We start from the raw sequence: 144,179 nt of genomic DNA on the forward strand, positions 1-144,179 counted from the left end.
CCAAGAATTCTTAAGGAATTCAGATGTGAGATAGGTGATTTATTAATCCATATATGTAACCTATCACTAAATTCAGCTCCTGTACCAGAAGACTAGAGAGTAGCAAATGTTATATCAATTTTTAAAAAGGGATCCAGAGGGCTACCAAGAAATTACAGGCCAGTCAGTCGAACACAGGGGTGGCCAAACTGTGGCTCAGGAGCCGCATGTGGCTCTTTCACAAATATTGTGTAGCTCTTGAAGCCCCCACTGCTCTTTTCCAAGCCAAGCCAGCCAGTGGCTTGGAGAATCCGTCTAAAGTTAAAGTCGCTTTCTTTCGTACCCTCCCTCATTCCTCCCCCATCTATTTGCTTTCCTTCCTTCCTTCCTTCCTTCCTTCCTTCCTTCCTTCCTTCCTTCCTTCCTTCCTTCCTTCCTTCCTTCCTTCCTTCCTTCCTTCCTTCCTTCCTTCCAACATCTGACATTCATGTCTTGTGGCTCTTAAACATCCAATGTTTATTCTTTGTGACTCTTATGCTAAGCAAGTTTGTCCACCCCTGGTCTAACATCTGTCCTAGGCAAATTAGTAGAAACCATAACCAATTGTTACAACTGTACAATTGTTAGGCTCATAGAGGAACAAAGTCTGCTGAGGAAAAAAATCAGCATGGATTCTGCAAAAGGAAGTCCTGCCTCACAAACCTTTTGGAGTTCTTTGAAAAAGTGAACAAGTATGTACACAATGGTGACCTGATAGATATTATATACCTGGACTTTCAAAAGGCTTTTGACAAGGTACTTCACCAAAGACTTCCTGAATAAACTTAGCAGTCATGGGATAAGAGGATGAGTTCTCTTATGGATTAAAAAGTGGTAAAATGACAGGAAGCAAAGAGTAGGAATCAATGGACAGTTCTCACAATGGAGGAAAGTAAGCAGTGGGGATCTACAAGGATCAATATTGGGGCCAGAACTATTTAATTTATGAAGATGGCAAAATCATCCAGGATCCCTTGCCAAATTGGCTTGGAGAAAAACTGCTGACTGACCCCGAAGTGGAAATCAGCATTTCCCTGCGCTTGTAGAAAAGGGCCACAAAAAAAGCACTGATGCAACCCTTCCTGCCCTAGTTATCATGATCTGCCTAATTCACAGAATCAGATGGCCATCCAGCCTCTGTTTATAAACCTCCAAGGAAGTAGAGCCCACCACCACTTCCCAAGGAGCCTGTTCCACTGAGGAACCACTCTAATCATCTTTCCAATGCTCATCAGAAAGCCCTTTTGATTTAATTTCAACTTGTTGGTTCTGGTCTGAATTCCTGGAGCAACAGAAAACAATTCTGCACCATCCTCTGTAGGATGAAGTACTTGAAAATGGTGATCATATCACCTATCAGTCATCTGCTCTCCAGGTTAAACATACCCAGCTCCTTCAACCTTTCCTCATAGGACTTGGTCTCCAGACTCCTCACCATCTTTATTGCTCTCCTCTGGATGTGTCCCAGCTTGCCTATATCTTTCTTAAATTGTGCTGCCCCAAACTGAATACAATACTCCAGGTGAGCTCTAACCAGAGCAGAGTAAAGCAATACAATCATTTCACATGATTTGAACATTATACTTCTGTTGATACAGCCCAAAATCACATTTGCCTTTTTAGCTACTACCCCACACTGTTGACTCTTTTTCATTGTATGGGCCACTAAGATTCTTAGATCCTTTTCACACATACTACTGCCAAGACAAGCCTCCCCCATCCTATAATTATGCATTGGATTTTTCCTACCTAAATACAGAACTTTACATTTATCCCTGTAAAAATTCATTTCATTTGTTTTAACCCAGTTTTCCAGCCTGTCAAGATCATCCTGTATCCTGTCTCTTTCAAGTGTATTTGTGACCCCTCCCAATTTAGTATCATCTGAGTTTTAATAATATTCCTTCATCCAAATCATTTATAAAGATGTTGGACAAAACAGGTTCAGAGACAGATCTTTTGAGGCACTCCACTTTTCACTCCTCTCCAACAGGATGAGGAACCATTAACAATCTTGGGGTCATAGTGGATTTCTCAGTGAAAGTGTTGACCCAGTATACTGTAGCAGAGAAAAAGGCAAATTCTATTTTAGGGATTATTAGGAAATGGATTGAGAATATAATGGCCAATATTTTAATGCCCCTGTATAAATCTATGGTGCAACCTTATTTGGAATACTGTGGACAGTTCTGGTCACTGTATCTCCAAAAGGACACTGCAGAGCTGGGAAAAAGTACAAAAAAGGGCAACCAAGATGATTAGAGGGTTGGAACATCTTCCATATGAGAAAAGGCTGAAGAGTCTGTAACTTTTAAGTTTAGAAAAGAGATGACTAAGGGGACATAATAGAACTTTATACAATTATGCATGGAATAAAGAGAATTTTTTCTCCCTCTCCCAAAATACTAGGACTTGATGGGTCTCCAATGATGCCAATGGGTAGGGGGTTCAGGAAGGGGAAAAGTAAATCCCACTTAACACAATGAGTGATTAAAATATGGAATGTAGTGATGGCCACAGGAATAAACAGCTTTAAAGGGGGATTAGATAGATTCATGGAGGATAAGTCTATCAATTCCTACTAGCCATGGTAATTGAGGGGAACCTTCACATTCACAAGACACTAATCCTCTGAAGCCTCGAGCTAGGTGGCAACATCAGGGGAAGGCCTAGGTCTCTATGTCCTGTAGTTGGCCAGCCAGAGGAACTGGTTGGCCGCTGTGTGAGATAGGATGCTGGACTAGATGAGCTATTGGTCTGATCCAGCAGGGCTCTTCTTTTTTCCCCCCAATTTTAAAATAATTTATTGAAAAACAAACAATAATAACAAACAAAAACCAAAAACATAACAAAAAAGAAAAAAGAATACATAGAAACCGTGACTTCCCACCACCTGTCCACCCACATATATAAGGAGTTTAAGGGCTTTACACTATATCAGTTCTAATATCTCATCACAAATCCAATACTTTTTGCCCATAAATACACTGGTTCCCAAGTTTTAATACACTCTTGCCAGTTACCGTCTCTCAGTCTTATGGTCAAAATATCCATTTCGGCAGAGTTTAATAAATTGAATAAAAAGTCTTCCTTGTCCGGAATTTGGGGGTTTTTCCAATATTTCACATAAAGTATCCTAGCAGCAGTAATCATGTACATTAATAACTTTTTTCCCCCTCGGGATAAATTTTCCTTACATATACTCAATAGGTAGAGTTCAGGAGAGTGCTTAATCCTCTTTTTAAAAACTTTTTGCATCCATATATTATTTATTTATTTATTTATATTTATATTTAGACTTATATCCCGCCCTTCTCACCGAAGTGTCTCAGGGTGGCTTACAACATAATAATTTACACAGATTCAATTTAAAAGCATTTACAGATACAATTTAAACCATAATTAATAAAACAAATAAAAATAAAACCAGCGGTCTGTATGTGCATTTTATTCCATTCAGAAGGTATCCTCATTGTCAGTTAGATGTTATAGGCCTGCCGGAAGAGGGCTGTCTTACAGGCCCTGCGGAACTGTGCTATTAATTTGTATCCAAAATTTTTTAGCAAATTCACACTTCCACCAAACATGGTAAAGTGTCCCTTTGACTTTTTTACATTTCCAACACTTGTTATTGTAGCTTGGATTCATTTTAGCTAATCTTTCAGGGGTAAGGTACCATCTATACATCATTTTATACAGATTTTCTTTAAAGACTGTTGATTTAGTCAATTTAATATTGTATTTCCAGACTTTTCCCCATTCCTCTAATTCAATAGGATAGCCAAAGTCCTGTAACCATCTTATCCAACTTTCTTTGACAGCTTCGCTTTGCATCTCAATCTTTAGTAGCCAATTATAAATTTTAGAAATGAGTTTTTTGGACTCATAAATCATAATATCAAATTCATTTACTTCCGAATCTTTGGGGAAGCCCAAACCTTTATCTGATTGATACATAGACTTAACTTGGCATCTAACCCACCAATCCGAGATTGTATCTCCTTCCAGGTTTAAATTACTATCAGCATCTAACAATGTAGCATAGTTGTAGGAGTTTCCCCAATCATATAAGTTCGGGTGTACGGCCGCTTCCACTGGTGATACCCAAAGTGGAGTATATGTGTAAGTTTTCCTTTTAATTTCAGTCCACACCTTGAAAATTGCCCTTCGTATTTCATGGCTCTGAAAATTACTATTTCTTTGAGGGGTCTGGTACCAGGTATATGCGTGCCAGCCCTTAGCCAGCCCTGCACCTTCCCATACTAACAATCTTTTATTTTCCAATAAAAGCCAGTCTCTAGCCCAGGCTAAACAAGATGCTTTGTAATATAGGCTCCAATCCGGTAGGGCCATGCCCCCTCTTGATTTATTCTCCTGTAGGACTTTTAACTTGATCCTTGGCTTCTTGTTCTGCCAGATAAAGGCCAAAACTATTTTGTTAATTTTTTGAAAAAAGGTCTTAGGTAGCTCAACTGGGATCATCTGAAATAGAAATAAAATTCTAGGGAGAATGTTCATCTTGATCGTAGCTATTCTCCCTAAAAGAGCAGGGCTCTTCTTATGTTCTTAGTATTGCTGTTAGTAATAGATTTTGAGATAGAATTTGGTCCATCCAAATCTCCATCCAAATCATAGCCAGTCATGCAACTAGGCTGCACTATATTTTTAATTAATCTCATAACATTTCTGGGTCCAACATTTTAGCAAATCTGTTTGTTTCAGCCAGTTTTCCTTAGAATTTAAGTGATATAGCAGGATTAGAAATCAATCTTATGCATGCTTACTCAGAATTCAGTTTTACTCATAAGAACATAAGAACATAAGAGAAGCCATGTTGGATCAGGCCAACGGCCCATCAAGTCCAACACTCTGTGTCACACAGTGGCAAAAATTTTTATATACACACATACACTGTGGCTAATAGCCACTGATGGACCTGTGCTCCATATTTTAATCTAAACCCTTCTTGAAGGTGGTTATACTTGTGGCCGCCACCACCTCCTGTGGCAGTGAATTCCACATGTTAATCACCCTTTGGGTGAAGAAGTACTTCCTTTTATCCGTTTTAACCTGTCTGCTCAGCAATTTCATCGAATGCCCACGAGTTCTTGTATTGTGAGAAAGGGAGAAAAGTACTTCTTTCTCTACTTTCTCCATCCCATGCATTATCTTGTAAACCTCTATCATGTCACCCCGCAGTCGACGTTTCTCCAAGCTAAAGAGTCCCAAGCGTTTCAACCTTTCTTCATAGGGAAAGTGCTCCAGCCCTTTAATCATTCTAGTTGCCCTTCTCTGGACTTTCTCCAATGCTATAATATCCTTTTTGAGGTGCGGCGACCAGAACTGCACACAGTACTCCAAATGAGACCGCACCATCGATTTATACAGGGGCATTATGATACTGGCTGATTTGTTTTCAATTCCCTTCCTAATAATGCCCAGCATGGCGTTGGCCTTTTTTATTGCAAACGCACACTGTCTTGACATTTTCAGTGAGTTATCTACCACGACCCCAAGATCTCTCTCTTGGTCAGTCTCGGCCAGTTCACACCCCATCAACTTGTATTTGTAGCTGGGATTCTTGGCCCCAATGTGCATTACTTTGCACTTGGCACATTGAACCGCATCTGCCACGTTGATGCCCACTCACCCAGCCTCAACAGATCCCTTTGGAGTTCCTCACAATCCTCTCTGGTTCTCACCACCCTGAACAATTTAGTGTCATCCGCAAACTTGGCCACTTCATTGCTCACTCCCAACTCTAAATCATTTATGAACAAGTTAAAGAGCATGGGACCCAGTACCGAGCCCTGCGGCACCCCACTGCTTACCGTCCTCCACTGTGAAGACTGCCCATTTATACTCACTCTCTGCTTCCTATTACTCAGCCAGTTTTTGATCCACAAGAGGACCTGTCCTTTAACTCCATGACTCTCAAGCTTTCTAAGGAGCCTTTGATGAGGAACTTTATCAAAAGCTTTCAGGAAGTCAAGCTAAACAACATCTATTGGGTCTCCTTTGTCCACATGTTTGTTCACCCCCTCAAAGAAATGTAACAGGTTAGTGAGGCAAGATCTTCCCTTGCAGAACCCATGCTGAGTCTTCCTCAATAACCCGTGTTCATCAATGTGCCTACTCATTCTGTCCTTGATAATGGTTTCTACCAACTTTCCCGGTATTGAAGTCAGACTGACTGGCCTGTAATTTCCCGGGTCTCCTCTGGAACCTTTTTTAAAGATGGGGGTGACATTTGCTACCTTCCAGTCCTCAGGAACAGAGGCAGATTTCAATGAAAGATTACAGATTTTTGTTAGAAGATCCACAAGTTCAACTTTGAGTTCTTTCAGAACTCTCGGACCCGGTGACTTATTAGTTTTTAATTTGTCTATCAGTTGTAGGACCTCCTCTTTTGTCACCTCAATCTGACTCAGGTCTTTCAATACCCCTTCCAAAATTAGTGGTTCTGGGGTGGGCAAAAAGTTCTCATCTTCCACAGTGAAGACGGAGGCAAAAAATTCATTTAGCTTCTCAGCCATTTCCCTATCCTCCTTCAGTAATCCTTTTACCCCATGGTCATCCAAGGACCCCACTGCCTCCCTGGCTGGTTTCCTACTTCTAATATATTTGAAGAAAGTTTTATTGTTGGTCTTTTTGTTTTTTGCAATATGCTCCTCATAGTCCCTTTTTGCCTGCCTGATCACAGTCTTGCATTTGATTTGCCACAGCCTGTGTTCCCTTTTACTAATCTCACTTGGACTGGTTTTCCACCGCTTAAAGGAGTCCTTCTTACCTTTTACGGCTTCCATTACTTTGTTTGTTAACCACGCAGGCCTTTTCTTATGCCTGTTTGTGCCTTTCCTAACTTGTGGTATGTATTTTATCTGAGCTTCTAGGATTATAGTTTTAAATAGCATCCAAGCTTCCCCAAGGGTTTTGACCGTATGTACCTTTCCTTTCAGTTTCCTCCTCACATGCCTCCTCATCTCAGTGTATTTACCCCTTTTAAAGCTGTAATATGCCTTCCTCCTAAGTGTGCCAGATTTATCCTTGTCTTTTTGCTTTGTTTAGAAAAAAATAAAGTGATACTCTGAATTTAGGTTAGGTACTTGTTTTTATTTTAATGAACATAGTTTTACTCCTGGGAAAGCTGCAGAAGAGCATACAACAAGACAATTCCACAAAGGCTCTTAAAGAAATGTTAAATATTCCTGTACAGCTAAAGGTCTTTCTTTTTCTTTTAATAAAAGCTCTTTCTTTGAGTTGAAAGCCATTTTACTCATTAAGTATCTTTACTCATTAAGTGCTCATCCCTGTGATTCCTCATGACTATCACAGATGAGGGGATGGTGTACAGCTGAAATACATATAGCTGGCGGATTAAGAGTGTAAACTGATATAAAGTTAGGATCAAATGGCAAAATAGTGTAATAAATTGGAAGACCCTTTGGGCTGGATAGCATTTGTGTGGGAAACCAATAAAAGGTAATATAAGTTGCCTGTTAATTGCAATTAATTGTTAATTAAGTCTAGGTAAAACAAAAGAACATGTATTTCCTAATGATGTTCTTGTCCACCTTATTTACTTTTTAACATGTAACATATATTACAAATATCATTCTATACATTATAAACATATTTCTAATCTATGGCATTGTACCCATCTGAAGTCCCAGCCCTGCTCAAACCCCACCTTTTCCAGGCTCCATCCCTCAAGTCTCCAGAAATTTCCTAACCTGGAGCTGGCAACTGCTAAACCACACTGGCTGTCATGGGGGGCTGCTGCTAAACAGGATCAAGCAGCTAGGCCTAGTTAAGTCATGCCAGTCAGGTGGCATCATATCACCCAGAGGGTGCTGCCATGCCTAGGGTAGCCAATCTCCAGGTGGCGCCTGAAGATCTCCTGGTATCACAACTGAACTCCAGACAACAGATCTCTGTCCCCATCTTGAAGAAAATAACTGCTTTGGAGGATGGACTCTATGGCATTCTATTCACCTGAGGTCTCTCCCTTTACTGACAGAAGCAACCTTGGTTGCCTAGCAACAGCCTCTGGCTAGCAGCTTCCCCAGTGGGCCAATCCTCGTATATCCTGGGGCAAGGCTGAGGGGAGGAGGGAGTGACAAGAAAGAGGTGGAAGCCATGGCCTCTGAGGAAATGCTTCTGGTGGGGCCAGGTCTTGCTGCCTAGTTGTATTATGGTGGTGGTGGTGGTGGTGGCGGCGGCTTCCTAGCTATTTTTGTGGCTGTCAGAGGCTGCATGTGCTGGGAGCTTCTAGCCCCAGTGGTGGACCTCCTGATGGCACTTTGGTTTTTTGGCCACTGTGACACAGAGTGTTGGACTGGATGGGCCATTGGCCTGATCCAACATGGCTTTTCTTATGTTCTTATGGAGGCTGTGTGGGCCATTGATGGGGTGGTAGAGGTCTATTGCCGGCAGTGGCCATGAACCTTTCATGAAGTTGCAGTACAGTGGCAGCCCATTTCTGAGGCCAGTTGAAAGAGAGGTCACAGAGAAGAATTGGAGATGTATTTGTCTCTGAGGTAAGATTGTTATGGTGGTTTGTTCAACATTCCCAGGCCTACAGAAGGCAGGCGGACAGGAGTCAGCCAATGGGAGGCCAGAGACACTGACTGAGCCTTGACAGGCCAATGGTTTATGGAGTGCATGGAATGTACCCCTAAGCCATTGGGAGACCTGAATTTGGTCACCCTTCAGGGCTTTTATTATAGAGAGGATTGCTAGGGTTACCAGCTTCCTCTTTAATTCATGTCTATGACACCATCTTCAGGGACCACAATGCTAAAGGTTGGTTCCACAAAGGCACAAGGGAACAACACTACAAAACTAAACATAACAAAACCAATTTCCAAGATACTGAAACATATCAATCCAGCAGTATATCTAAACTAGATTTTAAAATATGATCCTGCTTTAGAAAAATAATATAAACTGTACAAATGAAAATGCAATGATTTAATGAAATCTGTTTCACATAATGATTTTATACATTTTATTTATTGAGCTTGATGGGGACATGGCTCAGTAGTAGAGCACCTGCTTTGTGTACAGAAGGTCCCAGGTTCAATCCATGGCATCTCTAGTTAAAGGGATCAGAAAGTAAGTGATGTAAAAGATCTCTACTGTGACCCCAGAGAGCTACTCCTAATCAAAATAGGCAATAGGCAAAATAGTCAATAGTGACTTTGATAGACAAGTTGTCTGACTCACTATATGGCATAGTCATGTGTGGATAGTGATTAAATATGTATTTATTGTATTCCCTTTTGACATATTTTTATGCTGCCTTTCAACTCAACTCAGGGTCCTCAAGGTGATGAACTTTAAAACATTAATTCAGTGTTAGTACAAATTTCACCACAGCAGTGCCTCCCCACCTTGACTGACCCTAGCTTAACTATTATGCTGTGGTCAAATGGGGATCTGTGCCAGGTGTGACAAGGCCCAACAGCAGAGGTCAAAAGCTGTACCAGGCCTGGTGGCAAAAGTCCAGTGCTCCAGCCCTCCACCACCAGGCCTGGTGTATCTCCTGTCCTCCTCTGCTGACCTGGCAAAGCTTCTGCTGTTCATCCCTAGGTCCTGCCTCCAGAAGCCACTGTACTGGCAGCAGGGCCTTCAGGAGGTGTGCTGGCAGTGGCCATGTCACTAGGAGCCACAACCATAGCAAAGGAGGCTGCCGGGGGGTTGGCATTGTCTGGTGAGGCATACAAATGCACTCAATGTTATTCTTTGCTGGGATTTAAACCACTAATGTATTTTTTAAAGTGTGTAGATTTTTCTGCAAACCCGGGGGAGTTTCACAGGTTCACAGAACCACCTGCTTTCTGTCGGCATGGCCCCAATCTGCAGGTGGGACCACACTTGTTTATTCAAATATAAGATGTATTTGTTTAATGAGATGAACTCTTTATGCACTTGATACAGTGAGCTCTGACTCATGAAACCTTATGCTAGAGTAATTTCTTGCTAATCTTTAGGGTGCTACTGGAGTCTGTCTTTATTTTGCTACTACAGACTAACGTGGCTACTCATCTAGAATCCTATACAGAGTTACTTCATTGAACCCATTGAAATCAGTAGACACTGAATTACACTGTGAGCACTGCAGTTAATATATAGGCTGTCCTGAGCCCTGGTGAGATATAAACATTTTAATAAATAAATAACCCAGTTATGCCCAGACAGAGGGCTTCTTTCTCAACACTTGCTTTTTCTAAGTAAATCTGAAATTGCTGCTTGTTCTCCTTGCAGCTGGCTACAGAGTTCCTTTTGAAATGTTTATGCATTGAAACATCTGTCTTACATTTTATTTGTTATTTACTTTCTTTCTTATTACAGAGACTCAGAGGCAGCCAGGTCCCCAGGTGCTATTCAGCAAATCTCCATTGCAGTCAATAGAGCTGCACTAATTTGCATCAGATGAAGGGGAGGGGGGTAGCTAGCCTTTGGTCTGCTGCTTTGTTTGAAATGTCCTTTGCAATAGACTGCAGTGTCAGTGCTCCAGACCACTCAAAAACAACACAACTGAATTGAGTCAAATATTTATTTTTAAATAGGCACACAATTTCTGCCTCTGCTGTTCCTTTTCTCAGCCTGCAAAGCTGATCCTTTTTAAAGGACTGCATCAAGGGCTAGTGCTTCTTTTTGGTACATTAGCTTCCTATCTTGTTTTGCCACTCAGTTGGATACAATATGTTGATCCTTTGATGCAGAGAATGTGGAAATAAGCTGGAGGACCCTTGATGCACAGCTCTAGAGTTACTTCTCAGCTGTGATAGTGCTGCTCTTCCAGATCATCCTGACAGAATCTTCTTTGCTTCACTCAGGGTCTCTCGAGATGGTTTATTCCCCCTTTACCGCTGCCCCAAGAAGCAGCAATGTAATATCCCTACTTTGAATTTGGCATAAATAATTATTAGAAATTGAGGGACAAGCACTGCAAAAATGGTCATGGGAAAAGGAAGATACTTGATAATTTGTGATCATTTCTGTATTATTTCTATTAAGAAACAAGGGAGGGTCTGGGGTCTTTAAAAACTACATTGGTGCAAGCAGATTAATCCAGCCCACATTATCTTACTATGTTTTGTTTCTTTTATTGGTTTCCTCCCATCCCAGCTTAGTTTCTGTACTGGAACCTGGCTAAAAGAGAAATTAGTCAAACAGCACAGTAAAATGTGGGATTTGGCAGCATGTTATCTTCTCACCTTAACTCTACACCTTTGCTTTCTTTATGCATAAATACCTTCTTTTTCCTCAAACAAGTAGGACGATCTTCTAAGAAGAAAATATGTGGCTGTTTATACTTTTTATTTGAAATTACAGGTGTTTGTCAGCTAATCTCTTTCATAATGGGTGTATTCACACTATACTAAATAATACATATTGCAACTGGATTTTTATTGTGTAAGCAATGTTCCCTCTAAACTGTGGAGTCTTGTGAGCCAAAATTCTACTTTGTGAGCTACTGGCATTAAAGCTGTGAGCTACTGCATAGATTAGTTTGCTCTAGGGCCATTTTTCCTGAGCTGAGACAAAAATGGGTGATCTGGAGGCTAAAAAATTGTGAGCTAGCTCACATTAACTCTGCTTAAAGGGAACACTGTGTGTAAGAATAGCAAAAATACACTTGCAAAATGCATTATTTAATGTAGTCTGAATGTACTCATAAATAAATTTTAATCCTTCCTAATCATTGGTCTCTCATATGGTATGCAAAAGTTTAGCCTCTGCTGTTAGCCAAAATGCCTTTTTCAAGTTAATTTGGGGGATTTTAGTCAATTAGGCAAGATGACATAAATATTACAGAGTCAATAACCTATGTCTACCAAAGTCAGAATTTCCCAGGAGCCCCGGAGTCAGGGACAAGGTTGTAACTAAAGCAAATTATATTTATTGGGGAAACTTAAAGCATACAAGAATCACAGGCCCTGTTCAGACGCACAGTATAATCAGATGTCGCTGCTGTTTCCTTCCGGATTTAAAGTGGCTGATCAGCCAGCAACATCTGCCTCCCGGTATTAACTCGTGGTAGCCCCCGCCCCCCCCCCCAATCCTTCTCAGAACTGGATTATTTTGTTACCTGCTCCTTTGCGGTGCTTTTTGTGTTCCCTGGTTTCACCTTGCAGTTTTCTCCGTCTGGCTAGTTCTGCTGAGATATTAACCAATTTCCGGATGTCTGAAGGCTGTCCCAGAGCAAAAGGAGCCTCAGACATCCAGTTTACGGTCACCATTTTTTTTACTACTTAGCAATATTTGCATAACCACAAAACCACATAATGTTTTAACCTATACACATGCACATGTGCACATATGTGCATATGCACATAGTGCACGCATATGCAAAATAGTGGAGGAAAAAAAGAACTGCATGGTGCCGTCGTGTGGATGGCAGAAGACAGTTTCACTGCAGAGTGATTCGAATTGCAGTATGCCAGTCTGATCGATAATATCTGGAACAAAGATATTCGGAACAGAACTGGGTCAATTTAACATGGACTCAATACGCTGTGTGAACAGGGCACAGAGTCACAGAATCTTTATTGGCATAACAACAACAGTATCAAATCAAGGAAGCAGGGGAAAAGGTGGTTAATTAAACATTCTAAACAGACTTCTCCTCTTATAAGCACAGTAAAGGAAGATAAAAACACACAGTCAACACAAGCAGTTCAGAACTAGGAAAAACAGATATGAAAAAATAGGGATGCAGGAGGTATAGTTGAGAGGTAATACTTTACCTATCCTGAAGAGAAGCCAAAGTTCAGCAGTGAAGATGGGGAAGTGTGAGATGACCTGTGTCACCTGCAATAATGGACCCAAACTGCTCAAGAATGGGGATGGCTGGTAGGGATCCGGAAAGATTCACACCTGAATGGTAGAGGGGTCTGCCTTAAGTAGCCAGTTTTGTGACTTGAGGCAGGGTCTCATGATGAGATTACCTGGCTGTTCACTGGTTCCCAGGAAGTTTGACAATAGCACCCAGAGAGTGATGATCACTTCTCTGAGTGGATCATATGCTAAAACAAAGATATTGGGCAATTTAGAGTCTGATGGGTTTGTAGTGGCACCTTTTGGGGGAATTATGGGGAAAGACAAAGGAAACAGGAAGGGGGAGATGGGTGACAGGGTCTAGTTGATGATGAGCAATTAATCCAATAATGTTCTATTGAGATAAGTGATTTCTTGAATAGGTGGCAAGAAAATTCTTTTGTCCATTGGTAAATGCTGCAGTCATGCTTTTGTCTTAGACTGGGTAGCCGATGTTTGCATAACTAAGGCTTATGCAAGAACTCTGGAATGTGGGACATAGTGTAGAAGCAGTTCCTTTATGGCTGCCGCAGGAAAATATGTTGTCCTTTTGAAAAGCTCCCAGAGCATGGCTTCCCCTTGGTCTGTTGCTAGTCTCATCTCCATTAAGGAACTCATTTGCTTGTTAGGCCACACCCTGAACTGTGTTCCTGCTCAAAAAAAGCCCTGGTTGCAGTTGTTTGTCTGCAGTAGCTAGGCAGCCAGGGAGGTAAAGCACAGCCTGGAGTCTTTGTGACCCTTTAAGTGCAGGAGCAACCTGTAGTGCAGTAGTTTAAGTAAGGGTGTCTTGAGCCTGCCTTGGCCCAGTACGGTAACCATGTATGAGGGCCAACTGCAGATAACTGACATGGCATGAGTGCCATTATGTACACAGTTCATTAGGGTCCATTGTAAATATGGGGGTTCATTGAAAATCATAGTCTTCTGGCAACACTGCCTTAGGAACTTTGTTGAGAGTACAGTGTCTTCTGCTGTGGTTAAATTGAAACTGAATCCTGGAAAGATGGAAGTGATGTTGGTCAGCAAAGCTGAGGTCTTGGAGGGAAATGCAATTCTCACATTTTGTGGGGTTTTGCTAGGCTTCCCACTTGTCTGCTTATGGCAGGAGACCTCTGGGAAACTGAAGCCCTTGCCTGCTGATGCTCACCTGAATGATGGAGACAGAGGCCAAATAGGGAGGGGGCTGAGGGAAAAAAATTAAAAATAAGGCCTCACCTGCTTATGAGACATTCTGACCATAGAGTTCCTGTCAATTCCTAGAACTACTCTGGTCACTTCTAGGTAGCTCTAGGAGCTGCCAGGAACTCTATGGTCATTTACATGCAGGGCCACTTCTTTCAATATGCTCCACTCTTTGCTCATCCAAGTAAAGCCTTCTGAAGATGCCACCCTGCAAAGGAGTAAGATAAACAGCAGCCATTATCCAAGCATTCTGAGTCATAGCTCCCAGCTGGTTGAATGATCCCAAAGACTTACACACATTTATCATTTCTGGCATGATCACCTCTGGCCAGCTTAGTGACTCAGAGTCTCTAGGAGAAGAGCCCAAGGTGCCAAGGAGGACTGGAGGGACCAGAGTGGGCTCAATATAGCAGAGCTGTCTGCTGACAGTAAGCAGAACCATTCCACAGAATGAGTAAAACAGAATTGTTCAGGAGGATACTTTTTAAAATAAAGCTAACGGTGAAAACAATTTCAAAGTCTGTGAAAGTGTTAGGCAACTTTTTAAAAATTGCATTGTTTATTGGATTATTATACTGTTTTTTTCCCCCTGAATTGTTTTTTAACTTTGCAATCTGCCTTGGGTCTCAATAAGAAAGGTGGACCATAAATGAAGTAAATAAAATAAATTGTCTTGAATTCATGTTGAAGAATACAACTAAAATCAATTTTTTGGGGGGGACACCAGACTCTTGTAGCAACAAGAAGCAAGATTGCCTGCTGTTAACAGGATCACATGAACAGCAGAAAGCACAGGAAAAGGTGAGCAGTGAAGTGAGGTGCTCCCTTGAATCCTTAACATCTAACAAGCCCTCCTCTCCTAAAACTGAAACGTTCCAAAAGCAACTTTCTGCTTTGTACTTCTTCAGACTCTTATACTGGAACCAATGAAAGAAGTCAGTAATGAAGTCAGAAAGAAGTCAAAAAGAAGTCATAAGTTCATTAAATAAAAATAATGATTAAAGTTGTACTTTTTTTTTTAAAGGAACTTACAGCTTAGCCCTGTGTGTGTGTATTCATATTAAAAAAATGTATTGGATTGTAATATTAGTCATGGCTAACATTTGCTGGGTTGGGGATGCAATGTCTACAGCTGTGAAGTACTTTCAGGTCCCCTCCTCCAGTTTTTCTATCAGATGGTATTCTAACGGTGCATTCACAGAGGTCAGGTAATTCATTCTTCTTCATCTCTACATCACCCATGATCAAACCACCAGATATGTGGCAGAACACCCCCAGCAAGATTTGATTAAAAGAAAATAAGGCCAGTGCACAGAATCTGTGTAGAGACACAGAGGGCAATTTCCTCAGTAGGCTGGCGCATGAGCTCAAAGGAATCGCTAATGGTTTAATTAACTCAGGTCACAATTTGGGAATTATTGCTCTATTAACTACAAAAATAACAGTTCTGATAAACTATGCAAATGTTTGCAATGTAATTTCAAGCAGATTCACACAAGACTCTAAAAAGGACTTGGAGTCTTTTGTACTTTTTTGCATATCTGAATTTTATTAGAGCTTGATTAAAAACAGAAGAAAGTCATTTTAAATAAAATTGTGCATTCTTTCTAGCTTAGGTTTTTTATTCATATTAAAAGAGATGAGAAATGTCAAAAAAATGGCCTAATTTTTAAACTTTATGTATTTAAAAAGTCCTGTTCTTTAGGCTATAGCATCTGTAAACCCTAAGCAGAGGCTTTAATGAATACAAATCAAGTAATGAGGCAAGGGGTAGAATTTCCTCAGATCACATTAACATAAGGAAAGACCTTATTCAGTGTCATGATATTGGTCTGAGAAATGACAAACATGGAATATTTGCAAAATTTTCCCATCTCAGCAGGCATGGAGGTTCATAAAAGGGGAGGCATTTCTTAAGACAAGACAGCCTAGGAACACTTATCTGAGAGTAGATACCATGATGCAGCCTGTAAAATCAGGTTGCATAGGTCAAATCCAGTTATTTTAAATCATGTCCAGAAGTCAATGGGTAGTAAGTATAGTTGTTCCCTACAATTTTACAGTTTGGAAGCCCACAAGGAATATGTGGGGCAGAGAGAGTAAACAGAGCCCCCCCCCCCAGCTAAAATCCAATATACTATAAATTCTTAGCCATTTCCCCCTCAATACTTCATACTTTCTTGAAAATGCTTAATCCTATTCAAGCTGGGGGGTGGATGGTTTGGGGGGGAGTATAGAGGGGGTATTTTCTTCATTTTTAATCCCCAAAGCTTCTCCCCTGCATTCTGCGGGAAACAAAAAATAGTTTAATAATGTAAGGAGAAAACAGGTTAACTGGAAAGGGTTTTAAACAGGAAAATGGGTAGCAGGAAAAGGATTATGCCTCCCCTTATTACCAGCTTTTACTCCACTCATGAATACAACCCCAGCATCTTCATTTCATTTAATAAATAAATAATTGAGGGAAAGTTATGCAAAACTCAGTATAACAATTAATTTGGCTCTAAGATAAGGTTGCCAACCTCCAGGTGGGCCTGGAGATCTCCAGACTACAAAGATCAGTCCCCCTGGAGCAAATGGTTGTTTTGGATTGTGGAATGTTTGGCATTATAGCCTGCTGAAGTCCTTCCCCTCCCTAAACTCTTTCCTTCCAGGCTCCACCCTCTAATCTTCAGGAATTTCACAACCCAGAACTGGCAAGCTTACCCTAAATCCATCTGCATTCAAAATTGGTGTCCTGTCATTGAACCATGGGCCTTCTATAATTTCTCAGCTAAAACTGTAGCAGTGATTTTTGTGCCTTCATAGAGGTCTGTCAACCCCTTACTAATTGCTGAGTGGGGAGGAAAGGGGGCTGCACCAAGGCAAAATGAAGATGAAGAAGCAAATTGGTGCAGAGGGAAAAGAATCTTTAATAGTTGTATGTATGACCCCTACATGTTTCATCAGTTTAAGCTGAGTGTATGTATGGGAACAGAACTAAAAAGAATCTGAAAGTAGATTCCCCCTGACAAAGCTGCACATGAAACATGTAGGGGTTGTACAATTACAATTATTAAAGATACTTTTCTCTCTGCACCAATTTGTTTCTACATCTTCGTTACTGTTATGTTTAATGGGAATTCCAGCTTGAATAAAAACTATATAATTGGATAAATCTTAAGAGGTAGAAAACTAGGGTTGCCAAGTCTGAGTTGGAAAATACCTGGAGACTTTGGGTTTGGAGAGAGAAGGAGCCTTAGGAGGGTACAATGCTATAGATTCCATTCTTCAAAGCCATTTTCTCCAGGGGCAATACAAGATACCACCAGAAGCAATAAAACTTTCACGCAAAGCGTGTAAATATGCGTTTTTAGTGAAGTAAAACAAAAACAAAACTAAGGAACACTGAAAGTTCTTTAAATTTTTCCCACAAAGTCTCTCAACAGTCACAAAGAATGATAGCCTCTTCAAATAGGACTTAATGAAGACGTGGGTGAAGTCCTTAAATTCTTAGTGTTCCACTCATGATGGCACAGAGAGAATAAGGTAGTTCTTCCTCAGCCTCTTTTTCCTGATGTTATACGGCGCCACAGATCTACTCCTTACAACATGGATCCATGCATGCTCTAATTTGCTGCTACCAGCTCTCTATATTTTCTCCAGGGGAGCTGATCTCTGCCAGCTGGAGATCAGTTGTAAAAACGTGAGATCTCCAGGCCCCAACTGGAAGCTGGCAACCCTAGTGTACCTAAAATTAGCTTATTGTTTCACTGCAGTAAATGTTTATACATGTGTTCTTTGTGTTCTTAGCTTTCTTTCGACATGATATGAACAGCCATCCTTTCTTCAGCTTTGTTTTATGGGCTGCTTCCATATGGTGATTTGTGCACTCATAGCTTGCTGTTCTGCAAGTATCTGATGAAGCAGGTCTATGAAAGCTCAAGCTCTGTGGTTCTTTTTTTAAAAGTCTATCATTAAAAAACAATTCCAAATATAAAACTGATCAAATGACAAATTGTCAAGTGGCCTGTTCCTATAGTATGCAACAATCAACAAAATTCACATTCAGAGTAAGGGCAGTGGCATACCAAAGCCATGGGGTGAGTTCATTCCAGAACTTGAGAAGGCCTTTGAAGGAGGGAACTTGAAGTCAGTATCATGCTGCATTCAGCCAAACATCATTCCTTTTGTTTTAAAAATGCAGTTCTGGCTGCAGCCACTAGAGGTGCAGGGAAATTTGACCATAGCAAAAAGCAGAATCAGCTAAACTCCCTTTCTCCATGACTGAAGCAAACTTGCTTAATAGATCATACAACCAAGGCAGCTTGTGATAGTTGCTATTGTAACTGTCAGCCTGCAGGTCATTTTCTCCAGTAATCTAGCCTTTCTCTTTTCCTTTCCTTGGACCCTCTCAGCCAGATCTTGCAAAGCAGTAGTTAGGGTGTTGCAGCAAGGTAAAACAATCTTTCCCTCTCTTAATTTCTCTTCCACTTTTCCACACATTTCTCATTCATTTCTGTCTCCCTTTACCTAATTTTTCCATGTCCCCCTCCTTTTATTTTCTCTGTTTGGTTTCAAGACCTTTTCATCCCTATCCTGTTGGTGACAGAATGTATCTAAGAGTAGCATAGTATCGAATCTTTGTTAATACTCTGAACAGGAGACACTGGGTTTGCTGGGCACTGTACATTTCGCTGGTTCTGTTTGGCTTGCAGATCCCCCCCCCCCTTTCAATTTCTACTGCAGAGATTCTCTGGTTTGATTTCACTCCTTTGGCAACCATGGAGGATGGGGGCACCTTCTTTGCAGGCTAGTGTGTTTCTTAACATCCAGTCTGGTGAAGCTTGTGATCACTGTTTTGTGATGCTTTGGCTAGTGTTAGTTGGTACAAAGGCAGACTCCTAGCTCTCAAATATGCCTTGTAGATATTTGGGCTGGTCAACTCTTGGGCTTCAAAATGGAGAACAGAAGCCCTCAGAAAATGAGTGGTGTGATGATGATTTTTTTTTTGCTATCAAGTCACAGCTTTGTCGGTGCGGGTGTTTGCAGAGTGAGCGGTGTGATATGTACAACGGTGAGCCCCAGTAAAGAAGTGAGCCAGACACCTGCAGCTAGTGCTGAAACAGTATATTTACATAATATATACAACGTGTCCACTAGTGCAGTTCTATACATCAACCTTAGGATGAAAGTGCTCCACCAGCATGTGACTCCTCAAAGAGAGACCTGTGCACTGGTAGTGCAATCCATATATAATTCCATCAGCCAATCCTGGCAGTCCACAGTCATGCTGACTCAGCAGGTACTTTCCACCTGTCCTTTAACCCAGCTTGTAGATAAGGTCACAGTGACCTAGCCTGCCAGCTAGATCACCTGCTGTCATATTATAGCTGTCAAACTGTGTAAAGGCAGACTTAATACTAACAAGCTTATGGTGACCCTGCAGGGTTTTCAAGGCAAGTGACATTCAGAGGTAGTTCACCATTGCCTGCCTCCACATTAGCCCTGCTTAGCTTCTGCAATCTGATGAGATCAGGCTATCTGGGGCTATCCAGGTCAGGGCTAGGCTGAGAGTAATGTGGCTGGCCCAAGATCACCCAGTAAGCTTCCATGGCATGAGTCAGGATTTGAACCTGAATTTCAGATCCTAGTCTGACACTTTAACCACAACAATACGCTAACTCTCGTAATGGAATAGCATGTTGGGATTTGATTTTTTTACTGGCATGGTTATATATATTAGGGGTGGCCAAACTTGCTTAAAGTAAGAGCCATGTAGAATAAATGTCAGATGTTTGAGAGCTGCAAGACAAGAATGTTGGATATTTTAGGGAAGGAAGGAAGGAAAATAGATTAGGAGGGGAGAGGTGGAAAGAAAGCAACTTTAAAAGCATTCTCCAAGCCACTGGCTAGCTTGGCTTGGAGAAGTGATTTAAAGAGACAAATGCCTTCTTCAAGCTGGCCAGTGGGGTGGCGGGGGCTTCAAGAGCCACACAATATGTGTGAAAGAACCACATGTGGCTCCTGAGCTGCAATTTGGCCACTCTGATCTATATGAAGTTATTTTTTTCTTAGAAAAACAACTATCTGTGTTTCTTTTCTGGCCACTGAAACAAAGTTTGGGTCTTGTAGTACTTATTTTAATGCAATTTTCTCTGTTATATATCTGTAGAGTTGGATGATGAAAATTCAAGTGAGCTATATAATCTAGAAACCTTTTTTTTTTTTTACTCTCCCCTTTGCCCTTTTCTCCCCCCCTTTCCCTCCGGATCCGTTAGAAACTCAATAAAATTTATTTTTAAAAAAGTTTGGGTCCAGTGGCACGTTTAAGACCAAACTGTGTTCTGTTGCTTCAGCCGCTGCCAGTCTGAGAAGACAAGACTGACTTTGATGGACCAAAGGTCTAATTCAGTATAAGGCAGCTTCATATGTTCATATGATGCGGATGGCTACCCACCTCAATCTTTTCTCTGGTCATTATTATTGTTCATTTTATTTTATGTTTATTAATGAAAATAATTTTGTTTTATAGAGGAGGGGGTCTGATCTGGATAACCCCAGCCTAGCCTGTTCTTATCAGATAACAGAAGCTAAGCAGGGCTGACATGGAGGCAGGCAATGGCAAGTCACCTCCAAACATCTCTTGCCTTGTGGGGTCACCATAAGCCAGCTGTGACTTGATGGCAACAAAAAAATAGAGGGAAAGGTGTTAAAAATTATCTGCCCCAGGTGTCAAACAGGCTAGTGCACCACTGCGCAAGAGTTCACATTGAAGAATTTGTGCATACACCTACAAAGCAGTTGGGTCAGTCTAAGCATGTACTGCACTCTTACAAACTCTCAGTTTTACATTCTACATCAGAGAACAACCTATGGGAAAAATAATGTTTGATTTGTAATAAAACCAAACATTATAAGCTGGACAAACTTGTACCCCAAAGCATGAAATTTGGTGATATTACTAGGAACAAACAACCTGTGTAATTTTTCACATGTAGAATCCATCTACACTGCATGTTTTCATGTGTCTTCAGCAGAAGAAATCATTGGTGGGGATCTGTGTTGCTAGAAACAAAACATGGTTGGTATGTAGCTCTTCATTCTCAGGCATCCTAGGGGAAGAAACACATTGCTCATAGATCACAGCAGTAGAATATGCTACTTCGTTACCAGAAATTTATTATCCCCTTCCTTACTGTGACTAGTACAGCCCAATTTATTTAAGCCACTGAAGCAATTTTTGTAAACTTGTTTTAACTTGTTTTGTGTCACTCAAGTCATAGGGAAGGCTTTGAGTGCACTTTTCCCTCCCTGAGCTGAGAGCACTGCTGACAGTTTGCAAAGAGGAAGTTATTTCTTTACTGTCAAGGTTACTGTCATTTCCAACAGCATTGGATGCCACCATGGGAGCTCATATAATGAACTTTTTATGGCAGATTACATTTTATGGTGATGCACTCATTCAGTGTGTCCCCCTTCAGTAAAATGTGCTGTATGAACAAATAATGCCTTGTACATTAACAGCAAATGCGCTTTGTAGCTTTGCTTACATGATTTAATTAAGCAGCTTGCAACCTTCCCATGGGACAGCCAAGAATGTGAACATACTAGTGGTCCCTGGAGCTGTGCAGCCATCTTTCCAAAAGGGAGTTTTATGTTCAATGGCAGAATGGGCTAAACTCTCACAGGGGCCACACCTTAAATAATCTTCCCTTAAATACTTAATTCAGCACTATCAGCAAACTAGTACAGTGGCATGTCCTGTGCGGTGTGAAAATGTTTAGAGATTGTAATGTGTAAAATACTCTAGTGCTCTACCTCATTCTGAAATTCCAGTGCACCTTAAGATCTAAGTGGAAAATTTAGTTCTTATCACTGAGGAACTGCCAAGAACTTTCCCGGGAGCACTATAGTTGTGGATTGGAGAACTGGAGTAGACACATAGTGAAATGTGAAGCTCATTAAGTAATCACCTGTCTTAAGAGATGAGATCAAAAGGCCTTTGTGAAGTGCACAGAACCTCTGTTGGCTATATCCCATCTAAGAACTAATTGCCCTTTCTAATCCTGTGGGTGCTTTGATGCTGTTCTTCTTGACACCATTTTCTTTTCACACTTCTCAGGTTGATTTGCTCTCATTATTGTTAAATCCTATCATAGCTGAAATTATTTTGTTACTGATGTCACAATGCTACTTCTGTCTTGATGATTGCATTAATCCTTAGAATTACATGGATCATTCAAATGGAATGGCACAATAAGCAAAATAAGGTCAATGGTTATGTAAGAAAAAAGAAGAAATAGAGAAATGGCAGGGAGTAACAACCAACAGCAGTGAACATTGCAAGGTTTCCCCTCTCAGTTTTGGATATTTCTGATATTTATCAGGAGAAAAAATATATAAAAATCTGGAAATATCAGGAAAGCCTTTCACAATATCAGATATTGCTTATCTGATGCAGGGAATATTGTATATTGTATCAGCTCAGCAAAATTCTATTGCCCATCCCTTCTGGGGAGACTGAGACCCAGGGACAGACTCCTTATTTGAGGAAGAACAGGATGAGCCAGGAACCATCCCAGGGTAAGCTTAGGAACCTCTGCCATTACCAGCCTTCCCCCAAACTTGGAGCCCCTGCACTGGGACATGGGGCCTGCTTCTGAAGCTTCAGTACCAGAAGATGCTGTCAACTTGCCAGACCCTGGGGCAGCCATCCCTCACCATCATAGGACTATACCCCCTAATCCCCACCACCAGTTCTTGCCACATCCAGCAAGCTCAACAGAGGCAACTGGCCTGTGAGTGTGCAAAAAAAGTGTGGTTTCCACTTTGTGGACTTTGCAAACTTTGTGTCCAGCAAACCAGGTCCCACTACCTGTATGCTTAATTCCCTATAGAACTGAGACTCAACAAAACCTGGTGGTATGAGGCACTGGAATGGGTGGGACTGTTTTCCCCTCAGTGTATTTAACCCCTAGGCAGAGCTATAAGCCTTGCTGCTTCCACCAGTTTCTATGAGCCAGTGTTCGACTGCCAGGCCTGAATGTTTGGACCCAGAAAACCTCAGACTGAGATTCATATGTTGGTACTGCTCTGAAGTGAAGACCTATGCTATTAAAAAACAAAGCAAATATTTGTTGAGAAGTCATTTATCAACTCCACACCCCTGCTGCTTAAAGACATAAGAAGAGAGCACATTACTGCAGCTTTTTGTTTCAGCCAGTGTTAAAATCTGAGCCAGCAACTTTATGGTCAAAAGTAGAGTGAGTGACTACAGAAGAGAGGCCATACTGGGTTTCTAATATCTATTTATGTGAAACTGGCTCTGTCCAAGGAATATATTCACAAGGAAATGCAGAACATGTATGTTGGACCACCCATGGTAACAGTGAACAGTGGCAAGACAATTAGTACTATCTTACGGATCTGTATGATATGCAGTATCTGTATGCTAACTGCAGTCCTTAAGCTGACACCTTCTAGTTGTTTTGTCTCTCAGGATAGTATGAACTGCTGCAGAACAGTCATTGACATTTACTATTATGGCTCCAACAGTGTGAAATGGTTACTTCTCAAGTTTAGAATTCGGCCCCACCCCGGCCGCGCCGCAACGCGGCTGCGTGCCGCGGGGCCGTCTTTTGCAGCCCCGACAGGAGAGAGAGCAGCTTCCTGGGCATCCGGGGACTTTACTGGGGGGCGGGGGCAAAGGCTTAAGTAGCCTCTGCCCCGGGCGTCTCCACGCAGTTCCGTGGAGTCGTTGGGACAGGAGCAGCATTTGCGACTGCTCCTTGGAACTGCGTCATCGGCTCGGCCTGGATTGCGGCGGCAAGGACTCCTGGAGCGACGCGAGGAGGATGCACCTTGCGGGGTCTGCGGCTGGGAGGAGACAGCTGACGGCGACGTGGTCCCTGGAACCGGCTCAGCTGAGCACACCTCGTTGATGCAAAAGGCTTGTGGGGCGCGGCACAGCTGTCGGGAGGGCTTGCGAGCGGGCGGTTTTCGCCCCCCCCCTTTTTTCTCTTTTCTCCTCTGGCTTTTACTGTGCTTCCCGCTGGGCCATAGGTGCGGAAAGAGGGTTGGTGGATGCTGCTTTGCGGCGCCTATTCAGGAGCGCTCTTCTTCAGCTTTGGGGATTGGGGCTGGGTGGCAGGCCCCTTGTCTGTTATTGCGTGGGTCAGAGGCTCATCACTCCTCCCCCCATTTTCTTGTTCTTAAGGGAACACAGCGCCTCCCCCCCACCCCCACCCTCTTCTGTTGCACATTATTGTGGAGCTGTAATTACTATTGCAGAGTGGGGGATTAGAGCTTGGCTGCAGTTTATTGCTTTGCCCATTGGCTTAGCTTTGTTTTTGTGCCACCCTAACATGGCACCCAAGAAAGGCCAGGGCCCTTCTAAGGGAAAACAGCCGGCCAAGACTGCGGCTAAACGAAGGAGCTCTGAACCCCCCTGGCGAAGATCTGGACACCACTGTTATACGCCAGGCTATATTAGATCGGGTCCGGGTGATGGAGGACGAGCAAGGGGCGTCCGGTTCCCAGGCAGTATGGCCGGGGCGCCACAGTGCCACGGGAAGATCAGGGACCATCACTTTTGAGCGTGAGTTGTTGGCCAGGCTTTCTTTCCTGCAGGAGAACATGGTCGCCGGAGCTAGGCCGGAGCAGGCACAAGAAGTGGAGACAGGCCAGGAGGTGGCGCCTGGCGGTGTGGGCGGTGAACAAGAGGGAGCTGATGAACACCAGCAGATTGAGCCACCTTTGGCTGTGGCAGTGATTCCTGCATCTGAGGAAGGTAGGGCGTTGATGCCTACACAACATTCACACTGACCTTGGGGGGTGTGGGGGCCTACATCGCCTCCACAGTCTGGTGGGCGTGGATGGGGCCCCACCCCTCCTGAAGGCGGACAGGGGCCGCTCCCAGCAACACCAGGGCCTTCGTGGGCGGCGGGCGGTTGCCCGCCAGGGCGTGGGCAGTCCTCTCTGGCATACTGGGGTCAGTCACTGCCTGTGCCCGGGGGGATGCCAACTGTTCCTGGCTCGGCGGCGGCCATCAAGGCTACGGGGGTTCTGCCTTGGGGCGGTCAAATGCCCGGAGCCTATCCTTTTGGGTGGCCGGCGGTGGCTTGCAACCCTTGGGGTTACTCCCAGAACCCTTACGGGTCCATCCCCCTTCTGTCTATCCCATTCGGTGACCCTGCAATGCCATTGGGTGACCACCTGACTCCCGCCACTAGGGAAAAAATTTTGAGAGGGGAGTATGTGGACGTCTTTAGTCTCCTGTACAGGGAATTGGAAAAGAAGAGCAAGGAGGAGCTAGATGAGAAGGAGAAGCTCAGGAGGCGGAAGGTGGACAGGACTTGGGCCAACTGGCTTCCAGGCTTCCTCATCTACTCCGGGGTTATTGCTAGAGCCCAGCCGAACAGGGTCACCACTCTTTTCCAATACTGCGACATCATTTACCGGGCCTACTCCGACTTTGCGGGGTCAGCTTGGTTACAATATGATGAGACGTTCCGCATGAGGGCGGCCATCAACCCTCTATTGCCTTGGGACCAAATTAATCAACAGTTGTGGTTACAACTGATGGCCCCGGCTAAGCCGAACCTCGGGGATAGAGCCGATAGCGGGCATTTGGTCCACAAACAGGCGATTAACCCAACAACCCGCTTTACGGCGGGTCAGCCGGTTCAACCCCGGCTGTTGTGTTGGGAGTACACCTCGCAGGGAGTCTGCTCACGGAAAGCCTGTAGGTTTAAGCACGAGTGCCCGTTATGCGGTGGTTCCCATGCCTTCTCGGCGTGCAGTAAGGCCAAGCCAAAGGGCGGGCCCAAGCGCCCCGGAGGCGGTGGCGGTTCCCAGCCGCTGGGTAAAGGGCCCCAGCCCCATTCGGCTGAAGGTCCTTGAACAGTTTATTGAGGACTACCCAAGGGTCACGGATAAGAAGTATTTGTTGAAGGGTTTTATGTTTGGTTTTCGCATCCCTTATTCGGGCCCCCGGGCACCCAGCTTGGCGTCCAATTTGCGTTCTGTTGTGGGTTTGGAGCACGTGGTCAGGGACAAAATTCGGAAGGAATGCGCTGAAGGGTGGGTCCTTGGCCCCTTTTGAAGTGCCCCCTGTTTCCAACCTTAGGGTCTCACCGCTAGGCGTAGTCCCTAAAAAAGCTGTGGGCAAGTTCCGGTTGATCCATCATTTGTCTTATCCCGCAGGGGGATCGGTCAATGATGGCATCCCTGACCACCTATGTTCAGTACGTTACACGTCATTTGATCAGGCTGTTAGAGTTATACGAGGTTGTGGGGCCGGGGCTGAGATGGCTAAGTGCGACATCAAGTCTGCATTTCGCCTGCTGCCGGTCCACCCAGATGACTTTGAGTTATTAGGTTTCCAGTTTGAGGGCAGTTTCTATGTAGATAGGGCGCTTCCCATGGGGTGTTCGGTGTCTTGCGCAGCCTTTGAACGTTTTAGCTCTTTCCTGGAATGGCTGGTTAAACGCGAGTCAGGCTGCAACGAAGTGGTTCATTACCTGGACGACTGCCTGTTCATAGGCGCCCCTGCGTCCGGCCGTTGCGCCAAGCTGCTTGACCTCTTTGTGAGGTTGGCGGAGGTGTTGGGGGTTCCACTTGCCCACGAAAAGTACGAGGGCCCGGCAACGCGTATCACATTCTTAGGTATTGAATTGGACACCGAACAGCAAACTTCTCGGTTGCCGGACGATAAGGTCCGGCAGCTCAGGGTCAGGCTGGAAGCACTGAAAGCGAGACGTAAAGTGTCCCTCCTTGAGCTACAGCAGCTCGTGGGATACTTGAATTTCGCTTGCCGGGTCGTAGCCCCGGGCAGGGCATTTCTCCGGCGCCTATGCGATGCCATGGCAAACCTCCAGCTCCCCCACCACAGGGCCAGGATAACTGAGAGCATGCGCAGGGACTTGGAGGTTTGGGAGATGTTCCTGGAGGGTTACAACGGGGTTTCCTTTTGGCGAGAGGACCTCAAAGTTGAGGCAGATATTCAAATCTCGTCCGACACTTCCGGCTCCAATGGTTTCGGGGTCTTCTTCAGGGGGCAGTGGTGTGCCGAACAGTGTCCTGAGGACTGGCAGCACTCCGGGATTTGCAGGAACCTGACTTTCTTGGAATTTTTTCCTATTCTGGTGGCGGTTTTCCTGTGGGGTGAACATTTTGCCAACCGGGTAGTGCATTTCTGGTGTGACAACCTATCAGTTGTGCACGTAGTTAATGCACTGACGTCAAAATCTAAGCCAGTGATGTCGCTCGCCCGAGTTTTCGTGTTGCAGTGCCTTCGCTTAAATGTTGTATTTTTAGCGAAGCACGTGCCGGGCGTGAATAACGGGGTGGCGGACGCCCTGTCTCGCCGACAGATGGAGCGATTCCACCTTCTTGCCCCGGAGGCTGACGCCCACCCTCTGCAGATGCCACCCCACCTTTGGCAACTTGGCAGGTCGAAGCCGGGAGGGCAATCCTTTTAGCACTGGCCCCAAGCACACGGAGGGCTTATGAGCGCGCGACTTCACAATTTAAGGTATTCCGCCGTAACACAGGGTTGGGTGAGGAATGGCCCATCCCGGTCGCCCATCTGATGCAGTTTTGTGTTCTACAGAAGACCAAGGGGATCAAGGTAAAAACCATTAGAGGCCAGTTGGCTGCACTGGCATTCCTAAGTAAAGCCTTGGGTTTTCCTGCCGCAGGAGAGGACTTCAGAATTAAGAAAATGCTTGAGGGTTGGACCAGGGAGCATGGGGCTGGGGCTGACAACAGACAACCCATATCCCCGGTTATATTAAAAGGCCTGGGTGCTGTCTGGCCTGAAGTCTGTAGTTCTGGCTACGAAGTGGCCTTGTTTCACGCCGCGGCCCTTTTTTGGCGCATTAAGGGTTAGCGAGCTGGTACAGGCTTCGCGCAGGGACACTTCGGACACCGCTCTGCAAAGCGGTGACGTTTCTTTCAAGGGAGGACACGTGTTGCTCCAGGTCTGCTGGTCCAAGACGGATCAACTTAGGAAGGGCACCACGGTCAAGCTCGGCCCATGTTCTGAGCCTGGGCTTTGCCCGGTCCAAGCCCTATTGGAGTATGTTCAGGCCCGTGGTACTGCCCAGGGCCCCTTTTTCCGGCACGAGTGCGGGTCCCCGTTGACTAAGTACCAGTTTTGGGCAGTTACCACTCGGGCACTTGGCAAACTAGGTCTGGGCGGAGTCAGGTTTGGCACCCACTCCTTCCGGATTGGGGCGGCCTCGACTGCTGCGGCCATGGGTTATCCAGGGCCGACCATCCAGAGGGTAGGGCGGTGGAGGTCTTCTGCTTACCGCACCTACGTGAGACCATTGTTGCCCCCTTGGGGGGGGAGTTGTTATGTTGTTCTGACGTTGTTTTTTGTATTACAGGTGCTGTGGCTCGTCATGGGAGGCTGAGGATCCTCACATGCGGGCACAGCATGATCTTTTGGGCGGCCCATTTCGCCAGACGATTGTCGTTCGGTTCGCAACTTGGGCTGAGGGAATGGGCCACGGTTGAATGGTTGGGGAGACGGGGGCTCTGTTGGGCCCAGTTGCTGTCTCTGTTGTTTGACAGTCGACCCCGTTCCCCGCCCCATGTGTTGGTCATCCACCTAGGTGGGAATGACTTGGGCCTGTTGCAAGGCAGGGCCCTCTCATTGCAAGCGATCTCGGACCTGCGGGCCATCAAGAGGCGGTGGCCCGGGGTCAGGATCATCTGGTCTGCGATTCTGCCTCGCAGGTACTGGCAGTCTGCTTGGAACCCGGCTGGGTTCGAGCGGGCCAGGAGAAAGGCGAATCGGGCCCTGAAGTTTGCCCTAGATGGAGGGCTGGGTACTTACCTCCCGCACCCGGGCATTATTATTCATAATGCCAAGATGTACCGGCCAGATGGAGTCCATCTGTCCGACACTGGGAACCGGGCCTTCTTGTCCGAATTGAGGAAGGTCTTTGGGAGGCGTTGGGCCTCCCGGGGGTCGCGAATGCCTAAGCAGAGGCTTGGCATTGCGGTGGCGGAATTTGCATGGCATTCAGACCTTGCCGGTGAACACCCAGGCCTTGGCACCTGTTTTGTGCGTGCGATCCATATGATAGGCAGATGGGCTTGACGGCTCAATGCATTGGAATACGGATCGGGTTCATGCATCCCTTGCCGCCCTCTTCTGGTGATGGGGGCCGGGCCAGGGATGGCATGTTTGGTCGGCCGCCTGGATCACAGCCGCATGAGGATGGCTAGGACCAGGGGTTGGGTGTCTCGCCCTGGCAGGACTTGGCGGGGTCAGGGGTGACCCCAGGGCTCGTCCTCTCTGTTCACCTTGTCTCGTTAATGTTAATGTTAATAAAGTGGCCCGTTTCCCCAACTACAGTTGTCTGCCTCTTTATTCCGTCTGGGGGTGCAAATATGTCTGGCCTTCCTGCTCTCAAGAAGGCATGCCAGACAGTATTTTTCAAAGGGGCCTTTGGCTATTGATCAGTTGGCAGTTTTGTGATGAGTTTATTTTTATAATGATATTAGTGCTTTACTGTACCATTACATGTGGTGCTTTGTTTTTAGAGAGTTGTCATAAGCAGCCTTGGGTCTCCTTTGGAAGAAGGAAAGATGGGTGCAAGTATTTTAATGAATAAATACGAATACATAAAACACTAATTTGTTAGCTGTGTTGCTTAGAGAGTCACTTTGGTATAGTGGTTAAGTATGCGGACTCTTATCTGGGAGAACCCGGTTTGATTCCCCACTCCTCTACTTGCAGATGCTGGAATGGCCTTGGGTCAGCCATAGCTCTCGCAGGAGTTGTCTTTGAAAAGGCAGATGCTGTGAGAGCCCTCTCAGCCCCACCCACCACACAGGGTGTCTGTTTTGGGGAGAGAAGATATAGGCAATTGTAAGCCACTCTGAGTCTCTGATTCAGAGAGAAGGGCAGGGTATAAATCTGTAGTCTTCTTTATAGAACAATGAGTAAAAAAGAGTGTACATGAAAGGATATTTAAGGTACTGAAATGTAGATCTGCCTGTTTTCACATTTAAAATGCCTACTTTTAATCTCTTAACAATGCATGTGCCATTTATTTGTTAAATCATCCTAACACATTGAAATCAAAGATCCAGGGTTGCCAGGTCCAACTCAGAAAATATCTGGGGACTTTCGGGGTGGAACCAGAAAACTTTGGGGGTGGAACTGGTAGACTTTCCCATTCCCAAAATAAATAAATAAAAATACAGCAGTGCTGTTCCCCTAAATACAGTCTTCATTTCCTCCTCCTCTTTTTTGCATTCAAATGGTTTCACAGCAGCTGCACTTACACTAAAATGTAAGTGAACTCACACATACACACACACTCACAAAGCAGCCACAAATAAACAGTCTGCATGCCCAAACTTTTGTCATCTCACTGGCACAATGGTATAGATAGCTTTACTCACTGGAGTTGCTGAATATAACAATATTTCAACCAATTTACGGAGAGAGTTGACAATTAGCATTCATTAGATGCTATTTGCAGTGCAAAAATAAACATAATAAGGTTTGCTTTTAATATGATTTGACTATAGTGATTTTACCATTCTTATTGAAAAATACTTATGGAGGACAGACAAGAAAAGTTAGAAAAAAAATGCAACATGTCACATTACATTACAAATGTTTACCCTGACCTTTAAAGCCCCAGCTAAGCTGATCTCATCAGATCTGAGGCCAAGCAGTGTTGGCCTTGGAGGCAGGCAGTAGCAAACCATTTCTGAATATTTCTTGCCTTGAAAACCCTATGAGGTCACCATAAGTTAGCTGTGTCTTGATGGCACTTTCCACTACAACAAATGTGTATTGCCAAATAGATAATGGGTGCTCATAATCTGTTGGAGAAACTGAATACAGTGACTGCTCCCCACAGTAGGTGATCAATGATAGCACCTCTTCTGTGCCTATCATCTGTATGCCAGAGGAAATTTATAGTGCAGCAGTGAACAATAAAGTCCATTGCTACAAATAGGCTAGCCTATGGCAGGCAAGCTCCTACCCTCTATCACCAGCCCTCAAACAATTGAAAAAAAGATAGGGGAAAATGGAGTGAACATCAACACAGATGCTGTGTAATCACCTGGAAGTCATGTCTTACCTCCCCACCTGTGAAGGTCTAGGAATTTCCCCAATCTCTATGGTCCTCTTAGAATTTCATGTGGGAGGGGCTGTGACATCATTCCTCAGTGATGACTCAGAAGTGGTCACAGTGTCTGCATAGCTCTCTCCCCCCTCCCAAGGTCTCACCCCCCAAACCTCCCAGGATTGTCAACACAGGCCTGGTAACCCTAGACAAGGATTTTTTTTTTTAAGCAAGCCAAAGGCCAGCTAAAAACCACTCCCAAACAAAATCATTTGCATTTTTACATAACATTAGATATAAATGAGGACCAAATAAGAAACAATAGTAACTAAAATTGGATAAACTGATTTCTAAGCCAAATCCAAATTCTGATCTAAATCTGACATTGGACAAAAGTATGGCACCAACTTGCAGAAAATTACAGTGGTATAAATAAAAACCAACTTTCCCTAATCTACCTGCCATTCACTTCCCTGCTGAATGAACTGGATTTTCATGCAGGTGAAAAAATATATAATTTTTAACTATTCACTTTCATGATGTGTTGAATATGAAGAAGGAAGGGAGCAAAAGAAGAAAAGAGAAGGTATAGGGTGCAATCCACAGCCTCCAACTTTTCTGACAGCATATGTACACTTTTGCATATCTAAATAAGAGAAGCCATGTTGGATCAGGCCAATGGCCCATCCAGTCCAACACTCTGTGTCACACAGTGGCAAAAAAATCCCAGGCGCCATTAGGAGGTCCACCAGTGGGGCCAGGAAATCAAACAACTGTATCTTTATCAACTATTTGCAGACATGAGTCTACATGCAAGCTTAGGTTAGAGGGTTTTTATTCCAACAAAGGGACCGTCACTGTCATCATTAGGTAATGCTGAAGATGGGGGGGGGGGAGTCATTATGTTAATTAAACACAGCTTCTACATAATATAATAAGAAAGGTTAGAAACATTTATCTGTGGGCTCTTAGAAACTGCACAGCAGAAAGAAATTAGTCTATGCGGCATACATTTGGCTGCAGGGCAAAGTGTTGTTTTCTCTAGGTATTTAATTATGCTTATCATTGATATAAAACATGTGAATAGGTAGGTAATAAATAGGCTAACTGCCTGCATTCTGAAAACCAAGATGGCCTTTTATGCAAGTCATAGGCTTTGCTTTTTTTAAAAGTAGTTTAGGAATATAACGTAACAAACCTTTATTTTCTTCTTTTTCCTTTTGCCCAGTGAAAGTGCAAGGGTTCTCTATTTTGCATTAATTGCAAGTGCAAATGCACAGGTGTCCAATTACAACAGAGCTTTCATGGGGGAGTTCTCAACACAATTTCCTCCATTAGCAATCTTTTTGCCTGCTGCACTGTAGAGGATTTTTGAAGGCTTTCCTAAAATTGTTAAGTGCTATAGTATTAAATATTATAACACTACAGTATTATCACTATAGCATTATAACAATTACTGTTTTTTTAACCCTCTGGTGTCACAACAAGGAAAAATGGTGACCATGAAGGGCTGAAGGAAGGAAAAGGTGCCCATGTGGGTGCATTTTCCTTTTCTGATCATGTGACAAGATGCTTGGGAAACAGCACACTTAGGATGCGAAGCATTATTACTGGAGCATTTTTAGAGTATGACACAGAGATGCTGCAGGGGAAAAAATCACTCTTGTTTGGATGTTAAAGAGGAGCGAGGCCTATGGGCAGAAGCATCCCAACTAATGAAATTGAACATTTTAGCACATATTGGCAATTCAGCAAATTCATTGTTCTGCTGTAGGGTTCAAAGTGCAGTTGTAAAGTATTAACACTGAGAGCAGGACAGTTGCTGATATGGCACTACTTTGTGACTTGCCTTAGGAGAAAACTTTTATTTGTATGCACAAGTTGTCATATAGTACAGTATGAATAGACAGGTAGACACAGGGCTTTTATCCAGGAATGCACAGGAACATAGTTCCAGCTGGCTTGGCATCAGGGGTGTGGCCCAATACGCGAATGAGTTCCTGCTAGCCTTTTTCTACAAAAAAGTCATGTGGAACAATGTTTATGTCAGAGGGTGTGGCCTAATATGCAAACGAGTTCCTGCTGGGCTTTTTTCTAAAATGCATAGTTCATCACATAGTAACCCAAGAATATGCAATACAGGGTGGTATGAATGTCGAGTATGTAGTTCAAGCAAGAGAACCACAAGGACTTGTGGGTGACATATTATTTCATTCCTCCGCTGATTTCTTTTTCCCTTTCATGAAAGCCCCCATAGAATCTTCTGTTTTCTTGTTTTCTAGCCAAACTACCTTTACAAGGGCCCCTGCTCCTTTCCTTGTTTTTTAGTGGCAGAAACCACCCCGGAAAGCAAGCAACACTGTGTTGTTTCCTAGCAACAGTCACTGAGAACATTTTCTTTGAAAGCTTCAGGCATTACTTATATTTTGGAGGTTAATGCCCCAATGATTTTTTTTTTTTAAGATGTCCATATTTTCTGCAAACCTGGGACTTTTTCAGGGTTGTGGAAAAATCTGGTATGTCTGTCCATGGTTCCAGTCACTGGATTTAAATAGCAACAGATCTGCTCATTTCAAGAATGAAATATTTTGATACAGGACAGATGGAATGAAATATACTATAAGTAATAACTACTATTAATTATAGCTAAAATATTCAGGAACATTAGTCATTATTTCTGACAAACTGTTGGTGGCAGTAATGGTTGTGGTGAGGAAATCCATTCTTCTCTTTTGCTGGGATTATATTTTTCTCAAGGAATTTCAGTTTTCAATGAAATTTAGTATTTTTTTTAATAGAAGAGAACAAAGATGCCAGAAAGGAAATTCAGCTACAAGAGCAAGTAAAAAATGTTTACTCACTGCCCTGAAAATGTAGCAACATGCTACAGGTCTCAAAGAACTAGAAATATGTAGTGACGATAAACTTTCTTTTGATCATACTCTCTGTTTCAGCACTACTGGAATAGAAGCTGAACCATTTTTGATGACTGCATGCAGTCTGTAAACTGCTGTTTCAATAAAACAACTGGATGATGGAGCTGAAAACATAAATTAATCCAGTCAAGTGCTGTCTATTATGATGGGCAGTGACTCCCTTCAACACCTGACATTTCTAAAAGACTTCAAATTCAAGCAGACTTTCTTAAGCAAAGAGTACATACTTAAACCAGATCAGTGACATCCATTTGATCTATTGTGATAATATATACTTTCATTTGATCTAAAAGGAAATTAATTACATTGTGGGTCATAAAGTGAATGCCTCAAGCAGATCTGAATGTAATTCATTTTAAGCAGAAAAGGCTTTAAAATCTTTAGGCAAAGGAGAGTGTTTAAGAAGAAAATGAAATGTTTTCATTAAACATTAGGGAGTCACAAAACCGTGGGCAGCAAATTTCTAGTTAAACTCAGCCACCTTTCACTAATAAATGGAACATCTGAGATACAAAATGGATGACCTACTATCTATGGCAGGGGTGGCCAACGGTAGCTCTCCAGATGTTTTTTTGCCTACAACTCCCATCAGCCCCAGCCAGCATGGCCAATGGCTGGGGCTGATGGGAGTTGTAGGCAAAAAACATCTGGAGAGCTACCGTTGGCCACCCCTGATCTATGGCAATGAACCAATGGCTTTCAAAGGCATTTAACAGAATAATACTGTGGAGTGATATTGATGACTGGTATATGCAGGGTTGCCAATTCCAGGTTGGGAGATTCCTGGAGATTTGGGTGCAGTGCCTGGAGATGGAAGAGTTAGAGGAGGGGAGGTAGCTCTGCAGAGATATAGTGCCTTAAAAGCTGCCAGTTTCTCCAGGGGGAATGGATCTCTTAATCTTGGAGATCATCTATCATTCCAGGACAACTTCAGGTCTACCCTTGAGATTGGTAAAACAAGTGGATTGTTGGAAACCTTTGATCATTGCTGGTGGGGTAAGCTACACCTTTTAAAAGCATTCTTTTATTAGCGGTCAAGTGACTTTCAAGAAGAGCAGAAACAGAAAACTTCAGAGAGAACTGATAAAATGCTGTGCAGAAATGATGTCCTTCTGAACTGCCTTGTTAATATTTATGATCTAGTCTACAAATTCAATAGCATGAAGTGGCAAAGTGCTGATGTGGTAAAATGGCCTGTACTACTTCAGTCTGCAGATGAGAGATTACAGCTTTTGAGGTTTCCCTATGTTAATAGCTCCCTGAAAGAGGAATTCACAACACTAAGCAGTGATTCTGAGCCCAGATACAAATAAGGCTCAGTGGAATAACTGGAGTGAACCAGCCAGTAGAGCTGGTACAAACAGAGAATATATAACCAAGCTTCAACCCCACCCCCCCTCTCTCTGTGTGTGAGAGAGGGGTTTTTAGATGAAGCATTACAAAAGGGACTCTCCCTATTTACAACCCAAAGTGATATAGTCTGTTTGACTGCCTCACAACTAAGTATTACTGTATTCTGCTGCATGTGTAAACTAGACCTGAGACATGGCATTACCATTTCCCTCCATGATTAGGCAGCCCTCATTGTGTTCATTTCTCTCTGCTGTCAGAGTCTGATATATTCCTGATTATCAGTCCCTTGTAATAGAGCTGAGCATGACATAAAATATAAAGGATAGGTGTGACTAGCCTACAAGATTAAATAAGAAGAGAAAAAAGATTGGGAAGGAATAAATGGTCGTTTCTAATACAAACACCTCTTTGTTGATCAAAATGTGTGTTCAAAGTAATTACCAAGTATGAATTTGAAAAACATTGTTCAAAGTCTCCTCAGGAATAAAAAGTTCTGCTGAGGAATATAGTGGAACCCCCAGTGTTCAACAATTCTAATCTACACTTCTCCTCTAACACCTATTATTATAGCACTGAAGAACCATCTGAAGTTGTTACTTTGTCATTAAAAATGATGGTGTATCTCTGCCAACTGGCTTCTTGTACTCCCTCCCTCCCTCCCTCTCCCTCTTTCTCTCTCTCTCTCTCTCTCTCTCTCTTTCTAAACAGAGATAATTTTTAAAAAGTTGTCAAACTTTAAAGTGTCTTTATCATAAAAAATGAGAATAAATTTAAAAACAATCAATTTATTATTAATAAAAGTATAATAATAACAGCAACAACTTGCATCCATTGGAGCTTTATGGAGAATATTCTATACAATGAAATTATTAAATATAAAACTATCTCAAAGGAATAGCCAATAGCAAGTAATTACAGATTGGTTTAAAACTGCTGAGGAAAAATTGGGATGCTATCTCCTTCTCTGCAGTGGAAAAGGCATTGAATCTCTGCACATCAATATATGAGAAGAACTGGACTGGTCTTATGGTCCCTGCCTTATTATTTCCACTGAGAACTGCAGCCTGTATAGCTGAATGGCAGATGAGGCAGGAAGCAGAGGGAAGGCCAGACATGCTATGAAGGACAGGCTAGGTTTTACCTTTGTTTAAGAGCAACCAATGATAGCTAATGGGAGGCTGAGAGAGAAAGACTTGAAAACAGCAGCTGAAAACAGCAATTGGGAGTCAGTAACTGAGAAGTAGAGAGAGGTAGGAGAGGTAGAGGAACTAGAGATCAAATTGCCAACATTCGCTGGATTATGAAGAAAGCACAGGAGTACCAGAAAAACATCTATTTCTGCTTCATTGACTATGCTAAAACATTTGATTGTGTGGATCACAACAAACTGTTGCAAGTCCTTAAAGAGATGGGAGTACCAGACCACCTCACATGTCTCCTGAGAAACCTACATAAGGGTCAAGAAGCAACTGTCAGAATGGGATATGGAACAACTGATTGGGATTCGACAAGGATGTATATTGTCACCCTGCTTATTTAATTTATATGCGGAATACATCATGCAGAATGCTGGCCTGGATGAAGCACAAGCTGGAATTAAGATTGCTGGGAAAAACATCAACAACCTCAGATATGCAGATGACACTATTCTAATGGCAGAAAGTGAAGAGGACCCAAAGGACCTCTTGCTGAGGGTGAAAGAGGAGAGCACAAAAGTAAGCTTGAAAATCAACATCAAAAAAACTAAGATCACTGCATCCGGCCTCATCACTCCTTGGTAAGTAGAAGGGGAAGACATGGAAGCAGTGACAGACTTCACATTGCTGGATCCATGGTCAATGCAGATGGTGACTGTAGCCATGAAATTAAAAGACGTTTGCTCCTTGGGAGGACAGCTATGGTGAACCTAGGCAGTATAATAAAAAGTAGAGACATCACCCTGCCAACAAAAGTCCGTATAGTCAAAGTGATGTTATTCCCAGTAGTAAAGTATGGCTGTGAGAGCTGGACAATAAGGAAGGCTGAGCGCAGAAGAATAGGTGCTTTCGAGCTGTGGTGCTGGAGAGGACTCTTGAGAGTCCCTTGGACCTCAAGAAAATCAAATTAGTCAGTCCTAAGAGAAATCAATCCTGACTGTTCCCTGGAAGGTCAGATGCTGAAGCTCAAATACTTTGGCCACCAAATGAGAAGGGAGCACTCCCTAGAAAATACCCTGATGTGGGGAAAGACAGAAGGCAAAAGAAGGGGATAGCAAAAGATGAGATAGCTGGACAGTGTTACTGATGTAACTAACATGAATTTGAGCAGACTTTGGAGGATGGTGGAAGACAGGAGGGCCTGGTGTGACTTGGTCCTTGGGGTCGTAAAGAGTCGGACCCAACTGTGTGACTAAACAGCAACACAGAAGTTAGGGTGTTCTAGAAAAAAGCACAAAGAAAAAACCACCCGGACATAAATGCTCACAGGAAAAAAGCCCCCATGAAAACATGCTCACATGGAAATAAACCCACATGGAAAAAAGCCCATACTGAAAGAAGCCCACATGAAAAAATATGTAAAGCACCATAGATGTTTATAATTGTGGAATAGGGTTGCCATGGAATAGAGAATAGGGCTGCCAAGTTCAAAAAATCAAAAAAATCTTTTTGCCAAGTTCAAAAAATCAATTTTTTTTTTGCCAAGTTAAAAAAATCTTCTCAAAATCCCTGGGCCAAAAGAAACCAAACTAAAAACTACCAGAGAACAGGCGTTCTCTATGAAGGCCCCCCAATGGTGGAATCAACTGCCGGAAGAGGTGCGGGCCCTGTGGGATTTTAACCAATTCCATAGGGCCTGCAAAACTGTCCTCTTCCAGCTAGCTTTTTAAGACGGAACCCCTGATAACATCAATAACACCGAGCCATCTTATACACAATTTGATTATATTATAATGTTATATTGTTTTATTGGTTTTACTGTTTAAATTATTAATTATATGATATATTGTTTTATTGTATCATGGTCTTGTCAGCCACCAGCGAGCCTGCAGCAAACGTGGACTATTGCACCCTTCTTGGATCTTCGTTCGCGAAGCCAAGCCGAGAGAGAGAGAGAGATCATGGTTTTACCATGTCTTGTTAGCCGCCCTCAGCCTGCCTTGGCAGGGAGGGCGGGATATAAATAAAAGTTTATTATTATTATTATTATTATTATTATTATTATTATTATTATTATTATTTCCAATTCAAGAAATATCTGGGAACTTTGAGGGTGGAGCCAGAAGCAAGGTTGTGACAGGGACAACTGAACTCCAAACGGAATTCAGGCCATCACTTCTAAGGGGACCACGCTCCTTTTAAATACCTTCCCTCCATAGGAAATAGTGAAAGATAGGGGCACCTTCTTTTGGGGCTCATAGAATTGGACCCTCTGGTCCAATCCTTTTGAACCTTGGAGGGAATTTTGGGGAGAAGCACTGGATGCTATGCTGCAAATTTGATGCATCTACCTCAAAAAACAGCCCCCCCAGAGCCTGAGATACCAGTGGGTTAATTCATTATACCATTTTTTTTATTAATTCCAACTATGTTTATTGATTTCTTCCTTCCAGATACTTGCCAGAGTCAGTCCTGCTTAGCTTCTTAGATCTAAGAGGCCTTAACTACTTCTGCTATTTAAGAAAGAGAAGCTATCACAGAGCAGGCAGTAATTTGCCTAAACCAAAACCCATACATTTTGACATTCCTGAAAAGTATAGGCAATTAATACTTCACGATTCTGGTGTGGAAAAATCCAGACAGAATTCTGGTTTTAGGTGATAGAGATCTTATGCTTGAATTAAACAAAGATACCATCTATGGAGATGGCACCTTTGATAAAGTGCCAAATATGTTTTACCCACTGTACACATGGCATGTCAAGGTGGGTAATTCATATCCACCATGTATTTACATTTTACTTCAAAAAAAGAACATGGACACCTATAATAGAATGTTTGAAATAATGAAGCTATTGATTCCAGATAAACTGTTGTGGGGGCACAATGTTCTTAATTCCTTGTTCCATTTCAGTCATCCCAGTGTGTGGTCTCTATTCAACGGACTGCAGAGGGACCTAGCTTGTCACAAACTAACATTGGCTAATGCACATGCAGGTCGCCTAGAGGTAGAAAAGAGGAAATATGAGGCACTACATTACATAGTTGCCACTTCTGTGCAACAATATGAGCAGGTGGAAGATAAACTTACAGCACAATCCAGAGGGGGGAGGGCTGAAAGCACTGTGGAAGCGGACGTACTGCTACATTGGCAGTATGGAGACCTATGCTGGCAGTTCCTCCTGGCTGAGAATGTCAGCATGATCGGCTCCTCCCAACCCCCTTCGGAGCGGGCTTGGTAGAGTCACACAGGGGCCACAAGCAGGGGGCGGTGAGGGCCAATGAGGAAGCCTCTGGATATGCAAATGAGATAAACCTGTGGACTTGAAGGTGCGCCTGCTCAGTCCAGGGAGCACGTGGGGAGGTGTGAGTGGCAGCTATTGTCCCTGTTGGCCGCTGTTTGCTGAGGGACGGCTTTAGCTGGGAGTTGAGTCCATGGCCACTCACACTTCACACAATGCCTGCCGTGGTGCCCTGCCTGACAGTCCCACGACCACAGCATGCGGGAACCCTGCCGAGGAGCGCCTGGCATTGCACAGGGGTTCCCGGGTCCCCTCCCTATGTTTTTCTGCCTTGACTTTCTTTTTTTGTCTCCCCCCAGGACTTCAGCTCTGCCTGCCATTTCATCGTCTTCCCCATGCCTTTTCCAACAAGTGCATGAATTTTTGAAGGGATCCCGAGAGTGGTCCCGAAAATTCTGGTTTAATAATAGAATGAAGTGTCCAGGAGGCATGAGCATACATGGGAGCGCGCGGTGTCCTCCCAGTGGCCCAGGGTGTGTGAGCTGCCGCACTCATGGCATGCTCTCGTTCCTGGGTGCCCTGCTCGCGAGACGATTGGCCCATATGTGAGCTCACACACGCTCCTGATGCAAGTGCCCCCCAAGTCCTTCTGGGCAACGGCCCATGCCCTTGCCTCCTCATTCTCCCCCATCAGTGACCAGGGGTCTGGGAGGGGAAGGTCCTGGGTGGCCGGCAGGCATTGACAGGTGGTGATGCTGTGTAGCATGACTCACACAGCGACCAGCTTAGCCACAGGCAGGGGCTGCATGCTGCGTCGGCCACCTGTGTGGTGCAGGCAGCAGAACCTCATCTTCAGCTGCCTGAAGGCACGCTTGATGACCTTGCAAGTGTCCCTGTGCACCTGGTTGTATGCTGCCTGGTCCTCTGGCGTGTTCTCCTGGTACAGCGTCAGCAGGTAGGGCAGCAAAAGGTACCCTCAGTCACCTGTGGAGGAGAGGAAGGTGAGAACAGGGGATGGGACGGGCACCCCACACCACTGCATGCTGGCCTTATCTAGCAACCACCCCTGCCCATCCGGCCAGGCTGCCAGGAGGTGATTGAGGCCTGAGGATGTGAAGATCTGGGCGTCATGTACACTCCCTAGGAACTTCGCCACCAGATCTGTGAAGAGTCCCTGGTGGTCGAAGGATGCCTGCACGTTGAGGCTGTAAAAGTGGTGCCTGTTCTGGTACACAATGGGATCCTCCCACAGGGCCACCAGGGTGACATGCGTGCAGTGCACATCCCCCATGACATTAGGAAATCCCACGACCACAGCAAAGCCAGCTCTGACAGTCCACACTTCCTCCTCGCCTGTTGGGAATTGCACATGCTGCTGGAGGTGCTGAAGCATGGCATCTAGGAAGGAGTGGAGGCAGTGGCTGGCCAACGACTGGGAGACCTCCAGGACCTCGGCCACCACACCCTGGAAGGAGCTGGTCACCAGGAAGTGCAGGGAGATGAGGACCCGTTGAAGGACGGGGATGGGGCTAGTCACTTGGCTGCAGAGGTTCGCCCCGAGCTGCTCACACAGGTCCTGGATGGTGGCACAGTCCAGGCAAAAGTGGTCCAGACAAGTGGCATCCTCAAGATACAAAGTGCTCAGGCGCTCCTGGTATCTGCATGCCCGACGGTATCTCCGCTGCCACTGTGCAACCCACACATAGAGAGCAAGGAGGATGTGCAACGGCCACACCCAGGGGGGCTCTGGTGGCGGGATGAGGGGGCACCACCCGCCACGGGTACCCCGTTGATGTGCCTGTACTTAGTGATGGTGGTCTTTAGTGATGCAAAGAATGAAGGCTTGCACACAGCAGTGTTAAAACCACTATATACAATTTATTTACACCTCCACTCTCCAAACCGACAGAATGCTCTGCTGAACCTCCACCATACATATCCCACACACAGTAAAGTGTCTTTGTACATTTATACATACTATCCACCCAGGTAACAAATCAGCTTGCTTCTGAGTCATGCTGACATTGCCCAGGCTGATGCAATCTGGCAACCAGCCACCTTCTGTCACTTAGTTGATCTACCTGGCAGTTCTGTTACTTTCACTTTTCCAGCATGTGCATAGAAACTGCTTGGCTTCTGAATATACTGACACCCCTGCTCAGTTTATAAGCACATAGCTGCAACATACCTTAACATTACATATTACATAGTAACATTGATACATAGTTTACATTCACATTTGCTTTCATATTTACAATCATCACCATTCAGCATACTGCCTCTGAGACTCTGTATTGGCACACACGTTTAGTTCTGTTCGTTAATTACTGTTCCAAGTACATTGTTATCAGTTAGATAGCCTCCCCCCGCTCATCCCTTTTTCTCCTCTGGCCACTCTGCCAGAGCACATACCGTATCATCTGCATTACAGAGGCACATTATTTTTACATCTTTGAGTTTACACATTAGTTCGTCATACAGAGTTTATTTCTTTAATTAACACATCTGTAGCAGCTAGCATTGTCTTTGGAGTTATAGTCTTTACATTAACACTACCAGTCTGCTGGTACATAGAGCCCATTATCCAGATACCTTATTGAAGCCTCTACCTTTTCAGGACTCTTAGCTTGTGACTCTTTCTCCTCTGTGGAAGATGTACCATAATCTAGATCCAGTACACTTTGGTAACACCTCGGCTCCCTGTTAGACAGATAACCTCCATTAGATAGATAATTTATGTCACTGTCATATCCATACTGTTTAGGTGGTATTCCCTTATTTTCTCTAGCAGACACTCTGACCTCAGGCGTTTTGCACCTTACAGCTTCAGAGCTTTCCTGTTTCATACTGCCTGAACTGCCAGCACTTTCCTCTCTCTGTTTCAGTGAGGGAGCTTCTCTGTTTACATCAGAGTGGCTGAGTGGCTCAGACTGAGTGGACTGAGACTGAATCCTGCGAAGACAGAGGTCCTTTGTTTGGGCCGTCATGGACCGGGGGGGGGGGGGAAATCCCCCTGCCGGTTTTTGACGGTGCGCCGCTGACGGCGGCGGACAGGGTCAAAAGCCTGGGGGTGCTACTGGAGCCGTCCCTAAAGATGGAGGCTCAGATAGCAACCACTGCCAAGTCCGCGTTTTTTCATCTTAGACAGGCAAGGCAGTTGGCCCCCTTCCTGGACCGCGACGACCTAGCAACAGTGATCCATGCTACGGTCACCTCGAGGTTGGATTACTGCAATGCCCTCTACATGGGGCTGCCCCTGTGCCGGACCCGGAAATTGCAGCTGGTGCAGAATGCCGCGGCCCGGCTGTTATTGGGCCTTCCAAGGTGGGGGCACATTCGGCCGGGTCTTCGGGCTCTGCACTGGCTTCCAATAATATACCGAGTCCGGTACAAGGTGCTGGTCATTACCTTTAAAGCCCTATATGGCCTGGGACCTGCCTACCTGAAGGACCGTCTCTCCCCACACGTTCCCCAGAGAGTACTGAGGTCTGGGATGCAAAACCTCACCATCCCCGGGCCCAAAGAAGTCCGTCTCAAGAGAACCAGAGACAGGGCCTTTTCTACAATGGCCCCCACATGGTGGAACCAGCTGCCGGAAGAGGTGAGGGCCCTGCGGGATCTTACTCAGTTCCGCAGGGCCTGTAAGACAAGCCTCTTCCGGTTAGCCTACGCCTGACTAGATAAATGTAGCTTATCAGACTTCAGTGAAATATACTGTATAGTTTTAACGTTAAGATTTTAAGGTTTTTAGGTTTTTAAACGCTTTGACTTTTTAAAATGTAATAACTTTGCACTCTGTTTATTGTTTTATCGTTTGTTGTGAGCCGCCCTGAGCCATTTTATGGGAAGGGCGGGATATAAGTCATAGAATAAATAAATAAATAAATAAATAAATAAATAAATAAATAAATAAATAAATAAATCACCGTGCCCCTCCTCACTCTGTAGAGATAGATGCAATTCAACTCCTTTAGGCATTTCATTGGCATGGATTCTAGTCCGGTTCTTGTCCTCACAGAATGAAGCTGCTCGACTCACCTTCACCATATTATTTGAATCCACAAACCGATATGACTTCATGCCATTCTGATAGCCCACAAATAATAGCTTTCTGGCTCTGGCTCCCCCTTTTCTCCTCTTGTCCAGAGGAATATTCACCCATGCCTTAGACCCAAAGATCCCAAGGTAGTCTAGGTTTGGCTTTTTGCCATACAGTACTCTATATGGTATATCATCCAGAGCCTGAGTCCACAATCTATTAGAGATAAAACAAGCTGTTTTTAATGCTTCTCCCCAATATTCCAACTTCAGTGCACTATCTGTCCTAGACCCATGTCAGTCTGGCTTCCGGCCGGGCCATGGGACCGAGACGGTGTTGGTCGCCTTAGTGGATGACCTCCAATGGCAACTGGATCGAGGCGGCGTTGCGGTGCTGATGCTGTTAGATCTGTCGGCTGCATTTGATACAGTCGACCATCGGCTACTGACGCGCCGCCTCGCCGACATTGGGGTTGAGGGGTTGGCCTTGCAATGGCTTTCCTCCTTTCTCCTGGGTCGGGGACAGAGGGTGGCTATTGGGGGTGAGCGGTCCCAGAGGCGCACACTGGATTGTGGGGTGCCTCAGGGAGCAGTGCTCTCCCCGATGTTGTTCAACATCTATATGCGCCCCCTTGCCCAGATTGCCCGGCGGTTTGGGCTGGGTTGCCATCAATATGCAGATGACACCCAGCTCTATCTACTAATGGACGGCTGGCCCGACCCCGTACCAGGGAATCTCGACCGGGCCTTACAGGCTGTTGCGACATGGCTCAGGCTGAGTGGGCTGAAGTTGAACCCAGTGAAGACAGAGGTCCTTTGTGTGGGTCGCGGCGCTCTGGGAAGGGAAATAGCTCTCCCGGCCTTTGATGGTGCGCTATTGAAACCAGCGCACCGGGTAAAGAGCCTGGGTGTTTTACTGGAGCCTTCATTGTCGATGGAGGCCCAGATAGCAGCCACTGCCAAGTCAGCATTCTTCCATCTGAAGCAGGCAAGGCAGTTGGCCCCTTTCCTTGAGCGCCGGGACCTCGCAACAGTGATCCACGCAACGGTCACCTCAAGACTAGACTACTGTAATGCCCTCTACTTGGGACTACCTTTGTGCCGGACTCGGAGACTGCAGCTAGTGCAGAACGCGGCGGCCAGGCTGTTGTTGGGACTCCCAAAACGGGAGCATATACGGCCGGGGCTACGTGAACTGCACTGGCTGCCGATTATATACCGGGTCCAGTACAAAGTGTTGGTCATTACCTTTAAAGCCTTATATGGTCGAGGACCTGCCTACCTGAGGGACCGTCTTTCCCCATATGAACCCCAGAGAGCACTGAGGTCAGTCGGGAAAAATCTAATGACCATCCCTGGGCCGAAGGAGATTAAATATCAGAATACTAGAGCACGGGCATTTTCAATCGCGGCCCCTACCCTATGGAACCGACTCCCCGAGAAGGTGCGGGCCCTGCGGAACCTTGATCAGTTCCGCAGGGCCTGCAAGACCGCCCTTTTTAAACTTGCATACTTGGACTGCTAAGAAGATCGGTAATTAAGGATCCGCCAATGCGGGTTGAAGATCTATACCGCTGAATAACTGTACTTATTGGATTGGTTTAATGTTATTAAGTTTAATGTTTTAATGTTTTATATTGTTAAATCTAAAGGCTTTTATCTACTATTGTATGTTTTTATAAAATGTTGTTAGCCGCCCTGAGCCTGCCGAGGTGGGGAGGGTGGGATATAAATAATTTTTATTATTATTATTATTATTATTATTATTATTATTATTATTATTATTATTATTATTATTATTATTATTATTATTATTATTATTATTATCTGCCAGTAAAGCGTGGCACATGGTTTGGAGGAGGCCTCCTCTGCGTTTGGCCACCCCATTTTCGGCTGGAGAGGAGACGTTGGCAACCCTGTGATTAATGCCTTCCTCCTTCAAATAGTTTGCAAAGTTTTACTCAAAAATTCACCTCCCATATCACTTTGGAGAGCTGCTATTTTGCAGTTTAATTGCTTTTGAACTCTTTTTGCCCAGTACTGAAAAGTTGGAAAGACATCACTCTTTTGCTTAATTGCATATACCCATGCAAAGCGGCTGTAGTCATCTACTATGATTAACCCATACCTGTTCTTTGATACACTGGGTGCATACGGCCCCACTACATCTGCATGCACTAATTGGAGTCGTCTTACTGACATCCAGTCACTCTTTTTAGCAACTGGAAACGCTTTGGACTTTGCCTCTTTGCATATATTGCAATCTAGGAACACATCACATTTATCAACCTTATTCCCTTGCAATATAGCCAGTGTTTTATTAATGGTATTGTAGCTTGCGTGTCCCAGACATCTGTGCAATTGATGAATGCACCCACTGTGGGGTTCCTTATTCCACACTGCCTGTGCCTTTCCCACCGTCTGGTCTAACTCATACACATATTCCTTCAACACACCCTTTGCCAACAGTTTACCTTTTTTCAGTATCTTACAGCCCTTAGCATCAAAAGATACCATGAAACCAGCTGTTGCTAACATTGAGACGCTTAGCAGGCTCGTCTCCAAAGCTGGCACACAAAGCACATTATTAAAGGTATAATTTAGTCCCAGAAAATGCACCGTGCCTTGGCAAAGCACGTCAGCCTCCCGGCCGTCAGCTAAGCTTACAGTTTTTTGACTGGCCGGTCTGGTGTCCTGCAACTTCTCCTCTTTGCAGCAAAACATCTGCATTGCTCCAGAGTCTATAATCCACAGCACACTCTGTAGCCCTGAGCCAGTTCTCACCAGAGTTGCTTGCTGTGTCCTTGAAGACGGCTGCTGGCCTCTCCTCTGCTGAGGACACCTCCTACGCAGGTGTCCAGTCTGGTTGCAGATATAACATCTTTTCTTTTTTATTTGTAAAGCTCTCTCCTCCGGCTCTGCCTGCCAGCTGGAAACGACTCCCCCAGGCTTCTGCTTCTCCCTGTGGTCGCGGTCAGCCTGCTCTTTGCATTCCAGCTGCCTCTGGTCTTCAGCCAGGAGCTTTCCCGTTATATATGGCAAAGTCAGTTTATCTGAATCCTGGCCCTCAAATGCTATTATCAGCATGTCAAATCTCTCATGATGAGAGCTGAGAATTAAGTAGACTTTGTCCTCATCAGGCACAGCCTTCCCCCGCTGCTCTAACTCCTGGAAACACACAGACATACCGTCGAGGTGGTCCCTCACCGACTCCCCGGCCAGCATTCATTTCCGGTACAGCTTCTGAGTTAGAGATATCAGTGAGCCTGCTGATTTCTGGACATACACGGCCTTGAGGGCTTCCCAAGCCTCCTTCGCTTTCTGGTGCCCTTGAACATGCACCAGCTGGTCATCAGACACACTCAAGATGATTGTGGCTAGAGCCTTCTGGTCCTGAACGGTCTCTGCCAGCATGGGATCCTCGGGAGGAGCAGACACACAGTCCCATAGCCCCTCTCACTTCAGGAAATGCTCGAGCCATAACGACCAGGTATTATAGTTGGTGGTAGTCAGTTTATCCACCAGCACAGTAGCTGCTGCTGTAGCTATCCTGCTCAGCCTCCGACATTCAGCCATTGCTGGTCTCACCTCCAAGTCAGCTTCTGGAGCACCTCAGCGTCCTTCTTCACCACCTCTCTCAGAGCTTACAGGCGCAGCGGAAGCGTGTTGGGCCCATAACCCTGTTGACATGCCTGTGCTTAGTGAGGGTGGTCTTTAGTGACGCAAAGAATGAAGGCTTGCACACAGCAGTGTTAAAACCACTATATACAATTTATTTACACCTCCAGTCTCCAAACCGACAGAATGCTCCGCTGCACCTCCACCATACATATCCCACACACAGTAAAGTGTCTTTGTACATTTATACATACTATCCACCCAGGTAACCAATCAGCTTGCTGCTGAGTCATACTGACATTGCCCAGGCTGATGCAATCTGGCAACCAGCCACCTTCTGTCACTTAATTGATCTACCTGGCAGTTCTGTTACTTTCACTTTCCCAGCATGTGCATAGAAACTGCTTGGCTTCTGAATATACTGACACCCCCATGGTTTGTGCGCTGTAGCGGTGGCTGTGCTGCCACCTCGAGGCACTCCACCACAGCTTTAAGATGCTGCTGGAGCTGTGAGGGGCCCTGCACAAGTGGCAGCATAGGGCCATCGAGGCCAACAGATGCCCTGCTGGTGTCCCGTGGGAAAGCTGGGTGTGGTAGCTTGAGAGTGACCACTATCAGCCAGCTGCAGTCAGTAGCCCCCACATTCCACTGCCCGTGGGAGGAATGGCAGCAGGCAGATCGGCATCAACCGAGAGTCACTGCCATCTGAACTGGACTGAGGCAGAGAAGATGCTCCTCTTTGGCTTGGTGGCCAAGAATGCCGTGGTGGTGCTCGCTGACACAAGAGCCAGTGAGGCAAACTCCCATTGGTGGGGTTTCTGGCATACAGCAGCAGAGCGAGAGTTCGCTGTGAGCCAGGTCCCCCGCACAGAGCAGTCCACCCTGAAGAGCTGTAATGACTTATTCGGCCCTGCCAAGAAGCAAGTCCGGCATCTCATCGCTGAGGGTTGGACCTATGAGGAGGCGGTGGCCCGGGCCATGACCGGCTGTGAGGCAATCATGCGCCTCATCTGGCAGAATGTGAACGGAAGGAGTACGAGACACAAGAGGGCTTGCCCCCCTTCCAGCCTGTGTCCCATCCCAAGGATGGCAAGTGGGACAGCCAAGTGGAGACACTCGCCTCCGTCCCTGGTGATGTGCAACGCCAGGTCCATAAATAATAAAACCTCAGTCCTGCAAGAATTTTTCATCAGGCAGGACATGGACCTGGCTTGCGTGACGGAGACCTGGGTGCGGGAGGGGGAGACAGTTGCTCTCTCCCAAGTAGCCCCGCCTGGGTTCTCCGTCCTTCACCAGGCCCGGATTAGCAGGCGGGGGGGAGGGGTGGCCTTTTTCATGCGGGAGGATTGCTCCTTCAGGATGCTTCCGCCGCCAGAGATCAAGGGCGTGGAGTGTGTGGGCCTGGAGTGGGACGTTGGGGAGAGTTTGGCAATCTGGCTGGTGTACCGTCCACCTAATGCACCAGCCAGTGCCCTGCCGTCCTTGATGGAGGCTGTAACAGGCTGGGCATTGGAGCATCCTCGACTTATAGTCTTGGGTGACTTCAATGTCCATGCCGAGGGCGCAGCTTCCACTCGTGCGACGGACCTAGTGCTTTCCATGGCAGCACTGGGACTTTCCCAATATGTAACAGTGCCCACACACCAGGCTGGGCACACACTAGACCTGATCTTCGCGGCGGGAGTAACAGTGGGTCAGATATCTGCTGAGGCAGTGCCATGGTCTGACCACCAGGTCCTGAAGGCCCGTGTGGACATACCACCCCTGTCCCGTTTAGGCGGTGAGCAGATTTTGGCTCGCCCACGTAGTCAGATGGACCCATTGCGGCTTCAGATGGCTATGCAGGACCCTTGGCCTACCGGCGACTCGTTGGATGGACTGGTGGAGACCTGGAACAACCGGCTCTCCAAGGCCATCAACGAAATTGCCCCCAGACGTCCTCTTCATCCTCGATCACGATCCGCTCCGTGGTATACCCCGGAGCTGCGATCGATGAAACGACGATTAAGACGACTAGAGAGACAATGGTGTCGCGCTCGTGACGAAGCTACGAGAACATCATATAGGTCATTTATGAGGGCCTATGAGATGGCTACTCGGACTGCAAAGAAGGAACACTTTGCATCCAGAATCGCATCTGCGACCTCGCGCCCAGCACAATTGTTTAGTATAATTCGGTCATTAACAGAATTGCCGCAGGGCAAACAAAATAGTAGAGAATTGGAAATAGGCTGTGAGGCTTTTGCGAGCTATTTCGCAGATAAGGTTTGGTCACTCCGACACGACCTACCCGCCATAATTAATACAGTAGATGAACTTGGGGCACCGAGCACGTCTTCTGGTTCAATTCTGGATTCCTTCAGTCCACTCAGTCTGGAGGAAGTCGACAGGATCCTTGCAGCCATACGCCCTACGACCTGTAGGTTAGATCCGTGCCCGTCTTGGCTTATAAAGGCTAGCCAAACGTGGTTACGTGAACCACTACAGGACATCATCAATAGGTCCCTGATTGAAGGGATCTTTCCCACACCTCTTAAAGAGGCAGTGGTCCGTCCCCTCTTAAAAAAACCATCAGCAGACCCGGCCACATTGGCGAACTATCGGCCAGTGTCAAACCTTCCCTTTCTGGGTAAGGTCATAGAGCGGGCGGTGGCGACTCAGCTGCAGGGATTCCTGGAAGACACTTCCGCACTGGATCCATTCCAGTCCGGCTTCCGGCCAGGTCACGGGACGGAGACAGTTCTGGTCGCCCTCATGGATGATCTTATGCGACATCTGGATCAGGGCGGCTCTGCAGTGCTGCTGTTATTAGATCTGTCAGCCGCTTTTGACACGGTTGACCACCAGCTACTGACTGACCGCCTCACCGATGTGGGGATACAGGGATCTGCCTTGCAGTGGCTGACTTCCTTTCTCCAAGATCGGGGACAAAGGGTGGTGATAGGGGAGGAAGCATCCCAGAGGCATTCCCTTAGTTGCGGGGTGCCGCAGGGAGCGGTCCTATCCCCGATGCTACTTAATATCTATATGCGCCCCCTTGCCCAGATTGTCAGGAGGTATGGACTGGGTTGCCATCAATATGCGGATGACACCCAGCTCTACCTATTGATGGGTGGCCAGTCTGACTGTACCCTGTAAAACCTAGACCTGGCATTACAAGCCGTGGCCTCTTGGCTCAGACTGAGTTGGCTGAAATTGAATCCGACGAAGATGGGGGTTCTCTACCTGGGTCGGGGCGGTCCGGGGAGAGAGATCCAGCTGCCGGCCCTTGACGGGGTGCCACTGATACCGGTCCCCAAGGTCAAGAGCCTAGGCGTGCTCCTTGAGTCCTCCCTTACAATGGAGGCTCAGGTGGCAGCCACCGTTAGATCTGCCTTTTTCCATCTTCGGCAAGCACGGCAGCTGGCCCCTTACCTGGAGCGCAGCGACCTAGCGACGGTAATCCATGCTACGGTCACCTCAAGAATAGATCACTGTAATGCTCTCTACATGGGGCTACCCCTGACACTAACCAGGAGACTACAACTAGTGCAGAACGCTGCGGCACGGCTGTTAATGGGGCTACCACGACGGGAGCACATTCAGCCAGTGCTGAGAGAGCTGCACTGGTTGCCTGTTGTGTTCCGAGTTCGCTTCAAGGTGTTGGTACTAACCTTTAAAGCCCTTTATGGTCAGGGACCTGCCTATCTACGGGACCGCCTTTCCCCATATATCCCCCAGAGAGCACTGCAATCAGGGACAAAAAATCTGCTGTCTGCCCCTGGCCCAAAAGAAGCCAGGCTATGCGCAACAAGATCCAGGGCTTTCTCGGTGGCAGCACCAGAACTTTGGAACACCCTCCCAGAAGCTATAAGGGCCCTGCGGGATTTGTCGGCGTTCCGCAGGGCCTGTAAGTCCGAACTGTTTAGACAGGCTTTTCTGGTTGACTGAAAATGGGCTGCCACCGGACATCCTACAGAAGCTGGCGATCATAGTCAGAACCCAATACCGCCAGACTGGATTGAGACAGCGCAAATAGTTTTAAATTGATAAGTGAATTATGGTTTTATATGTTTTATGGAATTGATTGTTTTTATGATATTGTAAGCCGCCCTGAGTCCGCTTGCGGAGAGGGCAGGATATAAATGTAAAGTAATAAATAAATAAATAAATAAATCTGCCCAGTGGCTGTAACTGGCCATGGCATTGAGGTGATCTGCGGTAGATTGGTACCTTCCAGCCCCCCTGGCCTCGCCACCATGGGACTGCCAGATTCTGATGGTAACACCCTTTGCCCCCCCCCCCCCAATGACTCCCAGGAATCGTCACGGGCTGCCACGAGCTCCACTGTGGACTCAGAGGTGGGAGGCCACTCTAGCGAGACAGCTGAGGACTGGAGCTGGCCGCCCAGTACCTGCGCGATGGGAGGTCAGCAGGTCCAGCGCCCCCTGCCACCCCCAGGACATCCAGACAGCTGTCAGGAGGCGCCGAATCAGGAGGAGGACACATCGAGTGAGGAGGTCATGGATGCCACGGTGGGTGACCTCCGTCTGTCCACAGATGATGAGCGGCCTGAGTCCCCTCAAAGTGCGACATTGAGCGCGGGGCGTGGGGCATCCACAACTGGCTGCTCATTCCAGCATCTGACCCCTGTCCCATTCCACAGATAGCCACACCATGATGCTGACGTGGTGGATAACCTACAGAGGGCATCCCCACACAGACGGTTGGCCCTAGCTGCCTCCCTCATGCTGTGGACCCTGGATCTGCCAACATCCCCTCCCCATGCCCGGGGGGGCAGGCATGTGGGAGGGGGCCAGGCATGGCAGACTTGTGTGTGGGACAGCCCCCATCCCCCACCCAACCCCGGCCCCTAACCAGGGGGAGCCGCTGGGGGATCCGGAAGGTGGCAGTGATGCAGAAGGCTGTGCAGGTGGCAGGGAACTGGGACCCAGGGCTCGGAGACCACAACCAGTTCAAAGAATTCCCACCACCCTGTCCTCCATATGGGCAACCATAGAGCGGGACCAGCTGGAGGGGCACCAGGAATGGTGGGAGGCCACGGCTGCAGGCCAATGCTGGATGGCGGGGATGGAGGGGACTGTGTCAATGGCTGGCAGAGGGGCTGCCCCTGCCACTCCCAAGGCGAGGCGAACCGGGAGATGCTGCACACGGGCGCCCACCCCTGACAGGGGACTGGCCACCCCATGGCTCCATCTCTCGGGTGGCTGCCTCTGCCTACCGTGGCTCAAGGCGGCTTACTGCGAGGGGGCCAGGCAGCAGCCCCTCTGCAGCTGGGTGCTTTAATAAATCTTATCTCTTCACATTACGTTGAGTCCTTATTCAAGGGGGATCTGGGGGTGGGGGGAGGCGAGTCCTGCACACAGCCACTTCAAAACCACCTTGTGCCCCTTATGGGTGTCCGATTCCCTGTAGGCGGGCACGAGTGCAAGCCACCACAGCGACTGTCGCCAGCACCTTTGGTGTATGGGTGCCTGCAGCGGGTGGCCTACTGTGTCCTGGCAGGGGGCCCCCACAGCATTTGGGACACCATCCAGCCATGCAGCCCACGGGTGGGACACTGATGGGCTCAGCTTCGCCCCTTTGGCAAGTAGGCTGCTCCATGGAGCTAGTGGAACATGCTGACAAGATGCTTCCCCAAGGATTACGCAGCCACACCATGGGGCTGGGTGTGTGCATGAGGGGGGTGGGGCATGTGGGCACCCTATTGTCGGGGAGTGCTCTCTCCACCACTGAGTGTCATGTGGGCCAGCTCCCTGGCCGCTGCCAGCCAATCTCTCGCATCCCTGTGGAAGCGCCCCTCCTGTCCCCACCCTCACACCGCTCTGGGAGCCCATGCTCCAGCATATTTTACACATCTACAGGTGGCGGCCTTAGCTTGGGCGCGCCATGCTCCAACCACAAACCCCTTTGGAAGCCAACAAGCGGTGCTGTAAATCCGCCCACGCCCGAGCGGCCGGCCACCACGTATGTGTGGATTGGGCTGCCCGTTGCTTAAAGAGATTGGCTAATTTGCAATGAAGATTTATATCTGAGTTATTATTGTTGTTAAATAATTGTTGCTTTTACTATTAGGGTTAGATAGTCTTTTGTCATGGTCACTGGGTGTACCACAATGTATTAACATTAGAAAGTTTGACAAATTGTAAATTAATAAAGTTAAAGTATTTAATTTTATTTCAATATATATTTCTATGTAGAGTTTAATTTCTGTTATTATTGTTTTTCCTTCTTAAAAAAGTTCATTTATAACAAAATGGTCATTTCTTGTTGCATGTAAATATGACATATTTTAATCCTAAAATAACAATATAAAAATAACAAAATGGTCACTTTTTGTTGCATGTGAATATGACTTATTTTAATCTTAAAACAACAAAATGTTATTAATGGTTATCCACAATTATAAACATCTATGGTGCTTTACATATTTTTCCATGGGGGCTTCTTTCAGTATGGGCTTTTACCGTGTGGGCTTCTTTCCATGTGGGTTTATTTCCATGTGGGCATGTTTCCATGGGACCTTTTTCCTGTGAGCATTTATGTCAGTGAGTTTCTTTCTTTTGGCTTTTTTCCTTTGTGCTTTTTTCCAGTTACCGAATGGAATAGTGTTTGAGCCTCAACCCCAATAACTCTGTGTGAGTGAGGGCTTGTTATTAAACGGAGCTGAGCTACCCTGTCTGTAGATGTCTTTGGGAATGAGAGAGAGGATCTGAGATATGAAATCATGCTGCTGTTGTTGTTGTTTCCCACATTATTTCATCTTGTAGTTGAAATCTTCTTTCTATCCCATGCAACAGCCAACAGAATAACAGCCAGAGCCAAAGAATTATGCACATTGTGAAGAGTTTTATAATTGAGATTAAAAGTGACATTTCAGAGTTTTTATATTAGAACATGCCTCCCTAAGGATAAGTGGCCCTGTGGTGCAGAGTGGTAAAGCAGCAGTACTGTGGTCTGAACTCTCTGCTCATGACCTGAGTTCGATTCTGGTGGAAGCTGGATTCAGGTAGCCGGCCCAAGGTTAACTCAGCCTTCCATCCTTCCCAGGTTGGTAAAATGAGTACCCAGCTTGCTGGGGGGAAAGTGTAAAAGACTGGAAAAGGTAATGGCAAACCACTCCATAAAAAGTCTGACGTGAAAACATTGTGAAAGCGACGTCACTCCAGAGTTGGAAATGACTGGTGCTTGCACAGGGGACTATTCCTTTTCCTTTCCCTAAGGATATGTTCATGATTACATGAAGAATTATTTTTGTTCAATATTTTAATGATGCACACATAAGCATTTCTGAAACAGTGCAGAAAAAGGATCTTGATTTTTTTGATGTCTTCTTAATATTCATGTGTGCCAGTTTGGAGAGCCAGTTTGGTGTAGTGGTTAAGTGTGTGGACTCTTATCTGGGAGAACCTGGTTTGATTCCCCACTCCTCCACTTGCACCTGCTGGAATGGCCTTGGGTCAACCATAGCTCTGGCAGAGGTTGTCCTTGAAAGGGCAGCTGCTGTGAGAGCCCTCTCCAGCCCCACCCACCTCACAGGGTATCTGTTGTGGGGGAGGGAGATAAAGGAGATTGTGAGCCGTTCTGAGACTCTTGAGTTGGGGGCGAATATAAATCCAATGTCTTCTTCTTGTCTTCTTCTGCATGAACTATGTAGAGGAGATGAAAAGAAACAAATAAAGTCAGAGCAAGTTGAAGCTGGAGCCATATATGCACAATGGTATATACAGAATTTGGAAAATAATGGGTGATAACAGATGGGCATTTAAAGGCAACTCAGAGACACCTCAGAAACCGACCCAAAAAATCCTTGCAAATGTGAACATCTGCTGCCTGGCCCCATCCTGTACTCACACCATCCTCCAGCAGCCTCAGAGTGGTTCAAAGCGTCACCACTGTTGAAGTGGTAGCAAATTTTTGAGTTGCAGGCCAGTCACCCCTTTGGTGTCTGGATAGGGAAGTGCTCAAGCGAGGCACCTTGGTGGTTTGAAACCGCCAAGCCACCCGAAGCCATTTCTGGCTTTTTTGTTGTTGTTGTTACTACCCAGAGCACTTGAGTGCTTGAGTGTTTGACTCGTTGGGGGAGAAAAAGAGTAGTCTGGCCTCTGAGGTGTCCCTTATCTGATTATGCCAAGCCACCTCGCAGACAGTATGGGGCTGCCTTGCTGGGGAGCATATGAAGGGTTCAGGTTGGCTCATTTTGAGCTGGCCTGATTTGGGATGACTCTGATCCATTCCTAAATGTCTGTTTGTTATCACCCAACATTTCTAATATACTGATTCCATTTGGGAAATATGACCAAATAATTTAGATTTCTCCAACCCCTGGGACAAAATTTCACATGTACTTTTATAGCTTGCAAATGCTTTTTAGAATGGTTGAGATAACTCATGTGAAATTGTGCATGCACATGAAAGCTCATTCCCTGAATAAAAACTTGTTAGTCTTAAAGGTGGACTCTGAGTTTGTTTCATGTGAAATTGTGCATATGAGAGCATAGCTGACAGCTGCCTCGAGTTGCAGAGGTTTGATGAATCTAGAGCAAGAGTTCCAGTTCCTCTTTATCCTCTCAAAGTCTAATCAAGTTTAACCAAGAAAAAGCGTTATACATTTTAGAACCCTCTGGGAGTTCCCCCCCACCTCCTACTATCATTTTATGCAGAGATTTATTATACAGTGTATTTCTGTTTATCCTTCTTTGCAAAAGGAAAAAAACAAACCAAAAAAAACCTCAAGTATCATGTTAAACAAGAAACAAAGTAACATCTCCCACAGGCTCTACCTATGGCAGCCTGCAGAAGTACAATGCCACTTAATTGATACACACATACTGCACAGTAGGCAATTTCTATGCCTTAGTACCAGGAGTTGTTCTTAATTAATTCATTTTTAATTAAAATTAATTAGACCATATTGTGGCCCAGGCAGCTGCCAAATGTATTTTTAAGATAATCCCTCAAGCATATGCATATCTTAAGCTAGTAAACTTTGCAAAAAGTATTTTGTGTATTTCCTATTTCATTTCAGAAAATATTATCCAAGGAAGGGTAGGAATAAAAGACCAGAAGAGATCAGCAGAGTCACTCAGTAGAATTATGTCATTCTGAGTCCAATTGTAGTCAATGGTTTTAGAAGGGTATAACTGTGCTCAAGATGGCACAATAAAACTGAAGGACATAATTCCAAAAATCCAGATTCGTACCTGGTTTCCAGTTATTCTGTTTCCTATTCTGTAAGAAAAATCCAGTTGGCCCTGGGTAAATATCCAATACCTAAAACTTTGTTTTATTTTAGAAGATGAGTGTGCATGGAACAGTTAACAGTTCTGAGAAAATTACCTTGGAGATCTTATTTTTTTGTTTTTTTGATCATGGGCTGAATAAGCTCTACTGTGACTCTACCTTGGAGATCCTGGCCTTTAGCCTAGTAACCTATTTTTTTTCCTCCAAAATCATATGACTACATTTCCCATTGGCATTAGAGTCAATGTCAATGATGACTTCTTACTCCTCTCCAGCACTAGCTCTCAGCCTTTCTGTCTCAAACCTATGCAACAGTCAAGCAAGTAACTGTCCGGTCAAAACACCCATTGCAGACCCTGCTCTATATAATCAGAGCACTTTTTTTTTTTTAGCAGGAATGCACAGGAATGCAGTTCCAGCTGGCTTGGCCAAGGCTCCAGCTCAAAAAAAGGTTTCCAGCAGAGGGAAGGCACCTGGTAGCCATGCACTCCCAGACCATGCACTCCATCCTCTGTGTCACCTCCAAGCCTCCATCATGGGCTTGTGAAGAGAGCCACAGACACAGAGCTACCCATGAGCACCCCCTCCTGGGAGAAGCTGGGCCTTCTGCTGTCTGCTCTTCTGCATGTGGCTCTCTCTCTGGCCATGTTGGGGTGTATATGTGTGAAACAAGGTCTCTCATTGGGCTGTCTGAGAACACATATCCATGAAATACAGCTGATGGCACTGTACTGTTCTGTGTCAATATGCGGAAGTAACCTACTGAACGGGTGACATCACTTCCAGTGATGTTAGGGGGTGTGGTCTAATATGCAAATGAATCTCTGTCTGGCTTTTTCTACAAAAAAAGCCCTGCCTATAATCCACTATCTTCTGAATCTTCCACTATCAAAATCCCATCTCCCCCCAAATCAGAGGAATATCCTCAATATGAAGTATTGGTTTGTCATCCAAGAAAGAGGTCCTTTTTAGGGATTATTTCCATCCTCTTCAGCTTAATGCCTCCAACCTTGAGACCCACTTTCCATGACAGCAGAGAAGCTATCAGCACAAGAGACGGACAGTTTTAACAGGTCCCTAATGATCCCACCCGCATACTTCTCCATCTCAGCTTCTCCAGGTCAGTAACTCTAGCTTCAAGGGAATGAATCTGTTCCCTGAGAGCCACACATTGAGCACATTGAGCATGCATTGAACACCATAATGTCTGTGTCATGGGCAGATTATCATACCCTTTGCAAAACAATGGATAGCCCTGCTGGCATTCTAACTGAATAGCTCTTTTGGTTGTTTGAAGGTGTGATGGGTTTGAAAGAGTCCTTACCTGAACCTACATAGAATCCTGTATCAATTAAGTTAATGTGTTGTAGTCAGACTTCCTCACACTATACTGATCTAACACAGTAGCTTTACTTCCCCTTCTCGTTTAAACATGATTTGCTTCTATGGTTGTCTCTTGCTCTTGTACACACTCCACTGCTGAATGCCCACTTGTTTGTGTTCATGCTTCGAGTTCATGTGGTCCACAAGCTGCTGTGGTTGTTTCAGGGTGGAATCCCACTGGGAATTTGGCATGGCAGTATCCCAGCTTTGATGCATGCTGTGGCAATCGCATAGCCCCTGCCCTGCTGCTGGGAAAGGCATGGGCAACATACATGCAAGAGGAGTATTCAGACTCCTCCTGTGTGTGCAGGGCATATGCATTGCACTCCCCAACCATTCAGACAGCCAGGAAATGTGCCCTGCATGCACTTTAGAGATCCAGTCCCAGCCCATCCTAAGATGAGGAAAGGATGGGTGGGACACAGGGTGCAAAATGTGCATGTGTGATTGCGCACATTAAATCTGAAGGGGAGTTATGGCTAGGTTGGGCCAAATCTCTGATGTAATCACACCCTCTGTGGTTCTTTCTTCCACTACTCCACTAAGCTCCCAAGTTTAATTCAACCTATTAGTGCCTGTTCACACTCTGTGTCCACACGCTCCACAAGCTGTTGTCTGCCTTCTGGAATCTCACATTTAATTAGTTCTGTTTACAGCTAGGACATGTAGCTGGGACCTGTAACTCCCTCCCCAAGGTCTAGATAATAGCAAGCTCTCAAATGACTGACCTCAATCATCAAGAGCCTTTCCCACAAAAACCATGTGATTGTGGCAAACTGCAGAAACACAGTTAAAACTTTCACAGTCCCAGAACCATACAACCCCAATCAGATACTCATTTACCTATAACCTCCTTTTCTCTTTCACCAGTTCTACATTAACTCTGTTAGCTGCTGTTTGAGTGCTGTGTTCACACACCTCACAAGCTGTTGTCTACTTTCTAGAGTCTCACCTCTGATTCTCGGTTCCTGGAGAAGTTTTCAATTGACACATAATGCAAAATGAGGCTTTGCACATGTGCAGAATGTGCCATTAGTTTAAATCTGTATTTGTCCTTATTACTAATTACAGCTTACACAGAAAAAAGCAAATGTCCCAAAGGTGTAGTGTTCTAGTGAACTGTGGTCAAACCCAAAGGAATTTCCAAAATCTTGGGTGGAACTTTGATGAAATTCTGACTTCTCAACCTAACGATTTTGCAGAGACATTTTATTATCTTCTCTGCCCCCCAGCCCCTCTTTACTGATGCACTTTCACTAGTGTGTGTGGGGGGGAGTCCTTCCAGAAGTCTTAACATGAAATGCATTTGCCTTTTTTAACGTAGCTGTCTCTTTTCAGACATACTTTAAGCAAACTGTCAATTACAACAAGAAATGATATGATGTTTGCATAAAAAGTCTTATAATATATTGAAATTAATGTACCTAACTTTATTAGTAAAAGTAATAAGAATTACTATTAAAGTTTTCACACTGGCTTCAATCTTCTGATTAACTTTATGAGGAAATTGGTTACCAATCTGCTTCTAAGAAAATGTTAGTCTATCATTATTTGTCTTAGAAAATTGCCTCTGACTTGGTCCAGTAGGTTCTGTAGCGAACTGTCAAAGCAAGTTTGCAAAGTCTAATCTTTTACTTGTACCTCAGGATTTTTGGGAGCCTAACAGCACAATTCTAAAGTCAGTCTGTCAACTGTTTAGGACTGCAACTAAGTCCAAGCCAGAGTAGCACTGACATACTCCATTATAACTCCATCATAATACACCAATACAGAGTTGTAACAGGGCAAGGCCTTGGGTACACAAAGCTGAGGGGTTCAAAATATACATATTTAAAATTTGCATCTATTTTTCCAAGCACTGTACCATTAAAAAAGGGGGCACATTTCTATAAATTCAAAGTGAACCAACCAAGCAGGGGCAGCTGGTGCATTAGGGCAAAAGGGACAGCATCCTACCAAGCTCAGCTCCTTGCTGCCACCCCTACAAACAAACATTGCAAATTTCAGATTTTGTGTGGTATTGGTTTGGTGCTGCATGACTCTCCCACTCTCCCTGCTCCTCTTGAGAATGGTGATTGGTTGCAAGGAAAAGTGTGTTGTGATGACACCACAAGAAGAGTAAGGTCAAAGAGAAGCAACGTTGACACAAGTCTGCCATTTTCAGCCACAACAGTCCTGAGTTTCTCACGGTGCCTTAGTTTTGCCTCTAGACTTCAGTAACACCCTACTGTAAACTGCACATTAGCACCCCTCAATCATATATACTTCTCTGTTTTGTATACAACATGGAATTCCAGCCAAATCAGCAACAGCTTTTCAATTGCCAGCATTTCAAAACAAGTTTGAAGGACTCACACAAGCAAACAGAGAACAAAGCAATTGGCTCTTACAAGCAAGAGACTGGACCATACCTACTCTTATGCACCATTTTCAAATTGTAACTATTAGACTCCTGTGCAGATAGATTGAGGTCTAAAAATGATTGGGTCTCTTATTTGCTTTATTCACAGTAGATTTTATTTGTATACATGGGCAATTGTGGGGGATACAGTTTTTTGACAAGTATATGGTTCCCTTTTATTCTTTTTTTAAAAAAATCAATATAACTTCCACACATTTCAGTGGGAAAAACATACACATGAGCTTTAAAGTCTGTTTTGTTTTCAGAGTTTATTGGCTGCACAGGCAAATCATCATCATCATCATCATCATCAACAACAACAATTCTCACAGCCATATATTTGACTGGTAGATGGTGTTCTGCAATTTGAGATCTAGCCAAATTATTGGGAACTTGGGGTGTATCTTTGCAGGATTCTTTCTGTTCCAAGCAATTCTGTCTTCTGGAGCTGAGCTGATGTTATTTACTCAATGCTCAGAAAGTCCAGGTGTTTCTTGAGACTTCTGGGCACTGCTCCAAAGGTTCCAATGACAGGTGGCACGATAGTAACCTTCTTCTCTGGGTGCACTCTAGCTCTGTTTGTGGGCCTTGGTATTTTGTGATTGTTTTCCTGTTGTTTTTTTTCTATTTTGCGGTCTCCTGGGATTGCAGTGTCAATGATCCAATTTTCATTTTTTTCCTATAACTGTGATATCAGGGGTGTTATGCTCCAGGTGTTTGCATCAGACATAGCAAAGAATCTTTGTTTCATCATTCTCCATTATCTTGTCTGGCTGGTGCTCCCATGAATTGTTTCCTGATTGCAAGCCATACTTCCAGTGCAACACATTTGCAACTCTTCTGTGACATTTTGTTATGTACTGAATTTACTGTTTCACAGTAGCTTTTGTGGGCATCCAGGCAACCGTGGGAAAGGCTATAGACTCTGATAGACTTGAACTCAGAACAGTAACCAATGAGCGGTCCTGGCACAAAATTTGACTGCTGTGATTTGGTATGGAAATTGGGGGTGGGGTGTTTCTATTGCATGAATCTAAGTGGGGTCTTGGACCCGCCATATTGTCTTAGTGTTGTGGCATCAGGCCAGAATCAATACCAATACCTAATCAATATGTATGGCTTTAGCAGTGTTAGAAAGATATAAAAATGCCTGCAGAAATAATCTTCTATAGCAGCTTGAAACAAAGGAGTGTTAGCTTGCAAAAGGGAACTATGCCAGGTCATTGACCTTGTTAAAACCACAAGCTGAAAACGGTAGAACAGAGCCTAAGAAGAAGCAAGACAGGTGCAGGAGATGGAGCAAGAAATCGTGGGCGTGTGGGTAGAATGTTTCTAGAGAAAGAGGAACTAGGATTTACAGAAGCCCTAAGAAGGGTCCCAAGAAGAACCCAGAAGGTTGAAAAACAACTTGAATTGTGGTGAAAATATGACGAAGGCTCCTTCCCACAAGAAGGAGAACATGAGTGTTTTAAGGTAGTGCGTGGGTGGAGGCCCCCTATAAGGGATGGCAGGTAACTGTGATCATTGCTCAGACCCTTGGGTCTGGAGCCCGTGTGTAGAGCGCTTATGCACGTTAAATAAAGAAGCTGTTTTCCTGACCTTGCCTCAGACCTCGTTTGTGAGTATGATTTACTATTAATTGGACAACACAGGACTTTTCCTGCTACATAAATTTGGCGACCACGAAGGGACAGGGGCCTTTAGCCCCTGATGATTAGCCCGGCCGAGTGCTGCTGTTGGCGGGGAGGGCCAGATTCACGGTAAGGAGCTCCCAGCCTTTTTTTTTGGCTGACCGTCATCTGCCCGCCCTGTCTTCAGTTGACCTTTGACCGATGGCCTAATCTCGGACCAACGAGGAGGCAACGGGAATCAGCTCTGTTAGAAGACTCCGGAGCGTGAGTATAGAACCCCAACCTAGATATTGGGTACAGGGTGCTGCCAATTATAGCCCCCTGCCCTCAACGTTATAGAACCTTGAACACAAGGGCGTGGCAACTTTTTTCGAACCTTGTGCTCAACGCACCTTTCCTTTACGTAATAGTTTGACTGCAGTAACGAACCTCTCCGAGATGGTCGGGTAGGTGACCCAAAGGGTCACCTGACAGCCCACTTCCACCTCCGGTGAGGGGCGGGTAGGAACACCTCGCTGAGCAGCGCTCGCAGGATCCCGCACAGCGGCCTCCTAACAGTGTCTGCACGACGGAGAAGGGAAGGTATCAGCCCCTTCTGCCGGCGGGCCTTAGTCGGTTCCGCATGCAGCCGGTGCATTAGGCTACGTGCTGCATTCGAAGAGGGGAAGGGACGAAATCGACCCTTCTGCCTCCTATAGGTAGGGTACTGAGTAAAGAAGAAAAATAAAACGGCTGAGTCACCCGCCAGGGTGAGGCCGCCTCTTCTTCCGTTTGGGGAAATTTTGTGTTTAATGTTTAGGGAAATTGTGTGTCCCATGTGTTTAAAAATGTTTTGTCCGTCTGGTTAACCATAAGAGAATTACAGTCTGGGGGACGCCCTTGACTGCATATTTCTTAAGATCAGCCTCAGTGGAGCCCCCATCCGAGGTTCCAAAAGGTGTTTAGAGCAGCTGAATAGTGTAAAGGCTGATTGCGGTGATGTGAAATATTTCTGCAGTATTGCATAACCCTCGCTCAGAAAAACGGGAAGTGCGAATGTGAATAAGTTACCTAGCAACTTGCGAAATGTATGTGTTTTGCCCCAGGAGATTCCTGGAGACCCCAAAGATGCTATCTATTAACCAGGAAAACTGTGTTTTATTTTGTTTTATGATTACAATAATACTGCCGTGTGAGACCATGTGAAAGAGCACCTAAAAGCATTAATCATGTCACATTTGTGTTTTGATATGGTTCCCATTTGACTTAAGTGCATTAATGTGTAGTTTTAAGTAGCATATGGTTGTGAGATATACTGTCCCTGGACAGGCATCTCAGTTTCAGGACAAGGCACTTTTGGTTAGGAAGCCCCTGGGAATTAGATGCCAAGACATAGAGCAGTGTTTCTGCTGCCCCTTATGGGGAGCTGGTCCTTTAAGCCCAACGCAAAGCTCCCAGCTTCTTCCTCTTTTGCCATTTAGACCTCATCCTTGCCCCCTTTATTGATTAAGAGCTGAAGAGTTCCAGATTTATGGGCTCTCCCAGAGAGAAGTTCTCCAGAAGCAAGTCCCCTGCCTCTGGTCAGCTTACCTTCTTAGAAGAAATCCCCGTCAGCCGTGTGATGTCCAGCAGATCCAGGGCTCCCAAGCTCCTGGCCCATGACAGGCTACAGTATTCATTGGGCACAAGAGAGAAGAGACTTTTAAAGTGCTTGCTGAGTGCCCCTGAAATAATCCTCCAAGATTGCGGGAGTGAAGAAACAACTGCCCTCGAGTGAGATGCCAACAGGGAGGCTCCTATCTGCCTAGTAAGCCGCTGCCAACAAGCTCTACCAGCAGGCACAAACCCATTAAGACGTATGAGGCAACAGAGATCCTCCAGAAGCCAGATGCCTGTGTGAAGCCCACCAGATTTATTTTGTCCACCAACCACGAAGTTACAGTCGGCTCCAGATATCAGGCGAAGGCAGCAGGAAGCTGAGTCCAGCCTGAAGGAGGTTAGAAGATTGATGTTCAGCCAGTAAGATGCAAGGCTATGGGCATCAAGCCAAACAACTGGTCCAAGAAGTAAAAGGCCACAGAGGAAGCCGTGGGTTCAATAGCTTTTTCCTGTGCAATTGCTACGAAAGATAAGAGAGAAAACCCTAGCAGAAGGGCCGATCCAGATAAGGAATCCAAGGGTCATCTGAAGGTCCTAATGTCTGCGACGCTTGAGCTCTTGGGTGGCTGCAGAGGGGCCAAGCAGCTGGCAGAGAGAACGCTGCCCAGCAGCGAAGCAGAATCGAGCGGATCCACAAAGGGGAACTGACTGGCATCAAGGAAGTTTCACGCCTGAAGGCTGTAGCCGGATTGCGCCAGAGGGAGATGACCAGGAAATGGTAGAAGCACGGAAGAAGCAGCTGTCCCAGTCCCAGAACGAGGTGTGAGCCTGCAAGAGCCTCTCCAGAAGGGAGAGGGCCCAGAAGAAAGTCCGGAAGAAAGTCCAACTTGCTAAGTTTCTGTATGAAGCTACAAAGAGGGGACTCTTTTGTTCCTTTTTAAGTAATTTTTGGATTATTTTGATCTTTTTTAATGTTTTGAAGCCACTTTCCTTTGATAGCAACAGCTCTATGCATAAGGCTTGTTTGCCCGAGAAGAAAATAAGACGATCCCTAGGGGTAAGTAGTCAAAATGTGCCCAAAGCTAGTTTTAGCTTGACACATTGCTCAGTGCCTTGGCCATATATTGTGATGCTTAAGTAAGAGAGAAGATTCAGTTCTTTGTGATGCATGAAAGGCCCTTTGGGAAAATTGTTAAAATGAGAAAACCCAGCCCCAGAAAGAAATGTTATGTTGAATTATAGGCTTGTTTTGAACTTTGTATTGTTTTGGCTATGCAGTTTGATTGAGGTTTCCCTAGATAGGCTTTCTAGGTGCAGCCTTGCTCCCAGACCTGATTGCTTGAAGCTCGACCTCTGGACCTCACTCACCAGCAGCAGTGAGGTTCCACAGGCAACGCCCTCTGGATCCTGGCTTACCGGAAATGGCAGGATTCCACAGGCATCAGGAGACGACTCCCCTATGATTTTGATGCTTGGTTTTGATAGATTGATTTTAGTATGTGTGATGGTTTGTGGATGTCATGATAAATAATCAAACTTTGTTTGAAAGAGGGGAATGTGGCATCAGGCCAGAATCAATACCAATACCTAATCAATATGTATGGCTTTAGCAGTGTTAGAAATATATAAAAATGCCTGCAGAAATAATCTTCTATAGCAGCTTGAAACAAAGGAGTGTTAGCTTGCAAAAGGGAACTATGCCAGGTCATTGACCTTGTTAAAACCACAAGCTGAAAACGGTAGAACAGAGCCTAAGAAGAAGCAAGACAGGTGCAGGAGATGGAGCAAGAAATCGTGGGCGTGTGGGTAGAATGTTTCTAGAGAAAGAGGAACTAGGATTTACAGAAGCCCTAAGAAGGGTCCCAAGAAGAACCCAGAAGGTTGAAAAACAACTTGAATTGTGGTGAAAATATGACGAAGGCTCCTTCCCACAAGAAGGAGAACATGAGTGTTTTAAGGTAGTGCGTGGGTGGAGGCCCCCTATAAGGGATGGCAGGTAACTGTGATCATTGCTCAGACCCTCGGGTCTGGAGCCCGTGTGTAGAGCGCTTATGCACGTTAAATAAAGAAGCTGTTTTCCTGACCTTGCCTCAGACCTCGTTTGTGAGTATGATTTACTATTAATTGGACAACACAGGACTTTTCCTGCTACAGTGTGTAGTTGCTAATAAAGCATGTTCCTGGTTGAACTCCTACATGTTGAACCCAGTATTTAACACTGACGACGAAGTAGGGGTCCCAACCCTCCCACTCTGGCGGGGGACCCCAGTTTTTCCAGTCTCTTCCCCCGCCCCCCCCCAAAATGGAAGCGGGGGAAGGGTGGGAAATGGCGCCAAGGAGCGGGCGACGCCACTGCGCTGCTGCCGCCTCTTCTCCGTAGCTGCTCCTCCGAGATGGGCTCAGCCTGAGGAGCAGCTATGGAGAAGCGTGGCGAGCCCCGAATCTGGGTCCTTCTAGGACCCTGAGGAGCAAGGGGGACGCGCTTCGCTTCTCCGCCGGAGAAGGAGGCGGCGGCGCTGAACTGAGCCGTGGCAGGAGGAGGAGGAGGCAGAAGGAAGGGGAGGGGCAGTGTTGAGAAAGGCAAAAGGAGGGGGAAGAAAAAGGAGGAGGCTGCTGTCGTCGTGGTGTGCGCGCGCAGCAGTAGTGGAATCGCCGCCGCCTTCGCTAAACCGAGGCTTGAGCCCGCGGGGAGGCCCCGCCCGGAAGAAGAAGGGGAGACGTCGCGCCGCCGCCACCCACCACCCCCAGAGCCAAGCTGCCCAGTCACCAGCCCTCAGAGCCAGGGTAACCCCGAGAGAGCAGCAGCGACCCCTCCTCTCTGCCCTGGTACGCCTCAACTCCTCCCCTCTTCACCTGCCCTCCTCAGGGGGTTGCTTGGCAACGCCCCTTGCGAAGGAGGGAATCGAATGTGTTGGGGGCCGCTGTTTGAGGCGAGGAGATTGGGAAAGATTGGCCTGGCTGCCTCCTCGCCTTCCCTGCTGGCCGGTAGGGTTGCCAATCCCCAGGTGGGGGCAGGGGATCCCCTGGTTTGGAGGCCCTCCCCCCCTTCAGGGTCGTCACAGCCTTGATCTTGGCTCCACCCCTAATGTCTCCTGGCTCCACCCCCAAAGTCTCCTGGCTCCACCCCCAAAGTCCCCAGATATTTCTTGAATTGGACTTGGCAACCCTACGACGAAGGTGGGATCCTGTTGAGTCAGCCAATCGCTCAGTCACACTGCATGCACCATGCACCGAGCTCTAGTGCCCCACGCTCATTTCACCATGCATTGCAGCTGGAATCATGGCTGTTGCTCCAGGACAACACCTGCCGGAGTTTGACCCCACTCACCCAGACCTGTGAGAAAGCTGGGTGGAATGGCTAAAGTACTACATGCTTTTCTACTAGATCAAGGATGAGGCGGACAAGAAATTGCTCCTGCTCAGTGCTTATGGCATTGCTACCCTGCAACTGGTAAAGCATCTCATTGCTCCGACCACTCTCAAAGCTGCCTCATACGAGGGCCTGATCTGGGTGGTCACTAAGCATTTGACACCTCAGCCAACCCATTTGGCATGCCGGAACGAGTTCTACTTCTAGCAACAGAAGTCCGCTGAGCTTGCAGCTGACTACTTTGCTGAGCTACGAGGCCTCACCCTGTACTGCGAGTTCCAGAACCTGGACAAAGCACACCTAGACCGGTTTGTGGTGGCGATCCAGGATGACAAATTGTGCCGCAAGCTCCTCATCCAAAACGACCTCACAAAGGCACTCTGACAGGCTACTGTGTTCAAGCCTGTTGGACGTAGATTCAGATTTGCATTAGAGCATGGACAGAGTGCCAAATAGAATTGCACTAATTTTGGACATTTGCACTAACCTGCCGTAACAAAGTATTATACATGTGTTCAAAGTATTATATTTGCAGTATTATATTTGCTGAGCTCGCCTTAAAAGTATTATAGGGCCTTTTCTATTATTTTGGTTCTAAACAATGGGCTACTGTTAGATACAAGAGGAAGTCTCCCCTTTAGCAGAGACTTGTTATCTTCATTTTTGTTCTGTAAACATCTTTCGGTGGATAGAAATCAGAGGTAAACCAGACTCAGCCCCACAGTTTTACGCACATCTGTGAAGAATTCGCCAAAGTTTTTGGGCTGCTACACGGGTCCCTGCAACTGATTCCAGCTGTGCAGCCCATAAGGCTGAAGTCCAGGCATGTCCCATTCACCCTGAAGCCCAAAATAGAGGCCAAGCTGGACCATCTCATAGCCCAGGGGGTACTGGAATCAGCCCCACACACCCTCTGTCACGGCTGGGGCCGGGTCAGGCAAAGTCCAGAGGCAGTCCGAGGTCTGTAGCCAGTAAGCAGGAGGGTCCGAGGCGCCAAATCCGAATCACTGTAGAAGTATCGCAGGTCTGAGGTCCAGAAGCCGAGGTCAGGGAGTCCAGAAGTCCAAAGCCAAAGTCAGGGAGTCAGGAACCAAAGTCAAGCCGGAGTGGATGCTAGAATGTCAGGGAGATGACTAGTTGCTTCCACAAAGCTTCCTCCCAAAGCCCACAGCTATATAGCCCTCTGCTGGCTGTTGCCCGTTTGGGCTAATTGCTGGCTCAGGGAGGCAGCCAGGATCCTGTTACCACTCAAGCATCCTTGCTCTTAGAAGGGCCAGAATCCTCTCAGAACTCAGGGCTCAGGGAGCGTCTTGCTTGTGAGCGTGCCGCCCTCCTCCGATCCCTGAGGTCCTGCCGGAGGCGGTCACGCACACGAGCCACCCGAGAGGGCGAGGCAGGGGGGCTGGGATCTTCTCCAGCAGGAGGCAGGGGCACTGGTGCAGGTGGCAGGGGCACAGTTTCCTCATCAGACTCAACTTCCTCTGAAGGGTCCCCAGCACCCATGACACTATCCCCCCCCCCAGGGCCCCCCTCCGTCGAGGGACCTGGAAGGTCGGGGTGGTCGTTGTGGAACTGGTGCACCAAGTCCGGGGCATGAAGATTGTCCTCGGGCTCCCAAGACCGGTCTTCTGGGCCGTATCCCTCCCAGTCCACCAGGTACTGGAGGCCTCCACGATGGTACCGGGAGTCCAGGATCTGGCGCACCTCATATTCTTCCTCGTCATCCACCAACACTGGTGGTGGCGGCGGTGGGGAAGGAGTCCGAGCTGGGTCAGGGGGTGCAGCCGGAACAAGGAGGGAGCGATGAAACACGGGGTGAATGCGGAGGTGGGGTGGCAACTGGAGCCTGAAGGCGACGGGGTTTATTTGTTCAACGACGGGGTAGGGTCCAATGAACCGTGCATCCAGCTTGTGAGACCGACCAGGCCGGCGCAGGTAGCGAGTTGAGAGCCACACCTGATCCCCCGGCTGCACTGGAGGGCCTTCTTGCCTCTTTCGGTCCGCAGCCCGTTTATATGCCTCCTTGGCTTGCTGTAGCTGCTCTCGGAGCAAGTCTTGGCTGGCACGGAGTTCTTGCAGGTAGGCATCGACGGCGGGGACATTCGTGGGTGGTAGGATCGCTGGGAAGAACCGAGGGTGGTACCCGTAGGTTGCAGCAAACGGGGTCATTTGGGTGGATGAATGGACCGCGTTGTTGTATGCAAACTCCGCTAGGGGCAATAGAGTGGTCCAGTCATCCTGCTGGTAACAGGTGTAACAGCGGAGATATTGCTCTAGCGTGGCATTGGTGCGCTCTGTCTGGCCATCTGTCTGTGGGTGGTAGGCCGAGGACAGGTGCACTCGAGTACCCAGGCTGGAATGGAGGGCTTGCCAGAACCGAGAGGAGAACTGAGGGCCCCGATCGGAGATCAGATGGGCTGGGAGTCCATGCAGACAAAAGATGTGTTGCAGGTAAAGCTGGGCCGTCTCCTGAGCTGTGGGGAGTTTCGGGCACGGAACAAAGTGGGCCATCTTGGTAAATAGGTCGACGACCACCCAGATACAAGTCTGACCCTTGGAGCGTGGAAGTTCCGTGATGAAGTCCATCGAGATGGTATCCCAGGGTCCTGAAGATGTGGGCAAGGGCTGCAGCAACCCTGAGGGTTTGGCTGGGATGTCTTTGGCCCGTCGGCAGACGTCACAGGAGCTGACATAGCGGGCAACATCAGCGCGAACTCGTGGCCACCAGAATTCCCTTGTCAGCAAGTGGGTGGTCTTATGCTGTCCAAAGTGCCCGGCGGGTAACGAGTCGTGGGTCAGGCGTAGCACTTCTGCCCGCAAGGGCCCGGGCGGCACATAGAGGCGTTCGCGGTGTAGCAAGAGGCCGCCTCGAGTCGTGAACTCCCCTGTTGGGTCATCTTGGAGAGCCTGGAGGTGTTGCTGGACCCAGGGATCATTGGCCTGGCTAGCCCGAATGTCCTCCGCGAGTGCTGGTGAAGTGGAGGTGGCTGCAAATACTGAGGGCGGCAGGATTGGAGCAGCGGGCGCGGCCTCAGTTGAGGCAGGGGCGTATTCCGGTTTCCGGGAGAGCGCGTCTGCTTTCTGGTTCTGGGTATGGGGGATGTAGGAGATCCGGAAGTCGAAGCGAGAGAAGAATAGGGACCACCGGATCTGGCGCTGGTTGAGACGGCGGGTGGTCTGGAGGTGTTCCAAGTTCCGGTGATCGGTGAGCACTTGAACAGGGTGGCGAGCCCCTTCGAGGTAATGTCGCCAAACCTCAAACGCCGCCTTGATCGCGAGCAACTCCCTCTCCCAGATGGTATAGTTCCTCTCTGCAGCAGTGAGCTGCCGCGAGTAATAGGCGCAGGGCTGTAGTGGCTGGGACGGCTCCTCGCGCTGGGACAGCACTGCTCCCAGGGCCACGTTGGAGGCATCAGCTTCCACCGTAAAGGGAAGCTGGGGGTCGGGGTATCTCAGGAGTGGCCCGGTGGCAAAGCGAGTCTTCAGGGTGGAGAAGGCGTTATCGGCCTCTGGGGACCAGTGGAAGGGTTCTTTGGGGCGGAGTAGTTGAGTCAGGGGTGTGGTCAGGGATGCGTAGGCCGGGATGAATTGCCGATAGTAGTTGGCAAAACCGAGGAACCGCTGCAGGTCTTTGCGATTCTGAGGAGCCTGCCAGGTCAGGACCGCTTCTACTTTTTTCGGGTCCATGAGGATCCCCTGCGGTGACACGATGTGCCCAAGGAACTCGACGGAGCGCAGGTCGAAGTCGCACTTCTCCAGCTTGGCGTAGAGACCATGGGCTCGTAGGCGCTGCAGGACCTGGCGGACGTGCTCGGCGTGCTGGGCAGGATTGCGGGAGTAAATTAGGATGTCATCCAGGTATATGATCGCGAAGCGGTCGAGCAGGTCCCGGAATATGTCATTCATGAACCTCTGGAAGACAGCGGGGGCATTGGTCAGTCCGAAGGGCATTACCAGGTGCTCGTACTGCCCGTATCGGGTCCCAAACGCGGTCTTCCATTCGTCTCCGGGCCGTATGCGCACCAAATTGTACGCTCCACGGAGGTCCAGCTTGGTGTAGATTTGGGCCCCCTTTAGGCGATCCAAGAGTTCAGGGATCAGTGGTAGAGGGTACCGGTTGCGGATGGTGATCTTGTTCAGGGCCCGGTAGTCATTGCACAGCCGGAGCTCCCCACTTTTCTTCTTCACGAAGAGCACTGGAGCAGATAGGGGAGAGGTTGAGGGTCGGATGAATCCGCGTTTCAGGTTCTTGTCCAGGAAGTCTCGCAGAGCTGCCAACTCCGGCTCCGACATTGGATACAGACGCCCCACCGGGAGTGGTGCCCCAGGTACCAAATCAATGGCACAGTCGTAGGGCCGGTGAGGGGGAAGCTGATCAGCTCCTGTCTCTTCGAAGACATCAGCAAAGTCCACATACTTCTGAGGGAGCTGAGGACCACCACTCGGGATGCCAGCTGCTAGAGTGGTGGGAGGAGTCAGATGGGGGCATGGGTCTCGGAAGCGTAGTTCCTGCTGGGCCCAGTCCACGATGGGGTTGTGCAGCTTCAGCCAGGAAAGGCCTAGAATCAGCGGGAAGCGAGGCATGCGGGCGACATCAAACCGCAGCTGTTCTTGGTGCTGCTGGACGTGGAAGGTGATGGGACAGGTCTCCTGGGTGACGGGGCCAGAACGGAGGAGGCGCCCGTCAATAGCCTCCACCAGCGACGGAATCCCTTTTGTCTGCACAGGGATCTTGTGCTGCTTCACAAAGGCGGCATCTATAAAACAGTGGGCCGCTCCCGAGTCCAGCATGGCATACACGAACAGCCAGCGTTCGTCAGGCAGACGGAGTTTGACTGGTAGCAGGAATGGCCCTGGGGTATTAGCCCGCTGTTCGGAGGACCCAGCTAGTCGCCCCAGGCTGGGGGGTCCACTTACGCCTGGGGCTGCCCTTTTGGCGGCGGTGGCAGCGAAGGTCCAGGTATCCGATGCTTAGCAGGGCAGCCAGAGGCATAGTGGCCTGCCGTGCCGCAGTAGAGGCACAGATTCTGCGTGCGGCGTCTGGTCTTTTCCTCTGGGGTCAGGCGGGGTCGAGCAGCTCCAAGCTGCATAGGCTCATCCTTGGTGCTGGTACTAGCTGGGGACGGGCGAGGAGCCAGGTAGCACGGCGCAGGGAGCTGGCGCCCTCTGGTCTTGGCTTGGCGGCGACTTTCCAGGCGGCCATCGATGCGGAGGCAGAGGGTGATAAGTTCTTGGAGCGTGGGTGGCTGCTCCACCCTGGCCAGTTCATCCAGGACCTCCTCTGCCAACCCCTCAGTAAACTGGTCCATCTGGGCAGCCTCATTCCACGCCAAGTCCTGGGTCAGGAGCTTGAATTCAGTGGCATATTGAGCCACCGAGGAGTTGCCTTGTTTCAGTGCCCTGATCTTCCGGTTGGCTGTGGCTGCTTGGACTGGGTTTGAGAAAGCAGCAGACAGGTGGGCCTCAAACCCCTGGTAATCAGTCAGTAGGGGAGAGGACGCGACCAGTAAGGGTGTGGCCCATTTGGCCGCCTGCCCCTTTAACAGACTGATGACGAAACACACCTTGGTTTTGTCATTGAGGAAGTCCCGTGCTCTCAGTTCAAAGTACAGCCGACACTGTGCTAGGAAGGCAGGAAATTCTTCCACGGCACCCCCAAATCTGTCAGGTGGGGGAACTGGGCACTTGGCTGGAGCACTGGCCGCAGGTTGTTGCTGCAAGTGCACTACTGCCTGTGTTAGCTGCTGTACCTGGGCTTGGAGCGCAGCCAGTAGTTCTGTGGTTTCACTTGCTTCAGCATCCATCCTGTGGAGTGGGTGTTTGTCGGTGGAAGCAATCTGTCACGGCTGGGGCCGGGTCAGGCAAAGTCCAGAGGCAGTCCGAGGTCTGTAGCCAGTAAGCAGGAGGGTCCGAGGCGCCAAATCCGAATCACTGTAGAAGTATCGCAGGTCTGAGGTCCAGAAGCCGAGGTCAGGGAGTCCAGAAGTCCAAAGCCAAAGTCAGGGAGTCAGGAACCAAAGTCAAGCCGGAGTGGATGCTAGAATGTCAGGGAGATGACTAGTTGCTTCCACAAAGCTTCCTCCCAAAGCCCACAGCTATATAGCCCTCTGCTGGCTGTTGCCCGTTTGGGCTAATTGCTGGCTCAGGGAGGCAGCCAGGATCCTGTTACCACTCAAGCATCCTTGCTCTTAGAAGGGCCAGAATCCTCTCAGAACTCAGGGCTCAGGGAGCGTCTTGCTTGTGAGCGTGCCGCCCTCCTCCGATCCCTGAGGTCCTGCCGGAGGTGGTCACGCACACGAGCCACCCGAGAGGGCGAGGCAGGGGGGCTGGGATCTTCTCCAGCAGGAGGCAGGGGCACTGGTGCAGGTGGCAGGGGCACAGTTTCCTCATCAGACTCAACTTCCTCTGAAGGGTCCCCAGCACCCATGACACCCTCTGGGAGACCCCTATAGTGATGCCTATCAAATCCAACAGGGACATCCGCATCTGGGGGAACTACAAGTGCACAATTAATAACGCACTGTAGGACCATGCATACCCAGTCCCAGTAGTCAGCCATGTTCTGGCTTCCCTGGGTCTAAAATCTTTGGAAAGCTGGACTTAGTACAAGCATACCAGCAACTCCCTGTAGATGATAGAACAGTTGAGGCACAAATAATCATTACCCATCAGGGGACTTTTAGACTGAAGCAACTGCAATTTGGGGTGAGCGTGGCCCTGGGGGTTTTCCAGAATCTTATGGACTCTATTCTTAAAGCAATCCCTTGAGGCCAGCCTTTTTTTGATGACATTTTGATCACCACCCCCACTGCAGAAGAATTCGACTGCCACCTCCGCTCTGTGTTGCAATGTTTCAAGGCAACCAGTCTAAAGGTGAAAAGAGAAAAGTGTTCCCTGTGTGCTCTGTGAGTGGAGTTCCTGGGTTTTGTAGTCAACGTGGCTGGCATCCACCTGACTCCCAAGAAGGTCTGCACCATAGTTCAAGCCCCATCCCCAGCTGCAAGATGGAACTTCAGGCATTTCTAGGGCTTTTGAACGTCTACCATTTGTTCCTGCTCCACAAAGCTGCCCTCGCAGAGCCACTCCACTGCCTGATGGACAAGAAAGCTCCATGGATTTGGGAAAAGAAACAGGCAGCCACGTTCCAGGCCATTAAAGACATTCTGGTTTCAAACAAGGTCCTGCACCATTTTGACAAGACCTTGCCCATAGTCCTTGCCTGCGACACTTCTCCCTATGGCATGGGAGCTATGTTGGACCATCAGTTGCCAGATGGCTGGGAGCTACCCTTGGCCTACTACTCGCACGTTTTGTCACTAGCAGAGTGGAACTACTCCCAAATTGACAAAGAAATGCTCACCATCATGGCAAGGGTGCAGAAGTTCCATGACTACTTATACAGGCGCCCCTTCACCATTGCCATCGACCAGAAGCCACTGCTTGGACTGCTTGCCCTGGACCAGCAGACTCTTCAGATCCTTTTGCCACTGGTCCTCTGCTGGAATATTTTCCTGGGCGCTTACCAGTACAACCTAGTCTACTGCCCCAGGAAGTCTATGGGTCATGTGGATGCTCTCAGCCATTTGCTGCTCAGTTCCATTGACTCAGACCTGGCCCTGGCGCACCAGATCCCGTTGATTAAGACCCTGCTTGATCAGTCCTTGCACATTGTGGATGTTGCCAAACATATGCCTGGGACCACATCCCCTCCCATGTTCTGGACTGGGTGGGGAGGGGATTGCCCACCAACTGGGCAGGTCCAGAGTTTATGGCTTTCACTTCCCGCAAGGATGAACTGTCAGCCCGCAAAGGGTGCTTACTCTGGGGAAGCCACATAGTGGTACCACCACTGTGGAAGCAAGTACACAAGGGTCTACACAAGATACACCCGGTGATTGTGCGCATGAAGGCCTTCGTCAGGAGTTACATCTGATGGCCTGGGCTGGATGAAGAGATTGAGGCATGGGTGAAGAATTGCCAGGCCTGCCAGATTACACGACCAGATCCCCCAAGCACCCCAGGTGGGAGTCCACACACACACCCTGAGCAAGACTGTACTTAGACTTTGCCAGCCCCTTCCACGGCCAGATATTCTTCATATTGGTGGACTACTACACCAAACGGTTGGAGGTGATACCCGTTGCCTCCACTTCAGCATGATCCGCCATCCGGGCCTTGAGATGGGTCTTTAGCACTCATGGTCTGCCCAACATGGTCATCACAGATAATGGAACTGCTTTCATGTCCAGGGAGTTTCAGAAGTTTTTACGATGCTATCTAATTCACCACATTCGGTTCCCTCCTTTCCACCTCACCACTAATGGGCAGGCTGAGAGAATGGTGTCCACAACCAAGGAATCCCTAAGCAGAATCTGGGGACTGGGACCACAGGCTTGCTGCTTTCTTGTTCAGCCACTGAATAACTGAGCTACAGCCCAACAGAACTCCTCATGGGGCAGTACCTCACAACACCTTTGGACTGCCTGCACCCCAACCGGGCTCTGGAACAGCGCCCAAACCCGGTGTGTCAAGTAGTGCCCAAAGGGTTCTTTCCAGATGACCCCATATATGCCTGGAACATCACTAGTGGGCTGGAATGGGTTCTGGCCAGGGTGATCCATATCACTGGCCCCCATTCTTATGAAGTTTCAACCAAGGAGGGGCAACTGCTCCAGTGGCACATTGACCAGCTGCGCCATAGGATGCTTCTGGAGGAGCCCGAGAGCCCAGAAACTACCAAGGGGATGGCAACTGAGAGCAGCCAGCATTGCCACAGATGGGGACAAGCCAGCACCATGAAGTCCAGTGCCAGAGACCCACAGAGAAGCAGACCCTCTGCCCCTGGCCGCCGGAGTTCCTGGCGAGGTTCTGGATTTCCAGTCATGACCGAGCATTCCTGTCTGTGTGCCACAGCTGTGTGAGGCTGCAGCTGCACCGAGTTTGACCCGTACGACACCTCCTCCTCTGGCCGAGCCCCAATGCTCACGAAGGGAATGTCACTGACCAGAGTACCTGGAGGATTATGTGTGTTAAGTACTCTGGAACATGTGGGGGAGGGGTGTTATGTACTAAATTTACTGCTTTTTTGGGCTTTTGCAGGCATCCAGCCAACTGCGGGAAATGCTATAGACTCTGATAGATTTGAGCTTGGAACAGCAACCAATGAGCGGTCTTGGTGTGAAACTTGACTGCTGTGATTTGGTATGGAAATTGGGGGGTGTTTCTATTGCATGAATATAAGTGGAATCTCAGCACCGCCATGTTGTCTTAGTGTGTAGTTGCTAATAAAGCATGTTCCTGGTTGAACTCCTACATGTTGAACCCAGTATTTAACACATTTGTTATAGTCTGTTTGAGCAATTTTACTGCTAGTATTAACATTATTTATGGTCTGCCTTTCTTGCCGAGACTCAAGGTGGATTACATAGTGTAAGTCAAGTACAATCAGCAGGACAGGACGTTCAGTAAACAATGCCATAGCATTTGGACTACAAAAATCTGCAAATGCACAGAAATCTCAAATAGAACTGAAACAAAGCATGAGATTTCAAAAATGATAAGTTAAGTGGTGTAAAAACTGCATAGCCTGGAGCAGGCCTCGGATTTAACGGGAACTCACAGGAGCACAGCTCCTGAACCTTTCTGAGAGTTCCACCTCCTCCTTCCCACCTTTATTATTATTATTATTATTATTATTATTATTATTATTATTATTATTATTATTATTATTATTATTATTATTATTATTATTATTTGTTTATTTATATTCCACCCATTCCCCCATTGGGGGCTCAGAGCGGAGTACAGCAAATAGAAATAAAATCACAATAAAATCATAATAAAACCAATTGCAACATTCATCAAAGTGCAGCAAGATGATTCAGCAAGATGACTTGGCAGCCTTGTCCATTGAATAGTAGGTGCAGCTGCATAACAATCCCTGGATGAGCTCCACCACCTATTTTTTTACAAAATGACCCCTGGTCTGCAGCATACATTGACTAGTTGCAATACAGTAGTATAAACCACAATCCATATTCCTTTGCCAATGCAGCTTTCTGACCATATTAATTTAATTTAATTTAATTTGCAATTTATACCCCACCCTATCCCACAAAGTGGGCTCAGGGCAGCTTACAACATTAACATCAACATTTTACTATACAACAGATCTCTACCTGTTCAAAAAGCCCTCTTAAATAATTCCAATTTTGCATAAGAGATACAAGAAAGGGTCAAAGTTTTATAAGCAAATAAAAGCAATATAATTTCTAGCTGTAATAATTTCCATTCAGTTGGAATGAAATTCTTCATAGTATAATCCTCACCATAAGCATCCACCACGCCATTTGTCAATGTTGTCATTTCTTAAAGCAGTGAGAATCAGGAACAGCAGGAGAAGAGAGTAAGTCAGCAGATATGTGCCTGATAGTACTTTTGTCCAACCACAACAGTTAGCCATTTTCCTATCAAAAGACTTTCCCACATATCAGAAACCCTAGAAAGCAGTTGTGATTGCAAAGGGACATGGAACATAGCAAGCTAAGCTCAAGCTCTGGGTGAATAAAGGGTCATTTTAATATGCAAAGGATTTTTAAAAGGGAGAATATTTAACTATGAACTCTGCTTCAGTGCAAGTAACTAAACAATGCAATCCTAAACCTAGAGATAGAGCCCAGGGTTTGGATTATTCTAAAAAATTACTAGAATCCTACCCCATTTGACTGAGGTATGGACCCTGGAGATATCTGGATTTGACCTGTTTCTCAACATGGACTAACTTATCTGTCTCCCACTTTAGTAGTGTTTCCCCTGCGGCTGATTATTTACAACCAGCACCTTTTCTCTGTTTCTTCTCTTTTTTTAAAAAATCAAATGATAAAGGCCTTGCTGAGACCAGCTATCGAGCTGCCATACACACGGCCCCCTAGAGCCCTAGATTCTACACAGTAGTTTGCAACAAGGAGGGTTCCATGAGAAGTGGAATATTATGTTCTTACTATGATCTTTTTCACACAGCCTAAGTATTCCGGTATGCCAGCTGGTCAGTTACTGAACAGTAACGGGTTTCTGCTGGCATTTCAGACAGACCCGATTCAGTAACTGGCTGCTACTGGAATACTCTCACCTTTTCACACAGTCCCGCGGCTGTCCCGGTAGTGAGGCATGCCTGAGTCGTTACTAACAAAGAGCAGCTTCTTCCACTTTTCAACCCCTTCTTCCGGGTTGAAATCGCTATGGGGTGCTGTGTGAAATGTCCAGTATCTAACCCAGGAGCAGTTTTCGCGCCCTTTTTCGCCCGCCGGCGCACGCGCTCTCCGGCTTTTTTTTTTTGGGAACGTCCGGCTAAGATCGCTATAGCGCTATAGCAACGTATCACAACAGCATCACCATAGGGATGCCTGGGCTCCATTAAGATGCCAGATATTGCCGTCGCTGAAACCTGGTAACTTATCTCAATAGAGCCTAGCCATCTCTATGGTGTTGCTGTTGTGATACGTTGCTATAGTGCTATAGCACTATAGCGATCTTTGCCTGACGTTCCAAAAAAAAATAAAAATAAGCTGGAGATCGCGAGCCGCCAAGCAAAAACGGCTGGCACTGGTGGAAGCGAGGTACGGGCAGAACAGTGTGAAATGGCTCGCTTCAATCACGGAACCCTATTGGAAAAAAAAACATGTGTCTGAAAACTCCCATCCCTGTCTCAGATTACTGCAAGGCGGCACAATACCGACTCCCTTCCGGCTTCCACTGTTAAGTGTGAAAAGGGCCAATATCTTTTAGGAGCCCCATGGCACAGTGGTAAAGCTGCAGTACTGCAGTCCAAGCTCTCTGTTCACGACCTGAGTTTGATTCCGGTGGAAGATGCGTTCAGGTAGCCAGCTCAAGGTTTACTCAGCCTTCCATCCTTCCGAGGTTGGTAAAATGAGTACCCAGTTTGCTGGGGGGAAAGTGTAGATGACTGGGAAAGGCAATGGCAAACCACCCCGTAAGAAGTCTGCTGTGAAAACAATGTGATGCGACGTCACCCCAGAGTCAGAAATGACTGGTGCTTGCACCTTTCCCTTTTACAATATCTTTTAGTCAATCAGAGTCTAAAGATAAGATCCTTAAAGAAGACTGGAAAAACAGTTAAGACACACTGAGGTTTCTTTGTAAGTGAAAATAATAGACGAAAGCCATGACATGTCACCTTGGAAAGACTTACAATAATATCTGAATGGTTATCTCCATCCATGGTTGGGGGGGAAAGCATTTTTTTTTAAAATAATATGTAAAATTTAGATACTTTTGAAACCAATTGAAACTGAAATGGTAACAGTCCAATGTGGTAGTTCTTTATGACCATTTCTATACAAGTACCTACCGTGGGCTAGATCAGGGGTGGCCAAACTTGCTTAATGTAAGAGCCAAATAAAATAAATGTCAGATGTTTGAGAGCCACAAGGCATGAATTTCAAGTGTCTGAGGGCTGCAAGATATGAACTTCAGGTGTTTGGGAAGGAAGGAAATAGATGGGGAGAGGTGGGAAGAAAGCAACTTTAACTTGCATTGCATGCTACTGACTGGGTTTGCTTGGATTTAAAAATGAGACGGTGGAGGCTTTGAGAGTCACATAATATGTGTGAAAGAGCCACATGTTTGACCATCCCAAGCCGCACTTTGGCCACCTCTGGGCTAGATGACCAAATTAACTGAAAGTTTGTTTTTGTTTCCTCACATGATTCTGCAGGGCCAGCTTTTCACATGCATATTCCCTCCTCTTCCCTGCATGTTCGGTATCCTTGATTTTCCTGATTTTTGATTTTTTTTGCATTGGTTCTGACTCACACTTTCAAAGTGGGGAATTCAGCAACCATCATGCCCTGCTTCCATTTTTTTATTTGTTATCCCAGTGCTCCTTAGTCGTCCACACTCACCATTCCATCATCATTCCAACTCCTTTCTAACATTAGCAGAATGCCCAATCCCTTGCCATGGCATATTTTTTTAAAAAAGTAATATCTAGTTGCATTACAATGGTAATGTCCACACCCAAGTTCTATTTATTTCTAAGCTTGGGCTGGCATTTCAAGCATCATAAGTTTGATGTTTTCTCATAATCAAGGCACCCTATATCTGGCCCTGGATACATTACAGCTGGGAAACTGATGATGTATAACTCTGCATTGTTCAACATTACACACCCATAATGACATGTCAAATGCAATCTAGTCAGCTTGTGGCTGCATGACTGAATCTCCCCTTGTTTGTGTAACTACATGCTAGCAGGCCTTGAATTCAGAAGGAGTTCACAGGAACACAGCTGCTGAACCTTTCTAATGGCTCCCCCTCCTCCTCCCTACCTACCTTGTCCATTGGATGGTAGTTGCAGCTGCATAAGAGTCCCTGAATTAGGAGAGCAGGCAGACAGCCAGCCACCAGGAGCTCTGCCACATCCCAGCAGCCCTCATTAAACCCTGGAGAAGCCCATACCACCCTTTCTCCACTTCTTAGATCTCTAGCCAGCCCAAGCAGGCCTCACTCGCTCAGGGCTCTCCTTTCTTGTATCGGGTTGCTTTTGGCTAGGAGGGACACATATGCTAATGAGTTATGTTAATGAGCTCCACCACCTATTTTTCTACAAAATGACCCCTGCATGCAAGGATTAGTGGCAATACATCACAGAATTTTGGACTGAGTACTCCCTAATGGTTTTGTTTTATGAATTCCCACCATTCACCCTCATGATGCTTCTCACAGGGCTTTTTTAAAAAAAAGATTAAACATTGGCAGTAGGTTAGGGGGACTAATTACCATGCTGTCTTCTGGTATGTGCGGAGGAGATGTATGGAGTCTCTCACATGAGGTTGCAGGGATGTATTAACTAGGTTGCATTGTAATTCAAACACGCATGCACAAAAAAGGGGAAGGCTAAAGAAGACTGATGGGAAGGGCCATAACACGCTTGACACAGCAGAACTGCTGAAATAAAAAAGCAGAGCAATGGAGTACAAGTCATGAAGATACTGTGGAAATGCAGAATCTATATATCAGAATCAAAATAAATGAATGAACTTCAACTCAAGGGGAATGAGAGGCAAGCCCATTGTGCAGAAAGGGTCCCAGTCTAGCTGCTCTCCTAGCATAGTACCAAAATGAATGTTGTAGCAGTTTTGTTTGTAAATATATATTAGTATGTTGCAATAGCATACGCAAGTGCAGCTCTTTAACATAAGCATGCCACACTTGACTGCACAAATAATCTATTATTGTAAGGTTGCCAACTCCAGCTTGGGAAGTTCCTCGAAATTTGGAGTGGATCCTGGGGAAGGCGGGATTTGGAGAAGGGAGAGACTTCAATGGAGTATAATGTCAAAAATCAGTTTTTTAAATGTGATGCACTGGCACTCAGTACATTTGTCTATTCATATCCATAGTTGGGGGGGGGGGGCGTGTCTCACTCACTGCCAGTCCTTTCAAACAGCCCATTTCAGATTAAATTGGGAAGGGATACAAAGGCCTGCTGTCAAGATTTTGGAATTTCAATAGAATTCATTTCTATTGTTTCTATATGATAACCTCAGTTGTCCTGAGAAATAACTGCATGTGCTCAGATACATTTATTGAAAGGACATATTCCTTAAATGGTGGCTATTAAACAATTTATGCCTGCTAAACAATTCAGCAACATAAAAATAGAGAATACAATAAAAGGTCATAATGTAAATAAGAAAGCACAAGCTTTTGGGTGAAAGGTCTTTCCAGATAGCTGGGTGGCGAAACCGTGTACTGACCGTATGGTGACTTGCCTGCCTGGTGGGAAGGTAGCGGACATTACGCATGTAGTAGATAGGCTGATAGACATTGCTGGGGAGGAGCCTGTGGTCGTGGTGCATGTTGGCACCAACGATGTGGGGAAATGCAGTCGTGAGGTCCTGGAGGAAAAATTTAGGCTGCTAGGCGGGAGACTGAAGGCAAGGACCTCCAAGGTAGCCTTCTCAGAAGTGCTACCTGTTCCGCGTGCAGGGCAGGAGAGACAGGCACAAATTAGAAGTCTCAATGTGTGGATGAGACAATGGTGTAAGGAGGAAAGGTTTAAGTTTGTTAGGCACTGGGATGCTCTCTGGAACAAGCGGGAGCTGTACAAAAGAGACAGTCTCCACTTGTCCCCGGATGGAACCAGGCTGCTGGCACTTAAAATCAAAAAGGTGGCAGAGCACTTTTTAAACCAAATCTTGGAGGAAAGCCGACAGGAGATAAAATGTCTCTGGTTTGGGAGGACTCGTCTCAAAGAGATGAAGGGTTGGCTGCTATTTTTCTACCAGGTAACGGATCAGAGTTGTCCACTATGATGGTAACAAACAGTATGGACTGTCTGCCAGAGTCTCGAGGCGGCAGGAGGAAGTTGGCGGGCCTAGCTTGCCTGGGAAATTATAGATGTTTGTATGCAAATGCTAGAAGCGTTCGAAGTAAAATTGGTGAATTGGAATGTTTAGTATTGGGAGAAAACATAGACATTGTGGGAATTTCAGAAACTTGGTGGAATAAGGAGAATCAGTGGGACACGGTGATTCATGGATATAAGTTATATTGGAAGGATAGGGAGGGAAGGGTTGGAGGTGGGGTGGCTCTGTACGTCAGAGAGGATATACGGTCCAGTAAGACTGAGGTCATAGAATTAGATTCCCTTTTAGAAATTCTTTGGGTTGAAATAGAGGCCCCAAAAGGAAATTTAACTATGGGAGTTTGTTATCGTCCACCAAATCAAAAGAGAGAAGACGATTATAATATGATGGAAGGCTTAAAGATAGCAGCTAAAAGTAAAAACTGTGTTGTAATAGGTGATTTTAACTACCCGCAGATTGATTGGGTCAATATGTGTTCTGGTCAAGAGAAAGAGATTAAGTTTCTTGATGCTCTCAATGACTGTGCTATGGAGCAGATGGTCTCGGAACCTACCAGGGGTGGGGCAATCCTGGATTTGGTCCTAAGTAATGCCCAAAACTTGGTGAGAGATGTAAAAGTGATTGCGCCACTTGGGAGCAGTGACCATAATGTTATTGATTTCACCGTTTGTATAAATAGGGAGTTGCCCAAAAAGACCACCACAACCACGTTTAACTTTTAAATGGGTAAATTCACTGAGATGAGGAGGCATGTGAGGAGGAAACGGAAAGGAAAGGTAAATACGGTCAAAACCCTTGCGGAAGCTTGGAGACTATTTAAAACTATAATCCTAGAAGCTCAGATAAAATACATACCACAAGTTAGGAAAGGCACAAACAGGTATAAGAAAAGGCCTGCATGGTTAACAAACAAAATAATGGAAGCTGTAAAAGGTAAGAAGGACTCCTTTAAGCGGTGGAAAACCGGTCCAAGTGAGATTAGTAAAAGGGAACACAGGCTGTGGCAAATCAAATGCAAGACTGTGATCAGGCAGGCAAAGAGGGACTATGAGGAGCATATTGCAAAAAACATAAAGACCAACAATAAAAATTTCTTAAAATATATTAGAAGTAGGAAACCAGCCAGGGAGGCAGTGGGGCCCTTGGATGACCATGGGGTAAAAAGATTACTGAAGGAGGATAGGGAAATGGCTGTGAAGCTGAATGATTTTTTTGCCTCCGTCTTCACTGTGGAAGATGAGAACTTTTTGCCCACCCCAGAACCACTAATTTTGGAAGGGGTGTTGAAAGACCTGAGTCAGATTGAGGTGACAAAAGAGGAGGTCCTACAACTGATGGACGAATTAAAAACTAATAAGTCACCGGGTCCAGATGGCTTACATCCGAGAGTTCTAAAAGAACTCAGATTTGAATTTGTGGATCTTCTAACAAAAATCTGTAATCTTTCATTGAAATCTACCTCATTTCCTGAGGACTGGAAGGTAGCAAATGTCACCCCCATCTTTAAAAAGGGTTCCAGAGGAGATCCAGGAAATTACAGGCCAGTCAGTCTGACTTCAAAACCAGGAAAGTTGGTAGAAAGCATTATCAAAGACAGAATGAGTAGGCACATTGATGAACATGGGTTATTGAGGAAGACTCAGCATGGGTTCTGTAAGGGAAGATCTTGCCTCACTAACCTGTTACATTTCTTTGAGGGGGTGAACAAACATGTGGACAAAGGGGACCCGATAGATGTTGTTTATCTTTACTTCCAGAAAGCTTTTGATAAAGTTCCTCATCAAAGGCTCCTTAGAAAGCTTGAGAGTCATGGAGTAAAAGGACAGGTCCTCTTGTGGATCAAAAACTGGCTGAGTAATAGGAAGCAGAGAGTGAGTATAAATGGGCAGTCTTTGCAGTGGAGGACGGTAAGCAGTGGGGTGCCTCAGGGCTCGGTACTGGGTCCCATGCTCTTTAACTTGTTCATAAATGATTTAGAGTTGGGAGTGAGCAGTGAAGCGGCTAAGTTTGCAGATGACACTTAATTGTTCAGGGTGGTGAGAACCAGAGAGGATTGTGAGGCACTCCAAAGGGATCTGTTGAGGCTGGGTGAGTGGGCGTCAACATTGCAGATGCGGTTCAATGTGGCCAAGTACAAAGTAATGCTCATTGGGGCCAAGAATCCCAGCTACAAATACAAGTTGATGGGGTGTGAACTGGCAGAGGCTGACCAAGAGAGAGATCTTGGGGTCGTGGTAGATAACTCACTGAAAATGTCAAGACAGTGTGCGTTTGCAATAAAAAAGGCCAATGCCATGCTGGGAATTATTAGGAAGGGAATTGAAAACAAATCAGCCAGTATCATAATGCCCCTGTATAAATCGATGGTGCGGTCTCATTTGGAGTACTGTGTGCAGTTCTGGTCGCCACACCTCAAAAAGGATATTATAGCATTGGAGAAAGTCCAGAAAAGGGCAACTAGAATGATTAAAGGGCTGGAACACTTTCCCTATGAAGAAAGGTTGAAACGCTTGGGACTCTTTAGCTTGGAGAAACGTCGACTGTGGGGTGACATGATAGAGGTTTACAAGATAAGGCATGGGATGGAGAAAGCAGAGAAAGAAGTACTTTTCTCCCTTTCTCACAATACAAGAACTTGTGGGCATTCGATGAAATTGCTGAGCAGACAGGTTAAAACGGATAAAAGGAAGTACTTCTTCACCCAAAGGGTGATTAACATGTGGAATTCACTGCCACAGGAGGTGGTGGCGGCCACAAGCATAGCCACCTTCAAGAGGGGTTTAGATAAAATTATGGAGCAGAGGTCCAGCAGTGGCTATTAGCCACAGTGTGTGTGTGTGTATGTATGTATATTTATATGTATGTATATTTATATGTATGTGTGTGTATGTATGTATATTTATATGTATGTATTTATATATATAAATTTTTTGCCACTGTGTGACACAGAGTGTTGGACTGGATGGGCCATTGGCCTGATCTAACATGGCTTCTCTTATGTTCTTATGTTCTCCAATGGAATTGCATGTTTTCCCCCTCAAGCCAATCAGAGAGGGTTATTTACCATCTCTTGTCCCCTGGACTCCATTGCTGTTCCTGTTACCACAGAGAGACTGTGAGCCTCTGCTGCTTTGGCACAGTGCTCTGCTGCTCTGCTCTCTGTGGCCTGGTGTGCTGGTCCTGATCCTGAATCCTGGACCTGGACTTCTGCATCTGACTGGGTGAGATCTTTCCTTTTTTCCCTTATTGTAGGGAAGGGGATTGGGGAATTTTTATAAGCAGGTTTTTGTTTCTATCTTTTAGAAAACCTTTTGTTTTCCTCCTGCTCTGGGTAGGTGTCTGGGTGGTTTTGTGTTTGGTGGGTTGCTGGGGGAGAGATTGGGGGTGGCTCTGGCCTGGCCTGACTGGAATAGTTTGTTTTAATCACTGTATAACTTTATTACATTGCCTAGTTTGTTAAAATTATTTTTGCTCTGCTCTGCTGTTTTGGGCCTCTGGTAGCCTGGTTTGGTCCCTCGGCAAATGCCATTTTTCTCTGCCATTTTCCTGTGGCCTGAGTGCCTACCTGGTCTGGTTCCTGTGCTTTGATTATGCCCTATGTTGCCATTGAGTTCAATGGTCCATAGGGTATAATGGTGGGATAGGGGCACCTCTTTGGGTGCCCCTGGAATGGGACCCCCTGGCCCAATCATTTTGGGACTTGGCAATTTTATAGGGGAGAGTCCCCTGCAGGTTCCCAGCAGTTTTGGGGGCTCTCCCTCAAACCCCCTGTTCCGCAGCAGCCTTTGATTATGTCCTATGATGCCATTGAGTTCAATGGTCCATAGGATATAATGGTGGGATAGGGGCACACTTTTTGGGTGCCCCTGGAATAGAACCCCTGACCCTTGTGGGCCATTTCCAGTGGTTTAAATTAAAGGGCAGTTCTGACCTTTCCCTCATGTTCCTAAACTGAGCCAACAACCAAAATATTGTACTGTGACTGCTTAGGACAGCTAGAGTTCTTCAGAAAACAAGAAAAGCACACTATTAGAGTGGCTCAGTCAGTAAAGAGGAAGAAAAATGGAGGAAGAATCTTGCCTCTTAGGGAGGGAAGTAGGACAGGGCATCATAACTGCATTTAAGCAAGAGGTGAAAAGACCAGATAACCCCAACCCCTTTAATCATTTATAAGAACATATTGGTATGATTTTTCTTTCAACAGTCAAAGCTCAAAAGATATATTCCCTTAGTGTGAATTTAAAGAAGCTGGCAATAATGTGACCTGGTGGTAGTAAATAATTCTGCCATGTGTACTTGAGAGGAATTACTGATCTCTTGTTTTTCATCTCTGCCAGTGGTGTATCTTCCCTGAAGACAATATATTTTATAATGAAAATGATACCTTGGGCTTGGTTTATTTATGGAATACATTTCTATGAAGTTGGAAAAGTCTCATTTTTTTGTATTATTAGTTAAACCACAAGCTGATTTTGATGCAGCAGAGAAAACCCAACAGATTATATTTATCCTGGAGTGAGGTTATTTTATAACCATAAACAAAATTTGCCAACATAGTAAAGTCTAATAAAATACAGTTTATTTCACTGGAAGTCTATGTAGGGGGTCCAAAACAGAATGTGAGGCTGAAGTGGAGTAGAATGAATGGGGGCTGAAACTCTGCTAGAGGTATTTTACTGCCAAAAATAAACAGTTGAACTATGATGTCTAGCATCACAAAAGCAAAAATAAATTAAGGAGTCCTGGCTTTTGTAGCTGACTATCAATTTTCTTTTGTGCATGTTCCAGGTATTTTGTACTACCTTCAGTAAAATGTTTTTACTTTTCAAATACTTGAGTCATATTCTCAACTTTCAGAAAATACAATTTCCAGCTAAGCATAATCACAGCTATATCAAAAGGGATTTCAAATTCTTCATCTCTGTTGTTCCAGCTCCAAAACTTACATATTTAAATTTAATTTCTGCCTTAGGTGAATCAAACTTGTGATTCTTTGTTTTCATACCATTTATCCTCTTTTTACACTTTTCCACCTGTAAAATGTCCACATTTTGAACACTATTTGTGCTTCAGTAGATATACATTATATCAATATGATACCTATAAATTATGTATTGTGAAATTAAGCATACATATAAAATGCATGATATATAATTCATACAAGATGCACACACAGTGCAGATGAACTGACAACACCAACAGCAAAAGCTGACAACCAAAAATGTTGAAAAAATATACATAAATATAAAATGAAATTAAATAAAGGAAACTTGACTCATCCTTAAGCTGTACCCCAAAACTATTACAAGTTCCACAAGCTCCTACAGGTGTTAATTTAAATGAGGTCATTGTAAGGGAAACACTACATTTGGTAATTCAGAAGTGTTCACTGTACATTGTGTGCATGAGCCAGCCTCTCATTTTCACAGGAAGCTCTGCTTAGCAGCAATCTGGAGCTGCACAGGGTCTTGCACTGCCCATTGCCTGTTTTTTGGATTATAGCAGCCATATTCTGCTCAGGATGTGAACTGCTCCACTAGGGATGGGCATGAACTGACACCTTGCTGAACTTTGGCCAGTTCACGGTCTGGCAAGTGATGTTCATTGAAGTACATGCTCCCTGAACATTTGGTTTGGGCAGTTTGCGGCAGTCTGAGAAATGGAAACGTTTCCCAGAAAACCCAGCATTGCCAAACCAAACTCCCAGGCAACAGTGGGGGTGAAATTTTTGCCAGCCTTGGAAACACTAATAGAGACCCTCCAAAGTTGACAGGCACTGCTGGCTGCCAATTACAGAGCTCCCATTCATCGCTATGGGATCTGAAAGCAATATAAGGTCCAAGCTGAACTCTAACTCTCTTTTGTTGGGTTTTGCAGTGAGCTGGATAGGATTGGAATTACAGAGAGTTACATGATCAGCTTTGCAGGGCAGGAGTTTGCTCTTCGCTCTCTCTGTGTGTGCGTGTGGTGTGTGCCATGGCACCCAGCCTTTCTGCTGATACTGAGCATTGAGGCTTTGCTACTGGGTTCCTCTGAACCTGCATTTCTACACATACCCTTTTTTTGTTGATCTGAGCTGAGGTATGTTTGCTGGGCCAGGGCTCTGAGTGCCAGTGCCACATAGTCTGTGATTTGCTTTGCTTCTACTGTGGGTTTCTATCTTTTCAGCATCGGCACTGGGGTCTCTGGTGCTCCAGGCAAGGGAGTGGGGCATGTGCCTGTTTTTAGGATTACAGCATACATACTGTGCCTCAGCTCAGACTCAGAAAGACTTGGGCAACATGCTATGCATTCTCTCACATTGGAGGCATTTGGAGCTGCTCTGAACACCTCCTACATGAATGAATGCATCGTGCATTGCCCACTGCTCTCACTCAGCCCCTTCTGGCTCTGAAGCACAGATCCGGAAGGGGTTGAGCAGGGATGGTGGCATATTTGCTGGCCTGGAAGGTAGGGAAGGGGTGCCCTCACCCACACCCTTGCATCCAGGTGGCGGTCTAGGTGGCCACCTACCTAGTGTCAGAACTGGAAGAACTTCAATCGAGGCCCAGGACTTCGTTACAAAAGTATAGACGTTTATTGAGAACTACAGTACTGAAGGCACAGAATAACACTGATAACGAAGTTAGCATTGGTTACATTTTTATGTGGTTGTGGCAGCAACAATAAAACGATCTTTCACACGGCCAGAGACAACTGTCTGTTTCCCAGGGTCTGTTATCAGCGAGGGAGGATGGAGTCTTGCTGAGATGTCCTGGCCGGCCGGCTTCAAAGGGCACCTGCAGATGTTGACCAGAGGCTATCTGCCACCCTTCAGTGATCACAGTTTGTTTGAAATGCATGGCAGTCTGGTTAGTGGCCTAGCTAAGAGCACATTGAGTTAGTATCTGGTTACAATATGGAGTCAGTTAGGCTAACAGCATGTAGGAAAGTTATAAGTTCTGACACCTAGCCTACTCCCACGTGCCAGCCCTGTATCGTTTATCTCCACTCCTCCTTTTTTTGGTCAACTCTCTGAGCTGGGGTGTGTTTGCTGGGCTAGTGCTCTGTGTGCCACCCAGCCTGGTGCTTTGCTTTGCTTCAGCTGTGGGTTTCTATTCTCTATTCCCACCTACCCCTCCTTTTTTAGCTTCTAGCTCTTTTCTGAGGGCTTTGGATGTTTGTGGGTTAGAGCTCTGATTTCATACAGCTGGGTGGTGGGGCATAGCTAATGGGCACCTCAACTGAGGGTTCACACACCTTGCACCTACCCCTCCTTTTTAGATTTTCTGGCTCTCTGCTGTGGGCTTTGAGTGTTTGTGGATTCAGTGCCATGTGGGTGAGACTGGGTGGATGGAATGATTGTCATGAGGGGAAGAAGCCCTCATCCTCCTTTGTGCCAGAGGGCCCTGCCTCTGGGCACCAAGCACAACCACCCCAGAGGACATCCCCAGCACATCAGCAGCAGGGGTCTTAGAGCCTCCTTCCCTTGCTCAATCCACGGGGCTCTCACAGGATACTAAATAATTTTTGTCACTGCCCTAACATTGGCAGTTGATAACATTGTTTGGAAGAGAAAACTCCAGTGGCAGTGATTCAGAGGGGGGTATAGGATGATTTTATGGGGGCCCTGTTAAAACTCTGGGGATGCCTAGTCTGCCTTTCATAACCTATCTTTTTACACTTGAGGGGTGACCCTGCCAACTTCGCATGTGTTTCCATTTATCTTCAGAGTAGTAGGATTCACCCAGTTGTATGGGTGTACTCAGAGTTGCAGAGTAGAATAATATAGAATAATACACATCTGAGTGACCACATCCTTCTTATACTGGCTGCAAGCCAGAGCCTGGGTGGGGGGCATGATATATTGCATACAATTGGAGGGGGGTGCTTCCCTTGGTTTCACAGGTCTGGAAAGCCATCCCCTTTCACTGGTTCTGTTGGTAGCGTGATTGCTGTGCATAGCCATGACTTTTCCCAGGGCCCTGTGTTGGAGTCTAAAAGGGTTTCCCCTTTGTTCCAGGGCTCTAGATCTATCCTGTTTCACTGGCACCACATGAAAGGTGATTACAGTGTATGGCCAAGCTTTTCCCAAGGCAACTTGTCTTCCATTTCATAGCAGAGTTTGTTCCATGGCTCCAGAAAGCCATCTCCTTTCAGCGGCACCAATGGCTAAGGTGACTGCAGAAATTTGCCATGGCTTTTTCAAAGGCAACTTGTCCAGTCTTCATTTTCATGGGACCATTTGTTCCAGGGGTCCAGAGCCATCCCCTTTCACTTGTACTTCTGGGGTTACTGCCAGTCCTTCTGGTGTGTCTGATGCAGATTGCTAATCTGCTTGGCAGTATCAAATACCTTGCTGAGTCCCCTGGGGAGTAGGATTCATGTCCTACTCAGAATTTGTGTCGTTCTTTTGGATACTGGCTGCAAGCTATGGCCTGAGTGGAGGGCACAACCTAGGGCATTTGGGAGTTGGGAGTCCTCCCCTTGTTCCAAGAATCCAGGACTACCCCTTTTCACTCACATTGACTGCAGTGACTACAGTGCATAGCCATTCCTTCTGGGGTGTTCACTGGGGTTGCAGTTCTGAGTGACCAGAGCCTGAGTGGGGGGTACAACATATTATGTCCTGCAGTGACATTCCCTTTGTTTCATGCTCCAGAGCTATCCCCTTGCACTTGCACCACTGGCAAGGTGACTGTTGAGCATGGCCAAGGCTTTTCCCAAGGCAACTTGTAAGGTCTTCTTTTTGTGGCTTTGTTTGTTCCAGGATTTTATAGCCTTCCCCTTACACTCACTGTGCATGGCCAACCCTTCCTGGCATTTGAGTGTTTGTCATGCTGGGCATTGAGTGAATGTCTCACGCAGCCCACTGTCAAGATGATAACTGTGTGTGGTCAAGGCTTTTCCCAGGCAGTTGTTCTGGAATTTGAATGGTACTTCTCTCACACAATACTGGCAAGTTGATCGCAGTGTATGGCCAATCCTTCTGCTCGTTGCTAACTTCTTTGTTTTGGGGGCCACTCTGTATAGGAGTTCAAAAAGGCCTTCCCTATGCTCCAGAGCCATCCCCTTTCACTTGCACTACTGGAAAGCTGGCTGTTGTTTGTGTGTGGGGGGGGGGGGAGGGAGCCTTCATCCATCTGTGTACCAGAGGGCCCTGGGAACATGTCCACCTGGGCACCAAACACAGCCCCTCCAGAAGACAAGTGCATGACCAAGTTGCCAAGGCAACTAGTAGGCAGGTCTTCCTTTTCATGTAATTATGTTCCATGGCTGTATACCCATCCCTTTTCACTCAGCCTGCTGTCAAGATGATAGCTGTGCATGGCCAATCCACCCCATTCTAATTTTGTTATGCTCTTTACTGTTGGGCACTGGGTTTTGGTGGACTCAGGGCTTCGAGCCAGCCTCTCAGCCTGCTGACAAGCTGATATCTTTGCATGGCCAACTCTTTCTGGGAATAGGCATTGGCAACAGGTTTGAGCCATCCCACACTGATTTACCCTGGTATGCACGCTACAAGATCTTGCATTATTCCTTTTGAAATACATTTTAACAACTCATTCCTCTCTCTTTGGGTCCAGTTTGGATAACAAAATGAAGTGAACAAGAACAGCAACAATAATTATCATCGTCTCCCTCTTGCAGCTGCTACCATGGAAGCAAGGCTGGCCCTATGGCGTGTGGCGCCTCAGGTGGACTGACTGACTGCCACTCGTCTCTGGAGGGGCACCCCTTGGCCAGCCCCCTCCCCTCTTGTAGTGGAAATTCCCCACAGCTGACAGCAGCCAAGCCACTCACTGCCCGGTGGGGAGTTCCGTTTTAGCCTAGGCTCCTGGTTTCCAGAGCCCCATGGTGCAGAGTGTTAAAGCTGCAGTACTGCAGTCCTAAGCTCTGCTCACGACCTGAGTTCGATCCCCGGTGGAAGCTGGGTTTTCAGGTAGCTGGCTCGAGGTTGACTCAGCCTTCCGTCCTTCTGAGGTCGGTAAAATGAGGACTCAGCTTGCTGGGGGGAAAGAGTAGATGACTGAGGAAAGCAATGGCAAACTACCCCATAAAAAGTCTGCTGTGAAAACGTTGTGAAAGCAACGTCATCCCAGAGTCGAAAATGACTGGTGCTTGCACAGGGGACCTTTCCCTTTCCCTGGTTTCCAGAAACTTTAACACCACAGAAACCCAGTCTAGTTTAGTAGTCTGCCACTAGATAATATTCTTGGCCTGTATAACAAAACAGTAGTCAAGAGGCCTGTCTCTTAAGGCTGTACTCTTAGCTAAGTGTCTAAGTGTTATCACCACAGAGTGTGGCTGGTTGTAAAAAAATTCAGCTTTGGAGGTGGGAAACAAGGTTATGCTGACTCATCTCGTGTTTAATTAATTAATAATTAAGAATGACCTCATCACTCTGGATTCTGATTGGTTGCAGTGGGCCCAGCAACTGGCCTGGTCCAGAAATAAAGTTAGGATATCAGAAAGCCCACTTTGAGTCTGGGTTGAATCTGACTCAGATTTCCACCTTGTTATGCTGGAGTGTGATCTACTCAGATGTCCATCCTGCTGTGTTGCTGTAACCCCATGAGAATTTGCTATATCGTCCTTGCCTACTGACTGTATTGGTAACTATGTATAGTTATGCTGGAAATGCCTAGGGTTGTTATTTTCATTCATTCCTCTAATTTGTGTTTTATCTCGAATTGCGCACAAAAAAAATATTTCTTATACCTGTTAAATTGTGCTCTAAAGTCTCAAAGCTAACTCTAGCACCTATGACTGCTCGCTGCGTTTTTACTACCATTCTGTTGTGCTGCAAGTCTATCTTGCAGGGCTTCTGTGTTAATCTCCCAGTAAGGGCTGGAGGCTTCACCTGACCTCCAGTTTAGGGAGCAAAACTAGGGTGTGGTGGCAGAGAGAGAGAGACTGACAGAGAAAGAAAGACTGAGAGAGAGAGAGAGAGAGAGAGAGAGAGAGAGAGAGAATACTGTCTGATTGACAGAGAGCGGGGAAGAAAGAAAGAAAGAAAGAAAGAAAGAAAGAAAGAAAGAAAGAAAGAAAGAAAGAAAGAAAGAAAGAAAGAAAGAAAGAAAGACGAAGGGAAGGAGTGAAAGAAAAGAGGGGGAAAGGAAGAAAGAGAAAAGAATGGAAAAGAAATAAATGGAAGGATGGGAACAACTCACTGGTAAAACTGCTGACTCTCAGTAAGCACAACTGGCCTCTCTGAACCCCGCCAGACACCCAGAACTCCGGAGGCCCCCGCATACATGTGGCTGGCCTCCGCAGACCCCACCAGACACTCAGAACTCTGGAGGCCCCCATGCACACGCAGCTGGCCTTTGTGGACCCTTCTGGACACCAGGAACTCTGGAGGCCCCCACGCATGCGTGGCTGGCCTGCATGGACCCTGCTGGACACCCGGAACTCCGGAGGCCCCCGCACACTCATGGCTGGCCTCCGCGGACCCTGCCAGACATCCAGAACTCTGGAGGTCCCCATGCACGCGCGGCTGGCCTCCCCAGACCCCGCCAAACACTCGGAACTCTGGAGGCCAGCCTACGCACGCATGGCTGGCCTCTCCATACCCTGCCAGTCAGTGGGGAAGCTTCCTGTGCCGAGCCTGAACGCTGGTCTGGGCAGTCAGAACACTACCTGGGCCAGCCAGAACAGCGTTCCAGTGCGGTCCGGCTCAAAAAAAGCCCTGATTCTTGCCTTGAAACAGAGAGTCATATAATAAAAATGCCACTTCACTACTTTGCCTTGGAGCAGGCATTCATACAATAAAAGTGTCCTTGATAGATGAGCAATTTCTTAAAAATCTTAAAAATACCAAGTTGGCTTGAAGCCTACCTGCACTATGTGGTCAGTGATAGCTACGCCAAGTAGTCTGTCTTATATGGAGAAAGGTACTGTCATTGCCACCGACTTGCAACAGCAAAATTTGGTGCCAGGTACGGCTTAGGTTTCCAGCTGGCTGAGTGATGGTATTCTGTTGTGCTCTGTGAAGAGCTAAATTCTCTTTTCTATCTGATATCAGTTCTTTCAAACTTTCTGGTTTGGATCCTGCTTTGCTCTGTTTTGCTTTGCTTCGAGGCAGCTGCTTTGGCAGACTGAAACCTTTTTACTATTACTTCCAGGATGTTTTCTTTGTACTCATTGATAAGATGCTGAGTGTAGCCTAATTTGCTCTGGGTGTGAGAGGGGAATAATTGGCATACAGACTGATTGTTTACCCTCCTCCACTTTTACAGCTATAGCTTTCACAATATCAATATGTTTTATCACATTCCTTGTTCAATCTGAGCAAAAAGCCACTTATCATGTCTAGCTCCCTTATTTGCTCAAAAAGAATTCAGCTTTCCACTGAGGATAGATCCTGGTTTGAATTTTCACCAACTGAGAAAGTCCATGTTCGTGAATCAGATTGATTTGAAAGAATGACCCGTGAGAGAGTTTTAGCCAATCAGATGAAGCCAAAATCTTTCCTCCTCAAAAGATAAGCAGATGGACCTAACAGATGCAAACCTTGTCCAATTATTTCATTCCTTACCCTTTGAGGAACAAGGCAATATTATTGCCCAATTCCAGAAACTCCAACATACACTAGTATGAATTAACCAGGAAAAAAATCAAGTAACCAATTTTTAAAAAAGCATCATCAAATGACCCATACAGGTCCCTTAATAAGAATATGAATAAATCCGTTGCCAGCCCCCTAGATGACTACTGACACCACTTATCAGTTGTACATTCTAAGACATAGTTAAGGAGTACTGAGCTCACAGGTCACATTATCGGTATGTTGATTTATGTACCAGATGCACCTTCTTGCTAGTTTCTTCTCAAGACCTCATTTTACTTTCTTTTTTTTTAAAATGAAAATGTGATAGTACTTTGGACTTGTCTCAAAGTATAGCCCTTCTGGTGCAAATCCTGTTACACACCCAGGCCTTCTCTTCTACCTAAATGGGGGTTACCTCTTCACTGGCCCTGCCTAAATCTATATTCTCTGACTGAAGACATATTGGGATGAGTCCAACCATCCTTTAAGGAAACTTTCTCTGACTTAAGTAGCTTTTCATCCAATGGAACAGACATTTGTGTTGGAGGAAGGCTCCCTAGAGTAGAGGAAGACTTCAAACTTTGTTCAGTGGAATAGGAAGACACAGGGTTCATTCTGTAGAAAAATAGGTGGTGGAGCTCATCCAGGGATTGTTATGCAGCTGCACATTCTATTCAATGGACAAGGAGATGGAACTCTCAGAAAGAGGAGGTGGAACTCTCAGAATGGTTCAAGAGCTGTGCTCCTGTGAGCTCCCACTGAATCTGAGGCCTGGGAAGACAGTGGTAGGTCCACCCCATTGCTTATTGCTTTCTATCTCTTTGGGGATGGTATGGTATGACTGATTTTATTTGGAATATTTATAATGGAATAATTTATTTACATATTTATAATGGAATATTTTATTTACATTCATTCTTCTCCCAGTAGGTGCCCAAAGCAACTGACATCATCATTCTCCCATCCTCTATTTTATCTTCAGAAAAACAATCCTGTGAGCTTGGTTAGACTAAAAGAACTACACAGGCCCAAGGCCTCCCAGTGAACTTCTCTGGAAGAGTGTGTCAAGAAAGGGTTTCTTACCAATGATTCTATGTCAGCTGACCTCCAATGCTGATCTTTAATTCTGGATATACGTAATATGATTTTGCCTTTTATAATGCATCTTGCTGACCAGTTATGATTTTGCCTTGCTTTGCTCTGCTCATTGTTTAACACATGTAATCTTATAATGGAATAGAGTGCACAGCAGATTCACAAGAGAGCCACAGCCTTCCTCTTATTTGATCTTGGAGAACAGGTGCTTATCAGAACAGCCAGAAGAATGGTTTGGAGTTTCGTTTCCAAATAAAAGACACTTAACAACTGTGCACCAAGGAGGTGGATTGGGCACATATATTTCAAATGGTTTGCTGCTTATGTCATTAACCGTTGTGCCTAGTCTTTAATTATTTGGCCCTACCCTATGAGGTCAATTCTAACAAGAAGTGTCTTTGCTGTGAACATATATCTCTTCAATAAACTTCTTATATGATTCAAATCAAAGAGGCTGAGTTGATGAGAACTCCACAGAACCTGACAGAGTGGGCATTTGAACATGGATCTTCCTAGTCTGACTCTCTAACTACTACACCTCTAGCATACATCATATTCACTGTTTCCTTCACCCAAATACTGTCTCTGCCTCTCTAGCTCTTGGAGGACTCTAATTGGGGATTAGTGGAGCAGCTTTTGAGCCCCTATGGTGTCTCCTCCTTTCCCCTTGTCCTCTGCTGGGGACATGCCACCATGGAGGGGGAGAAGCTGGCTAGCACTTGCATGCTCTTCTCTACTAGCATCCAACTGTTCCCAGAAAAACTGTGAGGAGCTTTTCTATCCTTCCATCTTGGGTGTGATAACATTATCATGTGGATCATGTGATGATACCACTTCTGGCTGCTGTACTTCTGACCGAGTCAGGTCACTTGCTGCTAACTGTGTCACAGGTTGCTCAACTCAGCTGCTGCAGGAAGAATAGAATTGGACTACATAGTTCCTGAAATGCAGTAGAGGATATAGACTTCATGTCATATTCATTTTTCTTTCAAAAAGTGTTTTTTTGTGAGCTCTTTTGGCATTTCTTGCAAACTCATGTATTTCAGTAGTGTTCATCTCACTCTCATTTTCATTGTTGTTCTCCATATTTCTTGATGGCAATGTAAATCAAAACCACTATCTGTCGTTAAAACACAAGTAGTAGCACCCTGACAAACCTTTGGTGTGTTTTCAGTTTGATTCCCTGGTGCAGTAAAAACTGGTCACTCCAGAAGCAGGAGTATAGTTATAAGCCAATGGCATTAATCTTATTAGCACATACATGGTTCTGGTTTCTGGGAGGGTGGGTTGGGCGCGTGAAATGAAACAACCAAGGAAACACAGAATCACTGGGAGATGGAGATGGTTAGAGTTTTTGAGTTACCAGATAGAGTGGGAAATATGCTTTCAATTGATCTCTGACATTGAACACCTGAAACATGAAACTCTAACACTGCAGCCCTAAGCACAGTTTCTAAGTCCACTGAAGGAAGAAGGGTATAACTCTGTTTAGGATTGCACTGCAATTGCAGATGAAGAGAATCAGCTTTGCCATCCCACAATAGTACACTATCCTGTGGACCTGCTGCTTGAATCCATTTTTTAAAAAATGATGAAAACATCAAGTGAAAGATAAATAAAGGCAATAGGGAAAGATACAGGAAAAATGCTGACCTTGAAGGTCAGCTGCTACTTCCAGAATAATGAGAATGAAACAAAGGCAAAGCACATCCTGGAGTCTTGCTGCCTGGAGACAGAGCTTGAAACTATTCACTCACCAAGAGCTGTTTTGCATTCCATTTGTGTCTCTGCTACTAAAACATCAGCTAGTTTTAATATATGTAAACTGGGACAGTCAGTGCTCTAGGGCCATTGCTCCTTCCCCCTTGCTTAGCTTGAAAGGGCAATATCCTCAGTTCCTGTCTGATAGATGGGGGGGGGGTCTCTTTCTGGGGGAAATGTTATGCAGCCCCACCCAATAAATATGGGTGATACTATCCTCCTTGGGCATTTCCTAAACTAAACATCTATAAGCTCTCATATAGTATGCTAAGCTGGCAAGTAAAACAGCTCTGTATCTAATGCATCTTTGATTCCTCTACAGAATTCAACTGCATTTTTTTAAAAAAGTCTCAAATATTGCAAATGGAAACAATTAACAGTTCAAATCATCTGCAGAGGTACATTCTTCTAAGTCAAGAAAGACACTGTTTAAATTTATCTCAATCCACAGATATCTTAAACTGAATAGGGTTTTTTTTCCACTTTTCTGAAGTTAGAATCTTAGAATCATAGAGATGGAAGGGACCTCCAGGGTCATCTAGTCCAACCCCCTGCACAATGCAGGAAACTCACAAATACCTCCCCTAAATTCACAGGATCTTCATTGCTGTCAGATGGCCATCTAGCCTCTGTTTAAAAACCTCCAAGGAAGGAGAGCCCACCACCTTTCAAGGAAGCCTGTTCCACTGAGGAATCACTCTAATGGTCAGGAAGTTCTTCCTAATGTTGAGCTGGAAACTCTTTTGATTTAATTTCAACCCATTGGTTCTGGTGGGGCCACAGAAAACAATTCCACACCATCCTCTAGATGACAGCCCTTCAAGTACTTGAAGATGGTGATCATATCACCTCTCAGCTGCCTCCTCTCCAGTCTAAACATCCCCAGCTCCTTCAACCTTTCCTCATAGGACTTGGTCTCCAGACCCCTCACCATCATCATCACCCTCCTCTGGACCCATTCCAGCTTGTCTATATCCTTCTTAAAATGTGGTGCCCAAAACTGAACACAATACTTCAGGTGAGATCTTACCAAAGCAGAGTAAAGCGATACCATCACATCACATGATCTGGACACTATACTTCTGTTGATACAGCCCAAAATTACATTTGCCTTTTTAGCCACCACATCACACTGTTGACTCATGGTTAGCGTATGATTCACTAAGACCCCTAGATCCTTTTCGCACATACTACTGCTAAGACAAATCTCCCCCATCCTATAACAATGCATGGGATTTTTCCTGCCTAAATACAGAACTTTACATTTATCCCTGTTAAAATTCATTTTATTGATTTTAGCCCAGTTTTCCAGCCTGTTAAGGTCATCCTGTTTCTGTCTTCTACTGTATTTGCAACCCCTCCCAATTTAGTATCATTGGCAAATTTAATAAGCATTCCCCCTCTTCCTTCATCCAAATTGTTAATAAAGATGTTGAACAAAACAGGTCCTAGGACAGATCCTTGAGGCATTCCACTTGTCACTCCTCTCCAAGAGGATGAAGAACCATTCACAAGCACTCTTTGGGTGGGATCTGTCAACCAATTACAGATCCACCTAATGGTAACAGGATCCAAATCACATTTTACCAACTTGTCAACAAGGATAGTATGTGGAACCTTATCAAAAGCCTTACTGAAATCAAGTTAAACAATGTCTACAGCATTCCCCTGATCCAGCAAGGTAGTCACTTTCTCAAAAAAAGAGATCAGGTCAGTCTGACATGACTTGTTCTTGAGAAACCCATGCTGGCTCTTAGTAATCACATCCATTCTTTCTAAATGTTCCAGGAACGACTGTTTGATGACTTGTTCTAAAACTTTTCCAGGTATAGATATCAAGCTGACGGGTCGATAGTTACCCGGATTGTCCTTTTTCCCCTTCTTGAAGATGGGGACAACATTTGCCCGCCTCCAATCTTCCAGCGCCTCTTCTGTTCTCCAAGAATTCTCAAAAATAATAGCCAGAGGCTCAGAAATTACATCCGCAAGTTCTTTTAGAACCCTTGGATGCAATTCATTTGGCCCTGAGGACTTAGCTTCATTTAAAGAAACTAGGTGCTTATGTACTACCCCTATGCTGATCCTAGGTTGGAACTCCATACCCTCCTTATAAGTTCTGGTTTTGCCATGTTGAGCACCGTTCCCCTCAGAAGAGAACTGAGGAAAAGTAGGAATTGAGCAGTTCCACCCTCTCTTCATTACCTGTTGCAATTTCACTTTCTTGCCCTCGCAATGGGCCTACCATGTCCTTGCTCTTTTTCTTACTCTGAACATAAGAAAAGAACCTTTTTGTTGTTTTTAGCACATTTGGCCAGCCTAAGCTCATACTGAGCTTTAGCTTTCCTAACTTTTTCTCTACAAGTACTGGTGATTTGTTTATATTCATCCTTGGTTATAAGACCCTCCTTCCAATTCCTAGAAGAGTCTTTTTTATTTCTCAAGTCTCTAGAGAGCTGTTTATGGAGCCAACTCGGCTTCTTTAGGCTTTTTCCATTTTTTCTTCTCATAGGAATCATCTGTGATTGTGCTTTCAGTATTTCACTTTTAAGAAACTCCCACCCCTCCTGAACCCCCTTCTTCCTACATATTTCTGACCATGGGATTTTACCCAGCATAGTTCTAAGTTTATCAAAGTCTGTCTTTCTGAAATCCAACCTATAAGTCTGACTACATATAGCTTTTCTCTTCCCTAAGACTGTAAATTCCAAAATCACATGGTCATTACTGCCCAGGGTGCGCACTATTTCCACTTCTTCAATCAATTCTTCCTTGTTGGCGAGAATCAAATCCAAGATAGCAGATCCCCTTGTTTCCTTCTTCACTTTCTGGGAAAAGAAGTTGTCAGCAAGACAAGTCAGGAATCTATTTGACTTTTTATTTTTAGAAGAGTTGGACTTCTAACAGATGTCCGGGTAATTGAAATCTCCCATGATCACTGTATCCCTTCTCTTGGAGAACTTTGCAATCTGTTGTAGGAGTATCTCATCCAAGTCCTCTGCCTGACTTGGTGGTCTATAACAGATCCCCACAATAATATCACTGTTATTTCTTACTCCTTTTATTTTTACCCAGAGACTCTCAACTGAGCTGCCATGCTCAGATTCACATTTTTCCTCACAAGTATATACCTCCTTCACATATACTGCTACGCCTCCTAGAAATAGTTTAAAAGAAACTTCAGAAAAGGAAGATAGGTGTCCTTTTTTCTTGCCTATCATAGAACAGCTTATTTTTCTAGTATCCTATACCATTGTTTCAGTTTTTTATTTACTGTATCTAGTTTGATATTAATTCAATGCCAGTTTACTTTCCCTGCAATGAGGCCCAAATGGAGAACTGATTGAAATGATGCTGTGATTCTCATTCCCCTCCCCACAAAACAAATCAAACTCCTTACCTTCTCAAAGGGTGTTTTTGCATTCAGTTTGATCCAGAGTTTTAGAGTCTTCAAATCGCCTGCCACTGTTCCACTTTAATTATTTTCCTTTTACATTTAAGCGTTTCAATTTGGGAGGGGGGTGTCTCTGATCAGGGGCAGCCGGAATACCAGTGCTTAGCTAAATGTATACAATTGCTTGGAAATCGTGTCAACACTGCAAAACAATACAAATTTAAATTACTAGATGAGGCAAGCAATGATATGTAAAAATTTCAAGTGCTATCAGTTCTCATGCAAATTACTGCACCTTGTGCTGGCTTTTGGAGGAGTCTTTTAAAACTTCTACAATACAAGTTTGAAATGCCTGCAGAGAAAAGACCAGATCAAAACTCGTGTGGAGAAAAACATTGCAGCAGCAGCTCGTAAATTCATCTCACTGAAACAAATGTAGATGCTTCAGGCAGCAACGATGCAAAACAGTTGTGAGAACGTTAGGTAATGTAAAAGATGAGTTTCAAATGTGGTGATAGAGAGTTGCAAACTGCCAGTGTAAAAACACCCGAAGTCTGTTTTATCTCAAGCTGAGCATCCCAAACACTTTTTAGAAAACTATCTGTTCAATCTATTAATGATCATTATTTCAAGTTTTTTTGCATCTGTGTAGATGGTAACCTCCAGCATAGGAGCTGCCCAGGTAACTGCTCTAGGTATATGTTTGACTGGATTAGTGGAATTACAGATGCCTTTACAGTCATAATGGCCATGCATCAGCTACTGTTTAGATGTTTATGCCCCCTTTTGCATATCCACTGTTGGCTGTTTTTTTTACAACATTGATCATGTCATGCTAGCACATGTTGAGGTAGGTTCTCAGGTGGTAGTAGCTTTGGAGATCAGGCAGGAAAAATGAACGAAGCTGCATGTAAGTCTCCCCACCATCAAGACTTAAGCACTTGTTTCACATTAATGCTTTAAAAATTGTTGTTGTTCTGTGGGTTGGGTGCATGGCAGCTGAGACAGGGAGAGCTATGGAAAAGCAGGGTTTAGAATACACATGCACAAAACATTTTCAGTATAATGTTAGATTCTGAGGAAAAGGTATTTTTCATCAACTTGTTCAACCGTGCTACTAACAATTTGCAATCAAACTGTGATTCAAACAGTGGAGTGCTCACACATCTCTTCTGATAAGTGACTCTACTGAGAATCTTGTTATGAATCCTTCAATATTACATCCAAGACTCTTAAAATATTGTTAAAGAATGGAATACTGTTAAAGAATAGCCTCCAGGAACAGAATTTGCAAAAGGGGCTCAGTGACTTGCTGTGAAATTGACAGTTGAGAAAACAAACCCTGAAACGTTGAGCCATTTTCCTGCTCTTTCTGAGCCATTTTCTGGACCTTAACTAGGCCTTTTCTATTGTCTAGACTAGAGCAGGGGTGGCCAAACTAGCTCAACATAACAGCCGCATAGAATAAACATCAGATGTTTGAGAACTGCGAGAAAGGAAGGAAGGAAGATGAGGGGAAGGAGGTGTAAAGTAAGCAACTTTAAATGCATTCTGCAAGCCACCGGCTGGCTTGGAGAAGTGGTTTAAAGAGAGAAATGCCTTCTCCAAGCCAGCCAATGGGGCAGTGGGGGCTTCAAGAGCCACATAAAATGTGTAAAAGAGCCACATGTGACTCCTGAGCTGCAGCTTGGTCACCCCTGGTCTAGAGCATAGCTATGTTAGACTCATTTAGACCTTTCTACCTTTCCTAGAATTACAGAGACAGCCTGTCTCTCTGGAAAGAAGTGTATCTTATTGTGTCAGCAAAAGATAGCCAGAAGACTGGCTTATTGCCCCTGAAAGTCATTTGTTTGTTACAAAAGAGCAAAACCTTCTAGGTGAACATCCTGTGCCAAGTTCCAGATGAGACCCCAGAAAGGTATAGTAGTATATTGTGGAAGAACTTCAAGGAGATAGTGGTGAACCACAAGTTTCTGTCTCTGTACCTAGATTGATCTGTGACAGCACCAGGCTGGAATGCGTTAAATGTACTTTGAGGAGTGAGGGAAGTGCGCACCTGGTGTTGGATGTTGCAGATGCCTTAACTTTCTGCCTTTGAATGGACTCCAGATCAAGACTAGGCAATAGACTGTTTTTATCACACACACCTGGTATAACCTACGTTAAGAGAGTCACCCTGCCTTTGGAACTTTAGCTCAGACCAGGGAGCAGAATAGTGCTGAGCACGTTGGCTGACACCTATTGCTATCCACAGCTATTGTTGGGGTTCCCACAGCTGACACGGACATAGTTCATTATTATTCTCTGCTTATGCTGGTACTTTAAGATCAAAACTGACAGGAGCCTGTAAAGCAGGAAAGGGTCATCCCTCCTCTTGGTGAGGGGAGTTGCTGCCATTCTACCATCTGAACCCTGGGCATCATAGAGCACTGGCAGGCAGGGCTTTTTCCAAGCAGGAATACACAGGAATGCAGTTCCAGCTGACTGGGCATCAGAGGATGTGGCCTAATATGCAAAAGTGTCCTGCTGGGCTTGTTCTACCAAAAAACAAAACAAAACAACCTTCTGACAGGTGGAGTGTGGGAGTCTGTGGAAGATGGTCTCCTGCCTTGGGAGGTGGGAAGGGACTTACCTTTAGGAAAGAGATGGTCTCTTGCCTCTTAGGTGGTGGCAGAGGGCTTACTGATAGTACTCTGTCTATCATTCTACTGCTGAATGTGATTTAAATGTGAACCTGCTTCTGAGTTTCTCTGGGCAAGAAGGAATAATGTGAACTTCCTAACAGTGCATGATTTTGCCTTCTCCAAGAGGGATTGATCTCTCCCACCACACTCTGACAGCCGTTGCTGTGAAATCTGACCTCAGGGAGAGTTCCCCTTGAGTAGTAATGCTCACTGGTGGGTCCTCGTATGGCAAACCAGTCCTGCAAAGTAGGACCGCTCTGAAATTTACCTAACAGAAAACATTACCTAACAGAAAACACCAGAAATTTACCTAACAGAAAACACTATCAACTCTTAAGAAAACAAATACCATCAGAACTGTGTAATTGGAAACAGGTTGTCATATGGGGGATCGGTGGATTGAAGCCATGATGCAGGGAAAGACTGCCTTTATAGTTACCTGACAAGAGCAGAGGCAATTCAGAGTGCCCTGTGGTGTGTGATGGGTTCCAGTTCTGCCCATTTCTTCTTCTTTTTGTTGCTCAGCATTCTTGCTAACCAAAAGGTAAGTACTATCATATTCACATCTTCTCCCTTAGTGGGATTTGAAGTGCTCTGTCCTGTTTCCTACAAGAGAGATATTCTGTTAATGTGCAGTTGTGTGTTCTCTTGTTGCTATTTTAGGGCCTGGGTCAGCCTTCTCATAACCACCATCACCCCCAGCTGCTGCTAAGGGCATTATTACTCCTATGGGACCTGAAGCCTTCCCTGGGAGAGGTAATGACTTGCTATGTGACTTTCCTCTCTTGACTTACTTATGGAAGTATATTTAAGAGCCCTCAGAGGCTTGAGCAGGCTAATTATATCTTCCTTAACTTATTTGCTGCTGCCACTCTGCTGTGCCACTAGGAACATATTCAGTCCTTTAGGGTTACCAACCCTAGACTGGAAAGTTTCTGGAGATTTTGTAAGTGAAGTCTGGGAATGATGGGGATGATGATGGGGTTTGGGGAGGAGCGCACAATGCCATACAGTCCACCTTCCAAAGCAGCCATTTTCTCCAGGAGAAACAGATCTCTGTAGTCCAGAGCTCAGTTATAACTCCAAGAGATCTCCAGGGCCCACCTGGAGGTTGATAAACATGGACCTTGTGATGGTTGAGGTTTTTCTTTTCTGTTGGTCATGGTTTATCTGCATATCTGGTCACCACACCTCAAAAAGTATATTATAGCATTGGAAAAAGTGCAGAAAAGGGCAGCTAGAATGATTAAAGGTTTGGAATACTTTCCCTATGATGAAAGGTTAAACCGCTTGGGGCTCTGTAGCTTGGAGCAACGTCGACTGCGGGGTGACATGATAGAGGTTTACAAGATTATGCATGGGATAGAGAAGGTAGAGAAAGAAGTACTTTTCTCCCTTTCTCACAATACAAGAACTCGTGGGCATCCGATGAAATTGCTGAGCAGTCGGGTTAGAACGGATAAAAGGAGGTACTTCTTCACCTAAAGGGTGATTAACATGTGGAATTCACTGCCACAGGAGGTAGTAGCAGCAACAAGCATAGCCAGCTTCAAGAGGGGGTTAGATAAAAATATGGAGTAGAGGTCCATCAGTGGCTATTAGCCACAGTGTGTATGTATAGGTATATATATGTGTGTGTGTGTGTATTTTGCAGAAAGCAGGGAAAGGACATACTGAATTGTTCATGTAATTGGAGTGATGACTTCATAATGCCTAAGATTTATCAACATATGCCAGCCTTATACATTTTGAGTAATTAATAATACCTTTTCAAAGAAACATATTTCAGTTGTAAATAATCCCCTGTCCACAGGATTTATGGGAAGAAATTGCAACAGCACTGTAAGTGGCATTTTGCTGGTTTTGTGTGTGTTGGTAATGACTCTTCAGCTGCCATCAGAAGTTCTAATTGTAATGGAAGACAAGCCAAAAGAGCTTAAAGGCTGCTAAATCTGCATATTGTGCAAAAATTAAGCCAGTGTGGTAATATTGTGTTAACCTTCTGGAGGTGACACAGGTCTGAGGTGTACAATGAAAGGTAATTGTGCAGTTTCAGCACTGACAGCTTTACTCCCATTTGCCTCGACATCAATTAAGCTTGCCTTGGGGACATGAATGTGCAAAGTGTATCATAAACAAGGCAAAATATTTGAGTGTTGCTGTGCAATTGATTTTTCAGCCAAGATTTCCTGTCTAACTTAAACTTGACGGTATCAACCTGGTCAGTTTATAAAAATGATCACTAATTGAGATGGGGTCAGATCCCATTAAGAGTACAGTTATGCATCCATTTCTCCATCTGTCCAGCATAAAAAAGCTTTCATATGCAAACAGCTTAAAGATCCTTAGGTTCAATTACAGAACAACAAGCATTGTTTTGTTCTGTTTTTGTAACATACATCCCAAAGAATGCAAATGAATTAACAAAGCCCTGCCATGACTGTATCTCCTTTCAGCTTAATGGTAGCAATGGCATATTTCTTAATAGAAAAAGTGAATGCTAATGCGTTTCATAGCAATAAATTGCAATATTCTAGTGCTTGGAAAACATGGATTCTCTAACTAGAATGGGTAGCACAAATTTCTTCCCCCATGCCATTTCATTTTGAGATTATTTTGTTAATATATCCTATCATTTATTGTAAAATGTTCCATAGAAACTATGTACCTCTTCTATCTGTGAACTATGTCTTCCTCACTGCTATTCCAACTATACCCCTTTTGGAGGGGCCATGGCTTAGTGGCAGAGCATCTGCTTTGCATGCAGAAGACCCAATTCAAATCCTGGCATCTTTAGCTGAAAGTACCAGGTAGTGGGTGATGTGAAAGATATCTTGGAGAGATACTGCTAGTTTGAGTAGACAATACTGACATTGATGGGTCAAGGGTATGATTCAATATGAGGCAGTTTCATGTGTTGGCTGTCTCATCATTCATGGTATGGTAATACCAGCACTATATTAAGCATTAGCTTTAATATTAGCCAAAATTTTGTGTTTAATGGAAGACTTACTTGGTTTTCAGACTAAAAGTCAGTGGATATCATTTCAAGATAACACTATTATTTATTGAAATTCAAATAACAGAGTCTTTTCTCCCCCTATTTTCCCTAACTTCTCCATCCATCCATTCATCCATCCATCCACCCATCCACCTGTGTCCACCCATCCACCTGTATATATTGTTCAAGCAATAATCTGTTACATCCTCTAGATAATTTTATAAATTGAAGATAATATTTAATACTCCCTCTTTGTATACATTCTCCATATCCTCATGAGAACATGAACAGTAACTGGGGTGTATGCACATTCTCCATTCTCTCTACCAAACTAAATTGTTGCTTCATATCCTACATTTGTATAGTTTTCCTCTATAAACGGAGTCTTTGAAGCTGGATATCCTAAAATGAAAAAGGAGGCTGGGACAGTCAGCAGGAGCTGCCTGAATATCTGTTCATGGATTCCATAATCTCCTGTAAGATTCAGCACTGTAACAGAAATAAAATAACTCATTTGAAATGCCAAAGGTTTCTTCCTACCTTCACTGAAGGTGTGTGGGGGGGAGAATATATGTATGCATCAAGTGTGAGTGCAAATCTAAAATGGGTTTTCCTCACTTGTATTTCTGCTTATCTCAGGTGTTAAGTCAAGGTGAGCTTCAATTTTAAATCCTAGCTGTGTGTAATTAGATTTTTTTTTGTCTGAATTAAGGGGGAAGTAAGATTGGGTAAATAAAAATATGTGTTGATAGGTGCTGAAAAGATTCTCTCTCTCTCTCTCATATGATATACTGAATAAACAGCTAATAATGAAACTAAAATCTGAGGTATTACAGGTATAGATCATTTTCACAGAGGACTCCATCATGTTAGCACCAGCAACCAGACTAATTGTATTATTAGGCAAACTGAGGAAGTCACCTCAGGCAGTAGTTTTATGGGAGACAGCAGCCTCATATCCTACTTACCCACCTGTTACCTCTGCTATTTCTCTCCAGTAGTCAGAGAAATTATTTATTTATTTCTTTATTTATTTTTCGTATTTATATCCCACCCTCCTCGCCGAAGCAGGCTCAGGGTGGCTAACAACATTAAATATCAACAATGAAACATTAAAATAATAGAGCAATAAAAATGATTATAATAATATCAGTTAAAATTAAACAATTTGCAATTTAAAATTATTAATACAATTTTAAAATAAGAGTTTTGGTGCTAAGTTCCATGCCATGATGTTGGGCAACTATGTACTTTGGTTGAAGGCCATTTGAAATAATGTTGTTTTGCAGGCCTTGAGGAATTGGGCAAGATCCTGCAAGGTTCTAACATCATCTGGGAGTTGGTTCCACCAGTGGGGGGCTGCAATAGAGAAGGCTCTTTCTCTGGTAGCCTTCAATCTCACCTCCCTCGGCCCGGGGATTTCTAATAGGTTTTGTGATCCAGATCTAAGTACCCTCTGGGAAATATATGGGGAGAGACGGTCCCTAAGGTAGACAGGTCCTCGGCCATATAGGGCTTTAAAGGTAATAACCAGCACCTTGTAGCGAATCCGGAACACTATTGGCAGCCAGTTCAGTCTCCGCAGGCCCGGCTGTACATGGTCCCGAATAGAGAGACCCAATAACAGCCTGGCTGCAGCATTCTGCACCAGCTGCAGCTTCTGGATTTGGGACATGGGCAGCCCCATGTAGAGGGCATTATAGTAGTCTAATCTCAAGGTGACAGTTGCATGAATCACTGTTGCTAAGTCGCTGTGCTCTAGGAAGGGTGCCAACTGTCGTGCTCGCCTAAGATGGAAAAAGGTGGATCTCGCAGTGGTTGCTATCTGGGCCTTCATAGCTAATGTGGGCTCCAGTAGCACCCCCAAGCTCTTGACTTTAGGCACTGATATCAGCGGCGCCCCATCAAAGGCTAGTAGAGGGATTTCCCTTCCCAAACCACCGTGACTCAGACAGAGGACTTCTGTCTTCATTGGATTCAGCTTCAGATGACTCAACCTGAGCCACTCTGCCACGGCCTGTAACGCCAGGGCCAATTTTTCTGGGGCAGAGGCAGGCCGGCCATCCATCAGCAGATAAAGCTGAGTGTCATCTGCGTACTGATGGCAACCCAGCCCAAATCTCCTGACAATCTGGGCAAGGGGCCGTATATAGATATTGAACAGCATCAGGGAAAGCACTGCCCCCTGAGGCACCCCACAATTAAGCGGATGCCTCTAAGACGATCATCCTCCGATCGCCACCCTTTGTCCCCGATCACAGAGAAAGGAGGAAAGCCATTGTAAGGCCAACCCCTGAATCCCCGCATCGGCAAGGCGGTGAACCAGCAACTGATGGTCGACGATGTCCAACGCCGCCGACAGGTCCAACAACAACAGTACTGCTGACCCGCCTTGGTTCAGTTGTCGCTGGAGATCATCTACTAAGGCGACCAGTACTGTCTTGCCCCCTGTCCCCCAACGCTTAAAAAAAAGGATGGTAAACCATACATTATCTACAGGGCCTCTGTTCTTTTCATGACATTTTTGCAATAATTTTGGTAAGCATAGAATTGGGCAGGATTGCCAGGGCTACCCAAATGATGGGTGAACTTAGATGACTGGAAGAAACCTTGCAAGAGGTTGGGAACCTTAACTCTTTGGAAAGCACTGTAGGGCATGCATTCACTTGCCATGCTGTTTCTAAAGAAGGCTGAGAAAGTAAGGGCTACTGGTCTGATTGCTGGGTGAAGGCAGCAGTGGCAAGAGTAGCCTCAAATATCTCAAATAGGGATGTGGTGAATTTTATAGTGAACATGTTTATAGATGAACATTCCATCACCTTCAGCTGCAATACCCATGGTCCACATCTCCTATTTTGTTGCATGACTGTCGCCCCCTGAAAGGGCTGTTGAATAGCCTGAAAGCTGCTCAGTAGCTGTGGTGGCAGCATTTCCTCTCTATTTCTTGTGAAGAATTTTGTATCTGTGCAGAAGGTAAGACCATTCTACCCAAGATCAGCTCAGGTTGGATAATTAAATGATACATGGGAGAAATGTTGTGTGAAAATGGGCACGTGTGAAATGAACACCAAACAGTAAGACTTTTTAAATGATATACAGAATTCCTTTATTATTGCTGGCTGACTGGTTGATTTACTTGATGTTTTTGATTGTGATTGGCTGTCAATAATAGGTCTGTGTGGGAGAAGGAAAACATGAGTTCCATCCGGCTGTGTGAGAATGCACATGCATGAACCACTCCTGATTACACCTTATTGTACCAGACGGTTTGAATGCATGAAAATTAACCCTGTGAAAAGACTTGAGCTTTTCCACAAACAGCTGCACTGATCAATGAAAAATCAACTTGCTGTTCACACTTAGACTGACTTCCCACTCACCTTATGCCGCTTTCACGTTCATCTTCTCAGCGCAGCTTCCTTCTGATTTCACACTATCTGCCCCGGGGTTGCAGCAAGCGTCAGCGTTTTCACTCAGCAAACAGAAACTGGTTTTTAGCAGTTTCTGTTTGCTGCATGAAAATTTATTTATTTATTTATTTATTTATTTATTTATTTATTTATTTATTTATTTATTTATTTATTTATTTAATGACTTCTATCCCGCCCTTCCCAACAAGTGGCTCATGCTTTCTGATGCTTGCTGCAGCCCGAGGGCAGATAGTGTGAAATCGGAAGGAGGCCATGCTGAGAGGACGATCGTGAGAGAGGTGTAAGGTGAGTGCAAAACTGGTCTTAGTGAACTGAACATGAGCCAAATTGGCAGGTGCTGGTGTATCCCTAGTCTTGGGCAGCAGTTCAGGAATGTCTTGTCTTGAGTTTCAGTTTTAAAAATTCCAGCATTTTGGGGACTAGCTATTGGCTGGGAACATGCTTAAATCATGAGAGATGCTGCCCTTATAAGCATGGGGTGTCTTATTAGCTGCACAAGAGGTGAAGTAGTCACATAATCACACTGGTGGGTCACATCTGCAATCAAGTGACTGACAGAAACTTCCTAATAATGGAGAATAATTAAATATGTGAATTTATGTGTTCCTTAAAGTACAGAAACATTCTATGAATATCTTACCATATTTTATACCCAAGATGGCTTACATAAAAATACAGCAACAATATAATAAAAACTACAAAATATATAACAATATAATTAAAAAAACATACAAAATCTTAAGATGCTACTAAAAAATGTACAAATACAATATAACTGAGTCAATACATAATTCCTGCTACAAGCAACCATTAGTTTATTTTTGGGTTTACTTGTATACAATTCAGTTTACACCAGAAGAACTCCCTCCCATCTCCCTACAGTGGCTCACCAAAGGAAAGTACTGTGTATTATAATTGACCTTTTATTAAACACACACACACACACTTGTAAGTTGATAATTGCCTTTTTTCTGTGCTAGAACTTACAACTATCCTGATTTTTATTTAGTTTAAAAAAAAAAAAGAGCAGTTTGGCTATTGACCTGAAATTATTCCTGTTTCACATGCACATCAGATATTGTGTTCCAGGAACTGAGAAAGGACCTTTGAAAACATTGTTGTTAAAATTGGAGGATACTTTGATTATGTAGAAAGGCCCTAAGACTAATAGGTTAAATGCCCAGTGATTACATTGTACTTATTAAATGATGCTTTATAGTGTAATGAATTATATCAGTTATATCATGCATCCCTTACACTGGGATTTCATTACACTATAAACTATAATGTTTTACATTTCTAGCTTTAAAACCAGAATGGCTTCATAGAGTCTGATTTGAAAGGAGTGTTAAAATCTCTACTGACCTCACCACATATCAAAGGCATCAAATTCCACTTGTCTATGCAAATGATATATAACTCATTCAAAAAACCCAAATGATCCCCAGAACTCCCTCCACTGCTGAATTCCTCTTATTTTTCTTGCATGTGTATTGGTTTTTGAGTAAGACAACTGGAAGGATTTCAACTGTAATTACAGAGAAGGCAAAATAATGTCACTGCTGCACAGTGCCTCACCATCATCTCACAATCACTCTGAAGCTGTGGCTGAAATATTCATTAGAAGAAATTCTAAAAGAAAAAAGGAAATCAAAGAGAAATAACCTAGCAGGTGTGTGAGAGAGAACATGCTTGAACACGCACAAGATACAGAGAAGACTTATTAGTGTGCTGAGGAAGAAAGGGAGGGAGGGAATAAAATGGAATAGGAGAAAAAGCTGGAAAATGCCTTTGAGTAAAAAGATGTTAGGCACCTTCTTGCCATCAAACATGTATATATCTGCAGGGGTTCTTTTTTCCAGCATCTGCTACAATTTAACATGATGTGTGCTGCTGGAGACTTGCAATGAGGTGCAGAGGAAAAAAGAACCTGCTTCAAAGGAAAATGAAGTCTATTAGCAATAAACGGAAATGAATGCATCTCACTGAGTTTGAAGGTCTTATGATCAGGGGTGGTTTGGTGACTGAGGCTCAGGATTTTTGATATGGTCGAGATCTCTCTCTCTCATGTGCAAGTCACCTCTGTGTTGTGAGTGATGACAGTGGGGCTGTATATGAAGATGAATATTTTGTTGCAATTTTTGAAAAATGGTGTTCTAAGGGATTTTCCAGTATGGACTTAATGAATGAGGAATTTACTTTGATTATAATGTATCATTTTGCTCATGCTAAGGGAAAGATACTTCCATACAGCACTCTAAAAACCAGCTGGTCAGGAAAAGCTATTTCCTTAATTGAAAAATCTCATTTGAAAAGAAGCGTCATGCTAGGTCACTGCTGCATAGTGTACCCAGAGCACGTATAGGAGAGATTATGTTTTCTTCTTTGGCTTTGAGGGGGACTTTGCCTCCCACCATATTTCAGTTTAAATCCTAGCTGAGACGGCACATCAGCTCCCTGTAGTATGGCATTTATACTGCTGACTAACTCCTTGTCCTTGAGGCTGGCAGCCTTTGGTATCCTTGTGTCTTGAAACTGACAATATGCTACAAGGCACCTGACTCAAAGGCACCATCGGAACTATAACTCTAAGCAAAAGGCTAAAGAAGGGGTGACATGGTTTAACAGCAGCAGACTACCTCATCCTGCATTTACTCTTTATGTATTTCACACTTATATAGAAGGATGTGGTGATTTCTACCTTGGACAACATTCTGATGTAACTTGAGGTCACTTCCTTCGTTTGCCTTTTTAAAGAAATATAGCCTTTTAACATAAGACATTAGCAAATGATGGCAAATATCAGGCATAGTAAACCTATTTGGGCTTTAAACAAGAAATACAGTTTGTTTTCTGAAGAACTAATTTCCGGGTCTTCTGGGGGCGGGGATGAAAAGTTGTACCTGTCTACAGAAAAATAGTTCATCTATGACAGATACCTAGCATTATAGTGTGCTTTTGAGTATTCAGTGTGTACTTCTTATTGATAATTCTGGTAACCCTAAAAATCAACCCTGTAAAATTATCTCCTGTAAAAGTAGCTCTGAGTTATCTCCATCTTGTAAATGCAGTATTCAGGCAGAGCAATAGTGGCTTGCCTAGGGCTGATAGTAAGTTGATGGCCAAGGTATGGTTTCAACTGCCCTTAGTTCCTTTGAGGAATGGAAGGCACCATGGTATAATTTGATCATGTCAGATCTCAGAAGCTAAGCAGGGTTGGTACTTGGATGGGAGACTGTCAAGGAAGACTGCAGAAGAAACATCACCTCTGTTTCTCATTTGCCTTGATAACCCCTTGCTGGGGTCTCTATAAACTGATGTAAGTACAGTATGTCTGTAGTGCCTTTGCTCTACAAGAACTCAAGGAGGGAAGGAAGGTGGCTCAGTGGTAGAACATCTGCTTGGGAAGCAGAAGGTCCCAAGTTCAATCCCTGGCATCTCCAAAAAAGGGTCCAGGCAAATAGGTGTGAAAAACCTCAGCTTGAGACCCTGGAGAGCCGCTGCCAGTCTGAAAAGACAATACTGACTTTGATGGACCAAAGGTCTGATTCAGTATAAGGCAGCTTCATATGTTCATAAGGAGTGTTTCCTGCATTCCTAAAAGTTCTAATAAACAACTAGATGAGGAAAGTCTGTTTCCCCACAGCTAAACATCATTGTGTGGATGGCACTGAGTTGACCTTGACACTAAGATGAACTAATTAGATTGGATTGAAAGTGCTATCTTCAAAAACTCAGAAATAACCAAACTCCAAAAAGTTTCTACAGTTATTAATGTGTATTTTGCTATAAGAAAGATACATACAATAGGAATGTCTCATGAGGTGCCATCTAGTATTTCCACTGGAGCCTGTCATGTTTTCAGAAAAGTAGGCAGAGCCATTGTGGAGGCAGGCTTGCAACTGGCTGCCTTCAGTCACATACAATTATTTTTCTTGCTGCAATTGCAACCATAATTGATGGTAACAACTCAGAGTTTCTCTCAGGGCGTTTTCGCACTGACCTTTTACTGGCACGACCACCCTCCTCACGCCGGCGGATCTGCAGGGATTTCGCACCAGAAGCGCCGGCGCAGCCAAAAGAGCCGGCTACTTCCGTCGCGAAACCCGCTCAAACGTTTTCCTGCTTCTTGGCGGTTTCCGTTTGAGCTGGTTTGGCGACGGAAGTTGCCGGCTCTTTTGGCTGCGCCGGCGCTTCTGGTGCGAAATCCCTGCAGATCCGCCGGCGTGAGGAGGGTGGTCGCGCCAGTAAAAGGTCAGTGCAAAATCAGCCTCAGAGTCTTTCAGTTCCTCTCCAGTTACCATGCTGGATGTTGTCAAGACTTTGAGATCTGTGAAGACCATCATTTGTACTTTGTATCCTTGTCTATTCTGGTTGCTGAAATCATGTAAGGATTGCATTCATGAATTCTTGTCATCCGTCATTAACCAATCACTGATTCAGGACACCTTACCTTGGCCACTCAATAAGGCAGCTATCTGTTCATTACTTTTTAAAAAATCGCTATGAAAGAATGATATTGCCAACTATCACCTGTTCTCTAATTCCCCCTTTCTGTGCAAGTTAATAACTTCAGTTCTTTCAGGATTACTCATTAGACCCCTGTCAGTCTGATATCAGACTAGGCTTTAGAATGGAGATGGTGCTGTTGAAAATCCCTATTTAATGTAGACAGGGGCGTTCCTCTTTGTTACTCTTACTGGATTTATCAGCAGCATTTGATACTGATGAAGCAGAAGTAGAGATAAAGCACTTGCTTTGGACTGGTTTAAATTGTTCCTTACTGAAGGACTCGTGTGTGGGACATACCCTTCCCACGCTATTTAATCTCTATAGGACAAATCATTCATTATTTTGGAGTCATCAGTTGCTGACACCTAGCTCTGTATTTCTTTATCCAAATATCCCAGTGATGATGCAAGGGTCCTGAGCCACTGCCTGACTGTGATAAGGGTAAGCAAGTTCAAACTTAATCCTGACAAGATCGTGAGCTCCACCACCTTTTTTTCTACAAAACGACCCCTATGTTCCACCATGACAGTTTCACTCATCTGAGCAAAACATGCAAGCAGGTAAGATCAGAAACTGTCCATATATTAGGGCTGCCAAATCTGAGTTGGGAAATTCTTGGAGATTTGGGAGTGGAGCATGGGGAGGGCAGGGTTGGGGAGGTGAGGGAACTCAGTAGGCTATAAGCCATAAAGTCCACCATCCTAAACAGTCATTTTTTACAGGGGTACTGATCTCTATAGAGTCCCGTGGCGCAGAGTGGTAAAGCTGCAGTACTGCAGTCTGAACTCTCTGCTCACGACCTGAGTTCGATCCCAGCGGAAGCTGGTTTCAGATAGCTGGCTCAGGTTGACTCAGCTTTCCATCCTTCCGAGGTCGGTAAAATAAGTACCCAGCTTGCTGGGGGGGGGGGGAGTGTAAAAGACTGGGGAAGGCAATGGCAAACCACCCCATAAAAAAAAAAAAGTCTGCCGTGAAATGTTGCGAAAGCAACATCACCCCAGAGTCGGAAACGACTGGTGCTTGCACAGGGGATTACCTTTACCTTTTTACTGATCTCTATAATCTGAAGATGAATTGCAGTTCCTGGAAATCTCCAGGCCCCACCTGGAGTATTTATTATATTCAATTTATAGGCAGCCCTTCCCTGCAAGCAGGGCTCAAGCCTGCTGACATCCTGAACTGTTACCGAGCATACCATACACAGTGGCTCCCACCTTGTACAGTGATGTGCTAGAAGAGGTCAGGAAAACTTTTATCATTCTGCAGAATGTACAGAAGTGTTCAAGAGGGTATATTTATAACAAGATCAGAATTGCAGTATAAAGGAACAGTTCAGGGGGGCACTTCTATAGTGGGATGAGATAGTAGTGAATTACAATGTTTACTGTATGTATCATCTTGCTTTTATTGCACTTTCTTGTGCCTTTGCAACCCACTGTCTTCATTGTTTACGGTATGGCATGCCTTAGACAGTATTCTGTTTGCACGGTTTCCTGATTTCTATAATCCTAGTGCTATTGTTACTGGATTACTTGTGCTTTCTGATTGAATTGTTTTTGTAACCTACCTTGAATCTCAGCAAAAAAGCCATGATATAAATGAAACAACTAAACCATAACGAAGTACAGCTGAAGTCAGAGAAGTTGTAATAACAGGAACCATGCTTTTCACTTCAAGATCTGTGTTGTGAGTTGCTTTGGCTGAAAAATTTTGTCAGACATGCATTATGAACAGCAGCTGGATTCAAAGGAGATCTAACATTTGTGTTTATAATGATAGCTCTTCCCATTGAGATATGTGAGGTGAGGTGGGAGATGCTGCTGATATTTTAGAAAACCATTTAGAAGCTCTGATATGCATATGAAGCCTGTGGCTTAAATCTCAGGATCATGGTCTAAGACTGTATTCTCCAGTTTTATTCATTCATCTCACAAGAACTGCCTACTAGAGATATATCTAAACATGATGGCAGGTATGGCATGACTTTAAATAGATGTTCCTTTAGTGCACTGTTTTGCTAGCAGTTGTGGACATAATTACATAATGATGCTATTATCCAGAAAGCAGCTTTTTGCAAGTTGACCTGTAGATTCAGATTAGGAATGTGGATACTAATCTGTCTCCAGAGATAAACCGATGTGTATTCCAAGCAGAAACATCAGATCTTGTAGCCTAAATTATTCTCTGCATGATCAGGAAGGGCTCTGTGAATCCTAAATGAGATAGAGCGCACCTGTCAAACTTGCATTCCCCAAGCTCTGCAAAGTATACTAGCTGCATACAGTGACTTCTAGCTCTTTTTATCTCTAAAATAGTTGACTGGGCAGTAGGGTTGCCAAGTCCAATTCAAGAAAAATCTGGGACTTTGGGGGTGGAGCCAAGAGACATTAGGGGTGGAGCCAAGATCAAGGCTGTGACAAGCATAATTGAACTCCAAAGGGAGTTCTGCCATCACATTTAAACGGACGGCACACCTTTTCAATTCCTTCCTTCCATAGGAAATAATGAAGGATGGGGCACCTTCTTTTGGGGCTCATAGAATTGGACCCCCTTGTCCAATCTTTTTGAAACTTGGTGGGTATTTTGGGGAGAGGCACTGGATTTTATACTGAAAATTTGGTGCCCCTACCCCAAAAAACAGCCTCCCCAGAGCCCCAGATACCTGCGGATCAATTCTCCATTATTTTCTATGGGAATAAATCTCCATAGGGAATAACAGAGTTCCCAGCAGACATTTCCCTCCCCTTCCCCCACTTTCTGATGACCCTGAAGTAGGGGGAGGGCCTCCAAACCGGGGGATCCCCTGCCCCCACCTGGGGATTGGCAACCCTACTGGGCAGTTAGACACTCTGGATACAGTACTCCAACCCTTGTCCGTAGCAGAAGGCACAACCCAACTTTATTAAACGGATGGGCATAATTAACTATACATTCTAGACTTCCCCTCTTGCTTCCTCAGGAAATGTTTCCCATCCAGGCTTTCCTTTGACCCCCGAATCAGGAACTATTCTCACAAGGTGTCTACAGATTTCAGAAGTTTGTTGATATGTTTACTAGGGTTGCCAGCCTCTAGGTGGGGCCTGGAGATCTACTTTTACACTGATTGCCAGTTGGCAGAGGTCAGCTCCCCTGAAGAAAATAGCTGCTTTGAAGAATTGACTCTATGGCATTGTACCATTCTGAGGCCCCTCCCCTCCCCAAACCCTGTCCTCTCTTGGATCCACCCCCAAAGTCTCCAAGTATTTTCCAAGATAGGCCTGGCAACCCTAGGGCTTATGGACTCACATTCCATCATTCAGGAAAAAGGAAACTAAACTCAGCAGATACTATTAGGGTTGCCAAGTCCAATTTAAGCAATATCTGGGGACTTTGGGGGTGGAGCCAGGGGACATTAGGGGTAGAGCCAAGATCAAGGCTGTGACAAGCATAATTGAACTCCAAAGGGAGGTCTGGCCCTCACATTTAAAGGGACGGCACACCTTTTCAATGCCTTCCTTCAATAGAAAATAAAGGATAGGGGCACCTTCTTTTGGGGCTCATAGAATTGCACCCCCGGTCCAATCTTTTTGAAACTTGGGGGTATTTTGGGGAGAGGCACTAGATGCTATACTGAAAATTTGGTGCCTCTACCCCAAACAACAGCACCCCCAGATACTCGCAGATGAATTCTCCATGATTTTCTATGGGAATAAAACGTCATAGGGAATAACAGAGTTCCCAGCAGACATTTCCCCCCCTCCCCCTGCTTTCTGATGACCCTGAAGCGGGGGGAGTGCCTCCAAACCAGGGGATCCCCTGCCCCCACCTGGGGATTGGCAACCCTAGATACAGTTTATTTCAGAATAATCACTTCTCATATCAGCCCAAGGCAGGTAGCCTTGCTCAAAGATAGTTTCAGAAAATAAAGACCTTGGGGACTCAGGACAGAGCTTTCTGTGTGGTATGAATCAAGGGTATCCTGATAACTTTGTTTAGAACAAGCTTTATATTCAGGCCCTCTTAAGGCCAAACTACATGTGCTGCAGGTGTTGCATTCAGCCTTTAGAAGCAAATTGCAGCAGCCCTGGGAAGCGTGAATAACTCCTTCCACCTATGTCATTTCTCTGATAGCAGATGGGCCCTCCTCTGCTGCTTTAAGTCCTTATGGAGGGGGGGGGGAGTTTAACTACAGGCTTCTGTTGTTTTTTGTCTACAGAGGTTGAAAGCAGCCTAAGCCCTCTTAAATCAGGATACTGGGGGCAGCAGAGGGTTGCATGTGCATATGTGCATGTGCATGTTTTGGCCGGAGGGAAGAAGAGTTAAGGCTCCTATCCCAGCACTACAACTCAAGGCATGTTGCCCTCCTACCCCTGATGCTGTTATTTAGTACCAAAGGAAATATCTTGGGTCCCAGTCATGGAACTCTGTGGTCTCATGAAGTGTGGTCTTTAGCTTGACAGCATTTTGTAGCTTGGCTTGGTTTAGCTTAGTTGATTTATAGAATGCCTTTTAATTTAAAGAGTGCTCAAGGTGGTTTACAGCATAATAAAAGACACCAAATAAAAGTTTCTAAAAATAAAATACAATAGAAATCAGCTGCTCAAAAGTGTTCCTCCCCAGTTATTCATGAAGGCAGTATAAGGTATTGGGGAGGGGGATATAAACCAGCTCCAAAAAAGGGGGTAATGATATTTTGATTTTATTTTCTGAGGATTAATTTGTTTTTAGTGGCTGATTTTTTCCTCTTCTTCTGAAGAGTTTTTAGACAGTGTTTTTGTTTTACTCCAAGATAATTAGAAAGTTATTATTTAGATGGCACACAATACATAAATTGCCAAGGTCTGTTGCATTTCTATTTAGAACTACTTGTCTTGCATTTCTTTTTTGGGTTGATAGTGAGAGACAAATAGGTGAAAGAGAAACAAGGGCACTTTATACACAAGGGGGATAGATAGAAGGTCAGTAGGCTTGTGTTGATCTGGCAACACTCCCTGCATCATAAAAGTGTTGCTGCATCTCTAGAGATAGAAGGATGAGAAAATCAGGGTGACTCTAGAGAGCCATAGGTTATATACTTCTGGAAGTCCTAATGCAACTGACCATGAGAGCAGTAAATGGGTATTTTCATGGGGATCACCTTAGATGCCTCCAGAAAACAGAGTATAGATGAAAGGGGGGGGGGGGGGGTTGGAAGCTGCAAGGAAATGAGGAAGAATGGTGTGGAAGGTCATATTTGAAAGGGAAAAGTCTCAATAGAAAATAACCAGAAGTTAACGGATTCTAGGGTGGACGAGATTGAGGTAAAACAACTGGATTTAGATAGAAAGTTATCAAGGTTAGAAATGGACCGAGCAGAGTACATTTTGAGATTTATGAATATTCCAGAAGAAAAAAATGAGAATTTGCACAACATATTGGTAGAGGCCTTAATGGAAACACTAGACATGAAGAAAGAAGAAATAGAAGTAGAACTGGATTATATTTATAGAGTTAACTCACTCTATGCTAGAAAGAATGATTTACCAAGGGAAACACATCTCAAATTCGTGAGAAAAAGAATTAAGGAGAGAGTTTGGATGGCTACTCGAGAACAGCCACTCATAATAAAAGGAACAAGGATAAAGATTATGCGAGAGGTTCCATGGTCGATAAGAAATAAAAGAAAAGAGTATAAGAAGTTAGCAGCAGTGTTGCAGGAAAAAGACATAACATATAGATGGCTTACCCCGGAGGGATTACTTTTTAATATTGCAAATACTAGATATAGGATTGATTCTACTCTCAAGATGGAAGAGTTTCTAAAAAATCAAAGGGTCTACTGGTTAAAGAAATCAGAACGGAGAAACTCCAATGTCCCAGACAGTAAATTTGTCCAGCCGGAGGCAGTGGACAGGGATCTGAGTGAGCAAGAGGAAGGGAAGGTACAATTTGGAGATGGTTTAGCTCCTAGGGAAACCAGACAACAAAAGAAAAAGAGAGCATGGCAAACAGAAGCTAAGGACTGGTAAATATAATTATGTCCACTCAATTAAAGATATTATCGTTAAACGTTAATGGACTTAATTCTCCACAGAAAAGGAAGCGAGTTTTCTTACAACTTAAAAAATTGAAGGCAGATATTATCTGTCTTCAAGAAACACATATAAAACAAAGAGATGAAGCACTGCTCCAAAATACAAGGCTCGGTAAGGCAATAATTTCGTCAGAGAGAGATAAGAAAAAAAGAGGCTTGGTGACATACATCAAAGAGGATATTCAGGCGAAGTTGGTTTTCGAAGCTGAAGACGCAAGATACCAAGGAATTCAAATCTCCAAAGGACAACAAAACTTTTTACTTATAAACATATACGCACACAGTGCCAATCAAGGAAACTTTTACAAGGAGCTACAACGGGTGGTTGATAATTATAACCCGGACAATATCTGTATAATTGGAGATTTTAATGCTGTGACATGCCCCAAAGCAGATAAGAGATATGGCAAGGAAAGAAGGAAGCATACCTCCTCCCCATGTAAAGTTCTACCAGAGGTGTTTTTCCGAATGGCAGACGAATACGTATTAGTGGATGCCTGGAGAACTTTAAACCCGAATACGAAAGATTTTACTTTTTACTCAAGCAGACATAGCTCTTGGTTCCGGATTGATATGTGCTGGGTTTCAGCGACGTTAATGAAAGTGGTAGAAGAGGTGGAAATTCATCCTAGAACAGTTGCTGATCACAGCCCACTCATGATCCATATTAAGGGAGAAAGGAAAAGGCAAGGCTGGAGAATGAACGCCAGATTAATGGATAACAAGAAATTCAGAGAGTACATTGAAGAAGAAATGGAAGATTTTTTTCATAGGAATACCCGGGAAGAAACATCAATTACGACGGTGTGGGAAGCAAGCAAAGCTTTCTTCCGAGGTCTGGTAATAAATTTCAACGCACATAAAAAACGTGAAGAAAGTAAAAAGTTAAATGAAATGATGGAAGCAATAAAGAGCAGAGAAAAACAGATGAAAGAAAACCCAAAGATACAAGAAATAAAGGAAGAGATAAAAATCCTTCAGCACAAGATTCATGTATTTTTTTTGGAAGAAATGGAGAAAAAGATACGTTTTGCCAAACAATACTTTTTTGATAATGCCAACAAACCGGGAAGATGGCTCGCACACAAAATCAGGAAAGAACGAGATAAAAAACTAATTAAAATTTTGAGAGATAAAGAGGGGAACCATAATCATACACAAGCAGGAATTAAATCGATAATAAAGGATTATTATATGCATCTTTATGGAGCAAGAGAGCTGGATAAAATGCAACAGGAAGATTACTTGATGAAAAAATCACTACCAAAATTAACGCTAGAACAAAGGGAAGGCCTGAATCGTCCTATAGCGATGTATGAGGTTGAGGAAGTTTGGAGCAAGTTGAAGAGAAACAAAGCTGCTGGTCCAGATGGTATCCCTGCAGAATACTATATTGTGTTTAAAGAGACTTTAATTAACCATTTTAAAGATGTTCTTGAAGAGGTTTGGTCTAAGGCTGAGATACTGGATTCATGGAAATTGGCGAACATAGTCCTTATTCCCAAAACAACACAAGGGTTAGATGAGGTCAGGAATTATAGGCCAATCTCACTGCTCAACGTGGACTACAAAATCTACTCAGCAATTCTGGCCAATAGGCTAAAGAAGGTATTGAACAAGGTAATCCATACAGATCAAACTGGGTTCCTCCCAAAACGGCATATGAGCTCCAACTTAAGAACTATATTAAATGTCTTAGAGTATTACGAAATTAGCGGGAAGAAACAATTGGCTTTATTCTTCTTAGACGCGGAGAAGGCATTTGACAATCTAGACTGGAACTTTATGTTTTGTCAGTTAAAGATGATGGAGTTTGGAGCAGAATTTGTCCAAAATGTGAAAGCCATCTATAAAGATCATAGAGCTAAAATAATCGTGAATGGGGACTTGACAGAAGAAATTAATTTAAGAAAAGGTACCAGACAGGGCTGTCCTCTCTCTCCATTACTTTTTGTGTTATCTTTGGAAATCTTATTGCAGTCCATAAGAAATAATAATAAGATAAAAGGTCTAGAAATTAAAGATGAAACATATAAAGTATTGGCATATGCTGATGACATGGTATTAATTGTACAAGACCCAATAGAATCATTGGAGGAAGTTTTGAAGGAGTTAAGTCTATACGGGCAAGTTGCAGGATTAAAGATAAATGATAAAAAGTCAAAGATCATAACAAAAAATATCTCCACTGATGACATTCAGGTTATTGAAAAAAGAACAGGTTTTCAGAGGGAAATGAAAGTAAGGTACTTGGGAATAATGCTGAGTAGCAAATGTAGTAAAATATATGAACATAACTATGAACCTCTCCTAAAAGAATTAGAACTCAAGTTAAAGAAATGGCGGAGTTTGCAACTTTCGTTTATGGGTAGAATTGCTTTGACTAAGATGTATATTTTACCAAAGGTGTTATTTTTATTTCAAATGGTTAACTTTGCATCCAGAAAAATTTTTGTTGTTAAGATAGAACAGATGGTTAGATCCTTTATCTGGGTAGATAAAAAACCGAGAATTAAGTGGAAAACCCTAACGGATATTAAGGAAAATGGAGGTTTAGGTCTGCCAGATTGGGAAAACTATCATTTGGCTTGTGGTGTGGTTTGGTTGCGTGATTGGATACTACTTGAAAATAAAAGAATATTAACGTTAGAAGGATTTGACCTCCAAAACGGTTGGCATTTTAATTTATGGTATGCAGAGAAAACACAGAAGTACTTTGTCAATCACCTGATTCGTAAATGGATACACAATGTCTGGCTGAAATTTAAAAAGATAATCTATAATAAAGTCCCAAGATGGATATCGCCTAGTGAGGCTTCAATACAGCCACAGTTAATTGATTACTCCAATATAGTTAGATATCAAGACCTTTTAGATGGAAAGGATAGAATTTATGGGAAAGAGGAACTAGATTTGAAAGGTATAAAATTAGATTGGTGGAGTATGACCTTGGTCCTGGCCAAATATAATAAAGATAAACAGATTGGGTTTACCAATCCCAAGTTTGATTTTGACAAAATCTTATTAAATAAGGTGGATAAAACAATTTAAAAAACTTATAACTATATGTTGCAGATAAAATTAGAGGATGAAGTTGTTAAGGAAGTAATGTTGAAATGGTCCAAAAATCTCTCAAAAAACATAGATCTAGAAACATGGTCACAGTTTTGGAAAACGAACTACAAAGTTATCAAGCTGATCAACTTCAGAGAAAATTTTTTTAAGTTATTTCATAGGTGGCACATAACACCCGTTCAATTAAATAAGATTAATCCGGCCACCCCCCCCCCCCCAAAGTGTTGGAAATGCGGGATAATGGTAGGCTCTTTCTTTCACCTTTGGTGGACGTGCAAAGTGGCAAAGAAATTTTGGATAAAGATTTATGAGATGCTGAAAATAATGCTAAACATACATTGGCAGTTTAAACCAGAAGTCATGTTACTCTCCTTAGTGAGGAAGGAAGTCCCACAGGAGGATGAACATTTGACAATATATGTTCTAACGGCGGCAAGAACTGTATATGCCAGGCACTGGAGACAAAAAGAGTGTCCAGAAATAAAGGAGGTCGTAGATAAAATATTACAAGCGGCGGAGATGGACACTCTGTCCAATATGTTAAAAGGGATACCCAAAGCTGAAGCAATAAAAAAATGGGACAAGTTTTATAAGTGGTTAAAAAAAGAAGCAAGGTAGCTATAGTTGCAGGATAAGGTTATGTTAGTGATACCATAAATATGGATAAGATGTTGATAAGTTGATAATTTGTTTGATATAGGTTTGATACTGCATTCAGCCCCTTTGGGAAGATTAAGGATAGGTTATATTTTTGAGGTTAAGTATTATTTATTTTCTATTTGTAAATTTTTCTGTATGTGAATTGTTGTGGACACATGTTTTGGAAATTATTTTTGGTGTTGAAATAAATTTTTGTAAACTAAAAAAAAAAAAAGAAAGAAAGGGAAAAGTCAGATGTAGGGCAGAGGAATCAGGGAATTCCACAAGGAATAAAGCAGGAAGGTTAGAAGCCTAGCAAGAGACTTGATATGGGGACTCAACCAAATAAAACAAAACTCAGTAACAGACTATAAGCTCTTCAAATTCTACTCCCTTCGGCATGCAACATATTAATTGACATTAGCAACATGAGTCAAGTGACAATGTTACCTGACAATAAATCCTACCAGGTTCCAAGCAAACAAATTGTAAAATGCTGTTTGTTATTCTTTATGTGACTGTATTCATCAAACAGAACAGTTGTCTCCTAACCTGGCTGTCTGAATGTGTTTCCTCCAATTCACACAGTATAGGCATAAGTGACTGTATAGCCAGAACTTGTGTAAAAGAAACAAAAACTAGCTGGTGCCCATCAAAGCCTCAAAGTTGAGCAATTAAATTCATAAATGCTACTTGATAAAGAATCCCCCCCATACACAATAACAAAGGCCATGGGTGGACTTTTTAAAAAAAAATCTCAGGGGTGCTGCAAGTCAAATCCATTATAAACACCAGTTGTTCCATGCAACCAGATTATCTTTGGGGCTCTACTGCTAGATTTCAGTCACAACCAGTTCTCTCTAATGCTTTTAGCACAATGTGACCAATAATTTCATAAAAAAATACTACATTGGAAATTAAGACAACATACGTCGGTACCACATGAGAGGATTCAAAGAGTTTCAATACATTATTCTCAAGCATACACTGATGAATGAGGTGGTCCTGAGGCAGTGAACCTAAGCACATCTGGACCAGGTAGTATCACCCTGTCTATGTTTTACCCTATCAATATTTTTCTTAGGAACTGTGTAATTGTTGTATGAATTATTTATTTTGTTTGAATGTGCGATTTCTTAATAAATAACTTTTAGTTTACTCAAAATCTCCTCATTATTTAAAGGGAAATTCTGGAGAGACCACCTTCTGTATACAAAGGTTTTGATCCTGCTTAAGTTGGTCATTTGTGCCCACCAAACTAATTCCCCAAACCTCTTTTGAGGGCAATTTGGCTAATACCCTTGGGTGCCAAAGTAAACAGTAAATAAGGGAAAAATTAAATCATGCTTCTGTCTCCACCTCTTGGGAGTGACATGCAACTATGGTGCCACGAATATCAAAGGAAATGTAGAAAAGTCCAGGAGGAAGGTAGGTTTGGTCAGTGGTGTAGGGAGGGGGGGCGTGGGGGGCGGGTCGCCCCAGGTCTGGGGGTCCCCGCATTGCCAAGGGGGCCCCCGAACAATGGCCGTGTTGCAGGCACCCGCCCCGGCGAGCAGAGCCGAAGGAGCTTCCCCGGCGCCTGGCCCGCCCTCCCGCCGAACCCAAGGCAAGGCGCGGCCCGGAATGGGGGCGAGGCGGCGGGCGCTTGGCCCGCCCCCTCAAGGCTGTAGCCGGGGCTCTGAGCCGCCCGCGCAGTCGCAGGCAGAGCGCACGTGGAGGGTGGTGCGCCAGGGCGGCTCAGGCAGGCAGCGGCTCGGAGCGGCAGGCGAGGCGGCGGGTCCGTGGGGCGGCCAAGTGTCCCCGCAGTGCCATGAAGGGGCCTGGGTTCCCTTCCCGCCTGGGTTCCTCTTCAGGACCTCAGCGCCCGCTGTGCCTTTTCCAGGCGGCGACTAGAAACAAAGCCTGCCTGGCTTGCAGCGCCAACCGCCCCCCCCCCCCCGCCAGAGCCTCGGACGTGTTTGAGAGTCCCTCGCAGTTGCGGGAGTTGCTGCGGGGTGGGGAGAGCGGGATGCTGAGGAGAGGATGTAGGCGAGGAAGGGGGTGCTTGCGGCCGATCCCCCCCCCCGCTTTTTGACACCTGGAAGAATGAAGACAGGTGACCCAGCTCGTTCCCCCCCCTCCCGGGAGGAGCGGCGCGGGGTCCGGCCAGGGTTAGTCTGGGGCTGGAAGGGCGTGTGAAAGAGCAGCGGCACCGGGGAGAGGGGGACGAGTCCCTTGCCTGTCGCGCAGAAGCTGGGAGGCTGGACAGCGGGGACAAGGGGGCAGTCCTACAGTCTCCCCTGCTGCGCTCTTAGGCAGAGCACAAAAGCCTCGGCGGCTGGGGCGGGCGCGCTAGCGGCTCGCATGCATTGGCAAGGGGGGCAGTTTCCTTCGCTTCACCCACTCGCCCCACTGTGCCCTCCCCGGGGTCTCGCCCTGCTTTTTGTATACGCCCCCCTCCCCGCCTGCCCCTTTGCTCTCAGACCAGGCTGGCTTCGATCGCAGCGATGGGGGCCACTCTTTCAGCCAGCCTAGCAGCTCGGTGCTCTCAGCCCTTTGTGAGAAACTGCGCGGCAAGGCTGGATAGAGAAGGGTAAGAAAAACCAGCCAGGCAGCCAGACGCGCAGGCGGCGGGAGAGCTTCTTCTCTGGGCCACGGCCAGAGGCAGCGGCGGCAATAATCCTAAGTGAGTAGCACCGCCAACTTCCGCGGCTCTGCCTTTGCACACGCACAGCCCTTGTTCCATGACTGATTGGCACATGGAGCGAGGGAGGGGGCTTCCCTAGGAATGGGGCAAGGCGATGCTGCCCTTCACCGCTCGCTCCTCCAGTTCATGTGGTTAGACGGATGTGGTGGCTTTCAGACCCGTTGAACTTTCCTCCACACAGCTTCCCCCCCCTCCCATTCTACATATTTGGAATTGGAAATCTCTCCAGAAGTGACATCATATCCTGTTTCTGGCGGCGTGCACACACATAGGGGGGCCCACATAAATCTTGGGCCCCAGGCCCCCAAAGCCCTAGCTACGCCCCTGGGTTTGGTAACAGTTGTACTTTTTGAGCAGCTTTCTTTGCAGGGCAGAAGTAGCCTTTTATGTTTAAGGTCCTCATACTTTAGGCTTGAGGCTCCCAAAAACCTCATCTTGTCATACCCTTTCCTCCTCCTTTTTCTCAGGGGTCTGAGAGCTGAAAGACTCACAAGCCTGTGTGAGTCTTGCCTTTGCAACCTTCCTGGATCCTTGGATGGGTGGCTATGAAACTGCATCAGCTTGCTTGCTAGGAAAATGAGCTAAAACAAGAAGGATAGAAGGGTGGTAAGGTGTTAATTCATAGTTTAACATTTAGATTTAGATTAGAATCATGGAGTTGGAATCACAGAATTGTAAGGGGCCATACAGACCATCTAGTACAACCCCCTGCTCATTGGGAATATATATTAAGCTTGCAGTTTCTTGCTTCAAGTGCCTATTGGTCTATCCTTGCCTTTTCATGTATTCCTGTATCATGCATCTGATTCAGTTTGCAATTTGCTTTTGCAGTGCATTATTCAGTAATGCCTTTCAATAAATAATTCATATCAAGAAGAAGGAGAAGGAGGAGTTGGTTTTTGCTATTTAGTTTTGACATTTTGGAGGTTGCTACTTTGCTTAAATTATTTTAATATTTATATTTTGTTTGTATTTCATGTAATTACTTTTTTGCACAATTATTTAGGAAATGTAAATTAAAAAGCAGCCTAAACATTTTCTAAGTAAGGAAGTATTCATATTACAGTATTAATCTGGAAGCCAGAACCATTTAATTATATGTTTGAGCCCAAACAATTTAACGACTTCTTAAATGAAAATGTGTACTATAATGGAAACATTGTAATATAAATCAAAGTTCTCTATTAACACTGTTCTAATATGTCATAGGTCATTGTTTGTTCATATAATCTGATTTATCAAAAAATCTTCCACAAGAATTTCTTCTCATTACCCATTGTTCCATTACTGCTATGTTGCCATTTTTGTCTTTTGAATACTACAAATGTTGAGAAAGACTTGACTTGTATGGCAGAAGGCAACTTGCTTCTATTATGTTGACTTTTCAAAGGGTGTATTTATATTACCCAGTTAATCATTGTAATTGAATGTCTTGTAATGAATAGTATTCACAGTTTCCTTTTCACTCTGTAAAACATGGCACAATTGTCAATTGCAACACCAACATTCTTTTCACACAGTTTAAATGCTTTTATGTGGTCATCCTTTACCATTCTTTTTAAAGGTCAAAACTTTCCCTTCTGCTTGAATATGAAATAATAATCCCGTAGTATCCAAATACAAGGGAAAGTTACATATGTTGACCTGCACAATTCTGCTGATACATTACTTGTCAATCTAGTTACATTTTTTTCCTGAATGTCCCATGTCTATGTGAAATTAGAAATTAATGTTCAGGTTTACATGATGTAGCAGGATGCTTAAAATATCAGTATCATTGATTGTAATCAATATTTACATTGATTGTAATCAATATTTACATTGATTGTAATCAATATTTACATATCTTGACATTTTTCAGTAAACACAATGAACATAGTACATGTCCCTGGAATCAGCTTCTGTTCTGAACATATGTCCATCTTCTACTTTGTATGGTAACAAGTTTCTTCTATGGTACATATGAACAATCTCTCACATAAACCTCACATAATGGTGGTTTTGTATTCTGGGCCTATCAATTCAAGAAGACCTTTCTTGAAGATAGTGTGTACATAACAATTTATAAGAAAAGAGGGTACAATATTGTAGTGCTTTTCTTTCAGCTCTTGTTCAAGACCATTGATCCACAGTACCTTGCAGCAGTCACTGAAAAGTTGGTTCTTATGTCTGGAAGGATTGCAAGCAAATAAACATATAAGCAAACAATTGCCTTTTCCACATCCTGCAATATTAATGGCAGGTTTAAAGTGCATCTGACCAGGAACATAGTATCCACCACAGAAGCATCATCATGACGGCCGTTTTAGATCTGGACTTGTTTTTCTACAGTGTTGACATCATTTTATTCACTGATCCATCACCATACATCAACAACAGCTCCTTTTCTGCTTAGCTGTAAGAAAGGCTGATTTTGTGAGGATCTTTAACTGACCAAATTTTCATTTCAGTAGCTAGGGTAAGCCTTTGACACCTTACTGGCTCTCAAGTACTTTATCAAATACCCTAGAAAGGAGGACAAGAGAGCCTCATCCAGACCAACACAACTACCCATATGAATCTATCTTCATAGAGAAATACATAATTTAGTCAAAATATAGAATTTGGTCAAATTTGTAAACTTAAAAGGGTTTTCTGATCTCCATGCATTCCTTGCATCAGCAGGCTAGTATTCAAAAATTTGAACATGAAAGCTGACAAAGGCCTCCTTTTTGCTAGCCTATATTTTTTGTGTTTTTTGAGCAAAAAAGTGGTCTTTCATTACTTGTCAGAAAGTGTGGGGCAGTATACCAATATTCTCTTCATAAAGATCAAACCAATGAACTGTTTTCTTAGTTCCATGTGAGTCTAGTGCTCATTATTGTTTGCTGAGCTAGGAGTGTAGTCACAAGCTGCAAAGGTCTCATGGACAGATTATTCCAGAAGTGTTAGGGTGGATGGATTTCCCTGAGGTGGTTTTCATGTATGGATGAGACCCAAAAGAATTTTGTCGAATAAGTATTGTTCTGTATTAAAACCTGTTGCCTTGTCTTTAGAATATCTGGATTCAACTTGCATTCTCAGCCACCAATTCATTTTAATGTTCATTTTTCCAATCCTTCTTCAGTTTTCAATTGATCATCCTTTCCCAGCAAATCATCATACCTATAGCTCTGATTTGATTTAAAAAGATTTGGATGTGTGAATGCTTCTACTGGTGAAATCCATCTTAGAATTTTTTGATAAGTTCTAGTCTTTAACCATGACCACGTATGATACAAATATTTTTGAAACCAATGGTTCTTAAAATAGGAATGTCCTTCAAGTCTTTGATACCACAAATATGCATGCCATCCCATAGTCAAATCATGTCCTTCTAACAACAATTGTCTCTTGTCATTCAACAATATCCAGTCTCTTATCCAAAGACGTACAGATGCTTTATAATACAATTGCCAGTCTGGAAGGCACATACCTGCTCTTAATTTAGAGTCCTGCAATGTTTTTAGTCTGATTCTAGGTTTTTTGCCTTGCCACACATATTTAGCAACCATCTTATTTAGTTCTTGAAAAAATCCACTATTTAAAAATATTGGAATAGTTTGAAACAGAAATAATAACCTTGGTAAAATATTCATCTTTATTAAGGCTATTCCCATTAAAGATAAATGCAGATCATGTCATGTTTTCCAAATCTTTTTTGATTTCTTTAAGTATTTTGTCATAGTTATCTGCTTTTAAGTTGCTACACCTGTTTGAAATAACAACTCCTAGATATTTAATTCTTTTTTCATACAAAAATCCTGATTTTTTGCTGGAAGGATTGAATTTGTTCCATCATCATATTCTTTGTCAAAAATTTTGTTTGTGATAATTAATCTTTAAGCCTGCCCAATATTCAAATTGTTTAATCTTGTTTATAAGACAATCTATTGAGTCCATTGGTTGTTCTAGTATAAAAACTAGGTTGTCAGCAAAGGCTCTGAGTTTATATTGTTCATCTTTTATCGCAACTCCCTTATTTGATTACTCCCTTATTTACTTGCATCTTCCCTTATTTGATTGTTCAATACCTCTAATGATAAAATAAAAAGTAGAGGGGGCAATGGACAGCCTTGTCTTGTACCTTTTTGAATGTTAATTACATCTGTTAGTTCGCATTCACTGTCACCTTGGCCTTTTGTGAGGAGTATATTGCTTCTACCACTCTCAAAAAGTTTTCACCACATTTCATGCCTTTCATTTGCTGTAACATAAAATGCCAACGAACATTGTCAAAAGCCTTCTCAGCATCTAAACAAATTAAAGCCAGTTGCTTCTCTGGATGGTTCTCATAATATTCCAAAATATTACAAACTGTTCTAACATTGTCTTTCAAATATCTTTTAGGAAGAAATCCTGCTTGATCATGGTGTATTATAGATTGTAGAACTTCCTTCAAACGTTGTGCCAATATTGCAGCAAAAATTTTATAATCCACATTTAAAAGGGAAATTGGATGATAATTTTTAATATCTTTCAAATCATTATCTTTCGGAATCAAAGATATTGTAGCTTCTTGCCATGAAACTGGAATTTGGCCCTCTTCTTGAATCTTTTCAATAAGAGGTTTAAATGGTAAAAATAAAGACTCTTCATAAGCTTTGTAGAATTCTGAAGGTAGTCCGTCTGGACCTGGAGTTTTACCATTCTTTTGAGATGTCATTGTTTCTCCAAGTTCCCTTATTGTTATTGGCTCATAAATTTGCCAAGGTTATTTTGCTTAACAAATTCTTCTAAGTCTGTTTTATAAACTTGCTTATCTTCATATAATTTTTTATAAAATTGTTCCATGATTTGACATATTTCTTGCATTTGAGTTTTCTCTTTGTTATTCTCATCTCTCAATATCATAATTATTCTTTTAGCCTTTTCTTTTCTCATCCTGTAAGCCAGCCACCTTCCAGGCTTATTGGCATGTTCAAAGAAATTTTGTCTAGCGTACCTTAGTTTGATCTCCACTTCTTCCATAAGAATTAAATTCAATTTATGTTGCATTTCTTTCACCTTTTTTGAAATTCATATTTTGTTGGTTGTTTTTTTAAAATTCTTTTCAGCTTCTCCAGCTTGTGACATTAAATTTTGAAAATTTTCAGTTCTTTCTTTTTTTAATACTATATCTAATTGCAAGGCCCCTATAAAAAGCTTTAGCTGTGTCCCAAACTACTTGCATCTTTACCGCTTGTGTTATATTCTGTTTGAAAAAAGATACCATTTCCACCTTGGATTCTTTAAGGAAGTCTTTATCTTTCAAAACTGAAGTATTTAACTTCTATGATCTTCTCATCCATGAGCCTTTTAATCATTACAGGGCTGTGATCTGAAATGATTCTTTTTTGAATGTCTGTGTCCACTAAATCTTTGATCAAACTTGAAGAAAACCAGCACATTTCAATTATTGACCAAATTTGGTGACTAGAGGAATAGTAAGTAAAATCTTTAGAGATGGGATATCTTGTTCTCCATACATCCACCAGATCCATTTCTTCTGCTAATTTCCAAAAAACTTGTTGGTAGCTGAAGACCTTTACTTTTCATCTGTTTGGGCATTTTTTTATCCAGTAGTCTGTCAGAAACCGCATTGAAATCTCCTATTAAACAATATTCTACATACACAGCTTTTCAGTTCATCACACTAGTTAACCAATAGACAAAATAGTCCAGTTCACTACAAACACAGCAATTCACTGTCCAGTGTCTTCCAGCAATACTGATTCAGCTGCTGTCCAGCTCACCACCACAACTTGCAAGCATTTCCAAAGTTCAACAGCTGCAAAGTATAAATTTATAATCCATGGCTGAATGCCCTATTTGTAATTCCAAAAATGAGACTCAAAATTAAACCAAAAACCAATAATCCAAACAAAAGGTAGAGCAATCCAGCAAACCCAAAAGTAAGAGCAAAAAATAATAAAAAATGATAAAAAATGGGGAAAATCCCCCTATTTGGTGATACACAAACAAATAAAAAATAAAAGGTGCATAAAAAGGAAAATCCAAACCCAAAAATATTTAAATCATGTCAAATCTTGTAAAAAAATAATCCAACCACAGATGAACAAAAGGCAGGAAGAAAGAAAAAAATAAAAGCCAGTTTAAAAAGATATGTTCATATCATCCACAGGAATATATAAAAATCCACTTTGGAAATTTGTCAAAATAATCTTCTTAGAGCCACAAATCCTACAATGCCTTATAAATCAATATCAGGCACCCACCAGCTTTTAAGATTTCACATCCCTGTATACTTGACAGCAATCATCTTTCCCCAAATCCAAAGAATTTTTCTCCCCCAAGAAGGTTTGAAATAAATCAGTTATGTTCAACCATCAAGTCTCTTAAAAAGATATAAATTGGTGTACTCTCATGCAGGTATCTTCAATGATCAGGTTAGGCAGAAACTTTTAGAAGCCTTGAAGGAGAATGAGGGAGAGTTCCACCCCCTTCCTCAGTCTTTGCCTCACTTGGAAAAAAAAAAAAAAAGCACATTTCAATTATTGACCAAATGGTGATGGTTGATGCGACAGGTGCCAAGGGATATGTACTCTTATATCATGAAGAAATAGGCACAGAATCTTGCAGGTTCAATACAAAGAAAAGGACAACAGCTTCCTGGTCTACTAGTTTAATGTTTATTGCCTTGTCTAGAGACCCCTGGGAAATGTGGTTCAGGCAATTAAGAAACAAACAAATATTTAATTGTCCAACATGTTTTATTGGTAGCATCATATAGTCATATCTAGTCCCCTTATAAAAGATGAATAGTCATCTGCAGTGACGGAGAGTCTTGCTAAGGTGGGACAACAATGCTGCAATATCTATTCTGTTCATTGATTTTAATTTAATTGGAAGGATCCCCTTCTGAAAGTCTTACCCTGGGTTAATTGTTATCAGGTTCATGATACTGTAAAATATTGCAAGGTAGATAAGACCGATTTCGCATTTGGCTTGTTTCAGGTGGAGAACCCTTTTGCTCCTGGCGCTTCTCTCTATTTTCACTCAAGCTGCCCCAGAGCTGTGAGTTGGTGCACCACTTTTCTGCAGCAAGTGAGATTGTCTTGCCATGGAAAAGCAGCAGGCCAACTCGCAGCTCTGGGGCAGCTTGTGTGAAAACCGAGAGAAGCGCCGGGGGCAAAAGGGCTCTCCACCTAGAACAAGCCCTAGTGCGAAATTGGTCCAAGTGTGGTGAGAGCTCCAGTGGTGCAGAAGGGGAGCAAACATCTTAGAGACATTTTTAAAATAAGGAGATGTGGGCATGGAGATGGGTTAGTTGTCTCACTAAAATAAAAGCTGAAGGTACTGTCAATTATTTACTAGAGAATTAAGTACTTCCCACACCAGTAGTGTGACAGGGCCATGATTAGTGGTGCCATTGGCTCTATCAAGTATGTATCTGCAACATTTCCACAACCACATTTCACAATTTATTCCAGATACCAATCAGAGCATTAGCTGGGAAGGTAAGTATTTTTTCACATTTTTAAATGGATTAGGCAAGCTGGGACATGTGAATTCCTTGCAATAGATATCCTTGAGAAAAAAAATAATTTTTCAGCTTACTAAAAAATATGTTCATTTCTTATGCAAAAATATATTACAGACAGACAGAAGTACACCCTTTTGATGTTGCAGGGAGCTGAACTGAACAACATTTTCTTCTGTTCTGAAATGTTCAGAAACTATTTGTGAACTTGCCAGGTTAATCAGGAAACCCCAAAGCCTGTTTTAATTGTCATTATGGTCCTGGGCATCAAGCAGAGAATGACATTTCCTTTCGTATTAAGTGCTCTACTGCACAGTGCTTTCTGATGTCTTTCTCTTTTTAATGTGCCCTGTTGGGTATTAATAGCGCTTAGCTTTATTTTACATAATTTAGAGGATGCCTTATAAAATATTTAAATGATTATTAATGTTTAGGAAACTGGCAAAGCAACAGATATAAATTATGGGCAGTGAAGTTCTGATCAGCCACATACTAATCATATCCTGTTTCTGGCGGCGTGCACACACATAGGGGGGCCCACATAAATCTTGGGCCCCAGGCCCCCAAAGCCCTAGCTACGCCCCTGGGTTTGGTAACAGTTGTACTTTTTGAGCAGCTTTCTTTGCAGGGCAGAAGTAGCCTTTTATGTTTAAGGTCCTCATACTTTAGGCTTGAGGCTCCCAAAAACCTCATCTTGTCATACCCTTTCCTCCTCCTTTTTCTCAGGGGTCTGAGAGCTGAAAGACTCACAAGCCTGTGTGAGTCTTGCCTTTGCAACCTTCCTGGATCCTTGGATGGGTGGCTATGAAACTGCATCAGCTTGCTTGCTAGGAAAATGAGCTAAAACAAGAAGGATAGAAGGGTGGTAAGGTGTTAATTCATAGTTTAACATTTAGATTTAGATTAGAATCATGGAGTTGGAATCACAGAATTGTAAGGGGCCATACAGACCATCTAGTACAACCCCCTGCTCATTGGGAATATATATTAAGCTTGCAGTTTCTTGCTTCAAGTGCCTATTGGTCTATCCTTGCCTTTTCATGTATTCCTGTATCATGCATCTGATTCAGTTTGCAATTTGCTTTTGCAGTGCATTATTCAGTAATGCCTTTCAATAAATAATTCATATCAAGAAGAAGGAGAAGGAGGAGTTGGTTTTTGCTATTTAGTTTTGACATTTTGGAGGTTGCTACTTTGCTTAAATTATTTTAATATTTATATTTTGTTTGTATTTCATGTAATTACTTTTTTGCACAATTATTTAGGAAATGTAAATTAAAAAGCAGCCTAAACATTTTCTAAGTAAGGAAGTATTCATATTACAGTATTAATCTGGAAGCCAGAACCATTTAATTATATGTTTGAGCCCAAACAATTTAACGACTTCTTAAATGAAAATGTGTACTATAATGGAAACATTGTAATATAAATCAAAGTTCTCTATTAACACTGTTCTAATATGTCATAGGTCATTGTTTGTTCATATAATCTGATTTATCAAAAAATCTTCCACAAGAATTTCTTCTCATTACCCATTGTTCCATTACTGCTATGTTGCCATTTTTGTCTTTTGAATACTACAAATGTTGAGAAAGACTTGACTTGTATGGCAGAAGGCAACTTGCTTCTATTATGTTGACTTTTCAAAGGGTGTATTTATATTACCCAGTTAATCATTGTAATTGAATGTCTTGTAATGAATAGTATTCACAGTTTCCTTTTCACTCTGTAAAACATGGCACAATTGTCAATTGCAACACCAACATTCTTTTCACACAGTTTAAATGCTTTTATGTGGTCATCCTTTACCATTCTTTTTAAAGGTCAAAACTTTCCCTTCTGCTTGAATATGAAATAATAATCCCGTAGTATCCAAATACAAGGGAAAGTTACATATGTTGACCTGCACAATTCTGCTGATACATTACTTGTCAATCTAGTTACATTTTTTTCCTGAATGTCCCATGTCTATGTGAAATTAGAAATTAATGTTCAGGTTTACATGATGTAGCAGGATGCTTAAAATATCAGTATCATTGATTGTAATCAATATTTACATTGATTGTAATCAATATTTACATTGATTGTAATCAATATTTACATATCTTGACATTTTTCAGTAAACACAATGAACATAGTACATGTCCCTGGAATCAGCTTCTGTTCTGAACATATGTCCATCTTCTACTTTGTATGGTAACAAGTTTCTTCTATGGTACATATGAACAATCTCTCACATAAACCTCACATAATGGTGGTTTTGTATTCTGGGCCTATCAATTCAAGAAGACCTTTCTTGAAGATAGTGTGTACATAACAATTTATAAGAAAAGAGGGTACAATATTGTAGTGCTTTTCTTTCAGCTCTTGTTCAAGACCATTGATCCACAGTACCTTGCAGCAGTCACTGAAAAGTTGGTTCTTATGTCTGGAAGGATTGCAAGCAAATAAACATATAAGCAAACAATTGCCTTTTCCACATCCTGCAATATTAATGGCAGGTTTAAAGTGCATCTGACCAGGAACATAGTATCCACCACAGAAGCATCATCATGACGGCCGTTTTAGATCTGGACTTGTTTTTCTACAGTGTTGACATCATTTTATTCACTGATCCATCACCATACATCAACAACAGCTCCTTTTCTGCTTAGCTGTAAGAAAGGCTGATTTTGTGAGGATCTTTAACTGACCAAATTTTCATTTCAGTAGCTAGGGTAAGCCTTTGACACCTTACTGGCTCTCAAGTACTTTATCAAATACCCTAGAAAGGAGGACAAGAGAGCCTCATCCAGACCAACACAACTACCCATATGAATCTATCTTCATAGAGAAATACATAATTTAGTCAAAATATAGAATTTGGTCAAATTTGTAAACTTAAAAGGGTTTTCTGATCTCCATGCATTCCTTGCATCAGCAGGCTAGTATTCAAAAATTTGAACATGAAAGCTGACAAAGGCCTCCTTTTTGCTAGCCTATATTTTTTGTGTTTTTTGAGCAAAAAAGTGGTCTTTCATTACTTGTCAGAAAGTGTGGGGCAGTATACCAATATTCTCTTCATAAAGATCAAACCAATGAACTGTTTTCTTAGTTCCATGTGAGTCTAGTGCTCATTATTGTTTGCTGAGCTAGGAGTGTAGTCACAAGCTGCAAAGGTCTCATGGACAGATTATTCCAGAAGTGTTAGGGTGGATGGATTTCCCTGAGGTGGTTTTCATGTATGGATGAGACCCAAAAGAATTTTGTCGAATAAGTATTGTTCTGTATTAAAACCTGTTGCCTTGTCTTTAGAATATCTGGATTCAACTTGCATTCTCAGCCACCAATTCATTTTAATGTTCATTTTTCCAATCCTTCTTCAGTTTTCAATTGATCATCCTTTCCCAGCAAATCATCATACCTATAGCTCTGATTTGATTTAAAAAGATTTGGATGTGTGAATGCTTCTACTGGTGAAATCCATCTTAGAATTTTTTGATAAGTTCTAGTCTTTAACCATGACCACGTATGATACAAATATTTTTGAAACCAATGGTTCTTAAAATAGGAATGTCCTTCAAGTCTTTGATACCACAAATATGCATGCCATCCCATAGTCAAATCATGTCCTTCTAACAACAATTGTCTCTTGTCATTCAACAATATCCAGTCTCTTATCCAAAGACGTACAGATGCTTTATAATACAATTGCCAGTCTGGAAGGCACATACCTGCTCTTAATTTAGAGTCCTGCAATGTTTTTAGTCTGATTCTAGGTTTTTTGCCTTGCCACACATATTTAGCAACCATCTTATTTAGTTCTTGAAAAAATCCACTATTTAAAAATATTGGAATAGTTTGAAACAGAAATAATAACCTTGGTAAAATATTCATCTTTATTAAGGCTATTCCCATTAAAGATAAATGCAGATCATGTCATGTTTTCCAAATCTTTTTTGATTTCTTTAAGTATTTTGTCATAGTTATCTGCTTTTAAGTTGCTACACCTGTTTGAAATAACAACTCCTAGATATTTAATTCTTTTTTCATACAAAAATCCTGATTTTTTGCTGGAAGGATTGAATTTGTTCCATCATCATATTCTTTGTCAAAAATTTTGTTTGTGATAATTAATCTTTAAGCCTGCCCAATATTCAAATTGTTTAATCTTGTTTATAAGACAATCTATTGAGTCCATTGGTTGTTCTAGTATAAAAACTAGGTTGTCAGCAAAGGCTCTGAGTTTATATTGTTCATCTTTTATCGCAACTCCCTTATTTGATTACTCCCTTATTTACTTGCATCTTCCCTTATTTGATTGTTCAATACCTCTAATGATAAAATAAAAAGTAGAGGGGGCAATGGACAGCCTTGTCTTGTACCTTTTTGAATGTTAATTACATCTGTTAGTTCGCATTCACTGTCACCTTGGCCTTTTGTGAGGAGTATATTGCTTCTACCACTCTCAAAAAGTTTTCACCACATTTCATGCCTTTCATTTGCTGTAACATAAAATGCCAACGAACATTGTCAAAAGCCTTCTCAGCATCTAAACAAATTAAAGCCAGTTGCTTCTCTGGATGGTTCTCATAATATTCCAAAATATTACAAACTGTTCTAACATTGTCTTTCAAATATCTTTTAGGAAGAAATCCTGCTTGATCATGGTGTATTATAGATTGTAGAACTTCCTTCAAACGTTGTGCCAATATTGCAGCAAAAATTTTATAATCCACATTTAAAAGGGAAATTGGATGATAATTTTTAATATCTTTCAAATCATTATCTTTCGGAATCAAAGATATTGTAGCTTCTTGCCATGAAACTGGAATTTGGCCCTCTTCTTGAATCTTTTCAATAAGAGGTTTAAATGGTAAAAATAAAGACTCTTCATAAGCTTTGTAGAATTCTGAAGGTAGTCCGTCTGGACCTGGAGTTTTACCATTCTTTTGAGATGTCATTGTTTCTCCAAGTTCCCTTATTGTTATTGGCTCATAAATTTGCCAAGGTTATTTTGCTTAACAAATTCTTCTAAGTCTGTTTTATAAACTTGCTTATCTTCATATAATTTTTTATAAAATTGTTCCATGATTTGACATATTTCTTGCATTTGAGTTTTCTCTTTGTTATTCTCATCTCTCAATATCATAATTATTCTTTTAGCCTTTTCTTTTCTCATCCTGTAAGCCAGCCACCTTCCAGGCTTATTGGCATGTTCAAAGAAATTTTGTCTAGCGTACCTTAGTTTGATCTCCACTTCTTCCATAAGAATTAAATTCAATTTATGTTGCATTTCTTTCACCTTTTTTGAAATTCATATTTTGTTGGTTGTTTTTTTAAAATTCTTTTCAGCTTCTCCAGCTTGTGACATTAAATTTTGAAAATTTTCAGTTCTTTCTTTTTTTAATACTATATCTAATTGCAAGGCCCCTATAAAAAGCTTTAGCTGTGTCCCAAACTACTTGCATCTTTACCGCTTGTGTTATATTCTGTTTGAAAAAAGATACCATTTCCACCTTGGATTCTTTAAGGAAGTCTTTATCTTTCAAAACTGAAGTATTTAACTTCTATGATCTTCTCATCCATGAGCCTTTTAATCATTACAGGGCTGTGATCTGAAATGATTCTTTTTTGAATGTCTGTGTCCACTAAATCTTTGATCAAACTTGAAGAAAACCAGCACATTTCAATTATTGACCAAATTTGGTGACTAGAGGAATAGTAAGTAAAATCTTTAGAGATGGGATATCTTGTTCTCCATACATCCACCAGATCCATTTCTTCTGCTAATTTCCAAAAAACTTGTTGGTAGCTGAAGACCTTTACTTTTCATCTGTTTGGGCATTTTTTTATCCAGTAGTCTGTCAGAAACCGCATTGAAATCTCCTATTAAACAATATTCTACATACACAGCTTTTCAGTTCATCACACTAGTTAACCAATAGACAAAATAGTCCAGTTCACTACAAACACAGCAATTCACTGTCCAGTGTCTTCCAGCAATACTGATTCAGCTGCTGTCCAGCTCACCACCACAACTTGCAAGCATTTCCAAAGTTCAACAGCTGCAAAGTATAAATTTATAATCCATGGCTGAATGCCCTATTTGTAATTCCAAAAATGAGACTCAAAATTAAACCAAAAACCAATAATCCAAACAAAAGGTAGAGCAATCCAGCAAACCCAAAAGTAAGAGCAAAAAATAATAAAAAATGATAAAAAATGGGGAAAATCCCCCTATTTGGTGATACACAAACAAATAAAAAATAAAAGGTGCATAAAAAGGAAAATCCAAACCCAAAAATATTTAAATCATGTCAAATCTTGTAAAAAAATAATCCAACCACAGATGAACAAAAGGCAGGAAGAAAGAAAAAAATAAAAGCCAGTTTAAAAAGATATGTTCATATCATCCACAGGAATATATAAAAATCCACTTTGGAAATTTGTCAAAATAATCTTCTTAGAGCCACAAATCCTACAATGCCTTATAAATCAATATCAGGCACCCACCAGCTTTTAAGATTTCACATCCCTGTATACTTGACAGCAATCATCTTTCCCCAAATCCAAAGAATTTTTCTCCCCCAAGAAGGTTTGAAATAAATCAGTTATGTTCAACCATCAAGTCTCTTAAAAAGATATAAATTGGTGTACTCTCATGCAGGTATCTTCAATGATCAGGTTAGGCAGAAACTTTTAGAAGCCTTGAAGGAGAATGAGGGAGAGTTCCACCCCCTTCCTCAGTCTTTGCCTCACTTGGAAAAAAAAAAAAAAAGCACATTTCAATTATTGACCAAATGGTGATGGTTGATGCGACAGGTGCCAAGGGATATGTACTCTTATATCATGAAGAAATAGGCACAGAATCTTGCAGGTTCAATACAAAGAAAAGGACAACAGCTTCCTGGTCTACTAGTTTAATGTTTATTGCCTTGTCTAGAGACCCCTGGGAAATGTGGTTCAGGCAATTAAGAAACAAACAAATATTTAATTGTCCAACATGTTTTATTGGTAGCATCATATAGTCATATCTAGTCCCCTTATAAAAGATGAATAGTCATCTGCAGTGACGGAGAGTCTTGCTAAGGTGGGACAACAATGCTGCAATATCTATTCTGTTCATTGATTTTAATTTAATTGGAAGGATCCCCTTCTGAAAGTCTTACCCTGGGTTAATTGTTATCAGGTTCATGATACTGTAAAATATTGCAAGGTAGATAAGACCGATTTCGCATTTGGCTTGTTTCAGGTGGAGAACCCTTTTGCTCCTGGCGCTTCTCTCTATTTTCACTCAAGCTGCCCCAGAGCTGTGAGTTGGTGCACCACTTTTCTGCAGCAAGTGAGATTGTCTTGCCATGGAAAAGCAGCAGGCCAACTCGCAGCTCTGGGGCAGCTTGTGTGAAAACCGAGAGAAGCGCCGGGGGCAAAAGGGCTCTCCACCTAGAACAAGCCCTAGTGCGAAATTGGTCCAAGTGTGGTGAGAGCTCCAGTGGTGCAGAAGGGGAGCAAACATCTTAGAGACATTTTTAAAATAAGGAGATGTGGGCATGGAGATGGGTTAGTTGTCTCACTAAAATAAAAGCTGAAGGTACTGTCAATTATTTACTAGAGAATTAAGTACTTCCCACACCAGTAGTGTGACAGGGCCATGATTAGTGGTGCCATTGGCTCTATCAAGTATGTATCTGCAACATTTCCACAACCACATTTCACAATTTATTCCAGATACCAATCAGAGCATTAGCTGGGAAGGTAAGTATTTTTTCACATTTTTAAATGGATTAGGCAAGCTGGGACATGTGAATTCCTTGCAATAGATATCCTTGAGAAAAAAAATAATTTTTCAGCTTACTAAAAAATATGTTCATTTCTTATGCAAAAATATATTACAGACAGACAGAAGTACACCCTTTTGATGTTGCAGGGAGCTGAACTGAACAACATTTTCTTCTGTTCTGAAATGTTCAGAAACTATTTGTGAACTTGCCAGGTTAATCAGGAAACCCCAAAGCCTGTTTTAATTGTCATTATGGTCCTGGGCATCAAGCAGAGAATGACATTTCCTTTCGTATTAAGTGCTCTACTGCACAGTGCTTTCTGATGTCTTTCTCTTTTTAATGTGCCCTGTTGGGTATTAATAGCGCTTAGCTTTATTTTACATAATTTAGAGGATGCCTTATAAAATATTTAAATGATTATTAATGTTTAGGAAACTGGCAAAGCAACAGATATAAATTATGGGCAGTGAAGTTCTGATCAGCCACATACTAATTAGTTGCACACTGATCAACAGTAACTGTTGCTTTATTTATACAAGTACAAGTTGGAGGTAAAAATTCTTCCTACCCTGTTCCTAAAAAAATATGCTGGAGAAGTTAAAGGTTTCTTAGAATTTCACAAATACTGCCAGAAGGATGTGGCTGCAGTGTACAGGAAAACTGGAAAGTGTTATAAATGAGAATTAATTTAGTCAAATTATGACAGCAAGGTGAGGCTTAATTTCCTGCATTAAATGCAGTAAATCTGACTTACTGACACAATCCAGTCTATTTGACTATAGTTTTTTCTATAGAGCAGGGCTGGCTCACGCATTAGGCAAACTAGACAGTTGCCTAGGGCGCTGGAAGGAGGGGTACACTGAATTGGGCTCCCCCTCCCAGTGCCCACGATAACCACCTAGTTTGCCTGCCTGCCTCCCCCCCCATTGTTGTCACCATTGCCCCGCCACTGCCCACCTACTCTCCACAGCACTGCAATGCAGTGCCATACTCCATCCCCTCCCCATCAGAGTGTGCCATGCCATGGCTGGGCCCTACCAGCTTTGATGCGGGTGGCATGCCATCTAATCCTTTGAAGTGTGTGTGGGAGGAAGCTTCACTCCCCCTCACATCTGGTTTCAGGAAGGAGGGGGGAGAAGCCTTCTCCTGCATGCGCGTCAAATGATTAGATGGTGTGCCACCCGTATCGAAGCCAGTAGGGCCCAGCCATGGCATCCTCTGATGGGGGGGGGGCAATGGAGCATGGAACTGCATTGCAGTGCTGTGGAGTGCAGACAGGTGGCGATGGTGGTGGGCAGGGAGCCTGCCTGGAGTGCCACGCACCCTAGAGCCAATGCTGCTATAGAGCTTGTTTGAACATTAGAATCACCTCAGGAGAGAGAAGGAAATAGAAACTGGGTAAAGTAGGACAGAAAGCCCCACTCCCACATCTCACTGAAAGACTTGTAGGACTCCAGGGACAAATTTGGGGTCTCTTGAAACTTAAAGCAATATAAGCCTGAATCCTTGCAATTAAAACACAATGAAGCTATCTGCTTCCCTCTTTTCCTCAGACTTCCTAGAGGTCTCATGTCCCCCAAGTTTAAAATTTCCATTGGCATTTTTTTTGTGGGGGGGAGGGTAAAGT

The sequence above is a fragment of the Heteronotia binoei genome, chromosome 1 (genome assembly GCF_032191835.1).
Source record: "Heteronotia binoei isolate CCM8104 ecotype False Entrance Well chromosome 1, APGP_CSIRO_Hbin_v1, whole genome shotgun sequence".
NCBI classification, from domain to species: Eukaryota; Metazoa; Chordata; class Lepidosauria; order Squamata; family Gekkonidae; genus Heteronotia; species Heteronotia binoei.